At 35.3% G+C, this 144179-nt stretch overlaps 1 protein-coding gene across 11 annotated transcripts; it reads left to right on the top strand.

Annotated features, from left to right (window-relative positions):
- Positions 1–71591: 71591 nt before the first annotated feature.
- On the top strand, positions 71592–120517 carry LOC149561314 (Protein kinase superfamily protein). Of its 11 annotated transcripts, none has more exons than XM_089825069.1 (8): positions 71592–72023; positions 73772–74326; positions 74781–75158; positions 76882–77097; positions 117610–117978; positions 118281–118524; positions 118912–119059; positions 119474–120517. In XM_089825069.1, exons 1-8 carry the CDS (start codon positions 71984–71986, stop codon positions 119888–119890), a joined length of 2367 nt encoding a protein of 788 aa, XP_089681195.1. In that variant the 5' UTR covers positions 71592–71983; the 3' UTR covers positions 119891–120517. The 11 variants fall into 11 exon arrangements, with proteins under 11 accessions (XP_089681195.1, XP_089681203.1, XP_089681200.1 ...); XM_089825077.1 differs by having other exon boundaries at positions 71686–71906; positions 118290–118524; XM_089825074.1 differs by having other exon boundaries at positions 71686–71906.
- The last annotated feature ends 23662 nt before the right edge of the window (positions 120518–144179 follow it).

Here is a 144179-nt window from a genome sequence, read left to right as displayed (position 1 = left end):
CTTTATCCATGGAAAATTTGCTTCTTTCATTTGGAAGAAGGTCCTTGAAAAACTAGATTTGACCTAGTCTATGGATAAAGACACAAAGAAATTTGTTTGCAGACAATGCACCTCTAGACACCCCCTCAATGAAATTTTGTGGAAACTAATACCCCCACTTTTGTTGGATCATCTGGAAGGAAATAAATAACATGGTCTTCATAAATGAACAAAGCACCCCACAAACCACTTTCCACCTTGGGCTTCTTGTGTTGATAGAGAACATTGTAAATTGTAATATTAAATGTCCAGACTTACCCTCCTCGCTTCTAGACCAAGGAATCACTAAAGATTGGAACTTACTATAGGTATTTGACAAGTTTGACAATACCAAAATATTGGCAAGAGCCACTATCATATGAACTCCACCACCTTTAGGGTGGTGCAAACTCTAATTTGATAAAGTGACCATAAGTGATATGCAAGCAGGAGGAGGTTTTCTTAGGGACTGTTAGGGGCAACTCCTGGCTGCTTATTCTAGGCCTCTAAAAGATCATATGGTCAACTAGGTAGAAGACATGGTTATACTATGGGGATTGAACTTGTCCAACTCCATAGGAGTTACAAGGATCGAGGTGGAAATAGACTCAAAATTATTGTGGACATTGTCAAAGGTGAAGGGAGTGTGAGCTAGAAAGTTATTGTAATCCTCAATGACTCTATCAACCTTTTAAACTACTTCCAAAGATACATTGTAGGACACATATACTGGGAGGGTAATGTTGTTGTTGACTCAATGGTTGCAGTTGGGTTACATGTGGAAAGTCTAAGATGTTGGAGGGCGTACAATCAACTGCCACAGGTTACTCATATCCTTTTAAGGAAGGAAGAACAAAAGGCCGAAAATGTTAACCATGCAGGACACCAAAAAAATGATTGAAGGGAGTGTGAATAAGGGTAATGATACCTATACTTATATTTTCCACATCATTTTAATGATGGTTATTTGTTAACGATGACATTAGGGATGATTTAATGATGACATGGAGTGTTTTTAGTAGGATCTTTTGTCAATTTTATATCACCAGTATTTAATTATGACAAGGTATGCTATGAGTTGGCATTACATAAATATTTATTACATTGCCATTCCCAAAGCTAATACTTATAAGAAAATCAAGGCTCATACTAAAAGAAACCCAATTTTTGAAATTTTACATGTGTACGGTCGGATGGGACACATAATGTGATGGTACTTTTCTAGAGGTCATCATTGTAGAAATAGTGGTGATTACGACAACCATCAAAATGTATTTTTGAGCTTTATTAGTCTACAACTTGTCACTTTCATATACAAACAATTTTAACTATATTTTCATTGTGCAATCATGGGTGGAGCAGCCTAACAAAATTGATGACAACTTCAAAAATAGTCTGAAGATGATGTTTATTTGCAAAGAGGGAGGAATTTTTCTTTTCATGGAGTGCATGACTATTGGAAATGAAGTTGTTTCCAAATAATTTCTCTCAACTTGAGCTGAGAGAAGAGTTTTGGTGCGAGGCATAAGCTTTGAAATAAATGAAGAGGTCATTGCAAAGGCTATTGGGATTTTCATGCAAGGGCGAGAATGGAAAAATGAGAAAAATGTCAGACTTTGATGCCCTCAACCAATTCTTCAGGTCTTTGAATGAAGAACCTATTAAGAGGCAGGGAGAGTTTAGCAAGGAGGACACTCCAAGTATCTGGCCACAAATTTATCACTGTATCATGAAGTACTTCACTCTCGAAGGTAAGTTCACTATGTTCTAATTCTATCATCTCCCTTTCCCAAATCATTTGTGCAATAAGGACCTCATTTCTGATTCGCTCTTTAAATTGAGATTAATATTGAGGCTATTTGTAAGGGCAAGGAAAATGTCATTCTACACCACGTCCTCGTGTTTAGCTTGTATAATTGCCACCATGTCTTGTGCCCCCTGTTAATGTGCGTGTTATTATTGTGCAACATGCTACCCCTTTGGGCTCTACCCATGAATTTGGTCCCTCTCATGTCAGCACCAGTAGGAAAAGGGCTAAAGCCAATTCTTCCTCCCCCTGAATTTAGTGAGAAGACCAACATTGAGCTCACTAGGTCGCCTAAAAAAGAAAAAAGACATTTTCACCGTTGACTCTGGAAATCACATTGAAATCCTTGGTGCTTGTAGGTCTAATAGAATTGCCAAAGAAAAATATAAGTAGGCCCTGAAGAAAAATGAGTCCATGGAGTCTAACAATTTCATTGTGAAAACCACTAAAGAGTCTTTTGTCCACTTTTCTAGCAAAACCCGTGACACCCCTTCTCTTGCTAAGAAAAAAGATACCCCCCTCCTCCCCTCATGTTTCCCTTTTGCAAAACCAGTCCCCAAACCCTGCTCCTCACCCCAACCTATCTCCCATGCAAGTCTATTTTCAGAAGGATAATAATAGGGACACTACCGCTCCCGAGGTTAGTGGGATGTTGGGGAATATGAAGAACCATCTGGTGACTCTCAAAGGCACGATCAAGGAGCTAAAGAAGGAGGTGGATGGGTTTAATAAGCAACTTGAAGACTCAAACAAATTTTCTATCAAAGTCATGTACACCTTCTTTGTCACTCTCTGTAGGATGCAAGAGAAAACCATGGGCACCAATGCCAAGACTGACGAGGACTACATGGAATTTTTTAAGCTATTTAAGGAGTGGACTGCTATGCTACTTTCTAAGTGGCTAGGTGGGAATGATAAAAATTAGTTTTATGGTTTATGCTAAGTTTTGCTTTTTGATCTGTAGATGCCTTTATGGTTATTTTTTTAGTTTCTTTAAGATTGACGACACCCGCCCTACATGGTGATGCAGTTGTATTTTACTTACATTTTATAGACTTTCATGATAACACTTTTGATACTATGCTCTATGGATCATTTTATATTTTTGATAGAGGCAAAAGTAGGGTTGCTCTCTTTTTCTACAATTATGCTAGCTATAGTTAATGTGATATTAATGTTGTGCTAGCTCTGTTGTTCCATAGGCTAGCACCCTCTTGCTACTTTTATTTATCAAAAACATAACTACGATAGAAAAATGATAATTCTATTAATTGTCATTTTCAAAATGTAGATACCAACTATCAAACTAATTCAATACGCCCATTATAGAGAACGATATAAGGAAACCTAGAAATAAATAACCAAATTATTGATTGACACTATACTTACCTAAGGTCTAAAGAAATTAAATTCACTATATATGAACTAAACACAACCTCACATGTTAATTCGATAATGCATTTGATATATTGTACAACTTATATGTGCATTATTCTCATGCATAATCACACAACATCAATCACATGCTTCTATATAGCTAATTATGATATATGGTACTATCACACATGCTCACTCTTGACTAGACCATATATGCAACACCATAAGACATCTTTATTATAAGAAATATCACCATACATTCATTTAATATCTAAAAGAATCTACATAATAGGAACAATGCCATTTTATTTTAACTCTTAGTAGTTCCTCTTATCCATGCATGACATGCAATAATACAACTTTAAATTTGGCAATATAATTTACCTGCATGAATGTATACATTTGACACATGTTAAGATAGGTGTGACATATTTGTATTTTATGGATAGATACATATAATATAGATAGATACGAACTAACAAACATAGATTGTATCCCTCTACAAAAAAATTAGTAATAATCTTATCTTGAATGGGAGTGGCAAGGTATCAAATATGTATGTGCTTTACTGTTTCCTATTTTCATTACTATTATATTTTTTATTTGAATATTTATGTTATTTCTTATTAATAAATAGTAGCTAAAATCACCCCTTTGAGCATCAAGGATCTAGATCAATACTAAAATGAGAGAGTTTTTAGTTCTATGTTATGTGAGTGTATGTGTGCTAAAAGGTTTCTCAATACATTATTCTTGGTGTAGTTGATACTACCTTTTCATTCATGCTATGATATTTTAATTGTTAACTATGATACATAGGCTTAGATAGATGGTCAAATTTTGGCTGATTTCTACACATACTATGTCAAAATATTCAAACCCTTGATGCAATAAAAATAATATCGAATATTCATTCATGTGATTTTTCATGATCTAGGATAGTATGTTGTTCAAAGGAAGCTAGTTGTACATTCCTAGAAGTTCAATGAGAGAGAATCTCATCAAAGAGAAGCATAGTGGAGGATTGGAGGGACATTTTGGCAGAGATAAAACCATAACTTTGGTTGCTGAGAATTATTACTAGCGCCACAGTTGCAACAAGATGTGAAGAAGTTTGGATTGTGCAAGATAGTGAAAAGACATGATTCTGGAAATGCTTATGAAGTGGAGTTGCCTGTTGACTTGAATATTTCACCAGTATTTAACATTTTAGATTTTGCAGATTATTATGAAGGAGGTGATGGTGATGAAGTTGCAGAAGCACAATGGAGTATTCCAGTAGCTAATTTGGCTAAAAAAAAGATTGAGGAGATATTGGACAGTCGTGTTGGCAAAAGTACAAGGAACAGAACTTATGAGAAATACCTGGTCAAATGGAAAGGGAGGCTAGTAGAAGATTCATCATGGCTAGCAAGGGAAGAGGTTCACTGTCTTGGTTTTCCTCTAAACACCTGAGAGGTGACAAAGTCACTTCTCAAATTACCCCAAGTGTCTGATGTAGGAGCATCCTAGGTGTAAGAGCAATCTTGCATCACCCAAAAATATTTTATTTTCAGTCTTTTCTATTTTAATAAGGACTAGTAGACAAGGTGGTTGTTATTTATGAGAACTTGCTATTTTCAGTAAGTTTGTCATACAAGCTCAGAATGTTCTCATTTTCTACATGAAGGTTCATTTTAGACTTATAAGCCTACCATAAAAATCTCATTACTCTAGCTTAAGTATCAGAGAAGTTATTGCGGACTTTCAATGGAAAAAATTGTAGAAAAATCTACAGGCTCACTGTTGGAGGCCTTAGGGTGCCCGGATGAGGTCCAAAAACTCAATGGAATGGCGCTTGCACCATATTGAACCTGTAGATCAGGAGTTGGCATTTTCGAAAAAGTGGTTATAATAGCCAATCAGAGCAATGGTTTGAGAGTTATGGCCTTCCAAAGTTGGGCTACCAAAAAGTTCTAAAATAATTTGTCAAATATGTATTTAGCTGACTCTATATGTATTGTTAGGACCTGTGACCCTAGGTATTAAGTTTGAGCATCTAGAACTTTCCCGAGCGACATAAATTGCCTATTTAAGAAAGGCCCGAACATTTTCTAGAACAGCTCTGGGTAGTAGTTCGCAGCTTAGTCTTGCATATTACTATAATGAAGGTATCCATGTGGGTTAGCATATTGTATGTGTGAATTTTGTAATTCTACATTTGTGATGCAAATAAGAAGTCCATATTTTGTTCTCACATTTGTTGTTGTTTCTTTATTTTTATTATGTGTTTATGGTATTAAGGGGGGCACCCTATAATTCTAATACTTTTCCACTTACATAAGTGATTATGCATAACAATCTAGTATTGTTCTCCAACATTCACGAGAAACTTAACTTTAATATAGAACTTAATAATCATTTGTCCAAAATTCAGTCTTCCTTTTCACACCAATAAACATTATTTAAAAAGGACATGCACTTAATCTTCTCTTTAATTGCATTCTACATTTATATTACTTTATTATATTTGTTAATATACTCTTTTGACATTTTATACTCTTTTTGACTTTTTTTATAACTTTCAAAATTGAGAAATCCATTAATATATAGTTTTTTAACAAAATTACCATCAATATACCAAATCCCACTTAATAAATTGATCATGACACCAAAGAAGAATACCCAATTCAACAAGAATGTGAGCCCACAAGAATGTTGCATGCCATCATTATTACCATCTAAGGAAGTTTGGAATAGATTTGCATTTACTGGTCACTCTCACTACGAAGAAACCATGCAATGGAGTCCTTTGGGTCAACGTTTTACTTTTGACCCATCTATGCAACAATATAGACCACGTAAACTGAGCATTTCCTTAAGGAAGGGCCCCACCACACATGGGACTCAAAATGGATTTAGTAAAACACGTCCGTAAAAGACGCTTTCGAGTGGGAACAATGAAAGCACCCCCACGTAGGCTTTATGTCCCTTCCAAATAACAGGACAAAAAGATAACTATCGTTTTTTCAAATAGGTACAAATAATTATAAGATCTTGGAAAGAACAAAAAGGAAGGATTTTCAAAAACATTATCTCCGTTGGTGAATAAAAATATGACATCTATTTTATATGTCATTCAATTGAAGAGTTTAAGAATGTCAAAAAAGTTATTAAGTATGATATTTTTATTCTTTAATTAGAGAGCTTTTTGAATTGCTAAAGAGATAAAATAAAGTGTGTTTCTCTTTTCTTATTCTAATATTTTTATATTATCATTTTATAATCTCCATTATAGAATGATAGAAGAGATTCTTTTGGACTTTAAACTAAGGAAAGACAAAAGATTATTTCAAATGAAAGTAAAGATAATTATATCATAATAATCTAAATTATATTATAGAATGATATGATAAATTATTTTAGATTTTAAATCAAGGAAAAAGAAAAGATTACTTAAAATAAGACGATAAAGATAAAATTTAGGGTGTGAATTTGAAATCTGTATTTTTTTAATGTTCTTTGTTTCAGTTGTATGTTAAAAGAATGAATTAATGAAGGGTTATGTTCTATTTGATTTAGTGTTGTTCTTATAATTGTAAAAGTATTCTTTTGTTGAGGCATAATATACAATTGTGTAGAAAACATGAGATATTGACTAGGTGGGCACTATATACACCTTTGTAGAATCACCATGGAGTGGTTGAATGATATAATTTTTTTAATTAGGATTAAATCCCATAAGCATTTGAAAACACTTAGAATATAGGGTTGTCTTGAGAGTTTGTGTCTACATGATGAAATGTTATCATGTGTATACTTGCAAGGAATGAAGTAGTGGCTTCTCCTATATTCTATTGGATATATTGTTATGGTGTGATTTCTAAATTCCACGTTATATTCTTCTACTATCTTGCGTGTTTATGAAATTGCCTCTTAAATTATTGAGTAGTTTACGATTTTTGTGGTCCTGTTGGTGTTGCAAAAAATAGGGATGCAAACTAGAATAAAAAGGTGGGGGGATGAAATGGAAAATATCAATCTGTTAATTTCATTGATGTTAACACGATCATTGTTGTGTCTAGTGCATCTAACTAGTGAGGATTAAAATGGATTGGTGAGCATGTGTTTGAAAGCCTAGGTGTGTTACATATTACATGATCATCATTTTTTTGCACATTGAATAATCATAAGATGTCATCATAGTATTTATTAGTCCCTTCCTTATGTGGTGGGGACTAATGCTTTCAATCTACTTTTCTGTATTAATTTGTTCCTCAAAAACTAAGAAAACTCCATACAAATCCCATCAATTCTATGGTGTAAACAAAAATCTTGTATAAAATAAAATTTTGAATCTTTTTAAAAAAATTCTAATTGGTTGTGGTCATATTTCTCGGTAGTCTTTTCCTTTTATCCATCATAAAATTGGCAATTTTTTTAGGGTGGCATGGCACTTTCTAGGGGCAAGAGGTATATCATCTACAAGAAGATTTGTGGCAGTTTGCATGTACATGTTGATTTGTGTATTTCCAAAGCCCCTTTTGTTTTGCATTACAAATTGTAATGTAATTGGTATTATAACTAAGGTCCTGTTAGTTCATGTTTTTCAAAGTCGCTATTTTTATTCATTACTTTTGGTTTACTCTTGTCTTTAACATTTTTGTTTGAACCATTGGTTCTGTCAATTCGTCAAAGTCAAAAATGAAGTTGTGTTTGTTTTCTTATATTTTTATTCGACTTCATTTTTGACAACATCCTCCCCTCTCAAGCTAATTTGTTGACCAAGTCCTCCTTTATAACCAACTTAAACCAAATGTGTTTTGTCTCAAATCATCATTTTGTTGTGGTTTGGAAGGTGCCTTGATATAATGGAAAAGTTCCTTGTACCCTTTGAACCTTTTGTACCTCTTGTACCAAGTTCAAAGGGTGCTAAGCCGCATTGAACCCCTCGTACCAGAGGAACTAATTTGCAAGTTCAATACTTCTTGCATTTCATTGAAACAACTTTCCTCGGAGGACCCACTTGACATGTTGCACGACCACGTGGCACATGGAACACACAACAGCTGGTTGCCTCGTCATGATTAACATGGTTGTGGACGACGTTATGATTTGAAAGGTAACTATAGGCAATTAATGACCAAGTGAGGTTGTCATTAATAAACACACCAAAATTTTGATTAAAGGTGTGAAAGCAAAGATTTGGCACATGTAAAGAGGGATAATCATTTAAAGTACTTGGCTCCTAATTTAATGCTAGTACCCTTTCCGCCCTGTCATCTTTCCTTCACAACATGTTAAAAATCACTTCTATCCTCCACACAATTAATGGTCACATCCTTCTTTGCAAAATGCATTTAAAGAAAAGTTTTCTTGTTTAAAAGGAAGGTTTTAAGTTTCTTTTTCTGCTCAAAACAATTAGTTGTAGGAGAGAAACGGAGAAAACCAACCTTTTATCATAATTGAAACCATCGTCATCTTCTAGGTAATTCTTTCATCTTCTGGTTATTTCTTCCTCTTCCCCGTTGGGTAAATCATATTTGAGGTTGTTTCCTTTCTTTGTATTCAAATATAGAGCTCTTAAAAATTATGAAATTTGGGAACACTTGTAGTCTGCAATGTAGGTCCCCCATTATAGGTGATACAAACTTATTAGGGGTTGATTTGGAAGAATTTCAAAAAGATTGTGTGAAAGGCTAGCTCAACTTTTTTCCAATAAGGTGTTAGACATGAATCTGTTTATAGCTTCCACTTTCCCTCCAGCTTACCCATGCCCAGAGCTAATTCAAGAATGCATACACATGTACAATGCGTCCAAAGGCCATATACTAAAGAAGGATGGAAGTGTCTTGTTGGATATCAATAGAGAGACCGTGTTTGGTTTATTTCACTTGGAAGAGCAACCATTTGCTGATTTCACCCCCACCTTATCTGCGCCTAGGTTTGCCGAGAAAGCCAGTGATTATAGAAATATCATAGCAAAAAGTTGGATAGAAGTTTTCTGCAAAGGTGGTTCGAGGTTACCCAAAACCTTGAAGAAAAGTCTAATGACTATAGAGGTTCAAGACATAATGGTTCTTTTGCACAGGATTTGTGGTTCCCTTGATGTTTCTATTTTCAAAAATTGGATGTATTTTTATGTTAAAATTTTGTTAGAAGGTTCACAATTTTTAGATTTGGTGGAACTAATTGCTAGCTCCCTCAAAGACCAGTTGAAAGGTGCCCTAAATTTTAAGAAAGATTTATTTATGTCATCTTATTTGATATACATGTTAGCTACCACTCAAGATTTGCAACAATTTCCACATGAACCTTGGACTGAGGAGATCACCATATATAGCTATTGCCCCCTATTGCATAAAGATAAAGCCTTAAATGATTTTAAGAGGGTTCATGATGTCTTCTCTGGAAAATTGTGTTTTGAAATGAAAATTTCTTTGCAGCACAGAGTTTCACCTAAGTCCCAAAGACTTGTCCAATCTTTTGGTAGCCTATATGTTCAATTCCCAAGGTTTACATATTTGAGAATAGGAGGTTTTGATGAAGAACTTGTGCATCTTCCTATGTTTTCCTTTGATTTTTTCATTTTAGCGGAAATAGCACGGTAATTAATTTTTGTGATAAATAAATTCTTAGTGGAGGAAGCCTATGATATTGTTTTTCTGCTTAAGCTAGGCAAGCTAACATGTGGAAGCTTGGAAGATGCCAAATGTATAAGTTCTGATCTAGTTAAATTTTGTTTTGGCATATATCAAGCTAGAACAAATTTTGATAGCAAAGGCATCATCCATAGCATGTTTGATAGCCAGGTTAAATCCACACATGTTCCTGCTATGGAAGATCTCTAGGAAGACTGTATTGATGACCTAGAAGTAAAAAGGAGAGGTTTATCCAAGTTTACCGTCTCTCAAATTATCTTGTTTCAATTGAAGTTGGGAATAGATATCATAGGTATAGAAGATGACGGAACATGTATTCTAACCTCTCAGGAAATTTAACTTGTAAATCTTGCCATAAATTGGGATTCTAAGGAAGAAGACAATGTCTTTGAAATAATAGCTAATGTGTTTAAAAGGAAAAAATCTTGGTTGAAATTGAAAAAGGACATCTGTGTTAATGTCAAGGCTGATTTTGTTTCTAATACTAGTCTCCCCATTGCAGGTAGCAGAAGGTCCTCTAGAATTTCTGAGAAAAAGGCTCATAATCTTCCCCTTGTACAGAAAACCCGTTCTAGCAAGAAAGCTAAAATGTCATCTCTAGTAAGTCCTCGTCAAGTTATTCAGGTTGATAGCAAGCAATGCAAGGACCAAGGCAAAGAACTCATTGACAATAGCCAGAGAGTTTAGATGACCATGGGTTTATCTCCTCTAAGGGTACATGCTGCAACTATTCTGGAAGGGGTTGTTGGATCTGTTGGAAATCTGATTTAAAAAGCTCATTGTTGAAGGTCAAAGAGGGAGATTGTTGTAAAAGAGTGTTTTCAATCATTGTTTTGTCATTGATGTCAAACCTGCTGTTTGTAGAGATTATATTTGATTATAAGATCCAAGTACTATCACTTAGTTGATTGATGAAGAAAATTTGATCAACAAGATGTAACAAGAGCGCTTAAGGGAAAGGTTGAGTTATGATGTTGTAATGAAGTACAAGGATCAATTAAGACAATGGTTAAGTAATGTATTGATGACATACTCAAAGATATAGAGGTTGGTCACACCTAGAAACATTGAAGGAAGAAGTTGTAACAAGGTTGACTACAAAGCTTAAACTAAGATCTTTAGTGGGTGTCAAGCAAGTTAGTTGAACCCCAGCAAATTTTTAGTAGAAGTCGAGTAACAAAAATTTCTAGTGTGTGCCAAGTGATCTTCATGTGCCGAGTAAAGATTAGGTGTCAAGCATCAAAAAAATTTCAGTTGAGGTTGAGTGATCTTCAGGTGCCGAGCATCAGGTAAAACACAGTTGATACCGAGTAACACAATATGTGCTGAGCACTAGTATTTCAATAGTGTCAAGCTGCTACATTATTTCAAATGACAAAGTTTCACAAAATTAAGCCGACATAGTGGTTACATTGGATTTTGTGAATGAGTTGGAGGATAAGCATGATGATTTGGTGGCACAAGATCCTATGTAAACCTTTTTTGGGCAAATTCTAAAGGATTATTCAAGAAGTTTCTAGAGGAAACAGAATATGGGTTAGATGTAATGAATCCTACCTAATCCATGTGAATTGTAATTGAAAAATGGAAGAATCGAGCGAGAAAAGGTACTCCAAAACTTCTATTTAAGAATTCATAGACCAAGAAGCAAAGAGCTACTGATATTGTTGCTGTTGAAGTGCCAAATCTGTAAAGTGGTTAGAAGGGTGTCAAGGAGGAGACATCTAGGAGAAGGAAGCGAACAAAGGCTCTACTTCTACGAGTGGTCATGAAGAGATGATTGCATTGGTACATTGAGTGTGGAGACTCAAGGAGACAAAGCTTAAAAGAAGGGCAAGTTGTCAAGAGTTGCAGAGATTAAAGGCCAGGCAAGGGTATGAGTTGTGAAGTGATCTGAGATCTGCAAGATAAGTTGTATGTTGTAGTCAGGTCAAGATTTTTTCTAATACTCTCTAGCAATTTTACTAGATCTAAAAATCCTATGGACTTAGGTTGGCCTAACAACTATTTGTAAATCCTTTAATAGGGTGACATTCCAAGTGAATGTTCTAAAGTCCTTTAACTAGGCCCACTTCTAATAGGGTGGTTAAATCGTCTAACAAGGTCACATTTAACAGTGTGTTGTAAGCCTTTAATAGGGCAGGCCTTTCACAGGGCATCACTTCAGGAGGGTAAGAATTGAGTAGCATGTTACTGGTGGTTTTTCCCAAATTGGGTTTCCACGTAAATCATTGTGTCATGTGTTGATTTCTTATGTGTTATACTTGCATTTTGATTTATAGTAACTTGCTGATTAGATAAGTTAAAGCTTGGATGAATGAATGGTTGAATGGATTCACTACACTTAGTGAAAAGTTTGAATAGGACATTTGGACTTTGAATAACTGATTCACAACCCCCCCCCCACTCTCAGTTATTCTAAAGTAATTCTAAAAATTGGTATCAGAGCCATTTGCTAATTTAGTTTCAAGGTACTAGAAGCAGGAAGATCAAGATGTCCAAGAGAGAAGTTCCCAAGCTCAACAAAGACAACTTTGTTGCATGGCAGGGTCTGATGAAATTGCACCTTGCATCAATAGGTGACTATGCACAAACCTCAATTGGAACAAAACATATAACTCCTGCAAGACCTCTTATTGCAGATGATTTGAACAAAAAGAAGTAGCATAACCAAGCAATGTTAGAGATTGCCTCTGCACTCAACTATGCAGAATATGATGACATCAAAGACTATGACACTACCTTCAAAATGTGGAAAACCTTATCAAAAATTTATGGAGGAGATCGAAATGTTTAGAGAGCAAAAAGAGAAATCTTAAGAGGAAAGTTTGATGACATGAAGATGGAAGAAGGTGAAAATGTTGCTCAATATGCTGCAAGAATGAAAGAAGTAGTGAGTGTAATAATAAGAAGTCTAGGTGGACAATTAGAAGAAGAAACAACTATCAACTAATACTTAAGAGCTCTGCTCCCTATCTATGCTATAAGAGTTTCAACCATTCAAGTGTTGAGGTGTGTACAAGGGAACACACTAACCTTTGAAGGAATAGTGGGAAGACTTACTGCATTTGAGCTATCCAATTTTGACAACTATAGACCTAAGAACCTTGAATCTGCTTTCAAGGCCAAGATGACAATAAAAGATATTGAGGAGGACACATCAAACAAGAGAAGAAGAAAAGGAAAACATGCATCCAGTGATAGCAGCACGAATGAGGAAGATGTGGAACAGTTAGAAGCACTACTAGCAAGGAGATTCCATAGAGGTAAAGACAAATTCAAAGGTAAGCTCCCTATCATATGTTTAAATTGCAATGAAGTAGGTCATATAGCTGCAAGATGTCCACATAAGAAGAATTACAAAGAAGGAAACAAGTTCAGGAATAAAAGAGAAGATGACGACAAAGATTACAAGGAGAAAGGCAAGAGATGTTACATTGTTGAAGAAGACTCTGATGCGAATGATGATGAAGTAGTCTATGTAGCCATGAAGGATGAATCAGATAAAGATGAAGATGAAGTAATAGCATTGGTTACCTATGTAAACAAGAATGACAAGTGGATCATAGATAGTGGATGCTCACATCACATGACAGGAGATAAGAGTAAGTTCATTACCTTTACTCAGTATGATGGAAATAGTGTTAGATTTGGTAATGATGCCCCATGTCAAATCAAAGGAAAAGGCTCTATCAAACTTACAAAGAAAATTTCATGTGATAATGCATACTATGTTGAAGGATTGAACTACAACTTGTTGAGTGTATCACAGTTAGGCAATGTAGGTTGCAAAGTTGAATTTGGAAACAAAACTACCAAGCTCTATGACACTAATGGAAATCTGATAGGAAAAGGTGAACAAACTAGGAGTAATCTATTTTACCTAGATATGGAAGATGCAACATGCCTTTTTTTTAGACTTGATGATGTGTGGTTGTGGCATAAAAGGTTGTGTCATGTTAACTTTGATAATCTAATTAGTATCAGCAAGAAAAAGAAAGTCAGAGGGTTGCCCAAGTTGAAGAAACCTAAAAACACAATGTGCAAACAATGTCAACTAGGAAAGATGACTAAGTCTAGTTTCAAAAGAAAAACATATACTTCCAATGAAGTACTAGAGTTAGGCCATACAGACTTATGTGGCCCAATAGAAGTGCAAAGCTACCTAGGAGACAGATACATAATGCTATTTGTAGATGACTATTCTAGGATGATGATTGCTATGTTCTTAAAGCAAAAATCTGATGCATTCCAAATGTTTAAGTGGTATTTGGCTAGAGTTGAGAAGGAAACAAAAAAGAACCTGAAATGCCTAAGGTCAGACAGAGGAGGTGAGTTTACATCAAGAGAGTCTGAAATATTCTGCAATGACAAAGGTATCAAAAGACCAACATCAGCACCAAGAACTCCACCACAGAATGGTATTGTTGAAAGAAGAAATAGGTCAGTGATTGACTGTGCTAGAACCTTGATGATGGAGGAAAATGTTGCACTAAAATACTGGAGAGAAGTTGTAAGTATTGTAGTCTACACACTAAATAGAGTTCAAGTCAAGAAAGGTACAAATGCAACACCTTTTGAATTATGGTATGGTCATTCACCTAATGTTAAACATTTCAAAGTATTTGGTTGTAAATGCTATATTCTAAAAGATACTAGTTGATGCAAAAAGTGATGAAGGCGTATTTCTTGGATACTCCACTAGAAGTAAGGCATATAAGTGTTTGAATGTTAACTCTAACAAAATTGTGGAGAGTGCAAACATAAATTTTGATGAGCATGCATAAGTTTAGGTTGATGAGTCAAAGCAAACAGAGGATTATAGATCCTTTGTATACTTCTATGAAGGAATGACAGTTGAAGACAATGTTGTAAATCAAGTTGAGAATCAGCAACAAACTTTAGCATCTGTCGAGTCTTAGCTTGTGAATGCTAAGTTGCATTCAGAAGCCGAGCTACAGAATGTAGAAAATGCATATTTTGATTCTGAAAATATTATGCAAGAAAGGAATGATGAAATGCTAGATGAAGAAGAATGAAATGACTTTGATGCTAAAGGATCAAACATGGAAAGAAGGACTGAACCCAAATTGGCCTAGTATGTAAGAAGACATCACCTTGTAGATCAAATCATTGGTGACAAGGATGCAAGGCCAATGACAAGGACCAGGCTCAGGAATGAATCATGTCTACTAAGCAAGGTTGAACACAAAATAATAAAAGATGCACTACAAGATGATGACTAGTATAAAGCCATGGAAGAAGAGATAGATCAGATTGAGAAGAACAAAACATGGTCTCTAGTTCCTAGACTAGCTAATAAGAATGTGATTGATACAAAATGGGTGTTTAGAAACAAACTTGGTGAGAATGGTGAGATAACAAGAAACAAAGCCAGATTAGTTTGCAAAGGCTATGCACAAGAAGAAGGACTGGATTATGGAGAGACATTTGCCTCTGCTGCAAGAATGGAAGGAGTAAGAACATTACTTGCATATGCTACATAGAAAGGTTTCAAAGTCTACCAAATGGATGTGAAGTCTGCTTTTCTGAATGGTATACTAGAAGAGGAAGTCTACATAGAACAACTAGAGGGATTTGTTGATGAGAAGAACAAGGACATGGTCTGCAAGCTACACAAATCACTTTATGGATTGAAGCAAGCACTCAGAGCATGGTATGAAAGGTTGCACAAATATCTTGTGAAGATAGGATTTGAAAGAACAAATGACAACAGCAACTTGTACATCAAAGTTGAAGAAGGTAAAGACATTTTGATATTAGAAACCTCTGTTAATGATATAATATTTGGAGGAAAAGATGTTTTATGCAAAGATTTTGCTGATCAAATGAAGCATGAATTTGAGATGTCAATATTTGGAGAAATCAAATTCTTTGTTGGATTACAAGTACATCAGTTGAAGCATGGCATATTTGTGACCCAATCCAAATACATCAAGGAAGTACTCAAAACATTTGGGCTAGAAGGTTCAAAACCTGTCAACACACTAATGGCAATAGGCCATAAACTATCCAAGAATGATGAGTCTGTTGAAGTGAATCAGACATTGTACAGGTCAATGATTGGAAAGCTACAATATGTTGTACATAGTAGACTAGACATTGCATTAGTTGTTGGAATAGTAGCAAGATTTTCTGCAAACCTAAGAGAAAATCACTTAATGGTAGTGAAGAGAATATTGAGACACCTGAAAGGAATTGATGACTTTGGTTTATACTACAAGAGGAATGAGAAGTTTGAACTGAAAACTTACACTGATGGAGATTGGGGAGGTAACATTGATGATAGAAAAAGCACCAGTGGAGGAGCACTTTTCTTAGGAAAGAGGTTGATTATATGGACAAGTAAAAAGCAAAGTTGCACCTCACAGTCCACTACTGAAGCCAAATATGTGGCAACTACTATAAACTGCACCAATATTGTATGGCTCAAACATTTGTTGCAAGGTATGAAGGAAGAGGTAATTGAACCTGTGATACTTTATTGTGATAATACAAGTACTATTAACATATCAAAGAATCTAGTAATGCATGCTAAAACTAAGCATATTGCAATCAAGTATCACTATGTAAGAGAGCTGGTGGAAGACAAACAAGTGAAGATGGAATATGTTAGCTCAAAGGAACAGATTGCTAATATCTTCAAAAAACCACTACCAAAAGATTCTTTTGAGTATCTTAGAGGTAAGTTAGGGTTGATACCCCTAGCTAAGGCTACTTGAACCAAAAAGCAAGTATGCCCTGCATCAAATAAGCTAAATGTTGAAGATTTTATACATTGATGCAGAAATTGTTTACTTTGGGATCCATGCCTAAAGTAGTAGAAGTGCTGAAATACCAAATCAGTCACAAGTAAGGTGATAGGGGGAGAAATTAGATGAACCTGTAAGAGCTACATCTGCATATTAAGATGTTGATATGTCTTTAGCATTGTTGTCAAAGAGGGAGAAGTAAGCAACTGATCAACAACTGTTAAAGATAAATAATCAAAAAAGAGGGAGAAGATGTTTCAAAGAAGACAGAAGGAGAAGTTGTAAGATGTTGATCAGAGCAATAGAAGTTGAGTAATATAGAGGGAGAAAGACAAAGAACAAGGATACAACAGCAAAGAGGGAGAAGCTGAAATGAAGCAATCAGAATAGTAGAAGGAGATGTGATGTTACAATTTACTTTTTGGCATTTGACTTACTATTCTAACCTAGTAAGCTTGTGGTTGAATAGTTTTAGTCTGATGGTTGATCAGTTTGGTTTGCCATCAATGCCAAAGAGGGAGATTGTTGGAAATCTAATTGAAAAAGCTCATTGTTGAAGGTCAAAGAGGGAGATTGTTGTAAAAGAATGTTTTCAATCATTTTTTTATCGTTGATGTCAAACTTGCTATTTGTAGGGATGATATTTGCTTATAAGATCCAAGTATTATCACTTAGTTGATTGATGAAGAGGATTTGATCAACAAGATGTAACAAGAGCACCTAAGGGAAAGGTTGAGTTATGATATTGTAATGAAGTACAAGGATCAATTAAGACAATGGTTAAGTAATGTAGTGATGACATACTCAAAGATACAGAGGTTGGTCACATTTAGAAACATTGAAGGAAGAAGTTGTAACAAGGTTGACTACAAAGCTTAAACTAAGATCTTTAGTGGGTGCTGAGCAAGTTAGTTGAAGCCAAGCAAATTTTTAGTAGAAGCCGAGTAACAAACATTTCTAGTGTGTGTCGAGTGATCTTCATGTGCCGAGTAAAGATTAGGTGCCGAGCATCAGAAAATTTTTAGTTAATGTCGATCTTCAGGTGCCGAGCATCAAGAAAAACACAATTGATGTCGAGAAACACAGTATGTGTTGAGCACCAGTATTTCAATAGTGCCAAGTTATTGCATTATTTCAAATGATGAAGATTCACCAAATCTAAGCCGACATAGTGGTTACATTGAATTTTGTGAACGAGTTGGAGGATAAGGATGATGAGTTGGTGGCATAGAATCTTATGTAAACCATTTTTGGGCAAATTCTAAAGGATTATTCAAGAAGTTTCTAGAGGAAACAGAATATGGGTTAGATGCAATGAATACTACCTAATCCATGCAAATTGTAATTGAAAAAGAAAAGAATCGAGTGGGAAAAGGTACTCCAAGACTTCTATTTAAGAAGTCATAGACCAAGAAGCAAAGAGTTGCTGATATTGTTGCTGCTGAAGTGCCAAATCTGCAAAGTGGTTAGAAGGGTGTCAAGGAGGAGACATCTAGGAGAAGGAAGAGCACAAAGGCTCTGCTTCTATGAGTGGTCATGAAGAGATGATTGCACTGGTACATTAAGTGTGGAGACTCAAGGAGACAAAGCTTGAAAGAAGGGCAAGCTGTCAAGAGTTATAGAGATTAAAGGCCAGGCAAAGGTATGAGCTGTGAAGTGATCTTAGATCTGCAAGATAAGTTGTATGTTGTAGTCAAGTCAAGATTTTCTAATACTCTCTAGCAATTTTATTAGATCTAAAAATCCTATGGACTTAGGTTGGCCTAACAACCATTTGTAAATCCTTTAACAGGGTGACATTCCAAGTGAATGTTCTAAAGTCCTTTAACCAGGCCCACTTCTAATAGGGTGGTTAAATCCTCTAACAAGGTCACATTTAACAGTGTGTTGTCAGCCTTTAATAGGGCAAGCCTTTCATAGGGCATCACTTCAGAAGGGTGAGAATTGAGTAGCATGTTACTGTGGTTTTTCCCAAATTGGGTTTCCACGTAAATCACTATGTCATGTGTTGATTTCTTATGTGTTATACTTGCATGTTGATTTACAATAACTTGCTGATTAGATAAGTTAAAGCTTGGATGAATGAATGGTTGAATGGATTCACTACAGTTAGTGAAAAGTTTGAATAGGACATTTGGACCTTGAATAACTGATTCACCCCCCCCCCCCACCTCATTTATTCTAAAGAAATTCTAATAGGATCATGATGGGATGCTACCATTCCGAATTGGCTTGTGGCCTCGATAAATAGGGAAAGGAGTCTAGTTCCAGTTTCTTTTCCTATGGATGACATTGTAAGCAAGTACACTAACAAGGCTCCCAAACCCAAGAAGACCAAAAGCACTACAAGGATAATTTTCGATAGTGCAACTTGGAGAAGCATCGCTAAAGTGGCTACTTATAACCATAAGGAGGGACCAGAAAAATTGGATTTGAGTAGTTTTGAGGTTACACATGCCGACCTAGGGGCAATGAACTGTGAAATAAAAGAGCATTGGGTAGAAGCCTCCACTAAACAACTTGTGTTGCAGTCACAAAAGAATGGGATTGAAAAGAAAATGCTGAAAGCTAAAAACAATGTGATGGCAGAGCGCATAAACTCCTTAAAAGAACAAAGCTTCATTCTTGGTAATCAGTCACAAGCTACCTTCGATTCCAATGCTCCCAAAAATCAACAACTATTAGAAGATCTAAAAAAAGGAAAAATGACAATGTCCACCGTGTCTAGTTGGATTAGTTTGGTAATGAGTCAAGTTACCAAACTTGTGCAAAATTTACATGAGATTGTTTCCCTAGTAGGGGCTACTCTGAATGAATCCCATACCCAATCCAAGACATAGAAAAAGGAAGTTGAAAAATTATCAGCCATGGTGTCTCAATTAGTGGAAGTAGAAGAATTTGAGCCAGAAAAATTCCTTCAACAAAACTCGCTACAACAGGTAGACATAGGTTTAATTCAAATTCTAAGGAAAAACATTGCCTAGAGAGTATCAAACTACACTTCTGCTATTTCAAGAATGCAATCTTATGAAAGAGATTTCAAGGCATTACTAGAATAGGTAGATAGAGACTTCCAGTCTATCAGTTTACCCTTGCCCAACCCTCTTAAAGAAGGAAGTTTTGATGTGGAGCTAACTGTCAAACAACATGAGAAATGTATGAAATTTGTTAAGGAAAAAATAGACCTCACATCATTTGACTTCTCTAGAGTGGCAAAAAGTGAAGTGATGGAATTAACCTGTACTTTGCACCTATGAAGCTACCTAGACATGGTGAACAAAATGAAACTAGATAGAGACATTTGGAGAAATTGCCTTCATAGCATCAAGAATCCAAACACGACCGCCATGATCGAGTTCATGAATGCGTTTAAAACGTGGAAGCTGGTGCATGGACAAAGAGATGTTGAAGATGTTGAAGAAGAGGAGGAAGAGGAGGAAATTGCTTGATTGTTTGGTGGTTATTTTATGTTTTATGTTAATTTGCTCAGAAACTTTTTAGTTATGGTTCTTATCAATTAAACTTTGGGTCTATGTGCCCATTTCCAATGTTGGTTTTCATAACTACTTTTAACTGTTTGAGAATTGGGTTTTTAGGGAGATTCTCAGATAGCTTATTATTTAAGCTTAAGACTTAATAGTATTAGGGGTTGGTAGTTTTTGATGGATATCATACTATGACCGATTTGTTTGAATTTTTTTATTTTCATGCAACTTTTCTAAGTTTTTCTAGCGATATATATATGAGCAGTATTGTTCTTTGAAAGGAAATATTTGAATGTTCAAAGATGTATGATTTGAAACATTTCATTACTGATTTAGTATTGAATCAGTATTGAATAATTTGAATGTTTTCTCAGTATTAAATAATTTGAATGTTTTTTCATGTGTTGGATGTTTCTTCCCTCATGATGTTTTTCCCTCAAATTTGTTTAATTTCTGGAATGTGACTAATAAAGAAACTGTGTGTTCTCTTTCTTGTGTGTATGCATCTTTATTTTATCATTATTATTTAGACTAATCCCCCTATCCAAGATTAGAAGGGAAGCCTTATTACTTTCAGGTTAAAAGTAATCTTCTTTTAAAAAGTGGTTTTGACTAAAAATTCAGTAAGGGAGCTGAACCTTACTAAAATTCAGAGAGGAATTATGAATGTTAAAATTCCTCAACTGTTGGGAAGTTGTATTTGTCTTATGAACTTGGGCATAGAATCTTTTACTCCTTTTCTAGTGATTTAAAAGACAAATCTGTTCACCAACAGGTCCTTCATTTATATCTTTGGATTAAGTATTCCATACAGGGAATGCACCCCTCAACACTGTAGCTAAGATTTTCCTTGATCAAGCCATGATTGAACAAGCTTACATATGTAATTTTTATGGGTCCATAATTCTTTGTTGCTTGGTGGGTATTCAATTGCCTTTGTTTCTTAATTTTGGATTCTTGATGAAATAATAGGCTTTAGAGGTGTACATTTTTTTTCCTTTCACTTTTTCTTTTGGGTTATTCAAAATTAGATTGGTTATGCTTTACATCTTAAGTTGAATTGGAAAAGTCAAGGGTTGATGTTGACTCCTTGAAATTCAATGTTTTTATTTCCTCAATTTTGGCAGAATAAAATGGAAACCTATACTTTGGGTTTGAGTGTTGTTTAAAGTGTCATGTTTTTCCATCTTAGAGCTCAGCTTCTATTTTCAAGATATTTTTTATGTGTGGTATTTTGGTTTTATATATATAGGGATGTATAGGCTTGGACCAAAAGGCAAAATATAAGAGTATCAAAGTTGTATTAAATTTTCTATATCAAACATGGCAAGTCATCAATTTGTGTAACTATATCTTACCAGGAGCTACACAAACCTAAGTCACAATAGTTTGCAGTTATGTACTCTTTCACTAAAAATGGTGTTCAACATCATGCTTCTGTAGAGGACAAGATTCTTTTGGATCTCAAGACTGATAGGTCCTTTGTTGCCCTTCCTTGATTTAAAGTTCAATTAGGATTTTGAAGAGCTTTTGTTTGTGAGAAGTGGTAGATTAGTGATATCATTGTGGTTTGATAGTTGGTCATAATCCTTATTTTTTAATCATTATATTTTATTTTACAAATATTTATCTAAATTATTTAATTTCCAAGTTATTCCCATATAGCATGTAGATTGCCCAAGTTTGAGCTTCTAATTATCAATGATGGAGGCACTAATGAGAAAAGGAATTTTATTTCCTTTGTTTAATTTTTTGTCTGTTCACATTATAAGCAATGGGAATTGGTGTGGTAATATTTCATGTATTCTTATTCTATATTTCTTTTGACATATAAGATATATACTTGAGACTTCTATCTATTTGTTTTAGATGTTTTAAGGGAAAAATTAATTGAATCAAACTATGGATTGTTTCCTTTGTTTAATTTATAATACTTTTTCATGTATATGTCCAATGTCATTTTTTTCTCATAATCTTGTTAATTCCCATCATGTGTACAAAATCTTGGGGTTGTTTTATCATCTATTAGTTGGAATTGGGTTGCTTATGTAGGCATCATTTGCTTGTCTCTTATGTTAACTTTCACCCTAATTGTGGCATTACTTGCCTCAAAATTCTCCTTGAATTGGGAGGTGATGTGTCTATTTAGTCCCAACATTGTATTATGACCATCTCTTGTTTTCTCTACATCATGTAAGAAACTCTTGTGTGGCTATGTGATGTAAATCATATCACCCACTTCTTGTTATGTTTACTGCAGAACAACCCTCCAATTTAGTCCCAACATTGTATTATGACCATCTCTTGTTTACTGCAAAACAACCCACTTCTTGTGTGTTATTACCATGAGATCTTGAATCCCTCACTAAATTCTACAACCCATTTTCATTCTTCCATCATCATGGGTTGAGTTTCACATGCATTAAATATGTTGAATTGCTTGTTATTTTTTCCAACACATCATAATTTGATTTTAGGGTTGCATTATTTTGTAAGTATAGGAGTCCTATTTTTGGATAGTTAATCCATTTTTTTTTTCCAAACATTATTTTGGTGTATTATAGAAATAGATATTAGGGTATGATAGATTGTAAATAGTGTTGTATTGAAGTTACATCTTTATATTGGTATGTATGTAGCAATATTTATTTAATCTTCTATTAGTATTATTTTATAGCTTCATACTTGTGGGTTTTATAATTATTAATATCTACACATTGATTCTACAATTATTTATTTGGAACATACCTACCATATTTCTTCTACATCAAGTCTTAGGTTTCTCTAAATGCATATTTTTCTAACATGAATCTCTTTTGTAAGTAGCTTTTTGGTTTAACGTGTTATCTTTATTTTTTGGTTTGTATTTTTATTCCTTTGCAATTCATACTTTGTAAAATTTCATTCTCTAGTATTTTTTGTGTTATCGATGTTGGACTTAGTGAGTCCACTTGGCATGCAGACAAGCATTTAGCATCACAAGTTTTTGAGTGTTTTCATTGATTGGCAATCAGTTGGAGAAGATGGAAAGGTTTCGAGTCAATGCAACCATTGTTAGAAGCAGTTGAATTGGTTAGCATGTGTATGGTGACTTAGTCAAAGTCATGATAGGCAAACAAGAAAAGTGGACAGTGAATCAAGGAACAAGCATGAAGGGTCACCAAAGATGTGACAAGATGAAAGGAAATATAGAGAGAATGATGTGACTAACACCCAGGTAAAAATTGATTGAAGAACACAAGGACAAAGGCTAGTTATAGGTTCATAGAGGGCCAAAGAGGCCTATTGATCTAGACCTCTACTAGCATGTATCACATGTATCTTGTGACCAACTTAGGTATGTAATTCAAATTTTGAATTCATGGTTTGAGTGTGATTTTCTTTTTGGGTTATGGTGCCCAAACATTGAAGAGAGTATACAAACACTTGGAGTTCATTTTTTAAGTTTTTTTTCATGGAGAGTGCAAGCTAGTGAAGAATGTCATAGTTATAGAGAATAAAGACATATGGTAGATTGGTTGTTGAGGAAAATAAGGAAGGAGTGAACTAGTGTAGTTCATAGAGCAAGCAAGATAAAGGAAGAAGATCAAAGATTCTTTAAGGAGTTATCATAGAGATATACAAGGTAAGATAGTGTTGTTCTTAGATCATTAATTTAGATTTTTTTCTTAGCATCGCCTCTACTTGTAAGATCTTAACTAGGAAAGCTTCAGTAGTAAGCTTTATAAATCTTCTTACATGGTAATTATTGAGACAAAAGTTTGCACCCTTGCCTGACATGTTATCCTCGAGCAACCTTGTCTAACATGGAAACAACCTCTAAGTGTGGGACTTCCACTTTGAGATTGAAACTTTGGAGAAGGTTGGATTCCTTACAATTAGGATGCATCTATACTAAGCTTGGAAGGAAAAGGGAGAAGGATTGCATGAAATTAAATTGCTGAAAGGGAAAGAGGGTGATGTACCAAATTAAAACTTTGGTTGATCTTTACCTATAGATGCACATGATATTAATAAAAGGCCCCAAACTACACAATTCTTAACTCTAATTCTCCCTTCAAGGATTCATAGACATGTTATAATAAATGAGATGTTGCAAGGAAAGATATATTCATAATACAACACCTATGAGAAGATTAGCACAACATACATATTGTAAAGATAAAACAAAAACATTCAACATAAGGAAAAACATGCACAAGATAGTTAAATGGAAAGAAGAGGAAACATGGGTTTCTATTCATGTAAGGAAAAATAAGAAATTTATAATCATAGAGCAGGAAAAATAAGAAATTTATAATCATAGAGCATAATGTTGTTGTAAAAGAACTAGAAAAGGACCTAGAAAAAGTATTTACATCTTGCCTTTATAGATCAACATAACTTATAAGTTTACATGAAGTTAAAACCCCAACCACAGTGGAGTTACAGTTCCAGAGAGCAATAAATGAATATCAGAAGAAAATCTTATCATGAAATGTAACTTACTTGATAAAGTGACTGGAAGAGCCAAAAGAATGTGCACACAACTATAAAAGATCAAATATGACAAATCAAACCCTTACAAGCAATAAAGAGGTATGGAAATACATTAGCGTCATGAAATAAGGCCCAAAAAGTTGACCATCATTAAAGAAATGGCCTTGAAGATGTGTGTTGGACGCAAAAGATCAAATCGTATCATTGTCAAAAAATGTGGGAAGGGATAACCTATAGTGCTAACCCACCTACGTACACCCATAGAGTTGACCTGTATGGAAAAGATCAGATCTATCCCAAAAGTAGACCATTAATGTAGATCCTTCTATTTGAAATGGATGGCCCAGATGCTGCAAAAATCTTCCAATAAATGATTAAAACACAATTGTTAGTGAAGAAACCTCCTAATGTGATGGTTAACTCATTTCCCAATGCACAGTGGAAGAAATACCAAATACTTTTTCTATTTCATAGGCTGCCCAAGATGACCATTTTGAAATATCACAATGCAATAAAATGAAACTCGACAAAAGAACCGATCGAGCCACTCAGCCAAAGATCAAACTGAGTCAATAATCGAGCTACTCAAGAGAAGAACAAATTGAGGCACTCGGCTAAAGAACACTGCAGATAACACAAAAAGTCAACCACCGACGTGTTAACCCACCAAAGAATCCAACCCATTGAAGATCTTCCATATTGGTTATCAATGATGGGCTAAATGGGGGATAAAATAGCCAACAATACCTCCTAGAAAGAGTGTTCTCAAATGCTCTACCCATGTAGCTTTAACAAGATTTTGTAATCCTAATAGGTTATGAATATTTCTAACAAAATGTGTGCTCATAAAGAATAGTTGAAGCCTTTAACATGACAATCTTTTACATGAATTAAAAGGCTAGTGGGTATATTACTCCCATGATGGTTTTCATCCTCTCACCAAGGGTTTCTAAGTAAAAAAATCCATGTGTCATTGATGTATGTATTTATTTGTGAACTTTCATGGTTTTATAGTGTAGTATTAATTGTTTTTTTGTTTCTTAGAACATTTGTGTTAAAGGTTATATAATTTGGAACACACATAACTAGTTCAAAAGTTTTTACTAATTCACACACCCCTCCCTCCCTCCCTCCCTCTTAGTACTGGTTTGGGAAAATAATTTGTATCATATCCAAGAACCTAGCAACAATGATCTTAATAGCTTGAGGGAATATTAATGAAAGCCTTGAGACTACATAAATAGATCAATTAAGCCATTGACACTATTAAGGATTTGAAGGATAAATAGAGAGAGTCATTGAGCAAGAGGAAGTAGCCAATGAAGAAGCTCAGTGAGAGTCATGAACTCATTGAAAAACTTGAAGGACAAAATGGATTAGGAGACTTTTACGAATCCATAACTAATCTCATGACTGACAATGAGAGACTTAAGAAAACCATTGCACAAATAAAGAAAGAAAAAGGAAGAGTCAACATCAAAATTGAGCAAAGCACAAAAGGAACAAGACATTGTCATTCTGGCCAAAGATGAAGATGAGGAATCACTGAGACTATCCCTAGAAGCTAATAAAGTAGATGAGGAAATAGTAGGAATAAAAGATGCACATATAGTGCAGATGGGACAAGAGCTCAATCCTCATTCAAAACAACTCATGTGTGGTTGATAAAACTAGTGATCAAATTAATTGAGGAGATAAAGAGCATAAATGGAAATAATGAAAAGATGAATAAGTTCAATGAGAGATTAGAGAAAATGGATGAAAAAATGTAAGCTCAAAGGAGAAACAAAAGTAGCACCGGTCTAAGTTACAAAGGTGACAACAAGACTGAATTTGGTGAGACTTCTAGAGGAGAAAATGAGAACTTAAAGAAGCAAGGAAGGACATCACCAAAAGTTAAGAAATTGAGAAAAAACACTTGTTATTGTCATGGTAAGATAGGTCACACTTCAAATGCATGTTGGTTCAAAAGCATCATCTAGTGGTCAATGTACCTTTAATGGGCACTGTCATAATTATCACTAGTATGGTCATACAATGCAACAATGTAGATCTCATTTTAATGAGAAAATAATAGATGGTTATTTTACTATTGTAACAATTATGGGTACAAGGCTAAGGACTGTATATCAAGAGCAAGATCTAACCAATCATTTACAAAGTCAAGAAGTCCCACTAGAAGGGACAAGTTTACCTTTCAAGTTTGCTCCACATGTGGGAACTATGGTCATCTTGAAACACATTGAAATTTGGGGATGAATTAGAGAGTTAATACTAGACCTTATAAAGGTACCAGAGTGGCACATTTCTAATGTCACAAAATTGGACATCTTACAAGAGACTGTAGAAGCAAAGGCAACCCAAAAGGTATGTCCTCCAATGGAAAAAAGGGAGAGCAAGGTCATAGAAAAGAAAGAAGTAAAGAAAGACTTTGTTAAGATGTGGACTAAGAAGAGTGAGGAAGTAGAGGTAGTTAAACCTATAGGGGTAGTGAGCTCACTAGTCTATGTTGGTACCTCCAAGATGAATTAAGCTAAATTACAGCTTAAGGGGTTATGTAATCAAGGAAAATCTCACACCAATCCCCAAATCTAAACTAGTAAATCATATAATGTGATGCAAAAGGTTTCTTATTATTAGGTACATCGATGAATATGCACCACCTATGATTGATGGAAGAAGAAGTGAAAATTGACCATTTCTTAATGAATCACAAACATTAATGGTAGGTAAAAATAATGGTTACTATTGTGACCCCAATGTTACAATTTCAGGTTTATAAATAAATACATTACAATTTGTTTATCACTTTGGAAACTTTTAATCTTTCAAGTCTTCAAATTTGTGAAACACTATCTTTTGGTACAAGCAATCCCAAAGTTTTCAGTGTTGAGATGCAAGAGAAGAGAAAGGTGCAAGGAGTACTTTTGTTATAAGATATTGTGATGAGGCATGTAATAACTGCAAAAGGAAGATCGAACTCAAATGGATAAATAAATCAACAAAATGATGTTGGTCAATGAGAGGGTCATCGAATATCTTGAATATGAGGGCACTTTATTGAAAGAAGATGTTCTATAAATGTAGGAGGAGCACTATTATCGATCCCAATTAATGTTCTCATCATTAAGAATGTTGGCAAGTATCTGGATGTCAAGATATAAGAAATGAGTGACAAGGCAATTTTAAAATTGTATGAGACATTTTGCGCAGAGGGATTTCAAGGAAGAACACAAGTATTTGGAGAAGTTTACTCTACACTGAGTTGTAGACATTCTGAACTTCTTTCACAAGGAATGGGTGTGATTTATGTTAAGAAAAATTCATGATCAATATTGTGGTTGGAAAAATAATAAAAAATTATGAATGTAGTGATACAAAGAGTAATTGAATTCAATTCTACTGTAAAAGAGCTAACCATGAAGTTAATCCCAATAAGGGAGGTTGCACACCTCACAAGAGGACATCATGATGTAAGGGCATGCACAATGGATGACATCCTCAATCCTGAAGATGGTTAAGATGATTTATTATGATACAAAATCTTATTATTGGTAAATTTTTAACTTAAAAGCCTAACTATTAGCACTCATTCTATTAGTTATTTGCATAAAAGTAAAATATCATTATTGTTCTTATTTATGGCATTAATATATCAAAGAAAATGCATTGCATGTTATTTTTAGGGAGCCAATAATTCATCTTTGTAAGAAAGTATTATAAATAAATATCATGGTTGTTAAACCAGTTAATAATTCCTTCTTGCATTGGACCTATTTGTAGAGGTAACTATTCAAATGATCTTGACCTACAAGTGTTCTATGTAAAGGAGTTGGATAAGTTGGTATAAGAATAGATGGAACTATAAGGTAAATATTAAAATCACTCAAAGGAACAATGTTTTGTGTGCATGTGTGTGTTGGGGAGGAAAAGTTTAGCAAAAAATTAGTCATTACATAGGACATCAAGGAAACTAACATTTAAGAACAAATATAATTCGCTAGATCTTCATTACCATTACATATTTAATTATAGAGCCATGAAACCTATGAGGAAGAAATAAAATATGATGTTGGAGGTGACTTAATATTATAGTTGAGCTCTGCATTAATGTCTTCATAGGAGAGTGTGAGAATAAAATTTAATTCACTTTAGATAAAACATAGCTATTGAAGGATGTGTTATAAATAGGGAATATTGAGAGAGGGTGGTGGGTGAATCAGTGTTCCACAATTTTTTTCCCAATATCATTAACAATCTTTAAACTTGCACATATGATCAAATTGAAAATTAAACATAACCATAACATAGTGAAACTCATAACACCATTATTTTCTAACTAGGGAAACCCTGGCTAAGGGAAAACCCTGGTGGGGATGGTACTCACAAGATGATCCATTGATCAAAAGTGTCTTCTGAAAGATATTGACCCTGTTAGGAGCGTATAACATCCATATAGTGTATATATCTTGGTTAGAGGACTAGGCCTTGTTAGAAGCCTCAACTGTGTTAAGAGTTGTTATTAAAATACAAAATTAATGAGTTGGGCCCACTCCCCAAACATGCATATACAATAGTAAAATCTATATACAAAAGGTATAGATACAAAAACCTTTCTGACAATGTTGATATCTTCAATGTTTGATTTGTCCTTTGTAGCTCTCTTCACAAAATTGATCATGCATCTATAATATATTATATTTTTATTAGGTTCACATTAATATTGATCATACAAAGTTCTCATTCAAACATTATATCATTACAATACATTGCCACATTTATTACAAACAGAATTCTCTTCTTTTATACCAAACTACTTAACCAGTTGGCCATCAATTACTTGCACCTTTCTCAAAAATTGAAATTACTTTTTGCTAAGTGAGGGTTGAAATCTAAGATGTCATCCCAAATTTGTTAAGTCATTATTTTGGTAAGCCAAAAAATACCCTTTACCAAAATGTCTTTACTCTGTCATTTGTTATGTTCTGCATGTTATAACTTGTACTTGGAAAAATGCCCATAACTTTGTTCACACATCTCCAAATCTTTAGCACTTTTGAAAATATGTTATAGACTACCCATTTTATCTTCCCTTAATCGTGCACATGCTGAAGTGCATCCTGTGAAGTGCACAAAAAAAAAAAACTTCAATTGTTCTTTGTTTTCCTAAATAACACTTAGAAAATTTTCTAAGTTTGGGTATCAAAAACTCCATAAGATATTTTTCCTTCTTCATAGTAGGTATATGTTTCCATATAAAACCCCTAAATTATCCTCATACATCCTCTTAGAAGAATTCCCAAAAATCTCCTCCTTTGGCATTAATGGAAACATATGGGAAAATTGGCTAAGTTACAAAAAGTCTTCAAGATTGTGGCCTTGTGAAAATTTTACAATTGTGGATCATCTCCTATATATATATATATATATATATATCATCTTATATTCATACTATACTCTCATTTTTACTATACTTTATCCTACTTATAGTATACATGATAATTTTCCTATCCAATACTCTCCTCCTTTGACATTAATGGCAAAGGTGAGTCAAAATTTATATACATGTCAAAATTTTCTTACCTTCCTCTCTTTATGCTTTCTTCATATTTATGAGTGTCATGCACTCTCCAAAATTATGCTTAAGGTTGATGGATTATTTATCCCAAGTGTCCTTAACTACCTAAGATATGTTTATTAATTCACATAAGCCATAGGTTGCAACTTCTACAATAAACCAATCTACAATAAGATTCTTTTGCATCTGTGCAATCTTTGAGCTGCCCGTGGACTTGATCAATTTTCATTTTAAAGTGTTCCCTTAAAAAAGAAAACTTCATCATTATTATTTCCTTCTTCAATTCTATTATCCTTAGCTCGTCATGAGCATTGCTTATTCTTCTTTCCAAATATGTGAGTTGTGCATTAGGATTTGTCGATTCATTGACAATGCTTTTCAATTATGTCTCCTTGTCCTTAATCTCCTTCTAAATGCCTTTGGTGTAATCAAATGACAATGCACACTTTCCATAAAGGTCCTTACCTTCTTGAAAACATCTCCTCAATACCTTGATACTAGAATCAAGAACTAATAAATCACTGGTGATATTGTTGCATATAGTGCTGAATAATTTTGCATCATGAGTGGTTTGTGCTTTAAATGTTGTAACTTCCACTGATGTAGAGAAATTCTTATCAAATTCCTCCATTGTTTTCTCTTCTCTCTTATCTACATTAGGATCATTGGTCTACACTTGAATGATATCCTATATTTTCTTTGTCATCCTTTCAAGTGTATCCAATGCACTCTTGCTTATCTTGCCATCCTCCTCAACTATCTTCCCACTAGAAAATGTTGTTGGTAGAATGTATTTCTGAATTTCCATGTTACCATCAAACATTTTTGTAACATCCTATGGCTGATCTATAAAAATTCCTTCAAGAGGTGACCTTGAAATACTTGTTGATTGTGTATGTGTTGCCTTGGTAGTTATTTGCAAATTGTTATCCATCTCTCCTTTGTAATAGGCCTTTTTTTCTCTTGTGGTTGGGATGGATGGGCATCCATCTTATCATTCTTTTCTTTCTCTTCATCTTTGTTCTCTTCTTATTTCCTCTCTTCTTCTTTCTCTTCCTTCTTCAATTGAATGGTGATGGATGTAGCTTCATTTACAATGTTTGTTCAATGTGATGAGAAATCAAATTTTGCTCTCATAGAACTAGGTATCAATAACGTCTCTTTTGGTGATTCATGTTTGTGCACACTGATAGAGAATTGTTTCTTTCTTTTATCCCCTTCTTCTTCTGAGCTAAAATAATAATAAATATTGTATGTCACAAAATTTCCAACATTATAGTCTTGTTGTCTTGCAAAGGGGTCTTTTGCAGTACAAACAAAGGGATCTTCACTAGTGTCCATTGTGATTATAGCTCCCCCTATCATCGTATTGTTATCTTGTGTGTCCATAGGTGCATCCTCAATATCCATCACTATGCTATCTTGTGGCACTTCTTCTACTGCTACTAATTCTTATGTAGAGGTTATTTGTGTCATAACTTTTACAACTACCAATTCAATCTCTTTAGTCACAAGTTCATATTGTCTACCTATTATTAATATCTCTCTTTTCTTGTTCCTCAATAGTGACTCGATCTTCTTTAAGAATACTTGCATTTTATCATCATTTTGTACATCACATAGCTTCTTGATAGCTTGTTCTCTTATTTTATTATCTTCTTCTTATTTTTTGGCCATTTTCTTTACCAATGTGTTATATAGCTCTTCTAATATGTTTCCATGAATGTGCATAAATCACTTCTTGAAATTAATCATATACGTGATAACTTCATTTTCTAATTGCCTTTTTCTACAAGGGGTCATATAAGTTGTAATACTTGTTCAACTGTGTTAAGTTTCCATCCTCAATGATCATTTGGTTCATTCTTCCAATATTTGGTTTCCAACTTTTTCTTTTCTTTTCACCATTTTCTCCTTGTTGTGCTTGAGTTTGTGGTTTGGTTAATGGTTCAATTGATGGTGGAGTGATATGTGATATCATCTTCTTTGGTGGTGTCCCTTCCTCTTTTTGTTCTGTAGTTTTCTTCCCAACATATGTCATCAACACTTTTGGCTTCTTTTTTGGTTTTGGACCAATAGCCATCTCCTTTATTTTTTTAGATCTTTTGGGTGTCACTTCATCCTTTTTCTCCTCCTCCTTTTCTTGTTTAACATGAGCTAAAACCACTAATGGAGAGGTCCTTGTAGGCCTCCTATAAATTACAGGGGTACTTTTCTCACTAATAACTACCACATCTTCTTCTTCTTTAGTTGGATGTGCTTTTGTTGCTAATAAAATTGCACTGATAGGACTTGGTGTTGCAAGGGTAGGTGCTTCTGGTGGTGGTGAACTAGGAGCTACTAATAATGGTTGCACTAACAAGATATTACTTTGGCCACTTACTTTCATTTCTGCAATTATTTCTTTAGCTTCAACATATTCTTCTTTTGTCATTGATGTGTCTTGGAGAATTTTCTTTACCACATTTTCTACCATCTTTTTTGTTGCTTTGGAAATCTATAATTGTTGAGCTTCAGCCAATCTTTCTTTAGCAGCCCCCCATATGTCATTGTCTTCATTAACATCTTCTTTCAAAATATCTTTAACATAGTCACCAATTTTGCTTCTGTAACTTCTTACCCTAAGGGGTCAACAAACATGACTCTTGGAACAATTGCTTCTATACAAGTTTTGTCAATCTCTACCATAAAACATATCTCTTCTTTATATATTTTTACAACTATTTTAGGAATTATCATTCTCTCACTCATCTCAGTTTGAAATTTTTTGTTCATATTTGTTATGATGTTGCTCATGTGGTCTTTTGATGACTTGCTTTAATAATAATCAATTGATTCCATGGTGCACTTGTTTGGATTCCAATCTAATACTGACATAATAGTAAATCTCTTCATGACATGCAATAATAGGTAAGTTATCAAAGATCCAAATATGAATGAGGCATACTTATTCTTCTTTATCCTCTCAAGATTATTAAAAAATTGTTATTTCAAAATTTTACAAAGGTGAACTTCAACTTTCCCAATACATATCTTATATGATGCATTAATGAAATCTACAAAGACTTCATCCTCCTTAGAGCTAGAACTCATCTTATAAGCTAAGATCTTGCTAATGAATCATACATCATCTTGTTTAATCAAACTCAAAATTATACCTCTTCCATTCTATTTATTTTTAGTATTTTTATGTATTAGTTTCTTCACATTTTTCTCATTACGTATCTTGCCCTTATTACTTAGACCTGTCACTTTATGAATTAGGTCACTTGTTATCTCAATGGCTTGATCTCCAATCCAAAATTTATTATCATGAACTCTTCTGAAGATAATTCTTGTCCAATCTTCATTATCAAATTCATAGTGTATATGAATTGTGGAAAATTCAACTGCCCTAAGTGCTCAAATTCATCCTTGAAACTCATGTCTTGCCTATATACCTTGTCAAATTCACTTGAAATATTTAAACCTCCTAATTTTTCAAAACTTTGGTGTATAAAACACCTTACATCCTCCACAATTAATACTTCATCTATATTTATGAAAAATGCCCTAGTAGGGTCATCTTCCAAATGTACAATTGAATTTTTCTTAAACTTATATTTTGATTTTTTCATTAAATCATGTAGTAAAGAGGGATCCATTTCCTTAAATTTCAAATGACTTCATAGCTTAACCTTAACGACGTGAATAAATACCTCAGTATCATAGAATTAGGGCTTGGCACAAATTTTCTTTAGTTTGCTTCTCAAATGCTTCAATTTACCTATAATTCACTCTCCAAGCTCCTCTACAAGTTTATCTAGGCTCCAAATTCTCAGATGGTGGTTAATTACTTTGATTTTGACCCTTATATCTACCACAAATCTGATCTGCATTAATTGATCATGTACACTTAACTTGAAAAGATGATTTTATATCTAGTAGGCTAAAGAAAAATACTAGGGGGGTGAATCAGTGTTCTGCAAACACAAACCCTTAACAAAAATGCCTTTACTCTATCATTTGCTTTGTTATGCATGTATAACCTATACCTAGAAAAATATCCATAAGTTTTTTTGTATGTCTCCAAATCTTTAGCATTTTTGCAAACACGTTCTATACTACCCATTTTATCTTCCCTTAACTGTACACATGTTGAAGTGCATCATGTGAAGTGTGCTAAAAAAAATATTATAATTGTTCATTATTTTCCTAAATAACACTTAGACAATTTTTTAAGTCCAAGTATCCAAAAATCAATAATATATTTTTCCTTATTCATAGTAGGTATATGTTGTCATAAATTACAACCCTATATTATCCTCATACATCATCTTAGCAAAATTTCCAACATGATGTATCATATGGTAGGGTTAATAGCAACTTTATTAGAAAGAAGACTGAAAGTGGAAAGAGTAAAATTAAAGGGACTAGATGTCAATGTAATGGGTGAACAAATGGGGGTGGATTTTTACCTAAAGAGATTCCTTCATTAGTCGATTAAGGCATGATAAAAATAAATTAACATAAGGAGGAAGATTTATTGTAATAGGGATGGGTTACTAGTTATATGGATTTAAGATGGGCCAAAGGAGGCAAGAAAAGAGAAAGTGGAAAGATGAGGTTAGGGCTAAATAGAGGATGATGGATCAAACATTTAAATGATAAGTGATTGTAAGGGGACAAAGGGAGGCATGAGGAGTAAGGGGATGGTGGATGAATGAGATCATGAGAGAATAATTAAAGAAGATTGAGTTTGTGAAAGTGTATATTCATAATAGCCATGTAGTTTCAACATTATGTCATGTTAATATCAAGTATTTCTATATTAAACTATGTGTTATTTTTCATCATAAACATTTCAAATCATACTATATGATACATCATCATGAGAAGAAATAGCTAGAGAGCAAAAAATCTAGATGATAGATCATGCAATATGATCCAAAATATTGATGATGAAAATTTACATAATTTAATCGAAAACACTCGATACAAGTATATATTCATAAACTATTTGACCAATCCCTCAGAAAATATTTGTACAATGTAGCCAAGAGAAGGGTAGAAAGGGTATCCACATAGGAGTAAGAGTTAGTTTCACAATTTAGGTTTTTGACATTGTCTCCAAGGAGTTGGAGTTTGTTTGTTATATTATTTTATTTATTTTTGTTTAGTATGTCCATAATGGTCATCTCAGTCTACAATTTCTTCACCATTGAGATAGGGTGATTGATTCAAAAAAATAATGGGGATGCTATTATTTCCATGATGAGAAAATGGTTGAGAATATGAAAGCATAAGGGGAAAGACATGCCAAAAAATTTGTTTCAACATGTACAAGACAAATAAAAATGCAAAAGTAGAATCATTGAGTAGTTAAGTGTTGGCAATTTGGATAGGTTAGACATTTTAATGTTTTCATTTATGGCAACATATTAGCTATATGAAGTTAGCAAAATAGGAAGATGAAGTTCTGGCATGTATACTTAGAAAATTACCTAAGTGTTACATAGTTTATCTATCAAAACATATGAAGTTTTGGTCACCACGGTTTACAAAGGCTATATTAGCACATGCGCACTTGAGGAAAGATAATATAGAGTATGAAGATTCTATAGTCAAGTTTGGTATAGTTAGTGCAAATAAATCTATGATGTATTTACTAGTTACAATAGTGTACATATAGAACAAAGCATGAGGAGTAAATATGTAATTTGGGTTTAAGAAATTATTATTTTTACCAAATAACTACTTAACTATTAGGGATGACATCCTAGATGTTAACCCTGAGAGGGAAAAAGTTAATTTTGTATTTTGATAAAGTATATAAAGGTATGAAGGTTGATTGGGCATATATTTGATAATTAGCAAGGTATAAAGGAAGATTGCTAAATGTGAAGTTATGTGTGAGTGAATGTGATATTGATGTAATGTTTTGTGATGAAAATTTTGATGTATGACTAGAGGAATGTGAATTGTGATAAAGTTTTGAAGAGCACAAAAAAGGCAATATTAGATATTGAAGATATCAGCAACAATGTAAAGAGGTTTTTGTATCTATCTATTTGTATTGAATAACTTTATTGTACACTACATGTTTAAGAAATGCGCTCATCTTGCATACATTTTTTAATTGTATATAACAACTCCTAAGAGGGTTGAGGCTTCTAACAAGTCTTAAGTCCTCTAACCAAGACTAAGAAACTATACAGATGTAATAGACTCCTAATAGGATCAAATTCTTAACCGAATACTTTTGATTAGTGGATCATTTTGTGGGTACCATCCCCACTGGGGTTTCCCATTAGACAAGGTTTCCCTAGTTAACAAAATATGGTGTTATGAGGTACTTTATTGCATGGTTGTGTTTATTGTTCAACATAGTTAGCTTACTTTCTTATGCAAGTTATAAAGTTGTTAAAGATATATAGTTTTGGGCTAAAGTTTGTGAAATATTGATTCACCCCTCCCCCTCCCCCCCCCACCTCTCAATATTTCCTATTTCTATTGGTATTAAAGAAAATTTACTCAGAGAAGGCTTAATAGCTTGAGTAAGATCCCTATGCATATGGAATAGTTACAAAAGAACCTAGAAGAAGCTCTTGAGTATATTGATATTCTTGCTGAAGAAAGAGATGCTTTGGAAAAAAGATATGAAGATGCTAAAGACTACATTGGAAAGTTGAAAGATAAGGTAGATCATCTCAAGTCCAAGAAATAGCCTACTTATTAGATCGAGGAAAGTGATGAAATTTCAAAACTGAAGAAAGAAAATGAGGTCCTGAAGCATGAACTTAAGATTACAAATCTGAAGTTGAATACGAAGAACGATGATAGAAAAGTTAAATCAGTTTTGAATTCTAAGAATGCATATCTAAGATCTAACCTTACCAAAGTGACATTTGAACTTGAGTCTACCAAGTTAGAGTATGCAGAACTTGAGAAGTATAACACTATTGTGAAAGGAGAGCTAACCCAGTTTGAGAAACAACTTGAAAAAAATGTATTATAGAAATGAGAAGCTTAATGAGCAAACACTTTTCCAGATATCTTCTTATGACAAGACTAGTCTTGGATATTTCATTAAAGGGAACTTTGTTAAGAAGTCTAAAGAAATAAAGGAACCTAATCTTGAAAATCATCAACCTATGCAAGAAAAGGTAGATCTGAATTAGATTGAGTAAAATCAATTTGATGATACACCTAAGGAGGTTAAGCAAGCTAAGAAACCTGAGCAAGTTGATGAACCTAAGAAGCCTGAGAAAATTGAACCACCTAAAGAAGAGAGATATGAATTGAAAGGTAGATTTTATGCATGTAATGGAATTGGTCATACAAAAAAGCACTGCATGGGTAAGTCATTTAAACATGTTACTAATTGTTAGTGTTATAATTGTCATAGTTTTGGTCACAAAGTAGATAATTGTAAAAAGCCTAATTTGATAATAATAATAATAGAAATAGTGGAATGTTTAGAGGCACTAATGTGTAGGAAGAAGATATAATGAAGGAAATAATGGAATGAGAAACAACATTGTATGTTACAAATGCAACAACTTTGGACATATTGTTAGAGATTGCAGAGGACCTATTAACTAGCCTAAACCTAGATTTGAAAACAATGCACTAGTATGCCAGCTATGTAAAAAATTTAGTCATATAGAAATATTTTGTAGTATGGACATGAAGAACAACTCAAGGAATCCAAATTTTAGAAGGAACATGAACAAGAATGTTAGAAAAAATGATACCACTAGTAACAACTAGAAAAACAATATAAGAGAACATGTAGAAGAATTTAAAGTAGTATTTGTCCAAGCCAAACATCCATCAAGTTCACATGCGGTATTGGAAGAATAGTCAAATGAAGCACTTGAAGGCACATTGAAGTCAATTGTAGCGATTGATTCATCCTACTTGAATTAAGCACTTTTATAAAGGAATTAACATCATAAAGGTAGAAAAAGTGTCAGATGAAGAGTTAAGGCATGCATAGTTAGTATGAGGTAGAACCTAATGTGTAGAATCCATGGTTAAGTGTGCAAATCATTTGGAATTTGCTTGTGAGTGCACGATGAAAAATAAATCTCCTAGTAATCATAAACAACATTTGTTGATTGTGTACTTGCACAATTAATATATCATTGAATTGGATGTGATTTAAAGTTCGAAGTCATTTTAATGAGCACCATTCAATCGTGCAAGAGTTAAAGGAGAGCTTTTGAGGAAATTTAAGGTAAATTTGAGGAGTTTTAAAGAGCAAAATTGAAGCAATCCCTAATTCTACGAAATCAAAGTATTTATCACATGTGTGGTCATAATTTGAATTTTCAAGCTGAAAAAATGGCAAATCAAGAAACAAACATTTATTTCCATGAAAGATGATCCTCTAGGAGCCTTTTAGCCAGTTCTCTATAATGTATTATATGTCAAGGATGTTAGAGTGTATATTCACTATAAATTTGAGAGAATTTGTGACAATGACATCCATAAGGACTTAGACCTAGTCTCTAATAGTGACTTGTCATTAAAATAAGGGTTTGAGAATTTGAATGAGTTAAACATCACCAAACACATGTTTTTCATAGAGTTTGATAATCATGAGTGGACCAAAATCATACTAAGAAGAATTTAGGAGGATATGTTTTGGGTAGGTGAAATCCCTATCATGATTGACAATAAGCTAATTCATAAGCTTATTGGTTTGAGAAACAAGGGTAGTAATCTAGTAAATGAGAAAAAAGTGAAGAAACTAGTAGAGACAAACCTGGAGACTAAATCTAATGGAAGGAATATGAGACTAGATGTGATAACTAAGACAAAAGTAAGACTAAAAAGTAAAATCATTGCTTACAAAATGAATTACAGTTCAAGACTAAATTCAGTTCCTGTTGGATTAATCCATGCAACCTATTTGATGACATTAAAAAGGGGAAAGGTGAATATGTGTGTAATTATAAGATAATAGTTGTTGGACAATATGGATAGATTAAAGAAGACTATGAATGTAGTGTTCAAATTTGAGTCCTTGATAACACACTTATTCTTTCAAGTAATCAAAAGATTCCCTAGAATGCTTGATCATGAATGGGATACTAGGATAATTGCATAATGACCATGATTATTGTTAAGTTTTAGGATTTGCACCCAATACTGAATTGAAAGAGTTCAGTAATCCTTACTTAACATGGAAATCACTTCACTTCGTGGGACATGCAAATGAAATGAGACCTCTGAATTCTAGGTTGACTCCTATTTAATCTTTCAGTGAAAATCTCTTAAAACTTATGAAAACTTGCAGGGAAAAGGTAAGAAATTACTGGAAAAAAACCTAAAACCTAAAGTTTAAACTAAGGAGGTGATACACCAAAAGTTATTATGAGGATGTAACACACATGTAACAAAGAGAATTATATAGCTTTATGAAAAATACATAAAGCACAAATTCCTGTAAAGGCTTGCACAAGTGATTTATGATAAGGCTCCAATACTGAAACTACAAAAGGAGGATAAACTAATACCTCACTTTGATTAATTTCACCTATAAACACATATCATAACCTGCAAGCAGACTTACTTTTCTACAAAAAGGTGCTAAAATGAGACAAAAAACAAGGAATAATGAAAACATTCACAAGTTAACCCATCAAGTCATTCAAACACGTACACAGAATTTGCAGAAAGGAAAAAAGGCTTAACAATTACCTCCATAAAGCATAATCACAATGCTGCCACTAGTATTATTTCTTCAAAAAGTTGAATTACAAACCCTGTAACAAAGCTTAGGACTCAGAAAAAAGTCTCAAAACTCTATCATAAAATCAGAACTCTCTCTAAATGAGTTAACAAACTCAATAAGTACAATACCCAACTCCTTGGGTCGTATGCATAATGATAGCCCCAAAAGAGGACTTAATAACTCACATACTAAAGTCCTACCCCTGGGAAAACTCCATTATCTCATAAAGAACCTAATGACTCATCTTCCACTGTCAACAAAATGCTCAAACTGGTCATAAAAACACCCAAACTGACTTGACAAAGTCAAATCCGACCCCCTATATACCTTCTAGATGTTTTCCAAAATATCTAGGCTTCAAGACCATAATGGGAAAACATGACTCACCTCCTTTTGCATTAATGATAGAAAGCATCAAGTGATTTATAATTTTATCACTTTAATATTTTCTTTACAATAATACTCATGCAAAAGAAAATAATAAAAACAAAACCCTTTATTTCTACATCAAAAAAGAAAATAATACTAAATGATTTATATATATCACTTTCATACTATTTCTTTACAATAATACCTATGCAAAAATAAAACAAGAACCTTTCTCACAAAATCCCTAAGGAAAAACATTAATCACACCCCCCCCCCTTTTACAATTAAAACAAAGGTTTTTTTAAAATGAATTAAAAAAAACCTTTAAACAACTTGCGGATTTCAAATTTTATTTGAAAATGAAAAGGGCATAAAAAGGTTGAAAAAAAAACCTAAACTCATTTCATTCTAATGTTTTAGAGACTTCGAATGGTGAAGAGGAGGAATAAGGGTTTTTAGAAATTTCATGGCCGCTATTTTGCATCTGGGTTTACTGTTGGTCAATGGCCTTCATGATTGAGCTTGTCGTTTGAACAATTCGTTGGCTTCATTTTCTGGTTGAGCCACTGCCTGGAGGTAAAGCTCTGATGTTATTTCTTACTTGTTTTCTTCTAGCCACTATGAAATGAGATTGAAGTCATAAATTTTTATTTATTTTTAAACACCCAAATGGATTTCTTTGTTAACTTCATGTTGTATTTTTCATTGACTGCCATGGCTTTGCTTCTACTAGATTGCTCTTCTCTTGTGGAAAGAAAACTTGACCATCGATAGCTAATATAACTTGTGCAAGCCACGCATAATCTACTAGACCACCTGTGAATATATGTCATTCTCCTTTTTCATTGTCACATTCTTTTGTTGATGAGGGTTTATTGATTTCCAATTCCAGTTTTGAGATGTTCATACATGGTTTTTTTCTGGTTTTTTCCTTGCATGATTTGTTACTATTGTAGATATAAATGTGGCATGGAAACAACATTTTTTGCACTTGATATATCATTTTATTTGCTGGAAATTAGATGGGTTTCAACTGTTATCATTTTCCACCAAATTTGTGCACTCTGGAAGCATTATTATTGCTGGAAATCTGTTCTTTGGCTGCGAAAACCTTCCAGTTGGTGGGATTTTTCCTTAAATGCAAAAAGTTCCTCTTCTAGGTTTTCTACACATGCTGCCATTATGCTATTTGTTGGCTAGAAGTTCAAGCCGCCATGAAATGTTTGTTGGAGTTTATATTGCTGTTGAAACTAACATCGACTTTGATGGTTCTCTCCCCTCATTTCAATTAAAATCTGAGACTCGAATTCCCATTTGCTTGAACAATAAGTGTAATTATATTTTCCCTTCTAACATGCAGGGTTCTTTGTCTCTTTTGCAATAAAAACATTTGAGGTATCTGTAGATAATGCCTTCTATCACCCTTCAATGGAGTTGTTTGATTTTGTTTTGAATTGTCAAAATGATAAGTTACTTGAAAGTTATCACTCATATTCTGAGTCTGACTAGCAAATAAATTGTAGCTTGAAACTTCAGTACTACTGATATTTCCATATGCGAAAGCATCACTTGTCATAGAAATCACATCCACAGCTCCACCATTCTCATATAATGGTGTGTCAGTTATCATTGTTGTAAACACCCTCTCTGATTTATTTTTATTTAAGGAAACAGTCTTGCCCATGCTTAGCCCATGCTTATCCTTCCAAGAATTGTTTCAACAAGAGCGTTTTCACAAATCTCATAGTCTTTCCATCCATATAGACCTTCTACTGATCGATTTCTTTGATTTCCAAAAGATCTTCATACATTCCTCAATAACATAACCTCCATCATCAACCTCAGGACAAAACATCATGTGCTTCTTGAAAAGGATCCAAAGATACAATTTTATCTCATGATTATAAAATATTACTAATGTATTTCAATCTTTAAAATGACTCCATGATAGATATAATAATCACAAATGCACCATTTTCAGAATCCCAATAATCTGATACAATTGTAGCCAAACATGTTTCCCAAATCAGGATTGTATTGTGTTCTTTAACTTTGCATTATATCTTCGTAACAGTCTTCCCCCATTCAAATGATAGGTTCATGGAGTATGTTGATATTTTTTCAATAATGATTCCCACGAAATCATTTGCCACATTGAGTTGCCAGTAATGCCAACTTTTCGATTGAAGTTGTTATAGGAAACTTTCATCCTTTCAGTAATGGTTTCCAACAAATCATTGGATTATATCTGTTGTTTGTATGAATACATCCTTAGTAGCTTTCAATTATTCTGAAAGTTATGAACCTGCATTGATAACCTTGATTGTTTGTTATTATTGATTAGTCCATTCTTTTGTCTATAAACTGAAAACTTAAATTTGTTGGTTGAAATAGAATGCACTCTTGGCCTTCTCTTGTAGCAACTCCACTTGCCAAATGTTTTACTTTTCTGGTATTGAACTTGTTGTAGTTGTTATCTCCATTAAATTAAAGCATTACATCACTATCAAAATGGACTCCAAACTTTTTGCAATTTGGATTCTATCTTAGGTAAACATTTTAGTGCATTTCCAACCAATATTTGATTGTGAATTTGGCATAGATACCTGCAGTGTCAAAGATATGATCCCCCTATTGAAAATCCTGAATATCCAAGACCTAGTGCTGAAACTTTCCCTGATATTTATCTTGGTTGCTAGCTCTTTGTGACTTCCCCCTGAGTTTGTGTATAGTAAATAAGGCCTCCAACTTATCAACTTTTCCTCCAAGTTCCTCTTTCCAATCTCGATTGCTCTTTGCCTTAGTGCTCTGTTCTTTAAGATAATATTGCATGAGGTTCGAGCATGAGCTCTTGACACTCATGAAACCAGTGTTTTATAATTGCAAGCTTGTTCTTGATTATAATGGAAAGTTTCGTATTAGAGTTAATATGTCCCCTTAACATTATATTTTTCGCTTTTTGCATTAGAGCACTTGAAATACATTTTGTTGTTTTTCATATGTATTCAAAAAAGGGAAAATATCACATGTGTGGGTACATAGTTATAGGTAATCAGTCATTGCTTACATCTTAAAAGATCTAACCTCACTTTTTCCCATGCAGGCAAACGAAAAAACCAGGAGCTTATTGGATCAAGGGCTGGACCAGGAGCAACAAGGCAATATTAGAGAACACCTAACCAGTCAAAGTCTAAAAGGCAATGACTGGTTATCTCTGACTTTCTCCCATATGCTTTATTTTTCTTGTTCTTTGTACACATGAAAGACAGTAATTGTACTCACGTCTTGTGTGAAACTTTTCATTCCAGCATTTTTAATTCATTTCATTGTTTGAAAACATCAATGTACATCTGAAAGTAAATAATACAAGGACATTTTTGTTGCACTTTTGCACTTTCATTGCATGTATGCTTAAAATTTTACACATGTGCAAAATTTTAGTAACATTTTTTGGTGACTTCTGCTGTATGTCTGCCTGCTTGACATTTGACCAGTGTTTTCATTGTCCTTATTTTTGGGCATAGAGTCTGATTATGCATTCCTAACACCTAGACCTAACAAAAAGTGACTTCTAGAGTTGTTGGTTCAGTTTTGAATGTATGTTCGTGAGTTTAATAGGATGTAAAATCTTATTAAGTTGACACGTATGTAGGGTCAAAACTCAAGTATCAACTTTAGGAGTTGAACCATCATAGTCGACCATTTGGTTGACGTATGTGTGGATGTATGGACTTATGTGAATGTATGTGTGCAACGTATGCATGGATATGCAGATATGTATGGCTAGTAGCCAAACACATTTAGTGTCAGTGATATGTATGTGTGTATGTGTGCGTATGTTAGATATGCGCATGCATTTAAGCACACATATCTATGCATGCATGAATGAAATGGGCAGATATGATAGCTGAACAACATAAATTGCCAACTTGACTAAACTAAACTACAAAACAAAATAGGACAGAAAACAAAATTAAACTAAATGCAAACGCATTTATTGAAAACAAGGGAAACTAACCTAGTATGTACAAAGTAGGACTGAAACTCATACCTCAAAACATGGTTTGAGGTGGATCTCATTCACAGGGATTGGTAGTAAATCTCCCTCTGTGTTAGCCAACTGGTAAGCATTATGCTGTTTACAATCAGCAATTTGAAACGGCCCAGCCCACATGTGATCAAACTTACTGTGCTGGCCTGGCCTGCTCTTCAAAACATCCCACTTCAGTACCATGTCACCAACATGGAATTCTCGAGCTCGAGCTCTTTTATCAAAACTCCGCTTTATCTACATTTGTTGATACTCCATGGTTTCCATGGCCTTTTTCCTAGTTTCTTCCAGCTCCATCAACTGAGCACACCGTACTAAAATAGGGTCACCTTCCTCAAATAAAATCAGCTATGAAGCAAGATCAAGCACGAGTAATTCTGTCTCAATGGATAATTTGACCTCTTTCCCATATACAAGCCTATAAGGCAAGTTTCCAATAACTTGCTTTGGAGTAATCCTGTCAACCCCGTAAGGCAGATTTCAGCTTTGAATGCCAATCTCTCTGATTTTCTTGCAAATTGCGCTTGATGATTCTTATAAGGTTCTTGTTTGAAGATTCTGCTAATCTGTTACCCTGTGGGTAATAAATAGAATTAGTGATAAGATATATCCCATGAGTAAAGACCCAATCAATTACTTTCATTTCAATGAAAGCAAGCACATTATCAGAAATAATGGAATCAGGTACTCCAAACCTGTTTACAATGTCATCATAAAAACTTAGGACTACCATTTCATTTGCATCCTTTAATGCTGCTGCCTCAGTCCAGCGCGTGAAATAATTAGTGGTTGTAATAATCCACTTGTGACCCACACTTGATGGAGGGTTAATAGGCCCTATAAAATCAACGCCCCACTTCTGAAAAGGCTATTATGTCTTAATTGGCTGCAAAGGCAAAGCTGGCAGCCTCTCTTTTCCTGCAAACATAACGCATTTTCTGACATGTGCATGACAATCCTTGAACAAATCAGGCCAATAATAGCCAGCTCATAAAATCTTATAAGTTGTGGTCCTAGGAGAAAAATGTCCTCCTGAATGCCCATCATGAAATTCATGCAATATCTGAGCAATCTGATCTGAATCTATGCATCTGAGAAGGACTCCATTGAAGTCTTTCCTGTATAGAATGTCGTTAATTAGCACAAAAGGGATTGATTGCGAGTGATAATATCTTTGCTTTGCATGATCTAAAGTGGTTAGACATTGACCAGTTTTCAAAAAATGAACCATATCTTGCAACCAACTTGTTGTTCCATTATCGTTTCCAGCAACTCCAATCAGTAAAATAGCATCTGCTTGCTCCTCAAGCTTTGAAATATTCTTATCTGCGATTTTCTCGCACAATCCCTTTCCTCTAACTAGTTTGGTTATCTAGATATCTACGTCATACTCCATGATGCGTGTGATCCAGCCAGCTCTTTTCTATTCAAATCCTTACTTTGGAGGAACTCCTTGACACTTGGGTGTGTGACACACAAAATGACCTTGTTATGTGTCAACAAGTGCCTGAATTTCTTAAGGCTTTTGATAATAGCAAGGACATGTTTCTCAATGGAACTGTACCTTTGCTCATACTCTTCTAGTCCTTTGCTGAAGAATGTGATTGGTTGTTCCAATCCTTCTACACTTTGATGCACTAGCATAGCTGAAATCACGTCATAACCACCATATGCATAAAGAATAAAATCCTTACTGAAATCAGGATTGATTAGGACAGGTGCTGATGCTAATGCATTTTTTATGGCCTGAAAATTATCTTTGGCCTCCTTTGTCCATGCAAAAATGACATTCTTTTTAAGCATAGTTGTTAATGGCTTGAGAAGAGCTGCAATATCAGGTAGAAATCTTTGCACGAAATTGATGCGGCAAATGAAACTTTGAAGGCCTTTCTTGTGTTGTGGTAAAGGTAGTTCCAGAATTACTGCAACTCATTCAGGGTCCACCGTGATGCCTGCCTTAGATACAATGTATCCAAGTAATTTCCCCTCATGCACAGAAAATATACTCTTTTTTAGATTTAATGATATGCCAAATTCTCTACAACACTCAAAATTTTTCCTTAAGTGATCGATATGATCTGCTATTTTCTGTGAGTAGACTATGGCATCATCTAAATAAACCAAGATGAACCTGTACATCAAATTGTTGAAAGCCATCTCCATGGCTTTTTGAAAGGTAGCTCCAACGTTGGACAATCCAAATGGCATTCTTTTGTACGCCATTGTTCCCCATTTTGGTGTAAACACTATTTTATATTGGTCCTCTTCTTTTACCAGTATTTGATTATAACCCGAATAACCATCCAATAAAGAAAATCTTTCAACTCCTAATACACTTTGTAAAATTTGTTCCATGGATGGAAGCGGATGCCTATCTTTCAGCGAGACTCGATTCAAATCCCTAAAATCTACACACAGCCGCAACTCCTCATTCTTCTTCCTTACAAGGACCAGGTTAGCAACCTAGCTGCTATGTTTAATAGGAAAAATAATTTTACTCTTGATCAATCTGAGAACCTCTTTCTGCATCAAGGGTTCCAACTTTGGATTAATAGGCCTTTGCCTTTGCTGCACTGGTTTTGCTACTGGTTCCAGCTCTATCGTATGTTGTGCCAATCTCAGGTTAAATCCTTTCAAATCACTGTATTGCCAAGCGAACATATTGTTGAATTCTTGGAACAAATGAAGAAAAGCTTCCTTTTCTTCAGCTGAATTTACTTTACCAAATTTAAGGCATTTACCTGGTGCAATTTCTTGGTCTGCATACTGGTTTTCTTTAACCAGCAAGTTAGCCTTTCCATGTTTTAGCTGATCATCTGAATTGAAAACGCTTTCTAGTGTTACTAAACCCTTTGGCAACTTGTTGTTTTTTAACTATATCACCTGATCACCATACTGATCCTTATACCTTTGCTGATTAGAATTGGCAAAAACATCTTCTTCTAGCAAAAATTGCAGAATTTGTTCATCACTGTCAAAAACTTGCCAGTTAATATTATTATCAAGAACTAAAGGCCTGGTAATGATTATGATATGTTGCTGATCAGTATGTGCGGACACGCTGTTAACAATATCATACTGGGCTCCTATAGCTGCTAGCCTATCAGCATGTTGGTTTTTATTTCTAGGAACAACTAGTATATTAAATGCATCAAAAATTTCAAGTAAATCCCAAACACGATGCCTATAAGACTTTAAAATGTCATTTTTCACAGCATTCAAATATCTGATTTGATTTACTACTAATTCACTATCACCATACACTTTTAAACACTTGATTCCACGTTTTCTTGCCCATTCTAATCCTTGGATTAAACCTTCATACTCTACGGTATTATTGGTAAAAGAAAAATTGAATCTGAAAGTGTCATAATATTTCTCATTATCGGGTGAAATCAACATGACACCCCCACCAGCACCTTGTCTACCCCTCGAACCATCAAAAAACATGTTCCATAGCTGATCTTTGGACTCTCCTAGCTAATTTGCTGGTTTGACCAGATTGGGAATGACTTCATTTTTCTCATGGATAATATAGGTCCCTAAGTCAGTGCTTGTCATATGATAAAACTGGTTTTCATAGGTTTGACTAGATGCCCATTCATCGAGAAGAATATCTGAGACGTTATCTAGCTGGGTTTGATTTTTAGCAGCTATATGACACTCCTCTTCGTCAAATGCAAGCATATTTGCATTGACAGCACTGGGTACATAGGGCTCTATGTAATTTTTTGCAAGTAACTCAGACTTAATCGTTACTTTAGTGCCATATCTAGTCCTAAAAAGGATGTGGAACAATCAGATGACAAATAGCCACCAATCTTAGCAGTGAAGTCCCTAGACAAACAGATAGCAAAGTACGAGGGTAAATCTATGACATAGATATCCTACTGAATAGAAAAATTAGGACAGGCATGAAGGGTGATACTTGCATCTTTAATCACGCCTATCGTACCTACAGACATCCCATCAAGTTGGACAACACCCTTTTCAATGGGTTGGTATTTTAATCCTAACTGGTTAGCTATCTTTTTTGGCATGACCGAGCTTGTAGCTCCACTATCTACCATACAGTTATGGACTAATTTATCACCAACGATCAAGGAAAGGTAAAAAGGAGGCAGTTTTATTACCTTATTTGATTCCTTGGCAGTTTTCTCGTTGTCATCCTTCTTTTCATCAGCGTTAGTTAACATCGCTTTTGCTGGTTCATCCATCACCTTTGTGAAATTTGCTTCATCCAAGAGAGCTTTTTGCAAGATATCTGTTTGACCAAGAATAGCCAAAGTCTCCCACATTGACATAGACATGTTCATCTTCTTCATATTCTCCACTATGTTGAATGGCGCAACAAAGTGTGACTTCTGATGTGCTTTAACTGCACCATGTTCTGCTGACTTGTGAACGATTTCCTTGGTGATAGGGACGTGAGTGTCTCCCACCGTGTTTGTAGCACTTGATGATGGCTTAGTTGTATCAAGTGATTGACCCTTGTTTGTTGTTTGCTTTGTTTCAAGAGCTCTTTTCTTAGCTTGGGTATTTGTTGATATTGGTGAGTCATTATTGACTACACAAAATTCATCTCTCTACTAGTTGAGGAAAGCGGTCTCAGGAGTCTGTGCATCATGCTGCTATTCAATTGTGTCATTTGTGACATTTTGATGTCCCGCTACTGTATTTTGCACCATTAATGCCTGATTTATAACTCCATTTGTGCACGTAGCCTAATTGTGTGGTTCATTACAGGGATAACACCACTCAAAGTTCGTTGTAAGATTATTTTGCATGGGCACAATGTCTCTAACTGGATTAGTAGAATTGGGAGGAATTGGATTATATGGCTAGAAAGGTCTTTGATTAATATTTTGCCTATAACCCATTGCATTACCTTGAAATGGCGGCCTATTTCCTTGAGGTTGGCTTTGATTTTGCTACTGGTGAGGTGGATTTACAGCTGGATTTTGCTGTCGGTAAGATGGCCTAGGCTAAAATTGTTGTTTTTTAAGGTTAACCAACTCATTACTAAAGGTTTGCATCATATTTTCAATTTTGAGCTGACTATTCTTAATTTCCTACAGGTCTGGAGAAGGACCTGTGGTGTTTGAAGGACCTGCCATGGTAATTTCTTGGCTGGGAATAGCAGGTAATGGGTTCAATGGCAGAATTTCCAATGGCATATTGGGTTGAATATCTAAAAAAATGGGCATTGGAGGTCTATGGGCTATTTTACCAGCCTGGATAAGACTATTTTCAGCTCAAATAGCGATCTCATAAGCTTGAGGCAGTGAAACACCTCCCATAGATTGAATCATTACTGAAATATTGATATTTAAACTTCTCAAATAATAAAGAAAAGCATGATCTGCTGAAGGTCTTACCGTATTGGGTATTCTAGTCCAGGTCCTTTGAAACCAGTTATTAAAATCCATCATTTGTTCTTGTGGTGCACGCTTCATGATTGTGAGCTACTCCACAAGTGACAAAAAGTTTGACTTGTCCTCAAAATGTCTTGTCAAAGCATCACCCAAAGCATCCCATGAGCCTATAGAACCAACAATTGCTCTTGTACTGGTTGCTGTTGAAAACTTGTATTTGTTGTACATGTTGGTATAAAACTAGTACTTGTTGAGTTTTTAGTTGAATCAGCAGATATGTCAAAAGAATCAGCTCTTACTAATGGACTTGTTGAATGTCTAACTTTTCTTTGACGTGTTCTGTTGTATACACGAAGACTAGGAACTGAAAGTTGCCTCTTTGATGTTGGTTTTGTTCTAGTAAGACTCCATCCACATCTTTTCGGAGTTTCTAACTACAAATATTCAAAAGAAGTGGAACTTTGTCTTTGAATCTTTCTCATAAATCTATCATACCCTATTGGCTAGTTGGAAAATAACTTTCAACTATACTAGCACAGTTGAGCAATGTGCTCGTGTCCCACCGGGCGTGCCAAAACTGTTAAGTTTTTGGATTTGCACCCAATAATGAACTGAAAGAGTTCAGTAATCCTTACTTAACATGGGAATCACTTCACTTTGTGGAACATGCATATGAAATGAGACCTCCAGATTCTAGGTCGGCTCCTATTTAATCGTTTAGTGAAAATCTCTTAAAACTTATGGAAACTTGTAGGGAAAAGGTAAGAAATTGCTGAAAACAAACCTAAAACCTAAAGTTTAAACTAAGGAGGTGATACACCAGAAGTTATTATGAGGACATAACACACATGTAATAGAGAGGATTATATAGCTCTATGAAAGATACATAAAGCACAAATTCTTGTAAAGGCTTGCACAAGTGATTTATGATAAGGCTTCAATACTGAAACTACAAAAGGAGGATAAACTAATACCTCACTTTGATTAATTTCACCTATAAAAACATATCATAACCTACAAGCAGACTTACTTTTCTACAAAAAGTTGCTAAAATGAGACAGAAAACAAGGAACAATGAAAACATTCACAAGTTAACCCATCAAATCATTCAAAGATGCACACATAATTTGCAGAAAGGAAAAAAGGCTTAACAATTAACTCTATAAAGCATAATCACAATGCTGCCACTAGTATTATTTCTTCAAAAAGTTGAATTACAAACCTTGTAACAAAGCTTAGGACTCAGAAAAATGTCTCAAAACTCTATCATAAAATCAGAAATCTCTCTAAATGAGTTCACAAACTCAATAAGTACAATACCCAACTCCTTGGGTCATATGCATAATGATAGCCCCAAAAAGAGGACTTAATAACTCGCATAACGAAGTCTTACCCTTGGGAGAACTCCATTATCTCATAAAGAACCCAATGATTCATCTTCTACTATCAACAAAATGCTCAAACTGGTCATAAAAACCCCCAAACTGACTTGACAAAGTCAAATCCGACCCCCTATATACCTTCTAGATGTTTTCCAAAATATCTAGGCTTCAAGACCATAATGGGAAAACATGACTTGCCTCCTTTTGCATTAATGATAGAAAGCATTAAGTGATTTATAATTTTATCACTTTAATATTTTCTTTACAATAATACTCATGCAAAAGAAAATAATAATAAAAACAAAACCCTTTATTTCTGCATCAAAAAAGAAAATAATGCTAAATGATTTATATATATCACTTTCATACTATTTCTTTACAATAATACCTATGCAAAAATAAAACAAGAACCTTTCTCACAAAATCCCTAAGGCAAAACATTAATCAACCCCCCCAAACCCACCAACCCCCCACCCCCCCCCCCCCCCCAACCCTCTTACAATTAAAACAAAGGTTTTTTTTTAAAGAATTAAAAAAAAACTTTAAACAGCCTGCGGATTTCAAATTTTATTTGAAAATGAAAAGGGCATAAAAAGGTTGAAAACAAAAACTAAACTCATTTCATTCTCATGTTCTGGAGACTTCGAATGGTGAAGAGGAGGAATAAGGGTTTGTAGAAATTTCATGGCCGCCATTTTGCATCTGGGTTTACTATTGGTCGATGGCCTTCATGATTGAGCTTGTTGTTTGAAGAATTTGTTAGCTTCATTTTCTAGTCGAGCCACTACCTGGAGGTAAAGCTCTGCTGTTATTTCTTACTTGTTTTCTTCTAGCCGCCATGAAATGAGATTGAAGTCATAATTTTTTTTCTTTTTTAAAACACCCAAATGGATTTCTTTGTTAACTTCATGTTGTATTTTTCATTGACTGCCATGGCTTTGCTTCTATTAGATTGCTCTTCTCTTGTGGAAAGAAAACTTGACCATCGATAGCTAATATAATTTATGGAAGCCACGCATAATCTACTGGACCACCTGTGAATATATGTCATTCTCCTTTTCCATTGTCGCATTCTTTTGCTGATGAGGGTTTATTGATTTCCAGTTCCAGTTTTGAGATATTCATACATGGTTTTTTACTGGTTTTTTCCTTGCGTTATTTGTTACTGCTGTAGATATAAATGTGGGATAGGAACAATGTTTTTTGCACTTGATATATCATTTTATTTGCTAGAAATTAGATGGGTTTCAACTATTATCATTTTCCAACAAATTCGTGCATTCTGGAAGCATTATTATTGCTAGAAATTTGTTCTTTGGCTGCGAAAACCTTCCAGCTAGTGAGATTTTTCCTTAAATGCAAAAATTTCCTCTTTTAGGTTTTCTACACATGCTACCATTATGCTATTTGCTGGCTGGAAGTTCAAGCTGCCATGAAATGTTTGTTGGAGTTTATATTGCTGATGAAACTAACAGTGACTTTGATGGTTCTCTCCCCTCATTTTAATTAAAATCTGAGCTTCGAATTTCCATTTGTTTGAACAACAAGTATAATTATATTTTCCCTTCTAACATGCAGGGTTCTTTGTCTCTTTTGCAATAAAAACATTTGAGGTATTTGTAGATGATGCCTTCTGTCACCCTTCAATGGAGTTGTTTGATTTTATTTTGAATTGTCAAAATGATAAGTTACTTGAAAGTTATCACTCATATTCTGAGTCTGAATAGCAAATAAATTGTAGCTTGAAACTTCAGTACTACTGATATCTCTATATGTGAAAGCATCACTTGTCATAGAAATCACATCCACAGCTCCACCATTCTCATATAATGGTGTGTCAGTTATCATTGCTATAAACACCCTCTTTGATTTTTTATTATTTAAGGAAACAGTCTTGCCCATGCTTAGCCCACGCTTATCCTTCCAAGAATTGTTTCAACAAGAGCATTTTCACGGATCTCATGGTCTTTCCATGCATATAGACCTTCTGTTGATCGTTTTCTTTGATTTCCAAAAGATCTTCATACATTCCTCAATAACATAACCTCCATCATCAACCTCAGGAAAAAACATCATGTGCTTCTTGAAAAGGATCCAAAGATATAGTTTTATCTCATGACTATAAAATATTACTACTGTATTTCAATCTTTAAAATGAATCTATGATAGATATAATAATTACAAATGCACCATTTTTAGAATCTCGATAATCTGATACAGTTGTAGCCAAACATGTTTCCCAAATCATGATTGTATTGTGTTCTTTAACTTTGCATTATATCTTCATAACAGTCTTCCCCCATTCAAATGATAGGTTCATGGAGTATGTTGATGTTTTTTCAATAATGATTCCCATGAAATCATTTGCCACATTGAGTTGCCAGTAGTGCCATGTTTTCAATTGAAGTTGTTATAGGGAACTTTCATCCTTTCAATAATGGTTTCCAGCAAATCATTGGATTATATCTGTTGTTTGTATGAATACATCCTTAGTAGCTTTCAATTATTCTGAAAGTTATGAACCTGCATTGATAACCTTGATTGTTTGTTATCAGTGATTAGTCCATTCTTTTGATTGCAAACTGAAAACTTAAATTTGTTGGTTGAAACAGAATGCACTCTTGACCTTCTCCTATAGCAACTCAACTTGCCAAATGTTTTAGTTTTCTGGTATTGAACTTGCTATAGCTGTTATCTCCATTAAATTAAAGCATTACATCACTATCAAAATGTACTCCAAACTTTTTGCAATTTGGATTCTATCTTAGGTAAACATTTTAGTGCCTTTCCAACCAATATTTGATTGTGAATTTGCCATAGATACTTGCAGTGTCAAAGATATGATTCCCCTCTTGAAAATCCTGAGTATCCAAGACCTAGTGTTGAAACTTTCCCTAATATTTATCTGGGCCGCTTGCTCTTTATGACTTCCCCCTGAGTTTGTGTGTAGTAAATAAGGCCTCCAACTTATCAACTTTTCCTCCAAGTTCCTCTTTCCAATCTCGATTGCTCTTTACCTTAGTGCTCTGTTCTTTAAGATGATATTGCATGAGGTTCAAGCACGGGCTCGTGACACTCATGAAACCAGCGTTTTATAATTGCAAGCTTGTTCTTGATTATAATGGAAAGTTTCATATCATAGTTAATATGTCCCCTTAACATTATATTTTTTCGCTTTTTGCATTAGAGCACTTGAAATACATTTTTCTATTTTTTATATGTATTCGGAAAAGGGAAAATATCACATGTGTGGGTACATAGTTATAGGTAATCAGTCATTGCTTAGATCTTAAAAGATCTAACCCCACTTTTTCCCATGTAGGCAAATGAAAAAACTAGGAGCTTATTGGATCAAGGGCTGGACCAGGAGCAACAAGGTGATATTGGAGAACACCTAACCAGTCAAAGTCTAAAAGGAAATGACTGGTTATCTCTGACTTTCTCCCATATGCTTTATTTTTCTTGTTCTTTGTACATATGAAAGACATTAATTGTACTCACGTCTTGTGTGAGACTTTTCATTCCAGCATTTTTAATTCATTTCATTGTTTGAAAACATCAATGTACATATGAAAGTAAATAATACAAGGACATTTCTATTGTTTGAATGAAATAAATAGCACTTTTACACTTTCATTGCATGTATGCTTAAATTTTTACACATGTGCAAAATTTTAGTAACAATTACCTATCAGTATAGAAAGCAATCAATAGATAGGATGACTAAAGATATTTCAAGGATGATGAAAAATTTTCAAGTAGTTATGAAGCAAAGTTATAGGATATCTCTATCTTTGGTGGAAAAATATAAGAATGACATTTGTTTCATGGTTGAAACTGATGTAACATGCATGGAGGCAATTAAACCAAGGGCCAAGTTCATTGGTCCTATGGGATATGAAATGACAAAGGAGTTGATAGAGGGTTATGCAAAGATAATCTTAGAATCTCAAAGAGACAAGGAGTGTCCTAGATCGGGCACTTATGAGGAGAAAGTGAAGGAATTTCATAGTGAACTTCATAGCAAAGAGATAAAGAAGAGAATGGAAAATAAGGTAAATAAAATTATGAAAGAAACGAGTATGACAATAGAAGAATATAAGAAAACAATGGAAATTAAGATGAGAGCATGTAGACAATCTGAGATACTGATGGCTAAACATTTAGCAATTGATGTTGGATTAACACAAGGAGACACAATAGTTGGACCATCAACTAATGCAACAATATCACAAGTACAACCATAGGTTGTACCAATAGTCCAAATTAAAAAGATGTGAGCATCACGAAGGTTCAAACAGTTACCCCACCTAACACTAGGAGGTCTATGAGGTTAACTAGGGTTAAACAAGAGAAAATAGAATCTCCTTCACAAAAAAGAACAAAAAAAATGACAACTCGACCATAAAATAAAAGGAAAATATTACATGGCGCACAAAGAAGGAAGAATCAGGTAATTGAGTCTGAATCAGGCGAATCTAAATAAGAGGAAACAAAGGCAAGACAAGTAGAGCAAGTAAAGGAAGAGATGAAGGCACCTACTTGAAGGAAGCCCTGGAAGCTAAGGTAGAAACACTTAAACATTGCAATCATGAATAACGGTAACTTTGCACAGTTGAATAAGTTTTATGATTTGTATGATAGTATGGACAAACTATAGTTAGAAAATATTGTAGTGAGAATCATAATTTTGTCAAATAAAAGGTATGAGGATATACAAAAGTAGATACCTACAGATTTGTATGATAGATTAAAAAATAGAAAGAGAAGAGTAGTGGACGAAGATAAGAAAATTAGGGAAAATATGATACAAAAACTATGTGTAGTGAAGAGTGATGAACACCCTGAGAGCATAATGAAGGGTATTGAGCCCCTATTGGAAAACAAAAGAAGAGCAATATTGTTGATGGGAGGAAACTATGAGGATGCAAATGAGGAAACAAAACAAGCAATTGTAAAATTCATGACCTCAACACCCAACTAAGAACAGGGAAGCAAATAATTAAGGGGAGCAATCCCTATAATTATAGAACCAACAGAGAAAAAGGATAAAGAGACACCATCAATTAAACTAGCAACAACATCAGTAGCTTTGTTAGAGGCACCATCTGTAACACAAAAAAAAGTGGAAGTATCAGTGGCAAAAGTTGGTAAAGACACAGTGATGACAAAGTGTACACCACAAGCAACTATTGTTACTGATGCCATGGACATGGACAATACAAGAACTACCTTAGATACAAAAGAAGAAGACCCTTTTAAGGATTTTGGACCATCCATTGTTGACAATTTGGTCAACTATACTAGCTTAGACATCGAAGATGGAATTGAAGAAGAGGAGGAGAAAAAGAGACAAGAGGAAGAAAGAAAGAAAGAAGTTGAGAAAGAAAAGGAGTTATATGAAGAAAAGAAAAGAGAAGAAGAAAAGAGGAAATTAGAAGAGGAGAAGAGAAAAGAAGAGGAGGAGGAGAACAAGAAAGAAAAAGAGCAAGAAACAGCAGAAGAGAAAGAAAAGATGAAGAAAGAAGATGAGGCAAGCAAGCAAGCACAGTTAAGTGAAACTAGCCCATCAAGGTTGCCACTTGAAACTACTTTGGCAAGCTTGAAAAGAAACAAATATGATGATGATGATCATTTAGATTTGATATCATGTCTAAGTAAAGTGTTTGAAAAGAACAAGAAGGTGAAAAGTCTAGAAAAGACTTTGGAAGAAGTTTCTAAGAAACCACAGAATGCAATATCAATCAAGGTGATAGAGACACATCCCTAGTTAAGAGTAGAATAATTGATTAAATCTTTTGAAAATGAGTTTACTCATTTATCAAAAGTAGTAGTGGCACAAGCACAGATCAAGCGTGATGCACAATTATTTTCTACAGTGTGTACTAATATTAGAAATGACTTGTTAACACTTGATGCTTGCATCAAGGAGCTAAGAAGATGCTTGACAGAAGGAAGGACATTATATGGGTAATGCACCCTGTCATACAATTATGTTAAAGATATAAATGTTAGGATTAACTATAGACAAAAATAACAATTACATGCAAATATAACCAATATCAAAAAATAATAAATCTCACAGAAGAGAACACAAGGCACCAAGATTTAATGTGGTTCATCCAAACCTTGCACTACGTCCAACAAACAACGAGTCCAATATTATCATTATCCAGTGATTAGAACCTAATTACAATCTGTAATCCCTTTCAGCTCAATACCACCACAAGAAACCATTACAACATCATGCCTTATGAAATCCCTATCCCTAAGCGATTTTATACAACAATTTTTGTTGCTTTAGGGTTAAAATTAGTTTCAACATGTCGGCCTAATAATACTGATAAAATAGCCCTGAAACCCGTTAAGGAATTATGAAGGATGTATAGTGCCTCCTTGATTAGTCACCATATGGACATTGTATAAGCAGTGCATCCTGTCATACAATTATGTTAAGGATATGAATGATGAGCTAAATGGAAAACTAAATGAGTTGCAGAATCTAGTGAGAAAACTCCAACAACATGACACCAAGATTGAAGATCTTGATGCAACTATAACACACATGTATACATGATGATATAAATGTCATTGAGTTAAGGAAGAAGAGAATTATAAAGAGGTTCTCCTTATTAAGAGAACATTTGACCTTGAAGATCAGCAATGTACATAAGCAGTTGGATGAGTGTCTTGCAACAAAGACATCTTATGAAAAAAATGTTTATTTTGATATTAATGCAGTTGAAGTAGCATCATATGGATTATGCACTCTTATCAGTATATCAAAGGCAATAAAGATAGAGGACACGTGATAGAAAGAGTTTGAGAGTCTGAAGTCAAACTTTACATACTGTATTTCCAGGATGACAAACTCGGCATGAAGAGAAAGGTAATACAATTTTGACTTGTATATCAATTTTTGAAACCTTTGTCATTGATGTCAAAGGGGGAGAGATGAGGAAAATTGTATGTATGTGTAAGGGGAAGTAGTGCAGAAGTTGTAGTAATTAGGAGATATAAGGAGAGATGGTAAACATATATGATCCATAGTTTTTTGAAATTGTATAAAGGCCAAATTTTGAGAAATTTTGTATTGGGACTTAGCCAATTTTCCCATATGTTGCCATCAATGCCAAAGGGGAGATTGTAGACAATTTGGCTAAGACATTTTGATTTTGTCATTTATGGAAACATATTAGCTATATGAAGTGAGTGAAATAGGAAGATAAAGTCATGGCATGTATACTTAGAAAATTGTCTAACTGTTATATAGTTTATTTGTCAAAATAGATGAAGTTTTGATCAGTGTAGTTTACAGAGGCATTATTAGCATGTGCACACTTGAGGACAGATAGTAAAGAGTATGAGGATTTTATAGTCAAGTCTGTAGGACAATATCGTTAGTATAGTCAGAGTTATGATGTATTTACCAGTTACAACAATGTACAGGCATAATAGAGCATGAAGAGGAAATGGGTATTTTGGGTGAAGGAATTATTTTGTTTACGAAATAATTACTTAACTAATTAGGGACAACATCCTAGATGTTAACCCTAAGATGGCAAAAATTAATTTTGTATTTTGATAAAGTATATAAAGGTATGAAGGTCGACTAAGCAAATATTTTGATAATTAGCAAGGTATAAAGGAAGATTGCTAAATGCAAAGTTTTGTGTGAGTGAATGTGATATTGATGTAATGTTTTGTGATGCAAATTTTGATGTATGATAAGAGGAATGTGAATTGTGATAAAGTTTGAAGAACAAAAAAAAGGCGATATAAGATATTGAAGATATCAACATCAGTCTAAAGAGGTTTTTGTATCTATCTCTTTGTATTGAAGAATTATATTGTACATTGCATGTTTGGGAAATGAACTCATCTTGCATACATTTTGTAATTGTATATCACAATTCCTAATAGGGTTTGAGGCTTCTAATAAGGCCTAAGTCCTCTAACAAGGACTGAGACACTATACAAATGTAATAGACTCATAACAGGGTCAATATCTTTAACTAGATACTTTTGATTAGTGGATATTTTGTGGGTACCTTCCCCACTGAGATTTTCCCTTGGCTAGGGTTTTCCTAGTTTTAAAAAAACATGGTGTTATGAGTTACTTTATTGCATGGTTATGTTTATTGTTCAACATAATTAGTTTACTTTCTTATGCAAGTTGTAAAGTTGTTAAAGATATCTAGTTTTGGGCTAAAGTTTGTGAAATATTGATTCAATCCCTCCCCCCTCTCAATATTTCTTATTTCTAACATTAAGATTGTCAAGATGTTAAGATTATAAACAAAAAAGGTTATTTATTTTTAATCTTTTCATATTCTATATTCTAGAATCAAACTTAAAATATAATAGATTTAAAAAATAATTATGGAGGTTCAAAATTGCGAGCATGGTTGTCCAATAGAGGCACAAATCCTAAGAGCAAATGATCCTAACGAGGGCACCACAAACTAATTTTGCTACCTAATATAGGAACTTGAGCCAATAAGTTGAAATATCTTTAGCTAAGAGTCATGGACTATGGGGTATCTATTCCACCAAATTCACCCAAGGCAAGATCCCAACCTCATCCCTTATGATATCAAAGCTTTGTACTCAACAAGACTTAAACCCTAATGGGCTCATTTGAATTTTGGAACCATTCAACTTCACCAATAGACCAAGTGCGCATTGACATAATAGAATATTTCAATACAATTTAAATTCTAAACTAAGGAAATAATAATAGGTCACTTACAAAATTATCAAAAAAATGGAGAATAAGCTTTGGAGAGCTTAGCTATTATGTTTATGATGTAGCTTATGTTCATTGTTGAGTTAGTAGCAAGATTTTGGAATTTGTGTCTCATCTTTATCTTCTAAGTTCTCCATCTCTATATCAAAAGGACAAATTTACAAACAAATATATCTTCTTTGACTTGATAACACCCTTTTGTTGTGGTGTCATTCTCTATAATAGTGACAACATTTTCTACTCGACAACTTTGAGGGCTTTGCCTAAGGTAGTTGAACAATATAACTTCCTTGACAATATTCAAGACCCACAAAGATTTGGAAAGAATTGAAATAAATTATTGTCTTGGAAGCTGTACAAATGAGATTATTAGAATGCATATAAATATTACTACATGATTATAGCTTTTATTCTAATATGGGAGACATATCACCACTTATAGGGTTTTTACTTACTCTTGTTTATATATGTATTAATTGTACTACCTCCTCCTTTTGTATACTTAACTTTTCGTTTAAGAAACAATTCCACAACCATTCACTACAACTTAAATATATTTTAAAACTTTAATATTGTACATGCCACCAAATATCATAACATCAAACATGATTATTCAATAAAAAATGAAGTGAAACTTAAATATTTAGATCCAAAGAGACTAAGTGAGACAAGTTACAAATTAAAAATATATAAAAGGCGGGGGCACATTCACGTGGATAGACATTTTGGTCGCGTGGATAGAAAAGTCATCATAGCCGTTAAAGCAATTCTTTCAAGATTATGTCATCTTATGTATGGCGACGTTTAGCTAACTCGGATCTAATCTAGTCTAACACGCTAAACTACAATTCTAAATTGCTAGTAAACACTTATAATTGAACTTAAGCTTGCCTTTAAACGTCCACTCTTTCGCCCCAAGCCATGGGAAGTGATGTACATAAAGGTAAAAATGGAAGCCTTATATATATTCAAAGTTTGATATATCCAATGATAAAATAGTTATGATAAAAAGGTGAGTTAAAAGAAACATTAATTATCTATAAACTATAGAGATTAATAAACATGGAAAAATATATGTTTTAATATGTAATAGTATATTTTAAGGCTAAAGCCTACGATGCAATGGTAATTATGAGCTTTTCATAGGGAGGAGTTAGGTTCAAATCTACTCAAATTAATACATATTAATAATTAATCTTAACAATAATAATAAATAAGGTAGGCTTCATCTCATTCCCTATTAAAAAATATCTAATAGTATATTTTTGTTGAAATGTATTTTTCAATTTTTATTTGTTTATGTGTTGTAATAAGGAAAATTAAGACTATAGTAAATGGGCCTTTGGTCTAATGGTGAAGTTGAATGGTTCTCAATGAGCCCACTAGTGATCAAGTATTATTGAGTGCAAGACTCAGACATCATAAGGAATGAGGTTAGGATCGTGTCACAAACGATTTTGGCGAAATGGATACACCTTAGTTCTTGGCTCTTAGCCAAAGAGGTTTCAGGCATGAGTGCACCCATATTGAGTTGCTAAAACATCTCGATGGTGGCCTTTGTTGGTTGGTAACTTGTAGGCCTCGTGCCTCTGTTGGGTTGCCTCGAGGTCTAAACCCTTTATAAAAAAACTAAGACTATATTTGAATGTGTTTGTGTTTTGTCTTAAAATTTACGAAAGAAAAAATAATAGAAAAAATTTTAAGATGATATTTTATGACATGTTTATTTGAGTGATATTATATTTAGTTTGGAAGTTTATAGATATGAATTTGAATTGAGATATTTGTATTGTGCGTGTGCATGTGGAAAAGTTACAAAAAGGGGTAGAGTATGAAAATCAATCAAATGGTTCAAAGTTTTGTTCTCAACAAAAGTCTTTTTTCTTTAGGAGTGCTCTTTGCCATCTTTATTATTTTTACAAGTCATATCTAGACATTTTTCGAATGTTAATATTAATTATATCCTTTTGGCATGTTTTAGAAACTAGAGGTTCCTAAATGTTCTTCATAGAATTTAAGATTATATAATCTTATAGACTCGATATGTAATTAATCATGGTAATGATATTATTATTCACGAAATGTTAAAATTGGTCCATGAGGTTAAAAAAATTGTCATAACAAAGAATAATGAATCTAGAGTGCAAGTGCAACTCTAGTAATTTGAGAAGAAAATGAAAATAAAATTGTTATACCAAAGAGAAAGTATACAAAATAAATCACATTTTTCAATGTCTTGTAAATATTCTCATATCTGTTAGGATTAATGAAACATAAATAATAATTACATGAAAATATATCCAATATCAGAAAAATAATTAAGCACACAAAAGAGAATACAAGACACAGAGATTTAACATGGTTCACACAATGCCTAGGCAACATCCACCAACAACGAGTCCAATATTCTTATTATCCGGTGATTATAACTTGATTACAATCCACACTCCCCTACAACTCAATACCGCCACAAGAAGCTACAAACTCATCGTATATTATGAAAGCCCTAACCCTAAGTCATTTTATACAAGCATTTTACTACTTACAAAATTAAGGCTAGAATAAGTTGTCCAATTGAAAAATAGCAACCAACACCTTTTACAATAAATTCAGTTGAGCTTTTGGGGGCACTGAATTGGAAAATCCTCACAGGAGTGTTGTCCCTTGACCCCACCCCATACTATGACAGTGAGCACACTTGGGGCTCTACCCCAGGAGCCCACAAGGGTTTTTTCCCCTTAACCTCATCTTGGGGGCACTACCCCTAAACCCCATTAGTAAATTTTGGAGGGAAATTGCACCAAATAAAGTGGGAAAAATTAACCTATGAGTCTAATCAAGCTCCACATAACAACAATATCTAAAGCTATAAACCTATTATGAGGTCACTTAGTACTTAATCTTGAGGTAAAAACAAGTTCAATGAAATAAATAATCCTCTAAGTGTCTAGATCATTGTAGAAACACATTTTTGTTGAATATTAACAAACATAAAATAATTCTTAAAAGTTAAGAGCTAAACACTACTATCCACATCATCCATGCAAGTACATGAAAATAAATCACATTCTTCAATGCCTCATAAATATTAACATATCTACAAACATGTCATAAGGCCACTTCCTACTCAATATTGAAAAATAAACAAATTTAATAAAAAAATCAATCCTTTAAGTGTCTACACTATTGTACATAGAGTTTGCGACCAATTCTTATCAAACACATACAGATCTCTTGAAATCAAAGAGCTAAACACTATTATCCAACAATCCATGAAGCTCTAGATTGTTATACGAGTCTTTGACATTCTTAAGGAAACCTTTTAAGTTATAGTCATTTGATTTTATTTGTCTTGTTACTTAAATATTTAGTATTAAAATTTTATTTCTTTTCTAAGATATAATATCATTCTTTTGATTAACATCACCAAGACCAAAAATAATGTTTACATACACAACATGAAAGACTTGGGAGAAACATCAATTATTAGGTTATTAGTGGTCTTTCCTAATCACCTCTTGTGAGGTACATAACATTATATGCAAGTATTGCTCATTTTATTGCCATGTTTAATTACAATTTGTTGAGTGTGTTTTTTGTAGTCATAATATTTTACTATGATTTCTTGTACTTTACGAGTTTGTACGCTACTCTTTTATGACAAGTCTTTGTTGACTACATTCCAAACATATGTGATCATGAATATAATTTTCTTTTGTCAATCAAATTATGATCCATGACACGTTAGATTGAAAGGAATATTAACACACATCAGGAATGCAACTAGATTGTCAGTGTAGGATGAATATACATTTTAGTGAGTGTTAAGGAGTATGTTATATTAGGTTTATTTATGCATTTATTTATGACAAATAATATAGTCATGCTTTGTAGTAGGAGAATGTTTTTGAAATAAAAAGCAACAAAAAACAAGGGGGTCGGTCCTTACAACCAAAAGGCTGGTGACCAGCAAATCACTAGCAAAAACCAACAGACAACATTACTGAAACAAAAACAAACTAAGAAGCAACTAAACCACTATATTTCTACCCAAACTACTAACCAGCATACTACTATGAACAAAACCATCTAATCTATAGTAGAAGTCTATAATGTTAACCATACTATTGTAGTTCATAATATAAAACTGTTGGCACAACCAGGCCAACCCAAGTTTGAGTAACAACTAGATACCAGCAACCCAATTAACAACAAGATAACATAAAACAACTAGGATCCAATGACCCCTTAAAACTACTAACTTATTTCTCAATTTTTTCCTTTCCCTTCCCCACCAATAAAACTCGAGTCCAATCATTAACAAGAAGTTTATAAAGGAGCTTATGATCCTCCATGTCCATCCCTGTTTCTTCTGTCTCTTGTGCCAGCAATTGGAGGGTGGTAGCTACAACATGAGTGAAATTTAAGGTAAATTTAGAGTAGTACCCTTCCTCTAAGGTTTTAATCCTTTGATCCAGTTGGGCAATCACCTCCTTTTGCTCCTTGACCTTTTCCTTGTTTTCAGTTTCTACTTTTTAAACTTCCTCTTTAGCTTTTTCCACCTGGTTATCATCCTGCAAAACCTTTGGTTAGTAAAAACCTTGGATTTTTCTTTGACCGAGGAGGAAATGGTAATGGGGGAGGTATCCACTTTGCTACTGTCTTCACAGAAAGTAATGGGTTGTAGGGTAAAGCTGGCCGAAACATGGGTAGTCTCCGTAGTGATGGCATTTCCAGCAGACACTTGGGTATTTCCAGCAGACATTCGAGCATTATCAACATAATTATCAATAGAATTCTCGCACTTTTGTTTCTCCTCTTTCCCTTTTTCTCTCTTGGAGTTAGAGTTATTCTCCTCCTCCCTCTCACTGTCATTATTCTCAGAGCTCCCCTCCTCCACCTCTTCAACCCTAAATCTATTAGAAATTTTCTTATACCTTGCTTGGGATTGGGCAAGTCTTCCTGATCTTCTCCTACCCTTTCCTCCTCCCTCCTCTGAGTCCTCTTCCACCTCCACTAGTTTTTCAACTTTAATCTTTTTACTACCCTTTTGTTCAATAACCACTTCAGGTTTCTTCTTTTTCTTATTTTCACGACTAGGGAAAGGCCATGGGGTATGAATTCTAGTATCAATGCTGGTAATGGGAGGGGAATTTTGATGGTGGTGCTAGTTTTTGACCACCACCACCCTAGGGGGGCAAAGGGCAAGATGGAATTGGTACAGGCGAAAGATCAGGCCTTGGTGAAAAATGGTGAAATTATGCCCCTTGTTCCTCTTCTCCCTAACATCACTAACCATATCCTCCAGAGAATGTAATAGAAAAAATGGGATAGAAATAAAATCCCTATTTCTAAAATGATTCAAGAGGGGAAAGTGGTAGTAGTAGTAAAATCCAAACCTACCCTCCAGCATAAGGTATTGCATGAGTACCAAGCAGACGTCATCCCACGGGGCTGGCAGCTTATCCCTCTTAAATCCTCCTCTATAGCGCTCTAGTTCTTCATCATTAGCAAAAAAAACTGCTCATATTGGCCTCATCAGCCATTTTTGTGACCTTCCTCCATTTTTCCCCCTTCATAGATAGCCTGGTGGCCATTGCAATAACTTCCTCATTCACTTGAAATGTGATGCCATTTATGGTTACCTTGCGGTTGTTCCACCCATTAACGAACTGGAGAGTACAATTTTCATCATACCCCGCCATTGCCTGCATGTAAGGGAGAAGTCCCCCTTCCTTTAACAAGAACCAGGTAGCCATCCAGTCTTTGAAATTTTCCATTTTTGTGGGCTCCAGCCTATTCAAATCTCCACCAATTTCTTCCCTGCCTTTTTTTGATTCCCGACCTCAGTGATGCACATCTAAACCTCCTTGTCTTCAATATCACTGTGAATAATATTGGCTTTGAGCCTCTTTGCAATGAGCGAAATAATTTTACAAGTCAAATTTCGAGACACTTCAAAGTCCCATACAAATTCATTATGGCATTTGTGCATGTTAAACATCATAATTTTTACATCCTTAAAATCTCTGACAATTTGAATAATGATATTATTCATACTTTCAAAGGGGAAGTAATTTAAATTCCGCATTATGTTACCATAATGGCGAAAAGACACACTCCTTAATTTGCATTCATTCATTATCCCATTTGTACAACCACGTCCTCTCCTCATTTCCCTAAAACTTTTATTAAACTTAGCAAATTTTGACTTTCTATGGAAGAAATTGCCAAATTTGGCCCCGACCTTTAATTTCGTAGCCATAATTAATTAATACTCCCCCCTCTTTCCTTACATATCAAGGACTTAATATCCTCGTTTAGATTTTCCATATTTCTCTAGCACATGACTGCCATTAGTTCAAACCCCATGGCAGCAGTAGGATCGACCACCTTATTTCCTTCTTTGTAGATGTGCTATAGGTGGACATTCTCCATACCATCTAAAATATGCCTAATGTCCATGATGATAGTCCAAATATTCCATCCTAGTTGGGAAACTCCATTTACCATATCAATCATTAATTTGGAGTTCCCTTCTATGGTTATTTCCTTAACTTGTATTTCACTAATCAACTGGAGACCCCAAAATAGAGCCATTGCTTCAGCCAAATTATTACTTCTGCCTCCTACCTTCCCAGAGTAGACTAACAACGCATCACCATTCTGATTTCTCAGCACTCGACCTCCCACTCCTATACCTCCTTTAGTGACTCCATCAAAATTTAGCTTAAATTATGTTAAGGTTGGTGGTTTCCATCTCATTTGTTGTCTCTTTACACTTTTGAGTTATCAAAAAGATAAAAAGCCTCTTGAATACCCCATTTTTTTGCAATTTGACCTTCTTGCCTACTTGGTTCTTCCTTCGGTGTCTTACATTTGGAAACCCTTATATTTTCCTTCAACAATTTCTCCATGATTCCCATAACCACCTCCATAGGTTTTCCCTCCTCCTGAAATATTTTGTTGTTTCTTTCTTTCCATATATGCCACTAAATATATGGTGGAACAATTCTCCACAGAAAAACCAATTTTGGGTGATAGAAGGGACAACACCAGTTCTCCACAAATTGCCATAAGTTGTCCTTCAGAACCCAATTCAGACCAAATTTCTCCCACACTGTAGCTCAAATCTTTAAGGTGTATTGACATTCAAGGAACATGTGAGAGATACTCTCCTCCTTTTCGTTGCAGAGATAGCATCAGTTTGTGATTAAAAAAACCCCTTCTTTTCAGATTGTCTAGAGTTAAATTTTTACCATGCTGAACAATCCACCAGAAAAAAATTAATTATAGGGAGTGGATTACTAATCCAAACTTTACTTCATAGTGGGGGGCATAAGTCCTTACTAAAGAGGTGTTTGTAAGCCGATTTGACTGTAAAATTGCCATTAGAAGTTAAGTCCCAAACCCTAGTATCCTCCTAAATTAGAATTGGGGGTCTTTGTGCTCCTAACAACTCTTCCAACTCCTTAAGAAATTGAATATCCTCTTGGGAGTAAGTGTCTTTATATAGTTTCTTCTACTTCTTGACTTTATATAGTTTCTTCCACTTCCTCCCCTGGTCGATATAGTCCTCCACCTTCCTTCCCATGTCTTCCTTTAGTAACTTCATTAGTCTTTTGAATTTTCTGTAAACCAGCGGTTCCCCCCCCCAATCCAATTATTCTCCTAGAATCTGATACTATGCCCATTCCCCACCATCCAACTTGTCCCTTTCCTCAATAAGCTTCTACTCTTGACAATATTTGCCCAGATTTTGGAACCTCCCGAGAGATCATTATTAAAGAGATTCCAAGTGAATATGAATTTGACAAATATTAGCTTTCATAATATTACCCCAATCAGTATTATCTTCTCCCAGTCTCCAACCAATCTTCATAAGGGGGGCCTTATTTAGGCCACAAAGTCAATAGGAGAATGTTAAAGTCATTATGTACTTATATTTTATTAGTGTCTCTTTATGCATCCAATACACATAATTACATGATGTAACTAATGATCATTGTAATATAGTAGTTCTAATGTCATAACTAGCCACCGCATTATGTTGGTGTGTACTTTAGGAGTGTTTATTTTATTTAATGGACATGGAAAACTATAAAGAACATAATATACTATCAAGGAACTTTATTACCAAAATTACTAATGCATAATTATGAAATTTAATAATTGAGTGTATGTGCAACATTAGTAACCCATATGTTTTTTCTGTAAGTAATGGTAGTACTTTATAATTGCAATATTAATTCATATGTTTTTAGGTTGTCTAACTGCAGTCTATGCTTTTCTTCCTTAGTTGCTCAATTCTAAGTTGTTTTTGATATTTGTCTATTGTTAATGTAACATGTCTATATGCCCTCAGGTAGTGATTTTGTAAGGGTCAAAACCCTATATTTTGTTGTTGATTAATATCAAAAAATTAGTAACTCAAATCATATCTCCAATTTTCTCATTAGAGCAATACATTTGGAAAGAGACAGCTCTCAAAATATTGTAGGATTATAACCATACATGTCTTAAGAGCTAATGTTTGGAAATAGCCATAATAAATACTATTCTATTAAAATGAATGATTTGACATCCACTCTAATCTCTTGAGTTAAATATCTAAAGGCATTATAAATTCAACAATCATTCAAAACTATAAAGAATATGGAATGTTATCAAGGTACTTGGCTTGATAAATTTGTCAATATAATTATAAAATTTAGTAATTAAGTGAGTGCATACAGAACATTAATAACCCAAATTTATTTCCATTTTTTTCCTTTAAATAAGAAAATTATAAAAAACTTTGTTAACAAAATTGTAAGATTTTACCATAACAAGTTTTGAAGGATAATGATAAAAAATGACCCAATAGATATTAGTGTTACAGAGAGGAACAATTTGATATCCACTTTTATCAATCAAGTCAAATCTCTTAGCACAGGTTATGATAATGAAATTCATGTATTCTCTTAATATTATAATACATGTTATGATTATCATTTGAATGTTTTGCTCAACCTCTCCAAATCAAGTATTCAGATATTAAAAATATCATGAATATTATCCTAGGGTATGATAATGAAATTCATGTATTTTGTTAATATTGTAATACATGTTATGATTATCATTTGAATGTTTTACTCAACCTCTCCAAGCAAAGTATTCATATTCATCACAACACGTTGAAACTATATAAAAGTATTTTATGACTCAAGCATTCAAATGCATTCAATAAGTATGCATGTTTGTTTTGCATTAATATAACTATCTATTGTGCCATTTATCCATTGTTTTAAATAATTATAGCTCAATTGATTTATTTTTTTGAAGTACTTGTCTTTATTATGATTGATATGTCTGTATCACTTTAGTATCTTTAGATACGATCATATATATTATTTTATAATTATAAAAATATTTTTTTAAGTTAATATATATGCGAAAATTTAAAATAATAATAATAGGAATACTAACTTTAAGGTGCTATCAAATTTTCGATAGACACAAATATTAATTGTCTTATAGAGATTGGATCTGCTAGAAACATGATCTAATGAACAATGTTTGTTAATAACTGTGAATATCTATACTTTTCCAATAGATATAAAGCACATTATTTTCAATTTTTTTTATTAATCTTCAAAATAAAAAAATGAAGGCAAGTTGTTAATTCAAAATTAATGTTCACTGATGTTATTAATTTTCACAATCTATATTAAAATTATTTAATTACTTCTAGATTTGATTGTGCAATCCTTTTTCCATCAACGTTTCAGATCACATTCAATGATCCATCAAATCTTGACATTCTTTATTCATCTTGATGATGGATTTTTGAGTGTGATTCAATATGTTGATGCAAAAGAGGATTACACAATCAAATCTAAAAGCAATTAAATGATTACATTAATTTTTTTTTTAACTTTTAAATATTAATTTTTTTTTTCTATCAATGAAAGTATATTATGCCAATGAAGTTGATTGATTTTTAATTAGCCTAGGGATCAAGCCTATTTGAGTGCAAGACCTCAAAGGATAAGGCCAAGATTGTGCTTTAGATGACTTTGATGGATGGATACCCCTTAGTTTGCTGGCTTTTAAAATAGGAGTTATAGCTTTATGCTTGTGCTTCTATATCAAGTAACCAAACAATTATATGGTTGTTATAAAACCTTGTAACAAAAAATAGTTCTTTCGACCCACTTTAGTTGAAAGCTACAAATTGGAATGTTTGATTAAATTATTTGTTCAATTGACATAATAAACTTGATTGCCGATCTTTACATCAAGTTTAAATTATACACATTAAAATTTAAGAAAATTTGTTAGAGTTGTTCGATTGATTGAACATGATTCATAAGTGTGACACCATGTGTAGTGTTACTTTTCTCCCAAATTTAAATTAAGTATTTGTAATGAATTTAAATATGATTAATTAGAGAATAAAACTTACAAGATGTGATACTATTAAAATAGACATGAATGGCCCTTATAAAAAATACTTGGGACAATTTACTAATAGTTATAAGGTAATTAAGTAACATAGAAAATTAGATAACATAATCACATTATATATATATATATATATATATATATAGTTTTCAATACTAATTTAAATTAGAGCACTTGGAATGGTCATTCTCACTCCATAAATACTTAAATGGCATTAAGCCTCATAGCTATAACACACATAGGAGAACTTATGTAAAAACATAGAATGTGCATACATGTACCATGCAAAAGCATCAAAGCTTTGATGAGGACAATCACATGTTGAGCATGCACCCTTACTATATATATATATATATATATATATACTAATTTAAATTAGAGCACTTGGAATTGTCATTCTCACTCCATAAATACTTAAATGGCATTAAGCCTCATAGCTATGACACACATAGGAGAACTTATGTAAAAAAATAGAATGTGCATACATGTACCATGCAAAAGCATCAAAGCTTTGATGAGGACAATCACATGTTGAGCGTGCACCCTTACTTGGACACACTCTCTATACCTCCTTCTCGAAGTGCCCATAGCCCACTAAAACACCACCTTATTCCTCAAGTGATCTCCATACCCTTCCTAAGCATCTCATAGATGCTTTATATAACATTTTTAAAGGGCGGTTTCTAAATATCACACCCTTTCACATGTGTTTCCTTATAAATGATTTTTCCTCTCTTTTTGAAAGGGTTTTCTTTAGTAAACCCTCTTTTAATACCAATGTCACAATATCTTTCATTTTTACCTCCTTTAAATTCTAAATATATACTTAGCAACTTTATTCTCTCTTTAAAAACAAATTCCATTACAATATTTATTCTCTCTTAGAAAACAAGTCCCATAACAATATGCTTATCCATTAAGAGTCAAATCATTTAAAGGTGAAGTTATCCGAAATGAGATTGAAAGCTATTGTTTCTATATAATTATGTGAGATTATTTTATAAACATGATCTTAGTGTGATATTTTTTTAATTAATAGTAAGAATCACATTATGTGATGAATATTTCCAACCACATAGACTAGAGAAATTCCATGTCTATAAATAAAATAAGATCCAAACACAATCTCAATATAAAATCTTTAAATTTTTTACAAATAAAAAGAAATATTCATATACAACATGTGGAAATTTGAAATTAAGAAATAAAATAAAATAATCTGAAATAAAAGAAGATGTATTCAGATTCCTTATGTGGAATAATTCCCGCCCCGGATTTTCTGGCATATGCTAATTTCATTTCATCTCATTAATTAACCTGGACGAAAGTGAGTTGGAATTCTTATGGGCCGTATTTAAACGCCTTCCGACCTCCACTGTATTTGGAAGCAAAAAATGCCCTTAAAAAGTAAGTTAATAATAATAATAAAGCAAAGACCATTACAATACAAACAACAATAATTATGGCTCTGCAAATCCCCGACCTTTTTCTCTTCTCCGACAGAGACGGCCATCCGTTTTTCTTCGTTTCGGTAAAGAAATCCCTCGCTTGTGATAGAAAAGTGTGAAAAAATCGCCACTGGTTTAACGATTCTTTGTTGACTATGCGGCTCGATCGCGTGACCTCCAGCTGCCCACCTTAACAGCCAAAAAGTATGAAGCCCCGGCAGGTTAACAGAAATTTTCTTGTTTCTATGTAATTACAAAGTTTCTTCTCTGATCTGTAAGGCATGGCTGCCCTGGCGCCTCAATCTGGCTACGGTGTAGCAGGTGTTTGTTTCCTATAACGTTTTACAGTTTTTCTTAATTTTAATTATTGGGCAAATTCATGACTTTGTAGCTCTAGATGTCGACTTAATTAGCACAGAAAAATATGCATTATTTTAATTTTAATTGTCTGGTCCCCTGGCCTTCCCGTCCAGCTTGCATCTGATGAATAAGACATAAGAGACAAAACGTAGTCTATCTTTATTTTACAGGGATGCATTGATGATTCAATACGGAGTATTCTTGCATAGCATGAGAAAATAGCGTTTTCTGCTTTCAAGATTTGTTTCAATTAGTTCAGCTGGTGCAGCTACTGGATTCAAATCGAAACAATTATCGCACGAGTTCTATCCGCTGAGCGGGATGAACGAAGAGCTTTTGAAATCTTAGACCTTTGGATGAATTTTAAACGAGGAAAGGGGCAATAGCAGGCAACTTTTTCTTTTCTTGAGAAATAGACGTCGAGAAGTAGAGTAGTGCAATGATCTCACAGGTTGGAGTATAATTTTGATCAACGGAGTTTTTACAATATGTTAGTTTGACATGACTCATTACCAAGGGCTTGCCATATTATGCTGTAATTATTTGCAGAGGCACAATCAACTTCTTAATCTAAGTTTTAAATTTTTTCAGTTTATTTACCCCTATTCTATTGTACTGTAGGAATATATGCCTGTAGGATACGCCCTGAGCATTTAGTAGGCAAAATTGTTGTGGATAATTTTTCTTACGTCTTGCTCTGAGCATTTGGTAGGTAAAATTCTAGTGGATAATTTTTCTTACGTCTTGCGCTGAGCATTTAGTAGGGGAAATTCGAGTGGCCAATATTTGCTTATTTAAATCACTGAATTTATCATTTATTGTGGACAATATGGAATTTTCTAGGAAACTGGCTAGTGTTTGTATAAACGTATACAATCGTTATCAATTTGAAAATTATGTAATTTTTCATGAGAATTTGACAGAAAAAGATTTGTACTATGATATTTTAAACTCTGCAAAATGGATGTTTTGTAAATTTTTCGGTCTGAAAGGGATGGATTCGGATGAACAATGTACAATTGTACCTGGGAGCTTGACTATAACTTAAAACATAGAAGTAAAGAATATGCCTTTTAAAATCCGGAGAGATTTCAATTATCTGAACATGCCAGGCGCAGAATTTGAGATATTCATCTTCAATGGGGGCCTTTGTTAGTCTAGACGAAATTTCAACAACCCTCATTTTCTGTTGGCAATTGCCTGGTTTACCATTTGCTCTTTTTGAAGTCTCGCCTGTTAAACTCGTAACAGTTTTAGAGCTGATTTTATCTGAGGAATAGCTATTATATTTTAAACTATGGTCAATCTTGTGGATTATTTCCTGGAAAGGGAAAGATAATAATGCCCCTATAAAAGACAATAAAGAGGTAGCTTCTGAACGATTGAAGAGTTTAACTTATATCAAGGCTCTTAAGCTAACTGATTTTCTGATTCTGAGACTTTTCAAGCCAGAAAGAAATATGCTAAGTTCTTTTAGATATACATAAAGAAATGAACATGGTGAAATTATTTGTTTTGTGCTCTAGTGTAATATGGATTATTAGCCTACATCATAAGATGCTATGTTTCTTGCTACCTTGTAATTATCTTTGGTAGGCATTATCCTTTAGAGCTTCTTCTTTGTCAAGTTATATCGATATTCTGGGGTCATGAGGGAGGTATTCTGTTCTAGTTTCTGATCCGATCTACGACTTTGTTGTGTTGTGCAGTGGTGTCTAGAAGGAAAGCTCGATCTGGTCTTTCATCCATGAGCTCCTTTCTTCGGGAAGCATCTTCAGAACTTATGTATTTTCAATTTTGGTTTGGCTATCTGTTCATATTGTCATGGGCTGTCATCTCCAATGCTAGTGAAAGTTCCAGCTCTTCTGCATTGTTCTTACATCACAATCCTTCTGGAAGGTCGCTGTCATCAGTATCAACGACAGGACATGAACATGAAAATGTTCCAACTCATTCACCAAGCATACACCCAGCAGTTGCTCCTGTTAATTCTCCTCTTCCTCTGCATAAATTCCATCATTCTACTGGACAATCCCCATCTTTGTCACTCATACGTCATGGAAAAAATCTTATGGTGCGCCATGCCAAGGTTTATTCACATGCGTCAGGAAGTGTAACCACACTATCTGGATATGGGAGAAGATTATCAGCACCTGTTTCTGATATTGTAAAACCTCCTGCAGGGAGAGTTGCCCCTCCTCCATCTATCTTTACATCCATTGCATCAAATTCCACTCCACCATCCTCATCTCCACATGCTGGTGGTAAGAGCATGATCTCCTTTTGACTGGAAAATCTTTGAGATAACATTAACAGTTGGCATGTAGGTTTATGATTATATTGTCCTGTTTTAATCGACATGTATGCATAGAAGGTTAATGAAAAAGATACAGACAGATCACAGAGGAAACAATGACCTTTGTAAATTGAAACAGACAGTTCATCAGAGGAAACAATGACCTTTGTAATTTTTTCATTGTTTAGGTTAAAATAGTTCCTGAATCTTTTTACTACTATTTGACATGCTAATTACTTTGAAAGTTTGAAGTTTAACGCATTTACTTTTACTATATCTCTCTGCTGATTGTTTAACATAAAAGTTCTTCATTTTTTCTTTTTAATTTTTCAGTAGATTTTTTAACTTTCAAAATTGACTATGAATGTTGGGATAATTTTGTAACTCGGCAGTCTAAACATTGTCCTTGTTTCTTTGTACAGAGTGCTGTAAATCCATTATGATAAGCAGGCCAGGAAGTCACAATTGCGCTTGCGTGTATCCAATCAAATTACAACTTCTGATTCTAAATCTTTCTACCAGTTCTTCAAATTGGAGTGCTGAATTTCAGCAGGAACTTGCTTCCCAGCTTGGTTTGTCAATTGTTCAGTTTGTCATTTCCTATTTTCATATCGACAATACGAATGTGTTGAATATGTCCATGGATATTGCTCCATTACATGGTCTAAGCTTTTCTTCCCATGAGGCACATCGAATCAATTATACCTTAGTCAGCCATAAATTGCACCTCAATAGTTCCTTATATGGTGATTACAAGCTTCTGAATTTTACTTGGTTCGAGCCACCTGTTATACCTCCTGGTAATGTGGATATTTTTTCCTTTTATTTTCTACCATCCAATTATTTTAGATAGATTCTTTGTGTTCCAGAATGCTCAATTTATCAAAAATAAAATGCCAAACTTGAAATCTGCCCAGTTATAGGATAAATTTGATAGAATAAATTTTTTTCTTTGCAATCCATTTCAGAAGAAAAGAATCATAATATAAAACTAGAAAAACTAATTTACCAGAGTGCATCAGAATTAAGTCACTTAGACCAGAAAACCCTGCTTGGAAGATGCTCTTTGGGGCAAGTTTGTGTAGGACGAAATGATTCTTAGAGGAACAAAAACTTATTTAATTGTAATCTGAATTCTCTATTGTCTGTGGATACTGATATCTATGGAAATCTTGTGGTTCTTTTTGTAAAGTTTAACAGGCTTTTAAGAGCTGTTTCTGTGGGTTGTTTATTTAATTGCAATGAGTTGTTTTATAGTCCTATTTGTGTTGTATAAATAATGCCATTGATCAGCTGCAATACCCTGCATATGTAATGTAGCAAAATATTTTATTTCCAAATTGATGATTAAATTCATATTAAAAGGAACCTCTATGTATAATGATGCAAACTGATTTATTTCCAAGTCTACTAAATTCATGTTAAAATAGACACAACTGTACGAGTCCATGTCCGTGGCTCAGTTTTTCCTGATCTGTAAAACCTGGGATGACATTTTTTGGCATCTAAGTTTGATTTTTAGCTCTAACCTGGTTACTGCTTTCCTGCTTTGCATGCCCATGAACTCTTCTCGTGGTGCAGCATGCTTGGAAATCATGGTTCGGATCTAATCTTCAATAAGGTTTCCATTACCTTCAAATTGAGCCTTGATAAAAAATTTCAATTTCTATGATTACACTCCTCTGTATGGGAAGAGAAGACTGCCGCACTGAAAAGAAGTATCTATTCTGGATTAAGTGCTTTTCCAGCATTGTGAACAAGCAAAGAAACTACTAGTATCATAAATATTCCCATACTTATAGAAATGGATGCCCTTTTCCATATTTAGACACACTCTAATATAAGCTTTCACCAAAGGATCCCTGTACACGTTTTATCCTCCAAAGCAATCTTTATCATTTTACAGATATGTTTGCTTTTTTCTTCCCACGATCTTTGGCCTTGGTATAGCTTAAGGCTCTTATTTTACTGTTATATATAGGATAAACCTTAAGATTCATTCTCTTTTCTTTTAGCTGGGTAAGCACTGTTTATATCATTTAAGTTTTTGACATACTTTGAACAAATTTTTGGAAATTGTACTTCTTTTTTGGAGACATTGAGACTCTAAGCTTACCAATGTTTAAATCTGGGATATTTTCCTGCAATGCCCTACATCAAACAATAAACTCTGTCAAATAGAATTTTTGTTCCAACATCTTCTCTGATTACCCTGGAAGTATAACTTATGCTTTGTTCTTTTCTTAAATAATTTTATTCTTTGATAACATTTTCTCTAGATCAAGAGCCTTTCTGTATGAAATGTAGTATGTCCATTATATGCTATTAACGAATTGATTTTTTTGGTTGTTGGACACTTAAGTAATATACTGTTTTTTTTGTCGTCAATCGATTTTTCCTTGGCTATAATTTCCTTTGAAGTTGTCCTTTCTGAAGTCACTTATAGTAGAACAGCTTATGACAGTCAATGATGATTAATCTGCTTGACTAATTCCATAACTTGTATTCTTCTAACAATTCCAGTTCCAGCTCCAGTCTTCTCTCCTAGGGTGCCATCAGCTACGCCCCCTTCTGCAGTGCAGCCTATAACCCATGAATCTCGAAGAAAGCGTCCGAGTTTGATTCTTCTAGTTGGCTTAGCTGCTGGCATTATTGTTGTAGTTTTTGTTTCAATACTTATTTGCATCAAATGCATGTCGAGCCGAAACAAGGATTCTCATCAACACCTCCAAGAAAAAGGTATGAATATTTACAATTCTAATTTTTGCTTTGTTTGGCTAATTATAAGATTCAGTGAGTAGATTGAAATTATCTTAAATATAAGATTTGTTTTCTCAATTATGAAAAAAATGGTAGCTCAATTTATTTCCTACTTAAATGAAATGATGCTATTTATAGAACTTATTATTATATGAGATTATAGCTTGAGTTCCTTTGAGTTCATTCGTGCAACAAAAATACCAATATACTGGAAAATATCTTCCATCTTGAAGTCGTGTTGGAGTGACTACAGTTAGAAGGGAGCAGTTGATTGACACCTAAACTGGTGAATGATTTTCGGGTTATAATTTAAATTTATGTTCAGAATGATTCACAGAGGCATTTCCACATTTGATAAAGTTGTGGCTAACTAGATTTCTTATTTAATGGAATGATGCAATTGCAGAACACATTAATAAGTAGATTTCTAACTTGAGTTCTTTTGGTAGCATTTGCATGCTAGCAAGATCTTGATGCACTGGAAAATATCTTATGACGTCTAATCTGGTGAAAGGTTTTTGGGTGTTATAATTTGTGTTTGGATTCATTGTTCATAGGAATTTCTACATTTGGGTATTTTTATCCATCTGCCAAGCATAAGCCATAGAATTATGCTTCTGGGATATGAACATATTCTAGAACAGTATCTTGGGTTACTTCCAAAGTATTTGTGTACCATGTAAAAGGCTTCTCCTTGAAGATTAATCAAATATTTGTTGCTAATAAATGTCTGTATGTGTTTAAACATTGCTACTCTCGAAAAATCATTTCCATTACTCTTTAACACTTTGTGTACTTAGTGTAACATTTCTGTTATAGGTTTAAATGAATAAATGCTAGAGTCGACTGGGAGTTCTTGTATGATGTTTTTGCTTCTTTTTCTTCTCTTGTAAATTGACTTAATTTGTAATGCCCTGCCTGGGAATCCTTGGTACACAAGGATAAAACATGCACTCAATAATTTTTTTCTTTAAAGTTACTTAACAACAATGTAGAGTAGGCAAGTGCAATATAAATCAACAAAATATGATATGAAACTCAGGGAACATGGCAGAACTCACATGTTCACCAACACAAGTGAAAGTCTTTCTAACACTTCCAAAGATTCCCAAGCAATCTATCACAAAGGTGTGATAGGAACACACACGCTCAAGCCATCCCATGAGAATTCAGAACATGTCCACGAACCCCATGAACCAAGACCAGAGCAGCCAATCACATCCTGATTGCTGCACAAAGAAGTTGACAATGAGCGAGAAAATGGAAAACTTCACCAGCACATACAAATCTGATCTGTTTTAATTAAATAGCCTCTACTTGAAAAAGTGTATCCAAAACAACTTTTACTTTTTTGATCTGAACTTTTGGAAGTGCTCACTTTTTATAGGCACTACAAAAACTTGCACAAGCACTGCCGAAAATAGGGTAGGCGCTACAAGAAATCGCACGGGCACTACAAGAAGTTGTACAGGCGCTAAAAGTTGCATAGGTGCCATTCTGCATAATTCAGATAAAGAGACCTTCCAATTTTGAATTTGGTGTTTCTTGATGAGTTCTATGAGATAATGGACCTACAACCACCCTAATTACGTCGAAGGCGTACTATACTGAAGTTTTCTGATTCACTTTGTGCATCGACAGTTTATGCTTAACATTGAGGCTTGCAAGATGATCAAAACAATTTGAGTCTCTCACTTCTTTTTCTGTACAGTACATGTGTTCAGAAACTGTTTAGTGCACGCCACATGAGGGTTATCTGACAACTCATTTCATAGAGCCTATACCATCATCATAATGTTTGTCATTCTTGACCGGATCAATTCTCTCAGGCCTCATCTCTGGGGTTCGAGAGGATCACTCAAATTTCTGCAATCTTGATGTGCTTGTCGAGTGAATCCCAAGATATTGGTGACTGACATTCTTCAAAGTGCAATTAACACAGTCCATCAACAAGAAAAATGATAATATTCTTCCTATGTTTCCAATTCAACCCTCACCTATTTCTACCCCCTTCCAAAATATGTGCATCAAGACTCCCAGATGGTAAAGCTTTTCTGCTTACCAGATCCTCCATTTCTCCTCACCAGACGATGGTACCTAATCACGAAATAGGACATCAGGGCAGTACCCAAACGAGATTCCATAATGCTGAACACACAAATCCTTCGACGAGATGAGATTTTTTTACTGAGAAGAGTCACACGGAGGATGGAGGAGTCAGTCTATATTTGCTTAGGCCCAAATTCATTCACCAGTTCTATAACATATAGATATACGGAATAGTAACATTTCCGATTTGTTTCAACCATTTTTTTTGATTCCAGTTGTTAACTTTACCATGGCTTCATCTCCACTCAAATGGCTTGTACTATGAGCTCTGTTCTGATTTACATGTCATCTGCTTGTTTTTCATATGAACATATGCAATTGCTATCTTCAATACACTGCTACAAGTCCAATCCGTGCAAACAATGGCGACCATGGAATTTCTCCATCTTTCATCAGTTGGTTTTTGGTTTTCTGCATGCAGATCAATGAATGCAATCCTCGCATATTGAAATCTTTGACATGCATATTGAATAATAACCAGCGATTCTAAACAGAGGAGAACTAACAAGCCACAACTTGGAGGTTGTGTGGTCGAGTCACACAATCCCCTTATATTTTCCAAGGCATTTGTGGACGTGGATTCTCTGAGGTAGAAATGCTGGTAGAATTTTCTATCTTGTTTTCTTATCAACTGAAACATTTGCCGACAAGAATAGTATTAATGTGTAGTATTTGAGTCAAATTCATTGACCCATGTATCATGTCTAATGATTCACATATGGATCCATCTCTCATGGGAATAAATGGAACACATATCACTCATTGGATCTAATGATTTTCATAGAGATGAAGCAACAAGACTTCTCAGGAGGTCACCCATCCCAGTACTACTCCAGCTTGAGCGCACTTAACTTTGGAGTTTCCTCCATGATTAAACCCACTCTATGTGCTTAAATCCTAGTAGCAATATCATAATTTGACTTGCTGTGGAAAATACCTCCTTATCATTTGACTAATCGTCTTTGAATCGGTCTCATGAGGGAAATTTTTCCACATTTTATTGTTCTCGTTTTGGAAATGTAGCATTACAGCTCGAGGATGAAATTATTCCATGAAAGTTTACATTAATGTACCATCTAACCATCAAGGATGACCCAATAGTCTTGCACGCATTTGCCCTTGATTGGCAAACTTGGGTCGCGTGTTTTGGAGAAAATATGTCTATAAATTCTATATAAGAAAATTATGGTATTAATATATGTGATCTCAAAGGCTTTAATTTAGGCTTCATTTCGGCGCTTTGCCATTTGACCCCTAGTGTCTATCACAAGCACACTGACCTCAGACTCTTTAAGCATCTCTCTCACCAATTTTCCTAAGATGCTCCAGGACATACATGATGCCAATGGGACATTGAATATAGACAATATTGAATAGTGAGGATGCATCTCTCTCACCAATTTTCCTGGGATGTCCTAGGACATCATGATGCTAGAGGGACATTGATTATAGACAAGATTGTATAGTGAGTAAGGACTTGATACATACTTAGAGCTCACAAATGCCTCATTTTTAGTAGAGATAATAAAACCCTATTATTGCTTTATAATTCTCATCTCTATCACAGCTGCTAAATTCATACAAGTAAGCAAACCAATTTTACAATTTTGATAACAAACCTACACCCAAAGATTTGCAAAACCATCTTTACCATATTTTTATAATTTAGAGGAAAATGAGAAGTAAGAAATGTGAGTCTTATACCTGAGATCCATATTGTTTCTTCTATGAATTATTTTTGTAGTCCTCTTTAGCGACACTGGGCATAAATTACACAAGCAAAGAGAGTTAGACAAGGACTTATCTCAAACAATCTAAAGATGATCTTCCCTTCTAGCTCAACAAGTACCATTTTTTCTCCTTTCCTAGCATATTGATAAGCCATCTTTAGCTGTGAAAGAAAGCATAAACTAAATACATCTCTTGTTTTACAAAACAATTGTACATATCTTAGTCGCATTTCTTCAAAACACCTACTTCTCCAACTGCGTAAGATGTACCACTTTCCTATGTATGTTTTAACAAATTCAAATGGGGTCCATACTTACTCCTCAATAGAAAAAGAGGCACAAGAAATGTGAAGAATAACAATGACAATGGAAGAAATGACACACATATGTATCAAAATTATCTTATCCATAACGTTCAGAAATTGCCTACTATGATTTGGAATCCTATTTATTTTCTTTGTAACATTTCTCTATGTCTTAAGCAAGTACTAATGATAAGTCCTGTGAAAATTTAAATCACCTATGCATGAGAATCTCCAAGATATTATCTTGATATGTGAGAGGTCTGGGACAGAATTCCAAAGATTTAGGCCTTAGTTACACACTTTAACAATCTATTCCTTAGCAATGCTCATCTGTTCTCAATCTCAAATCTCCTTATAATTGGAAGAAACATGTAGTTGAATTGACAGGTGATTGTAGCATCGCCAACTTCTTATTTCCATGAGGATCTTTGTGGGTGTCATGTTAATAGAAAATACAATTTGTAAACGAGCGTGGACACTATAGTTATAGTTGCATAAATATATCTAGACAGATTACTGGTTTTTACACTTGCAATTGTATTATTATAGCACTTGCTTGCTATTGTAGTGTTTTGTTTTGCTTTTGTTAAAATCTATTTGTAATGGTTTTATATTTAATTGTGAATTTATATAATATTATATTTTATCTAGTTAAATGATTTTAAATTAACAATATATTGATAGGTAGTATAATGTAATATTTCATTTGATTTATGGTTTGACTTTTATTAATATAGGGAAAATTTTAGTGAAGATTTAGATTAAGACAATAATACCGAATTATATATGAAGATGTACAATCAATTGTATCTACTATCGACATTGACCGAGTTTTGTTGAAGTCATATTTTGCTTCTTGTAAATGGACGCATAAGTTGATTTGAAGCTATAATTGCTACTTATAATAATAACAAAATCTTGCTTACGTTAATAGGACAACACCTTCCTTCAATTCATTTCGAATTTCACTTTTTATGTTCTCCTCCCACATATCTTCGACGCACCCATTGCACACTAAGGTGCGATTGCTAGTTTATCAATATTTTTGTGACCACCCAAAAGAATCAAGCAAGGTCTCAGAAAGAAGGCATTGTTGCTGAAAATACAATGAATGAGATTCTCAGTTCAACAAATGAGTAGGCATGTTGACACCAACGTTTGACATGAAAAGAAAGTTAGCTCGTCTCTGCAGTATTGGATATATGCATATCGAGGCAATAATTGCTCAATTGCATCAGTAACATAATTGTAAAGCATAAATATACAAGGCTAGATCAAACATTAATCTTTCAGCATCAAATATACATATATACCATCAAATATCTATGCAATCAAGAGAGTGAGCATACAAGCTCCAAATCTTGTAGTTGGAGGAAGTCCATCCTTGTTCATCGGTCCCTAGCAGTGGTATAGTTAACAATGCCTCCTAACCACGTGGTACCCACAGTGCTCATGGATATAGTAACCTAGCTGTAGATAAAAGGCATTCACACAAGCAAGGAGTGACCAACACACACACACCCCAATCAATGCTTAGACTCATATAACATCACAAGATCCAATACATTATACAAGTGCAATATGCAATCATAGGCGGAGACCACTCAACATGAGATTCATTGTCCAATTACAATAGTTACAGTACACTAAGGGTACTACTTAGTACTACTAAAGGTTTGTGTGGAGACTGGGGATGGAGGGCCATCACACAACTTACAAAACCTGTGTGACATCGAACTATCCTTCTCTCCTCAAGGATGCTTGAATGTATATCAACATCCATAGATGACAAGGTGACATTGTACCATAACAACGTCCTCAACCAACAAGGTACTATGTCTCATCAATGTCCATAAACAATGACAAAATGACATGACATATCTATGTCCTCAAACAACAACAAGGTAGTTGAAAGACTCATTAATCTTCTGTTAAGTTTTACCTAATTTATTGTTTTAAGGTTATCAAATATTAAGAACTCTACCAAGGGATACCCTGGGACCTCTTTGTGCCCCAACCTACCTTGAAGAGCCATGCCACCCCACTACTCAAACACCAAATAAGCTCATCTCATTACAACAATGAGGCACCAAGCAAAAACAAAATATGAATAAAGCAATAAGGTAAAATCCATAAAAGACTCTCAAAGTCATAAACCACAAAACATGGTAAAAAAATCTATTGGTCTCAAACATCAAGAGTATGGGTCACTTAGACATTGGCATAAGGGCATAGCTCAACTACATTCTTGGATGTAGTCTCAAACACTATACATCGAACTATCACATACAAGCTCTTCCTAAAGCATGGAATGTGCCAACACTAGGGGCAAAATTAGTAATAAAAAATACCACGAAAGGCTCAAAGTTGAGAGTACATGTCACTCAAGATCTGTCAAGTAGGCGTATCTCAACTATGCCCGAGAATGAGCTCTTAACACATGCGTCGACAAACCCAAGGCAAAACCCCAAAGCAAGCATAAAGTCCAAAAACCTAAGGCAAGAAGGTTATGCACGAGCACGCTCGATTGGCCTCATCACCAAGAGGATGAATCCCAAGATGGTCCAACATATATACATGAGATACCAACATCCCTAAATGTACCAAGATACAACTCACGTACCAGAAATCATGTAAGGAGCTCAAAAGCATAAAATATCAATTCTTGGCAAAATCCAACAAATGGCAAAAATCAACATGATAACATTGAAGGGCACTTTTGGATTTAGATATAAAAATACTCAGAATGTCCTCTAACATTTTGATTCTGCGATCCTAATCATTGCAGTAGAGACTTCTAATTTCATAATTCAAATCAAGCTAAACATGGTGATTGATAGGTTTAGGATGACACAAAATTAGATGCCAACGAAAAAACCCCAAAAATCAAACATCAAATAAGTCAATGAAATTAAAACCATTTGGTTTATATCCACCCAACATCACACATTTCAGATAAAATTCTAGATTTGGGCACTTAATAGGAATTTGACAACATAACTACGCTAAAATTTTAAAACCCACACGGCCAAAGAGTAAAATGCTCACACATGCTCAATTGGGTGGAGAAATCAAACACAAATATGGGGAGTGCTAATTCTTAGCCCACAACCCTAAAGCAATTTATTTCATTTGAAACAATGAAGCAAATAAAAAACAGTGAGATGGCTTACCTCACATGTATGGTAAAACACAATAAAGGGGGAAATAAAATGAAGACTCCATTGAATTGGTTGAAATCTTCGACAAAGCGGAGCAAGCTTGACATGAATCCAATGAGCCGTTTTATGGACCAACCTGACACTCAGATTAAACACAACGAACAAGAGAGTGATTTTCTCCAAAAGGGTTTTGGAGCAAAATCCCAAATTCTCATAACTTAAAAATGAGAAGTGAGAATCAAACTCACTTTTTGGCATTATAAGCACTTTTTAAAAAATTGACTTTCAAAGTAAATTATCTGAATAATAAAATAATCTATTTTAGCTTATTCCAAATAAAATAAATAAATTCCAATTAGCTAGAATCCAATTGCGACAAATTAGCCGGTAGATAAAATAAAACAATTAAAATCCCCAAAATGCATTAAACCAACGTTTTAATAAAATCCTTTCGTGATAATTGTGGAAACTCTAAAAGCACAGACACACAAGTGTAATCGCAAATGCAATATGAATTCAGATTTACTAATCATGTACCAAAGGGATATAGTATAATAACTAGATACATCATCCATACAGGGGCGATATTGTATGCAAGGCCAAAGTCACTATCTCTTGTGCCCATTGTTGGGGATATATATAGACACATACTCAATCTTTGCAACTCAGGGTGAATGTGCCTGGTACCTATTTACTAGAACATGCAAACATCAAGTATAGTCGCTCATAGTATAAATATCTGAAACACATGAATATACATAATATCAAACAATGAAGCAGAACAAGGCATTGTGTAGATCTCACAAGCGACTATGACTCCGTCTCACTCCTTACTAATACCAAGGACAAGTGCATAACAATAGTGTGGTAAGGCAATACACCCCATATAATCACATTAATATAGCAATTGAATTAAAAGCATTTAAAGGACCATTTTACAATTATTTGAGCATATATTACTAAAAGTAAACAATTGAAATACCCAACAACATATATGGAACAAAGCATCCTATGATCCCATAAAATTGTCTAGATATAACATCCAGATAACATCATAAAGCATCATAATGTAGATACAATCAAAATACTATTAACAATTTAATCTAACATATAACTCAACGCTACTGCCAGGACTAGAATAAAATGCAGTAATTTGGTGCATCACATAGTGCAATCATTGATCACATCACAAGGGTATTCTCAAAATAACATCGTGTTACCATCCAAATTTAGGTAACTATTGGCAGAAACATTAGTGAAACCATCAAACTCATCATAAATCTCATAAGCCAGATGTAATACCCCAAAATTGGCTCATTGCCATGATACCAATTTTGGTCTATTTCTGATCAATCCTAAGACCTATCCTAATAGGCCATTCTTATTTTGCTACTCGCTACTTGACTTAATTGTCAAATGCGTGAGACCCTAATCTGCATTAATTAGACTCGTTATTTAATCCCTATAGTATGCACTCATATTAGCCACATTAAACCTATTTGATTTCAATTTAATTTAATCTAAAGTATTCATACTTTATTAAATTAAATTATCTCCTAAGGCTAATGTACTATGGAATTAAATTTATTTAATTTAATAAATATGCCTATTTTAATTAATTGAACGAAACTATTTAATTAAATGGAGAAGCTACTTCTAAATTAATTAAACAAAGTTATTTAATTAAATGGGAAGTTATTCCTAAATTAATTAAATGAAGTTATTTAATTAAATAAGAAAAGTGTTTCTAATTAATTAAATAGAATTATTTAATTAAATAGAAAAAGGTAATTATGAGAGCATATCTCATTTTATTAAATTAAATATCTCTTCTAATCTTCTCTTTAGTTCCAAAATGGAAACTCTGAGTGAACTATCTCTCAAAAAGGAATTAAATCAGTTAACTCTTTATTCCACTCATGCAAAGCTCAATTAACTCTCCTTTCTTAAGGAAGTTTCTATTTTAACTGAACCTCATCTTCAATCCTGACCGTTGATTGAAATCGATCTCAACCGTTGATGGATTCCAGCAAAGTCTATTTAAGAGACCCTCATCTCTTCATCTTAAGAGGATGAATTAGAAATTGCATCGAATTGCTGCCAAATTGCATACTCATTTAAGCTTGTTACATTGTCATAGATTTTGATTGTTAGCTTAATTCTCATCTAGATCTAATATGCATACATCTTTAGCATAGTTTCTTTTATATGTTCTTAGACTAGTTTGCATATCTCATTCTAGATTAATTTGCATATACACATAGATTAGTTGCATCTCATTTTCAAATCCTTCGTTCTTAGAGGGTCTGGTTGCTTGCACCTCGATTCTGAGGATATTAACAGGCAAAATCCCTTTAGATAGAAGGCAACAGGTCGGCTTGTTGGATTATTTTTGGATGGACAATCCAATGTTCATTCCGGGATGAATCCTCAAATAAAGACCGTGTTGAAGTGTGTGTGTTTTCATGCATACACCAGATACCAGGCACAACCACAATACTAATCTTGGAATGAGCACAAGACTAAAGTGAATTGGGTGCATCTCACAATGCCAACAATAATTCATAACATGGGAACAATCACCTCATCATGAGATCAGCTCAACCAATCACATAGGAGTAGTAGTACACACATAGAGTCAAAGTAATGCATCTCAAAATAGGTAAACAACCAACTACAACATTATGGTTCTCACTTCTCACACCCAAGTATAAATATAAATAGCTTGTCAATGTAACGACAAAAATCAAATCACCTCGAAGGCAACATAACATGGGGACTTGCACCCCCTCCCGAACCATCAAAGTACGCATCCCCGAGAAGTCCCTGTATTGGGTACTTGAGTACCCAAGTACCCCCACCTCCGCCATTCCACAACCATGTCATTGGGATGGGTACTTGAGTTTCTATTGGAATTTTGATTTTTGAATGTTACCATTGGGTATGTAACATTTCTGTTATAGGTTTAAATGAGTAAATGCTAGATTTGACTGGAAGTTCTTGTATGATGTTTTTTCTTCTTTTTCTTCTCTTGTAAATTGACTTAATTTGAAATGCCCTGCCCGGGAATCCTTGGTACACAAGGATAAAACATGCACTCAATAAAACATGTATTCAAAGCCAAATACATTGCAAGGATATTAGACCTCTCTACTAGCTATTCCAACCACTAATGGGGTCTTCATGTACATTCTTGCATTACTTTTCCTACCAATCTCTTGAGTCCCTATAATTAAGGGCTAGTAGCCTTTTAGGCCTGATTAGGCCTCCAAATCCAATTTTTAGCTAATAACTCAGAATCTTTCCAAAGAAGCCCTAAAACCAATTCTTGATCAGAATACCCTTTTGGATTCTTTAAAAGATTCTTAGGGTTTTGAGTGCTCAAGGTGTCTGTACACCTCCTTCGTTAGTATAGGCCTATTTACTTAGGGTTTGAACTAACACTTGCTTTCCTGAGCAAATCTTGCACAAATGGATTCAATGCTTCTTACCACTCACTCCAAGGCTTCCTTGGACTCCACTCCACACTACCATCACAGGTTGACACTTGGTTCAATCCATCCCTACACAAAAACATGATGTCTCACTGCCTTACACTTTGTTGGGCTTCAACTGGCTTACCTAGGGCAAGACCTTAAAAATAGCAAACCACATTATTTTGTGTCCAACTTGATATATTACACTGTACATATGGCACTTCCATATCCCAAAAGGCCGTGAAGAGACCACAATGGAATTTTAAGAAAATGCCATTTAATTTACACCAACCCTGGAACTGGCAGTGAATAGGCCAGTGGGCTTGATTTTTCACTTGGCAACTTAACTCGAAAGCATATCAAAACATATAGTGTTAGAAAACAAAGTCTACTAACTTCCTACAACAAGAATTAACAAAGTACAATCCATTGAAATGAAGATGTTCATGTTGTAGCATTGACTATGATAAAATTGCATGGAAAAGCTTTATGTTTGCTATTGAACTTGACTCAAAATATCAACCAATCTCCATCTCAGGTTGTGAATGGCCTTATATCATCTTACACGACTTGTTCCAGTTGTAGGAACCGACCCATAACTACTTTTGGGCGTTTTGCTAAATCTTGCTCAAATGTTGTCGTGACAACATTACAAAGTGGTAATGTTGTCAATGACAACTTTACAATTTTTGAACATCTTGACTCATATCGACCCACTATCACCTCAAGTTCATGTAGAATGCCTTCCTTGCCTACATGAGGCATGTCTACACCCTTTCCAAACAATTACGAACTTTGTGGGGTCATTTGGCATAATAAGCCCAATTTGGCCAAACTTGGCAATTTCTTGTTAACCTTGATAATTTCTTGTCACCTATTGGTAACATTTGCTCAAGCACACACAAAGACTCACAAACCTATCTAATCACACTCTTGGACTCTCCTTGGGGTCCTTATTGCAACCTTGACCTGGCTAGGGTCCTTACAAGCCAAAATGCATTAGGGTTTTAGCCCAAACCCTAGGTGCTCTGACACCATTCTCCCCCTATACAAATGAAATTAAGTTACAATTGGTGACAACAAGGTAATGTTAATCACCAACTTTTTGAACTCACTTTCTACAACCTAGGTGGCTTCTGATTCAAGGTGCGTCCATTTGATGAGGTGTTCCATGTACACTCCATGCCTTGTCTTCTTCTTGACTTTTGAATCTAAAATTCTCTCTTCTTGTGGCTTGCATTTAGGTGGTATTGACACCTCAGGTGTGTCTCTCACAACCTCTGTAACCTTCTCATCCTTTCCTGCAACAAGACCTTTATATTTGGTCAAATCTTGCGCACTGAAAATTGGTGAAATGGCTAAATCTGCAAGGAGATCCACTTTGTAAACATACTGAGCATACTTAGTCAATATGGTGCAGGGCCCTATTCTTCTCATCTGCAACTTTGTAGGGATGCCTTTCGAAAGCCTTGCTTTGTTGAGGTGGACCATGAAAAAGCCCCCAACCTCAAATTGCACATCTATCCTTACGTCATCGACTTTGGCCTTCAATTTTTGAGTGGATTCAATTAGTAACTTCTTTACTTGATCATGTATCTCCTTCATGGACTGTGCAAAGTCCTCAACATGTCCACTTCTCCCTTCCATGTTTCCTAGCTCTCTAAGCTCACATTCCCTTCTTGGATGGAAGCCATAAACAACTTCAAAAGGGCTCTTGCCAATAGTCCGATTAACACTATCATTGTAAGCAAAATTCAGCTTGGGGCATTACTTGATCCCACATCTATCCATACTTCTTTGTTAAACACCTCAAGAGGTTACCCAAGACTCTATTGATGGCCTCTGATTGGCCATCAATCTGTGGGTGATAGGCTGAACCAAATGACAAGTTAGTTCCTAGCCTCTTTCATAATGTTTTCCAGAAATGACCCATGATTTTCACATCCCTATTAGACACTATATGTAATGGCAAACCATGCATTCTTACCACCTCCTTGAAGAATAGATGGGCTATGTGGTTGGCATCATGCGTTGTCTTGCATTGTATGAAGTGGCTGTTCTTACTGAACCTGTCAACAACCACAAATACACTATCCAAACTAGTGTTAGTCTTCGGAAAACCAACTATGAAGTCCATGTTAATACATTCCCATGGCTATTGAAAATAGGGAGTGGTTGATAAAGTCCAACATTTGTAGTAGTACCCTTTTCTTTTTGACAAATAATACACTGCTCAACATGCTTCCTTATATCCTTCTGCATTTTAGGCCAAAAATAGAACCTTTGAACCAACTCAAGTGTCTTATTGAGTCCAAAATGATCATTAAGACTCCCATTTTGCTTCTCTTGTATCATATTTTCCCTCACGGACCCCCTATGTACACATAATAACTGTCCACCCTTAAACAATAATCCATTCTGCAGTGTATAGTCTACAAACTTAATGTGGCAAAGGTTATCGAACTCAACACATACCTTATATGCCTCTGAAAGTCTTCATCATTCTAGTAAAGATCTTTGAAGCTCTCAACTCCAATGCTTTGCAATTGCACTTTGTGAACAGTAAGTTACTGTTGGCTATTTTTGCTCCCATTCAACCCATCATAAATAAGTGATTTGAGAGATCTTCAATGGGCTGGATTCTTTGTAGTGGGTTAACATGTTAGGATTAGTAGTTAACATTTCACACCGAGTAGCTCAGTTTTTTCTCTCAGTGTTCTTTCACCAAGTGACTTGGTTTTCTACTTTGGGGTTCTCAGTGAAGTGTTCTTGCTATGGTTTACGGAGTGAGCTCGGTAGTGGCAGAGGGTTAACCCATTTTGCTATCTTGCAAGGGTCATTTTTTTATAGCTTGCGAAATGTTTTGCTGTTTCTTTTACTGTTCATTGGGAAATGTGCCAACCATCAAATTTTAAAGTTTTTAAATCAATAGTTGTGTTTTAATCATTCATTGGGACACTTTTGTAGCATCTGGGCCGTCTAGTTCAAAATGAAAGATCTTCATCGACGGTCCACCTCTTTTTGGGGCAAATTAGAGGTCAACTCTATAGGTGTGCATCGGTGGGTTAACATTGAATGTTATCCCTTCCAATGTTTTTTGACAGCATACAATGATCAGATTTCTTTCTAATTTTTCTTTATTGGTCGTCCGTAATTTTGCTCCATTGTGGTTGGGGTTTGAACTTCAAAGTTACATTTGAGTTATGCTTGAACTCTTTAAAAAGCAAGTTTGTAAATATTTTTTGGGTTCTCTATTTGTATATTGCTATGCCTTGTGCTCTACAAATGTATTCCTTTGCCTTCCATCAATGAAATATCTTTGTTCTTACCTATTCTTGCCATTCCGTTGTCTAGTACATGTTTTTTATGCCTTGTAGTGAATGTTTCCCTTCTATTTTCCTAATTTATATGTTGTGTTTAATTTGTTGGCAGTTGTTGCATATTGAAGGTCGATTTCCTTTCAGCATTTGATCAGTTTTTAACTTGCATGTGATTCCTTCGAAGATAATTTAGAGTTGAGATTAGTGTATATTTGGGTTTTCATTGATGTGTAGTGTAGTTATAGCGGAGTTAGTAACCGTGTTTCAATTTGGTGCATCACCCCCTTTCCTTTCAGCAATTTACTTTTATGCAATCCTTCTCCCTTTTCCCTCAAAGTTTTAGTTTAGGTGCATCCTGATTGCAAGGAAGCCAACCTTCTCTAGAGATTCAACTTTAGAGTGCAAGTCCCACACTTGGAGGTTGTTTCCATGTTATAGGAGGTCGCTCAGGGATAACACATAGGGCAAGGTTGCAGACTTTTGTGTCTATAGTAACTTCTCTCTTAAAGCATCAACTTTGTTGCTTTGACCCTTCTTATGCTTGATTGTGAAGGTGTAGGCTTGCAAAAATTCCATCCACTTAATGTGTTTATGGCTCAACTTCTCGTAGGTGTTTATGAAGCTTAATGCTTGGTTGTCAATAAAGACCACAAATGCCTTAGGTAACAAATAGTGCCTCCATTTTCTAAGGGTTTGAACTAAGGCACAGAGCTCTAAGTCATAGGTTGAATACCTTTTCTTGGCCTCATTTAGCTTTTCACTATAGAAAGCTACTGACCTCCCATCTTGACTAAGGATTGCCCCAACTGCTATACTACTTGCATCACATTCCAAAGTGAACAACTTTCCAAAGCTAGGCAAAACTAGAATAGGTTGAGTGGCTACCTTCTTTTTCAATATCTCAAACCCTCTATCAGCTTCTTTGGTCCATTTAAATTTAGTTTTTAAACCACCCTTAATGGTGTCTAGGAAACTTCTTACTTTTGTCCCCGTTTTTGGAGTAGGCCCACCTGAGTATGGCTTCAACCTTGCTATGATCCATCTTTAGGCTGCCTTGAGAGACCACAAATCCAAGGTATACCAATTCTTGTTTCATGAATTCACATTTTTCCAAGTTGATTGTCAACTGCTCCTCACACAACTTTTGCAATACAATAAACCTGCCAATGTAGTCTTTGAGCACTTCATTCATTAGCCCTATGAATGTACTAGGGGCATTTGTAAGCCCAAATGACATGACAAGCCGTTCATACAAACCTTTTGTATTCTTGAAGGCAGTTTTCCACTCATCACCCACCTTGTTTCTTATTTGGTGATAACCAAACTTTAAGTCTATCTTTGTGAAATACCTTGCCCCACTAAGACAATCCATCAAGTCCTCTATTCTGGTAACAGGAAACCTATATCTTATAGTTATCCTATTTATTGCCATAGAATAAATACACAATCTCCACTTACCTCCTTTCTTTGGTGCCGAAACAACTGAAACTGCACACGGGCTTATGCTCTTCCTTATCAACCCTTGAGCAAACAACTCTTAGAATTTCCTTTCTACTTCTTTATTCTGTTTTGGAGTCATCTTATAGGCTGCCTTGTTAGGTATTGAGGCCCTTGGTATAAATCAGTCTGTTGGCTAACTTCTCTTTTAGGTGTAGAGTTGCAAGGGTTACCATCACCTAACTATATCTTTGAACTAATCCAATAATTGTTTTACTTCTGCAGTTAAAGGTGCTTGCTTTGGTTTGCCTTCCTCCTTCGGCTTCACTACTATAGCAAAACACATTTCGTCCCCTTTCTTGAGGTAATTCAAGAATTCTTTCCCACTCACCATTAGTACATTAGAACTTACTGATTTTGCCTCCCCTTCATCCATGAGAGACTATATATGATATGTTACTCCATCCTTTTGAAAGGAGTAGGAGTTCCTCTCTCCATTATCCATGGCCTTTCTATCAAACTGCCATGGTGTGCCCAATAACAAGTAGCAGGTATCCATGGGCAGTATATCACACAAGATTTTGTCCTTGTACCCTCCTATGGTAAATAAAATCCATGCCTCTTTATTAACCAATACATTTTGCCCCTTATTCAACCGAGTGACCCTATATGGGTGAGTATGAGGGATTTTGTTCAAACTTAATTTATTAACTGCCTCCTCTGATTTGATGTTGTGAGGAGACCCTGAGTCTATTGTCACCTTGCATACTCTGCCAAGAATTTTACGTTTTACCCTAAACAATGCCCTCCTTTGTTTGGGTTCCTCCTTAACTGGCTCTTTGATAAATATCTTTCTAAACATCAAGTTTTCACCACTTTTGAATAAAGATTTACCTTAGGAGACTTTACACTGCTTACCTTCTCTTGAACAGAGTTGACCCTTTTCTCTGATTGAGAAGATGACGCCTTCTTGGGGCACCTATAGGTTGGATGACCCAACTGACCACAATTATAACACTTAATGTATGCAAAGTGTCACCCTCTGCTAGAGCCACCAAATTTGCCTCTATTGCTGCTAGAAATTCTACCCCTGCTTTGACTCCTACTCTAGTCACTGGTCTGCTCTGTCAGTCTTGATTCACCTTAGGGTCTTATATCACTACCCCTTCCACTATAGCCTGCTCTATGGCCTCTTGAATCTCTGTCCCTTCCTCTACCTTTGCTACTTGAATCTTGTTTCTTCTTGCTCTTTTATTCTACATTGAGGGCTAACTGGTAACATTTAGGGACAGTAGTAGGACTCAAGAGACTATTTTCCTTTTGTATACTCCACTTCAAATATTGTAAATACCTAGCCACTTTGATGCTCTCATCTTCTTGCACCTTTTATTTTAGGCATAACCTTTGGAACTCCTTTGTATATGCACTCACATCCATATCTCTGTCTAAGATTCTGCTTCCTCGTATGGAGTTGTATCTCATAATCTTGTGGCAAATAGGTTCCTCTAATCTTTGCTATCATGCCCTTCCATGTAGCTATGGTGTTCTTGTTTTCCTTTAACCTTTCTGCTTGCTCAAAGTTCCACCAGGTTAAGGCTGCACTCCTTATTCTTGCTTTGACAACATTCACCTTTTGTGCCTCTGTCATTCCCTCACATTTGAAATGGTTCTCTAGACCTTCAATCCATTCCATGCCTAAGTTAGGTTCCATTTTCCCACTAGATAGGGGTACACCTGTTGGAAGCATGAATGCTGATGATACTTCTATTGAGGAGTATTGTGTTGTGAGGTTTTCACACCATCGCCCCAAAATTTTTGGGGACCCCCTTTTTCGAGCAAGCCTTGTCAATTTTTGTGGTTTTTTTTGGAATTTTTTTTGGTTTCTTTAGCAAATTTGGAGTGGTCTAGAGGTTTTCGATTGAAAATTTTACACCTTGGATGCCTTTAGGCTAGGAGGGATTTGATTTTCGTTTTCACCTGCTGCGAAACTTGATTCGAAACATGTAATTTTATCCTTAGGCCAAACAGGATTCAACAACAACATTTTTGGATGGTTAAAACAATATTCGGTAGGATAAAATTGCAAATTTTTGGACTTAGATGGATTTTTTTGAAAATTTGAAATAATTGTATAAGCTTGGACATTTTCAAAATGAAATTTGTTAGATTTAGTTGTTTTGGAAAATCTCGAATTTTTTTTGGTGAAAAGAAATTTTTTGATAGTGAAATTAAAATTGGAGTTTGAATTTTGATTGCTAGGAAAATGATTAATTTTGTAAAAAAAGGGAAAAATTAAAATTGTATTGCAAAATTGAAATTGGATTAAATTGCAAAATCACATTAATTTTGTTGAAATATTGCCTAGAAGATTTTAAAAATGTTGAAAGAGATTGGTAATTTAGACTTGAAAATTGATTTTAGCTTGCTAAATTCAATTTTAATGATATTTTAATTGCTAAAACGTTGTTAAATGAAAATTTTGACACCTAGGCTAAACTTGTTTCTATTTTGCAATTTTTGATCAAAACTGACAATTAAATGGGCTAATTTCACTATGAGCTAAGTAATTTTAGCATGGCATTTAAATCTGGGCCATTAATAAAGAGGCTAATTAAATTTTGCTTTCCTCCAAGACAAGTTGGTCCACTTGGAGAGGCAAGAAAATTTGGTATAAGAGGGCGCTCCACCCCCCCCTCTTGTTTCCTCATTCTTTCTTCCTTCTCCTTTGGTGAGCGATTTTCTTCTAGAAGAGCAATTTGTAGATTTGGGCAGATTTTCTCCTTACTTTGCGGCATTTTCTTCTTCTATCTTGGGTGAATTTCTGCCCTAGGTCAGATTTTGAAGCAAATCTGAATTTCCTCTAGCTTAGACGATTTTTTGAGGTCCGATTTTCTTTCCAAAGGCTGCTTTTTCTACTTCTAGATTTAGGTGATTTTATTTGGTGAAGAGGCTACATGATTTGAGGTCTGATTTTTTGGTATGTGTGGGCAATTTCAAGAAAGTCAAAATTCTGATTTTTGCTAGGGCATCATTATTTGCAAGGAAGGTTGAAATTTCCGAAATCTGATCCGAATTTGAAGAGGGCTTGATTATTGGTAAAGGCAGATTTAAGTTAAAATTCTATTCATTTTTAGAGGTGAAGATTGGTTTAGAGGTGGATTCTATTCTTTGTTCTTGCTTGGTTTGTTTCCCTTATTTTCTTTTTGCACTCATCATCCATCACTTCATCATTCCATTGATAGGCTGAAATTGGGAGATATAAGTGGAGATTTCATGATAGGACATTTGGAGAGGCAAAAATAAGCATTTGGAGAGGCAAAAATAAGTTAGATTCCATCGATAGAAAGAAGGTTGTAGATTGATAAGTGTAGTCTGTATCATTTAGAACAAAGGGGCAAAAATAAGTGTTTAGGACAGTAAATGTTAGTGCAAGCAAGAACCCAAAGCGAACGAATACAAAAAAAGACAAGGAAGACATGATGCCTAAGATCACCTTCTTCTCGAAAGTGAGGTGAATAAGTGATACCAATATCAGTACAGTGAACATGATACAGTTGAAAGACGGATCAAAGGAAGGGCAATCCCCCATGGCAAAGATCTACAAGAGCGGAATTGTACATGCAACGGCTTTCCCTCCTACCTTGCCTTGTTTGGAATTGGTAATGGAATGTGCATCTCAGTTTGATATTGTTACCAAGTCCATCATTTTTGATGAAGGGAAGAGTGTTAGCTGACATCGGCAGACAAGTGGTTGAAGAAGCATTTAATATTCCCCAGTATAAAAGCATGACGGTGTTAGTGATGGATTAGGCGGCTAAGTTATTTCAAAATAATCAGGAGGCTTATTTCATTCATCTAAAGCAGAATTGGTTACACGAAGGCAAGAAGGGAGTTACAAAGTCGTCAAGGCTCACCAAGTCAGATTTCAAATCAGAGTACGGTGATCTCATTGTGCTTCTCAACCGAATCATGGGCGTGGCTCAAGGTATGCAATTTGAGAATTGGATGTATTTCTTTATTGATGAAATTGAAAATGGGAAGAGAAGATTTGATTGGGCTAAGATTATAAGCGAAAATTTAGAGTTGCAACTTAGGATAGTGCAAAATAAAAAACAATTCTATATGGGGTCCTATCTTTTCTATTTGATTGCGAGATTATATGAAAATTCTAGACTTAAGGCCTTAGGAGTGATTGGCAATAGGCCAGGGCAATATTTTGTGCATGAGTGCTATACACAACTTCATTTGCACAACACCAAAGATTATAAGATGTTTTAAGATACCATTGCCATGAAGACGATAAGGATATTACAAGGGACACTTGCTAGGAGGCTCTCATTAGAAGCGGAAGCAAAAGTTAAGAAGTATGGGAGTTGGTTCATTCAATTTCCGCAATTTACATATATTAGAGTAGCAGGAAGTACAGTTTGTCCCAAGAGACTTCCAAGGTACCCACCCGACAAGGTAGTTTTGATGATTTTGGCTAGGTAACTTGAGCATTATGACAAAATGATGAAACTTAAAGGTGAGACATGGATTACCTTCTCATTTGGAATTGGCAATGATAGTTGCCCCAATCCTGTCGCCTTTGCAACTGTGGAGAAAGAGTTAGAATGGTATCATCTAGGATGGTATAGAGCAAGGCAATGATTCGATCCTAATGGTCTTATCAAAGCATCTTACGAAAATACATTTAAACATTTTCCTACTATAGAAGATTTTTGGGCCAATTTATAGGATGACTTTCATGTGAGGAAGCTAGCTCTCTCAAGGTTGTCAATGAGCATGATGAGGGCAATCAGATGGAGAGGCCTTGCTATTCCCGATCAACTGGAAGATGATGAAAATGTGCTAAGAGGAAATTATGATACAATGGATGGAACAGAGTTGAGTCTAGTGGATTGGGATGATCACCAAGATCCTTCCTTAGAGGTAGTTACAAGGATAGTTGATCTACACACCAAGTCATGGTACAATGAGAAGTTGAGGCAGTTACAATATCGAAAGGTACACCTTACTTATGAGAAGATGAAACTAGAGGAAGGTCCAACAGAGTCAGTCAGACAGAAAGGTGAAGGCAGTAGCCAACAACAAAGAGTAGTTAAGAGCAAGAGGAGAACTTTGGAGGTTGAGAAAAGTAAAGAACATTAGGAACCTCCAACAAAGAGACAGAATGCAACACCGTCAAGGGAGAGCATAATTGAGGCTAGAGGCCAAAGGGATAATTCAAGTGGACAAGAGGAGAATGTCAATGAGATAGAATTTGGATCAAGGTTGGGTGAGTTGGGGAATGTTGCCATCAAGAAGAAGCATTTGGGCACCCTTGCCTCTCTCAATGCCTTTATTGGATATGCGAAAGAGTATGAAAAGGATCATGAGAAGACATTGCAAGCGGCGAGCAACATGATGAATTCAGTCGAGCTCAAGATGAAGCACACGCTTTGCCCTTCCATGAAGGAAGTCAACGACAAGCTAGCCAAGTTCATCACTTTGGCTAAAAAGATGAAAGAAAAGGATAGAATTATATTAGAAGATCATTTGATGTAAGCCCAAGTGGCAATTTCTCATTCTTCTTGGGTAGGATAGGTGTCTAATTCTGATTGGCTACCATTTTGGTGCCTTCTCATTGGTTGCCATTTTTCCTTTTTATCATTGGTCCATTGATGAGGTGACATCTTCTCATTGGCCGATGGGGTGGCAACCCTAATTAGGGTTTCTAAGATGTAATCTAGGTCGTTGATTTTGCCTCTTAATCTCTACCGTTGGTTGTAATTTTGGCCTCTATATAAGGCTATTTGCTCTCATTTATAAAGGGTTGAAGGTAATTGTTGCTTAAGATAATACCAAAATTGCCTCCCTTTATCATTGTTGTGACTTGCATGGTGATTAAGAACATTTGGTGTTATTGCATGGTTTCTACTTCCAATAGTTAGAGTTAGATTTCCTTTGAAGTTGTTAAAGTAGATTCCATTTTGAGAAAGTTGCTAAGTAAGAGTGAAGAATAGATGGATACTTGTATGGTGATATTAGTGGATGTTTGATAGGGATCTATAAACTAGGCCACTTGCATCCTAGTGGCTTGTTAGGAAGCCTTGCATGGTAATCTAGTTTTTTTCCCCTGAATCATTGCATCTATGGAGGTAGAGCCATTGGTAAGCTTCCATTAGATTCGATCCCCGTCCATTTGCTAATCTTTGCATTCATAGGAGTAGGAGTAGAGCAGCAAGTAGTTTAGTAATTGGAGTTCATTCTTAGAGAGTTAGAAAAGGAGAAACACCATTGGTAGACACACCCCATCATCACAACATCATACTCATACTTTACGAAACTATCATCATCACCATTACACAAAAAGTCCAAGTTATCCTTGAATGAACAACATAAGGCCACCTACGTGATTACCAGCAAATCACATTGATATAACTGAGTTAGTATCCACAGGTGTAAGGAACATTGGAGTTTATCTCATGTCTTCATGAATATTTACTTTTCAAGAGAGGGATTGAGTGTTTGATATTCCATATTAAGTATTCATTCGCTATATGCTATGTAGTGGTACAAAACTGACATCAACATATTGTAGAAACATGATTAGATCTTTATCATGATGATCTGTTACATTCATGATTGTGTTTGTCATTGATGTCAACATAGCAGTTTTCTGTGATATCTGACAGAAGAACATCAGAAAGATCAAGTTGGTACGGACAAATAGTTGAAGTACTTTCACTAAGCGAGGTTAAAGGGAGATAATACTAAGTGTCTAGTAATACTAAGTGTCTAGTATATGTAGCTAACCTCAGAAGCATAAGATATTAAGTCTGGAAGAAGTTATGCAAGTTTTGGGGAAGATTGTTCTAAGATTGAGTTTATAGAAGCATGTTCTGGTAAACTTGTTATATCTCTTAGCAAAGTTGTTATTCTAAGAAGCCAACATTACAGATGTGTAGAAGACATGTTGGAGATGACGTGGCTAAGTTCGCTCGTCATAATGTTCCACGTATGGAAATTTATTCAAGTTACAAGGCGAAAGATTTATGTTATCGCTAAGTGTAACGTGTTCTTAATGAGGTCCTATAATAATTAATTGAGGTGTAATAGCCGACTTAGGTAATTGTTCTATGGATTCGGTATAAAGGAAGGACATTTTCCTTTATCATGTATGGATGTAAGTGAACAATTGTAAGCAACACGAAGAGCAGAATGCAAAGATAAGTAGAGTAGAGCGAAGTTGGAAAGAACTTCGTTGTCAAGGTTCTATTAGGAGATCCAAGGTTTGATATTTGGATCCAAGGTTCATGACCTGGTGTACAAGGTCTAACAGTGATTGGTCCCATTGATAGGATAGAGGAAAGAAGTTAAAGTACAATACAAACAATTATTTTGCAAGGAATAGTTGAGAGATCAGTTGGACAGTGAATTTAGTGATCTTGCCCCATAAGCTGTTTGGACAGAGGGTCCTTTTGTCTTCCACAACTCCTAACAAGGATTCAAAGTCTCCTAACAGGGACATATGTACTAAATGTTGTAATAGAACAGGGTCCATCCTCTAACAAGGAATATTTATATTAGTACATCATCTTGTGGGCATCATTCCCACCGGGGTTTTCCCTCTGATCAAGGGTTTCCCTAGCTAACATATTTGGTGTAATTGTGTATGTGCATCTTGTTATGGATGCTGTTTACTTTGGTTGAATGATTAAGATTATTTAAGGTTGATAAATGTTTTGATTTATTGGATAACTGATTCACCCCCCTAGTTATCTTGGTGGACTATTGTTTCTAACAATACCTTCAAGTGCCTTTCCTCCTAATGCCTTAAAAGCTTTAAGAAATGGTTCTTCCTGTAACGGTGGATGAGGCCTAGGGATTTCATCTTCAACTACTATTACCTTTGTTTTTTCTTCTGTATCTTTCACCTTCTCACTGACTTCCTCAGTCTTTATCTCAACTTCTCCTAGCTTGCTCTCAATAGTTGCCAACTTCTCTTTCAGGAGCCTATTTTTTAATTCCTGTTCTTGGACCACCCTGGCTTGCTCTTAGACCATCTTGGCCAATTCCACACTATTTACCATACTTGTTTCTCCATCTGATTTTGACATGTACTATGTCCTTGCCCAAGTCTTTTATGCGCTCTGATACCAAATTTGATAGGGAGATCTTGCCCACTTGAGTTAGACCCTTTCTCTAGGTCTTCTAGGGTTCTTTATTCAACCCTTACTCCTTGGAGAATTCTGACAATCTTCTCCACCAGCTAAGACCTCTCTATCAATTGAAAATTTAACCAAGCAACTAAAACTAACAAGGGTAAGTTCACTTCACACTTCACCATGATCATGCCAGTATATTGCAGAGATATTGGACCTCTACTAGCTATTCCAACCACTATTGGGGTCTTCATGTACATTTTTGCATTACTTTTCCTGTCGATCTCTTGAATCCCTATAATTAAGGGCTACTAGCCTTTTAGGCCTAATTAGGCCTCCAAATCCAATTTATAGCTAATAACTCAAAAGCCTTACAAAGAAGCCCTAAAACCAATTCTTTATCAGAATACCCTTTTGGATTCTCTAAAATATTTTTAGGGTTTTGAGTGCTCAAGGGTTTGTACACCTTCCTTAATATAGGCCTATTAACTTAGGGTTTGAACTAACACTTGCTTTCTTGAGCAAATCTTACACAAATGGATTCAATGCTTCTTACCACTCACTCCAGGGCTTCCTTGGATTTCACTCCACACTACCTTAATAGGTAGACACTTGGTTCAATCTATCCTTGCACAAAAAATGATTTGTCATTGTCTTGCGCCTTGTCGGGCTTCAATTGACTCAACTAGGGCAAGCCCTTAAAAATAACAAACCACATTATTTTGCCTCCAAGTTGATATGTTACATTGTACATAGGTGACACTTCCATATCCCAAAACATTATGAAGAGCCCACGGTGGAATTTCAAGAAAATACCACTTTATTCACACCAACCCTAGAAGTGGCAGTGAACAAGCTAGTGGGCTTGGTTTTTTATTTGGCTCAACAAAACTTAGCTTGAAAGAAAATCAAAACACATAGTGTTAGAAAACAAAGTCTACTAACTTCCTACTACAAGAATTAGCAAAGTTCAATCCATTAAAATGAAGATGTTCATGTTGCAGCACTGACTATGATAAAAATGCATGGAAAAGCTTTAAGTTTGCTATTGAACTTTGCTCAAAATATCAACCAACCTCTATCTTAGGTTGTGAATGGCCTATATCACCATACACAACTTGTTCCAATTGTAGGAACAAACCCATAAGTACTTTTGGGTGTTTTGCAAAATCTTGCTCAAATGTTGTCATGATAACATTGCAAAGTTGTAATGCTATCAATGACAGCTTTACAATTTTTGAACATCTTGACTCATATCAACCCACTATCACCTCAAGTTGATGCAGAATGCCTTGCCTACATGAGGAATGTCTACACCCTTTCCGATTTTGTGGGTTCATTTGGCACAATAAGCCCAATTTTGCAAAACTTGGCAATTTCTTGTCAATCTTGACAATTTCTTGTTACCTATTGGCAACTTTTGCCCAAATACACATAGAGATTCACATACTTATCTAATCACTCTTGGCCACTTCTTAGAGTCCTTATTTCAACCTTGACCAGGCTAGGGTCCTTACAAGCCAAAATGCATTAGGATATTAGCCTAAACCCTAAATGCTCTTGCACCAAGATACTGTATTGGCTCTTTGATCATTCCCATCTACATCATCAGGAAGCTATGATGACTCAACCTTGATCTCATCATAGTAAACTCACATGGCATGGTTTGTTACTCCCTTAGGCCTCAATGCGCAAGTGTGACCTTTAGAAAAAGGTCTCTTGCACTAGAAATAAAGCTATCTCCACCTAAAATCCTCTCGAGAAGCCTCATCAATCTTCCTTGGTGATTTCCTGACATCCTTGGTAACTAGTAGGTGCTCCTCATCAATAGGCGGTCAGAAAGCTTCGAAGCAAACTTGCCTCGACAAGAAGCCTCAAGATCTCTCACTTTCTGCATAGTCTTGTGTAAAGTAGATGGGTCTAATGACTTAAGCCACCCTTGGAGTGGGTTGACCAATCCCTCCATAAACAACATCACTCACCTCCACTCAGATAGATCATGTACCATTACTGAGAGCCTCTGGAATTCACTGATGTAAGCCTCTAAGTCACTAGTCTGCCTCGCTGAGCTAGCTGTCTGAAATAAACCTTAGGGTCCTTCCTATTAAATTTTTGTATCAACAGATCCACAAACTCCTGACAGGAAGTAATCTGATCATTTTGCAAGGAGACCAACCCATGGTACCACTAGTCGCGGGCTACTCTGTCCAAGTGCAACACACCAAATCTCATAGTGTCCTCCTCAGTCATCAGATGCAATGCCAAATATGTGTTGAGTTTATGGACCCAAGCTCAAGTTGTTACTCTACTACTGCCATCGAAGTGCTCCAAAGTCATCTTGTTGGCCACTTCATGTAAATCAATCTGCGTGGGCCTCTGGCTCTGAGGAGTAGGCCTACCTCTAGAGTGCTCTTGCTTTTGCGTCTGGAATCTATCAAAATTCAGTTTCTGCTTGATTGCTTGCGGCAACACATCCCATTCAATAAAATGTGCTACCATGCCATTTGCAAAAGGTGTTACCTTAGTCTCAGTATTGAGTGTCTGCCTCAGGACGCAGAAACCTTGGCCTCTATGGCGGCCTATCATAAGTACTAGTCCTGTCAACTTTGTCAGCTATCTGGACCCAATCCTCTGCTCTAATACTGTCGCCATCTCTGTACCTGTCATCTGCTCGGGATGTGTGTGAACTGACAAAAGCATCACAAGCACCACGCTCCCTACTCCAACCTCTAGTAGTGCAATATGCTGCAACGTGTTAGAAAGCTGCTGCATCACCTCGGTGACATGGTGCTGACCATGCGCAAGATCCCTCAATGTCTCCCGAGCCTCTTTATCAACCTGAAAACCAGCGCCAGCATCTCTATACAATGTATCAGCTGAACCTCCCGGACTAGCAGGACCCTTGTCACCCATAGTACCAAACTGTATCTTAGGTCTGCCATCACGAGGTGGGGATGTGCAACCTCTATGGGTGTAATGTCTACTTAGAATGAATCTCCGATCCATAATGCACTAAATGCCAAATCTCTGAGTATTGCACTGAACAATATCTGAAACCAATTCTCTGCGAGCTAGCAGGAAACAGCTCTGATATCACTTTAATGAGTCCAACTGGCTCACATCAACAAACTGAGAGAATATGTATTTCAAATGTTTTGTGAAAGTGCAGCATCTAATGTTTCTGCAGAAACCAACTCAAAAGACAAGGAAAAATGGAAGCAAATACTCAATGACTAACAATGTCAACCAATAAATGTTTCTGCAGAAACCAACTCAAAAGACAAGGAAAAATGGAAGCAAATACTCAATGACTAGCAATGTCAACCAATAAATATGATATAATAATAGATTGAAATTTGTTGTTCCACGGTACAATTCCAAACTGGCCGAAATAATAAACTCCAATTCATAACTATAATTCCACTGCTTAATGCTCAAGTTAAATTCAACTCCAAATGAAGAGAACGTGGTATGGAGTTACTTGCAGTAGACCACATGTTTTCAGTCAGATGCAACATCCACTGACTGGAGTTTCTCCTAAACAAATCACAGGCCAAGCAGGGTGCTGTTAGCAAGGATATAGTGGCCCACGGATTGCAGCAGTCTGGGCACACAACTTGAGGTATATAACTGCCTAGACAATGATGCCAAAACAGATGATGCAAGGCGCCAAAAATGCAGTGACAGGGGTGCCCAGTTGTAGTTGTAGATTGCAACCAAACACAGGGATGTTCAGTGTCCAACAACTGTATGGTAAACACCACAAAACAGAAATTCTGAGTGTCCAATGCCAACCAGTTAACTGCCCAGAATGCAGGATGTAAAAATGCCAAATAGCAGAGGACTTGGGCATTATTGAATGCAGATTTAGCAATCACAAATAGCAAAGAGAAATCACAACATTCGATAGGGAATTGGGCGCCCAACAATGCTCAATAACCACACCACAAACTCAGATACAAATTGCCCAATAATCACATATGCAATACGCCAAGCAAACAGATATAAATGGCCCTTAAAATCAGATTCCACAACCACCAAATCCCTCAAAAATCAATTGCTTCTCAGCCATAGAAGTCGCAGTATGAGAAGACACCAAAATCTCATTCCAAAACCATTATACTTCAGCAATGGATTGGAATCACCAAACTTAGTCAAACCCTTACCAAGAAATAACAGAAGTAATGGACAATTGGATGATGATTTGCTTCATGATGCCATTTTATATAATGCCCCTTGGCCTCACCAACACACCTTTAATTAGAAGCTTCCATTTAATTCTTTTAAATAACTAACTTTTCTAGCACATGGCTTCATGAAAACTCTGCTCACTTAAAAGGCTTCAATTTCACAACATAAAATTATAACATGAAATAACATAAAGTGCATTAATAATAATGAAGCCTCATTAATGATTTAATTCATATGCACTACATAAAAAAAAGCTCAATAATATGCGGCTGACGACCAACTGCCAATGCCACCACTGCATTGCCAAATATAGTAACTACCTAAAATAGACTTACTATAAATAGCAAGTCCACCTTAGCAACCCTCAAGAAGTATTGCTAGCTCACGAGGGTTGCCATGATGAACTGACGTAGCCAATTGCAGGGATCTGCTAAAAATGGGGACATTACATTCTCCCTTGGTGCAGTTATGACTGACTTTGCCATCTCTTATGCTTAGTGGTCCATAATTCATGCCGCTTTTATTTCTGCTATTGATCTGGAACTCCATCATTTGCTTATACTTGCACGCTCCTCCGGGAAATTCATCATTTGTGTTCAAACTTGTTAATGATCATGGTACTTTGCCTTTGCAAAAATGTTAGAATAAACCACCAAGACAAAAAAGTTCGCAAGCTGAGTTGGAAGACTTCTGTTATCTTGGCATTGACATCTGATTTTAGGATTTACTTGACAAGAAACTTGCAAAAAGAGGCTACACCATTGAGCTTTATAGGGGTACTAACAAAATTGCATATAAGCTTTTTTTTTTTGCTTCTCCCAGTCTAGTATTATATGCATGTTAGAGACACTAGAAGTTTGAATCATATGGTTGTTCACTGTGGTGCCCCCACTCTAGGCTACGGGAATGAAAGTGAGACCTTGTGTTTAGTGCCAGGCAACTCTTTAGGGTTTCCTAGTTTTTGTTAGATTTAGGATCTCTGCAAATGTAATTACATTGCCATTGTTATTGATGTGTTCCAATTGCAGATTTACTTCTCATATAAATATGAGGAGACATGTCTCATAAAGAGACATGTCTCTATAGTTAATCATCATTGGTTAGTATATCTAATATAACTAACCACATATATATATATATATATATATATATATATATATATATATATATAATATAATATGTAATATATATATTATATATAATAATAATATGTATGTATAAAGAATATATATCTAATGATGATTTACCATTTATAATGAATCTCATGATTATATCAATCTGACTGAACTACAATTTAATATAATGTGCTATTGGCAATTTGATTACATACAATTTGATTACATTATGTAGATTCTTAATATAATCTTAAGTATATATATATATATATATATATATATATATATATATATATATATATATATATATATATATAATTAATGAATCAGCTATGTAATATTAACTTGAGGATGGGCATAAACAATATAGATTCAATTTCACACAAGCTAACTTCTTAACACTCCCTCTTTAGCAAGGGAAATTGAAACAAGTTTAACTTACACAATAAGGTGTAATCATCACTATGTTTTAAACTAAGAGAGAGAAAGAAGAAAGAAAACATAATATATTTTCATGTTGTCTGGCTATCGCCCAAAAGGCCCATGAAGGTTATCAATGTGTCTGGCAAAATTCAGCCCAAAGAACAAAGATAACCCAAACTTTCAAAACAATGGGTTTTTATGGTGTTCGGCTATCGCCTAAAAGACCCATGAAGGTTATCAATGTGTCCACAAAATCCGGCCCAAAGAACAAAGATAACACCAAATTCAACCATTGTTTGAAGATAGATCAACTAAAATAAAGTCATCACTTTATAATAGGATCAGAACACATGAAAGGTCGTCACCTTTCACAAGAAAAGTCGTCACTTCTCACAATACAAGCTTGCAAACAAAAAATAATTTTATATTCATGAATATATAGTTTAATAAATGCATTTACAACAAGGTCATATCAATTTTACCTCTGAAGTACACAATTTCAACTTTGCAAGAGGCCTGGTAAAAATATCAGCACTTTGCTCATTTGTACTAATATAACTCATCCTTTGTGATAAATGCACCACTATCACAAGGTCACATGACATTAAGTCATGGAGCATTTTCTACAAGAGTAGATTTATCACTATGCATATAATCATCAACCATATGATGTTAGTCAATAAGTGCATAAGAAACAATAATCATTAATCATGTCAAGTTTACCTTTGAAGTGATATGATCTACTCTCTCTAAATAAAAATTTGACAGAATCATGTTCTTATTTGCTCTCTCTTAATTTGAAGCAATGCCAAATTTCCTCTTCATAATCTTAATCATAAAAGATGTTCACTTCTAGAGCCTGCACAATCTTGGTAGGAAATGTACCAACATTCCTTTTCTGCAAGAACATCTATAGATATAAAGGGAAAGATCAATGCAATTTAACTCTTATAGTACGTATAAGTTTATAACCGAGAAAGAGAGAGACTATAGTAAGTAGATAACTGTAATATTCAAGAGTAAGAATTACTTATCTTTCTATGACAATCCATAAATGTCAAATCATTAAATCTCCTCTCTAAAGATGGTTTCAAGTGGGAATTTGAACATTGTTTATTAAATTTACCCCCCACAATGTGAAATTCCAACTTTTATATCATCGAACAATTTTACGTACTCAGTACCTAGTGTATGATCATGCAAGTTATTTGAGGATCTTTTCATTTTCCTGTGATGTTCACAAGTTGTGGCCCATTAAAAACATTTTTTTACTCATAAAAACTTTTGAACTTCCTTTGAATATCTTAATCTTTTCAACCTTCAGGTGATAAGTCAATACTTCCTCATGATGTACATAGAAGTAGGCCCATCAAAATCATGAAGTCATACACATGTATTTCCATACTCCCTTTGATTATAAATCTTTCGAGCTCCAACGTTGTCTTAGAAGAAATGTTAGACTCCCTCCTAATAAAGAAGGATGCTCATAATCTCAATCATTATGGATATTTGTTTCAAGATCCTCACATTATCCAACTTGATCATCATAAGACTAATGAATTGTAGATCACAACTTCTTTGGAGCTACTTCATAAGATTGAGTCTGCACAATATGCCTACTGTACCATCTTACTTTTCCTACAAGATCATCTACAAAGGAAAAGATCAAGGGAAATAGCTCATATAGTACATCTAGAACTACAAATAAGGGAGAGAGTACAAGAAGTTAAACTAATATAAGATTACTTATCTGCACATGAAGATTCAAGAATTGTCTTTAGAGATTAGAACGTCTCCTTTCTAAATAAGTTTAAGTGGGAGAGGAACATTGCCTATTTATTTACCCTTCAATGTAAAATTTCCACTCATTCTTATATTGTTGAACAATTTAGAATTAAATATGACAATTCCTTTCTAACTTGCTCTTTTGATCATTTAAGGCCCAAACATTCATTTAGCTTAACATTAGAATGAAACACGTCCTTCCATTTTCACAATATACCAATATCTTGATGGTTGTGCCACATGAATGAATATCTTACTATGTATTCCTATCATTGGTGAATCTAGCACAACGTGGTTTACTCCCTCTCTTTCAAGGTTGTCTCAAATGAGATGTTTGGCTGCTAGTGAATTTTAATCTCCCTCTTTTTCTTGCAAGAACATTCTTGGAGGAAAAGATCAAGGCAAAAATATCTCTTACAACATAATTATACATATATTCTATTCAAATAGATTATAAAAATCATCTTTTCAATAATAGGAAAGAGAGACTAATATAATTCTCAAGAATAATAATTTTCATCAATCCAATATAAGATAGAGAAATATCTAAAAAATATATATTCTCCTTAAGAATATAAATTACTAACAAAAATCTCACACATATATAGTCATCATATACTAATATATAAATGTGAAGAAGAGAACTTAACATACTATATCTTATTAGTTTTACCTTAATGTAATCAGGGATTGGTATCTTAATCATCTTAAAACATTCATACCAATATAATAATATATGTAAATTACTTTGTAATATTTGGAATGAAGCTTACCTCCCCTTACCTTGAAGGCAGGTCCCGCTTGTATTTCTTATATGTCTATTTTAAATTTGTTGCACACTAACTTCTCCATGACTGTCTTGGCTTTCCCTGCTGTGTAAAGTGCTTTACCCATCCATTTTTCATCCCTGTTTAGGGCCCATTCCCTGGATTTCACTAACAGGGGTTGTTGGCCTTTCGCTAGGCATTCATTTAATATATCTGCCAAGGAGCTCTCTAACTCATTCAGGAGTTCACTCACCTTGGTACTTTTGTTGCACTCAATGCTGCTACATAAAGAATGCACAGAATTATTTGTTGCCGATGCTTTCCAGTCTATCGAGTCATTACTCTTCATAAAATTTGGATTACCTCATTCTTTTTCCTCCTCACCATTAATCAAAACTGCATACATAAATTTTGATATAAAATTTGCACTTTCGAGTGGCTCTGTGTTTCTTGCGCTCTCCTGTTTAAGCTACTGTAGTGCTGCCCACACTCCTTCGGGTGTTGCAGGTTTGCAGAAAAGTTCCCTTTCTCTACTTTACTTTGCAGTTCGTGGAAATACATGTCGGCTGCATCACTAGTAATTTCGTCAGGTTTTGTATCTGCCTCCTAAACAAAATCTATTATTTCCCATGCTTGAGAATACACATCCCTACAATCCTTTATGGCCTGTGGAGTATGAACACAATCTTTATCAATGTCTGCATAAATTGGATAAAGATGAACGATGATACCAAGCAAGGACACTGTTGTCATTTTCCATGACTTTGTAGTGGCTTCTGTGAATTGATCATCTACAGCTAATGGCTCTTTCCCCCGTCCTACTGATTGCTGTTGCTTCACGCCCCTCAGTTTTTGTAGTTGCCGAGTCCTCTCAGTTTGAGTTGACCTCTTCATGATTAGAAACTCAATCAGTTGATCACAATTATATTCTCCATCTTGATTACCTTGTAAAATGAGCCTCTTAGCCTTTTCAATGGCATTGCAGTGAGCTACCCACAGACTTTCTGAAGTCTCCCCTATCATTTCCACATCCTTCAATATATGTCTGTATTTTGAGTAGTTTTCATCTACATGCAATTCATATTTCAAAACACGAAGCAATACAACTTACTCGTCCATTTGTTATGGAAAACTGCTAGAGAGGCAAGCCAACAAACTTTGCTGAATGACCATTGGAGCCAAATCGCTGCAGACAATAATATACTCGGTACAGAGTCTGTTATCCCCTTCCTAGAAATGAGTTTATCTATTTCATTGTCTAGTGATTTCACTTCCTGTAAGTGGCAGTTTCTCGCCTGCTGCAAGTCTCTCAGGTGTCTTGTCCAGTAATCTGAGTAGGTCAAACTATTAAAGAGAAGCCTTTGTACGTATCTCATATCTCTTCAATGCCATCAAAGATTAGATGAGAGATGTATGTCATTTTTAAAGTAGAAGAACACTTAATCGACAGTGCTTGATTTGAACTTGTCCCATTGATATTTTGCTGCCACACAATTCGCTTCTTGTCAAATACTCGACAAATACGGAACGGCCTAAGCGCACTCCAAGCTTTCGGGAATAAATCTGCACCATGATTGATAGAAATAATTTTGAGAAGCTTCATTGTATTCTTCTGTTAAATCTATCTCTTTCATCATAGACATAAAAATCTTTCTACTATGTATTTGATTGTTTGATTACATTTGTAGTCTAGCTCTGATACCATGTTAGATTTAGGATCTCTGCAAATGTAATAACATTGCCATTGTTATTGATGTGTTTCAATTGCAGATTTACTTCTCATATATAAATATGAGAAGGAGGAGACATGTCTCATAAAGAGACATGTCTCTATAGTTAATCATCATTGGTTGGTTAGTATATCTAATATAACTAGCCATATATATATATATAAATAAATTATTATATATATAATATAATATGTAATATATATATTATATATAATAATAATATGTATTTATAAAGAATATATATCTAATGATGATTTACCATTTATAATGAATCTCATGATTATATCAATCTGACTGAACTACAATTTAATATAATGTGCTATCGGCAATTTGATTAACATACAAACTGATTACATTACGTAGATTCTTAATATAATCTTAAGTATATATATGTATATATATATACAATTAATGAATCAGCTATGTAATATTAACTTGAGGATAGGCATAAACAATATCGATTCAATTTCACACAAGCTAACTTCTTAACAGTTTTTAGGGGCCAAGTGAAAATTTTCAACTTAGAGGCTTCAACTGATGGACTCTCTGAGACCCCAGCTTTTGATGGATTCAGTTTCTGAGTTGTTTTGAGGGAGTTGTGGATTTTTATAAAGTTCTGGCAGGCCACTATAGTCTTTTTAATAAATTAAAGATTAAATGACTTATTAAGTCATTTTAATTTTTATAACTTAAAAATAAAGTTCTCCTAAATTGGGCTCCTAAGTGGAAAAAGGAAATTAGGGTGAAAAAGTCTTTCCAACCCTAATTAGGTTGGACATTAGTTGATTTTCCCAGCATGGGCTTTGATGGTTGACCATGGAAGTTAGTCATTAGTGTACATGTTTTCTTTTGTTTTGTCCTTTTCTTGAGCTCTTTGGGGAAATGTCATGTATGCTCTTCCATGTTCTTACACCAGTGAGCCTCATGTCAGGATTTTGGTAAGTGGCATCCTTCGCCAGGGTGTCTGCAGCTTCATATTTGCACCTTTATTCTTGCATAAAGCAAGCTTCTCAGAAAATTGACAATTCCTTATGAAGTCTTTAATGATATTCCAGTTATCTATAGTAGCCTACTGCTTTTAGTCTATGTGGATTCTTTTTTGATAATATGATGATTACATAATAGCCTTCTGCAATCTACAGACAAGCTACCATTTGGTGTGCAATAATTTAATACTCTTGCAGGAGAGTTTGTCACTGTGCAAAGATGTTCATATCCTATATATTGGCGGCAGCTGGGAATTACATCCTCTTGACTGTTTTGAATTATTTCTACGCCTTGCCTAAACTGGTTGCCCTTTGAGGCACCATCAAAATTAAGCTTGTAGTGTGGCAATTGTGGGTGCTTCCGTTTGTAATGTCCATTTAGCCCGCAACAAGGTTATTTGCAGTGAAAATAACTTCTGTTGCAGATTAGATGCATTACTAGCTTTCATATTTGACACTTGGTAGCAGTTTGGATTCTTTTAGACTATTAGAGAAGTGTCATGGACTTGCTAGCAGATTTAGGTACAGTGGTCTTCTGGGGTGCTAGTTTGATTACAGAATATTTATAGTTAATTAATCTCTCTAACAAATGCTAATATGAGGAATTCCAGATGCCAGCCTAGGTGAGTGTTTGAGTGCCTTGGATGTGGATTCTATCGGTTTCCAAAAAGTGGGCCGAAGGTCATCTGTGAAAATTCTTTTCTTCCTCCTGAAAGATAATACCAAATTCCTTCATAGTATCATACCTTTTTTGTGTATTTGCAGTTTTTGAATAATGTGTGCTGTTGATGTGGTGATTCCTTGGCAGATGGGGCACCTGGAGGGACCTAGCCATCCTTTTTAGTAAATCATCATCTGTGAAAGATAAATCCAAAATCCTTCATAATATCATACCTTTTTAGTGCCTTTGCAGTTTTTGAATAAGTGTGCCCTTGATTTGGTGACTGCTTGACAGATTGGGCACTTGGAGGGACCTAGCTATCCTTGTAAATAAATCATTGGCTGTGATTGTTTCTCCATGCAAAATAGTCAGGCAAAAGGTTTTGATTTTTGGCCAGAGTTGAAGTCTCTAGATTCGCATTGACATTTTATCTGTTGTATGATTTTCTAAATGAAAGAGTGACGTGTATATATAATAGCGTGGTTAATTTATGGATTGGGCAGGTCATATCTTCCTGCCCCGTATGTGACATAAACACGCTTTTCCCATTAAACCTTTATTACCATTACTGCTCGGAGTATTTGGTCTCTTATCTGGGACACAAGTTTTTTGTTCCATCTGGTTTCTCCAGCCTGATAGTTGAGGTAGTCTGAAACAAAGCACAATCCATTGTTGTGCAAGGTAGATTTAACTGGGGCAAGGCCTTTGTTTGTGTTCAAGGATGGTTTTTATTCCAAATATTTTTCAGTCTGACCCAGGTGCTCCTGTTTAGTTTCATTCATAAGCTTTTACAGCAGCACTGTCTCCCTTATATGCTTGAATAGAGCTGCACCTTGTGTTGCCAAGCTAGATTGCTATATTTTATTGAATCCCTGAGCATTAAGATATGCTTTCGTTGGATTTTTTTAACTTCGTGATACAGGTGCATCTGTATGCATAATCCACGCCAATTTTATGACCAAAGCCTGATTGAATAAATGAAGATCTTTTTGATCAGTAATTGTTGTACTTTTTGTGGTCATGCGACATTGGAAGAGCATTCGACATTCAGAAAACATATGCTCTTCCACTGCTTGCCAGACATACTTTTTCTGAATCTGTACCATCATTGGTTCTACTCTCCAGGTTATATGGTTTCATGCAAATCATACTATCTCGGATGTATTCTTCCTGCTAGCAATCACCATCCATCAGTCCACTAGATAGCTGTCCCTGCATCTTGCAGAATATATGATCCCCTAGATTGGATGTATGCCAATGATTATGGATTGGGAAACCTAGATGTCATAGGAGTTTTCCCTGCTTGAAGTAAAATGATTGTAGGAATTGCCTCTTTATGATTTCTAGAATATTGGGAAATTCTGGCAATTATTATGTGTGCTTTTTGAGTACTAATTTGGTCCTGGCGAGAATTAATTCAATATTATTGAACTCCCCATGGATTGGTGTGGATAGGATGTGTATCATAGGTGAATTAAAACTTGGAAAATCATTGCTCTTGACATGTTGCCTAGAGGGGATGTGCTGTCCTTACACTTTTATTTGTGATGCCTCCACATTTATGGTGAGTTTTCTTCCTGAGAGTATACTGCAACATATGTAATATACAGACAGATATGGGGAACTGAACCCTCTTGTCAGGTTAAATACTCTTCATTTATTGTTTCTGCGAAACTGGGTAGAGTGATACGGACCTTATCTATTGCCCTAGAAGTGAATCAAACCCAAATGCCATTTATAGGTGATCTATGATGCCTCAGTTACACTTTTGAAAATCCTTTGACATAATTAATCTAAGCAAAACTTCAGGCTTGTTTAGGACCTTATATAAGGGAATGACTTTATGTACTGCAGTAATACTATCTGCGGTTTATCTTTGCTGGATGAATGTTTCAGTTTGAGAATTTAACTTTGAGAGAAGTCATTTAAGTCTGTTGGCAATAATTTTGGTTGTTATTTTGTCTTGACTGCCATGTTGGAAAGCCCAACGGGCCTTTATTGATCCATGGCTTTGCCAGCTGTTTCAGAGCTTGGAAACAGAACTGGTCAATTTGCATTGATCCCCATACAGCTTTTTTCTGTACCTTAATGCTCCACCACCTCTGTAATTTTTCCTTGAATATTTCCCAGTTGGTTTGGTAAGATTGTATTGAAAAGCCTTCTGGGCCTAGTGCCTTGTCCAGTGCAAAGGGGAAGACAATCTCTTTGCCTCAGGAAATCGTACAACCATTACCAATTTAGGCATGTTTGCTAGTAGTTTTTTCTTAGCTTGATCTCGTCCATGGTCATTCAGTCTGCTTGGAGAAAATGACTGAAACAAATGTTGCAAATTTGTGTATTTCATTTTTCTTTGCATATTATTCAGGAGTTGCCTGTTGGATTCTGATTTGTGGAAAGAGATGGTGTTTGTATCTCCGTGCTCGATCCTTATCACCTTGGATCTATATTACAAGCAGGACTTTTCTTTACATTGTAATTCAGTTAATTTACGTATAAAGTGCTAGTCATGATTATACATTTTCATATCTGAAACCGTTCTCTTTCTTTTGGTGTCTATTTGGATGCTCCTGTTTGCTTGTTATTTGGTAAAAAAACGTTCTTTCATGCACTTCTCAGTTGGTGCAATTTAAGCCACAATTTTGAGCCTTGTACATCCCTGGACACAAGCAGCTTCTTTCCACCACTGCGCAATGCAATTAGTAATCAGAGTGTCATCCTCACATTTTCAAATTTGATTGTGTGGGTTGGCTTGAAAGGCACCATTTCCAGTTGTCAAGAGTGTAAAGTCATGGACGCTAGCTGTTATTTTCATTATGTTGGAATGCCAATTTTGGAGATCAGCATATCAATTTTTTTCTATCATGTGCTTTTGCCCTATTCTATGGTTATACCATGTGTGAATATATTCTGCATATGGGAAGTCAATCAGTTCACTCCATTTGTTATCATGATCATAATGCTTCATATGGTCTGAGATTGAAGTTTTGGCTATACCAAATTTCATGTTTGGATATATGTTGGATTTCGGTATGAAATCTGCTCCAGGGATCCAATTCTAGTTTGCCCATAGATAGAGATAATACAGCAATCTATTTGGAACTCAAATCAATGAAGATCCTAATTCCCCAGTTCAAAAGCTTGTTTGAAGAAAGGTCACACTTGGTTGGATTCTACTTGATGGATGATTTTCCTTGAGGCCTCATGACCATGTGTTTTGTTCCGCATTGTTCTGCACACTGTTGTTGTGAGGAGGTTCTTTTTTATTTCTTCTTGCAGCAAAAACTATTCTGTATTTTCATTATATGTTTTTTCTGAGATAAATGGTGTTCATGGAGAATGTTCAAGTCTGCAGTATTCTATGATAATTCAGCTTTATTCCACTGCACGAGACCAAGATTTGCAGAATTATTTCTTTAGATTTGATGGCTTTTCATAGTGGATTCAACCTTCCTGAATACCCAATTGCTTCTCTTGATGATATTTCTGTAACAATCTTCTATTTCTGTTACAGACTTGGTGAATTTTTTTTACAGATTTTTTGGGCCTGATTTATAAAGCATCAAACTTTGGCCAAGCTTTGTGCTTTCCTTTGGTATTGCTAGATTCTGTGAATGGAGCGATGACATTTATTGGAAAGTTCTTTCCCTGGGGTTGGATTAAGTAGGGTTATCTGTTTGATGATTATCCTTTCTTTCATTTACCTAATGCCGAATTTCATTAGTTTCTGGTTCTCCTTGTGGCTGTTCTATTTCAATGTCCTCAGATTCAGTATCTTTTTGTGATGCTAGAGCATGAAAAATCGCTGTCTTTTGATTTGTTCTCGTTGGGGTTTTCAAAACTTTCTCTTGTGTGCATTAGTTGGATTTTCTACTTATTTTGAGTCACTTTTTACTTACTGTTGGCAAGCTGGTATTCCTTAAGGAGATCAACAATGTTCTTTTCTTGTTCTCAGGTAGTTCCTGTCTCTCGTGGCTGTGGTTGGATTTCCTCTTTAAGACCTTTATCTTTTAATTCTTGGATTTTTGATAACTTGATATTGATGATTGGCTAGATACAAAAATAATACTATCCAAGAATCTATGACCTATATAAGAAAGAATAGTTAAGGTTAGGGTTTTGGAAAAGGCTCTAGTTTGTTGATCTGTCTTGAAAATAGCACTGATGAAAACTTTGTTCTTCCCATTGTATTCTATGAATATTGAATAACGGTGATATCAAATATGAATTTCTGATCATAGTAGAAAACATTGTCATTCTTTGTCAGAGTCGACTGCTTTCTTTAAGAGTAGTTCATCATATTGTTTCCGTAGAACACAAGGTTCCTTTGTTTCTTTCACTATCAAAAGATGAGTTTTATTAAAAATGATTCCCCATGTGGGATTCGAGTGCTCATCTAAATGATATTCATCTTGTGGGAATTTTCTTTTATTCCCTCATTAGGACTTCTTTTAATTCTTGGATTTTTGATAACTTGATATTGATGGTTGGCTAGATTTAAGAATAATACTATCCAAGAATCCATGACCTATATAAGTAAGTATATTTAAGGTTAGGGTTTTGGAAAAAGATCTAGTTTGTTGATCTGTCTTGGTAAAAGCACCAATGAAAACTTTGTTCTTTCCATTGTATTCTATGAATAATGGTGAAATCAAATATGAATTTCTGTTCATAGTTAGAAAATATTGTCATTCTTTGTCAGAGTTGACTGCTTTCTTTAAGAGTAATGCATCACATTGTTTTCTTACAATACAAAGTTCCTTTGTTTCTTCCACAATCAAAACATGAGTTATATTACAAATGTTTCCCCACATGGATTTGATTGCTCTTCTAAATGATCTTCACCTTGTGGGATTTTTCTGAGATTGTGGCAATTGAATTAATGATGTTGGAGACTGTGGAGCATATAAAACTGCACCATGATTGTGATGGAAGAATCCAGAATTTATGTTTACTTTAGAAAAGATTGTGAGAAACCAATTGACATAATCAAATATAAGTATAATGAAACAACTTATTTTACAAATTTATATTGCTTTTGAGTGCTCATGTAAGTCTTTGTTATAGCTAAATGAGTTATCTCACCACATCAACCCAAGGATTATTTCTCTTGCAATCTTTATGATCATTCACTATTACTTTTGTCAGCAGTATCGAGGCCAGCTGGTACCATTGAAAGTGAAAGATCTGTACTTCGTCCCAGCAGTACAAGATATTTTCCATATGAGGAGCTTAAAGAAGCAACAAATAACTTCGAAACTGCCAGTGTAATTGGGGAAGGTGGCTTTGGACGAGTTTTCAAAGGTGTGCTTAAAGATGGAACCTTAGTGGCTATCAAGAAGCTTTCAAGTGGTGGCCAACAAGGAGATCGAGAATTTTTAGTTGAGGTTGAGATGCTAAGTCGACTTCATCATCGTAACCTTGTCAAACTTCTTGGTTATTATAGTAATCACGATTCATCCCAGCATCTACTTTGCTATGAACTTGTTCCAAACGGAAGCTTAGAAGCTTGGCTTCATGGTAAGTCATAGGTTTGTGACATCCAGCTCATACAATTTACCACCAAAGAGTGTAAATAATCTTTTATCTTTTTCTTCACTGAAGTATATTGATTTGTTGAACTATATGATGCATTACACAATTTAATATAAGAGACTACTAGTTTACCTTTATATAAGACTGGATTCCAGTATTTGGTGCTTGCATTTTTGTGATTCATATGCATTGTGATTGGACTAGTTTAAACAGTGTTCTCCCTGAAGTTCAGGAACCTCTATGTCATCCCTTGTTCATACTAATACTATGATAATGTTTTCCTTTAGGGCCTTTAGGTGAAAATCATCCGTTGGATTGGGATACAAGGATGAAAATTGCTTTGGATGCTGCCCGGGGTCTTGCTTATCTGCACGAGGACTCTCAACCTTGTGTCATTCATAGAGATTTCAAGGCATCCAATATATTACTGGAGAATAATTTTCATGCAAAGGTAGCTGATTTTGGTCTTGCCAAGCAGGCACCTGAGGGTCGGGCCAACTATTTATCTACTCGTGTAATGGGCACTTTTGGGTAGGACTGCTTGTGTTCTACAGAAGTTATTTTTCCTTTATGAATATGATTATATGAAGTATTGCTTACATTTTTTGGCCTGAAATAAAGGAAATCTTATATTTCTAATTTTATTCAACACGTTCAAAGCCATATGACAGGGTCTTTTGGCATGTCTTGATCTGTTAGTCGTGCCAGCTATTTATCTGATTTCTGTTAAAATATAAATAATAAAGCTTCTTTCTAAATTCTTCTAGACATCTAAACACACTCGCAAAAATATTTCCAACAATATTTTCAAAAATATTTATGAGTTCTATTTACATAGTAGCTTTATTTCTGAATTCCAGGCTATGTCTAAATATGTTACCAAAAATGATTTTAAATTTGATTGGTCTCTCATTACAGGTATGTAGCGCCTGAATATGCTATGACTGGACATCTCCTGGTGAAGAGTGATGTATATAGCTATGGAGTTGTTTTATTGGAACTACTATCAGGAAGGAAACCTGTTGATATGTCTCAACCTTCTGGCCAGGAAAACCTGGTAACTTGGGTGAGAATCTTTTCTACACCTTATTTTATTTTTCATTCATATCAGAATTCATATACTAAGTACGAGTCAAAGGTATGTTATAGATCATTTGTTATGAATCTTTGATTCGCTTTTTCTGTTGGCAAAGAAATTCTCTAATTTGCTCTTTCACAATCATTTCCTATATTTTAGTCGGCTTGTTATTATAATAATATTTAATAATAAAATTTAAATTTAAATGCAACTGCCTTGTGGTTTTTAAATAATTAATAAATAACAAATAAAGAGCCACTGTCAGCTGGATACCCATTTTCTAAAAGTAAGCCCTTCATTCCTAGAGTTAAAATGGTTTTTGTACTTTGAAGAGATGATTTATTTTCTGGATGACATATATATGATACTAAATTGCAGTTTCCTGTTCTGCCTTTTTTTCAGGCTCGTCCAATTCTGAGGGACAAAGACCGCTTGGAAGACCTTGTAGATCGTAGGCTTGGTAGAAAATATCCGAAGGATGACTTTTTGCAAGTCTCTGCAATTGCAGCTGCTTGTGTAGCTCCTGAAGCAAGCCAGAGGCCAACTATGGGGGAGGTGGTTCAATCTCTTAAAATGGTTCAGCATACAGGTGAAAGCCATCAGACTGGAGAAAGAGATGGGTTTGCCGACACTTTGAAAAACTCCAATAACCCTCATACAGCAAGTGGAAGAAATACCAAACATGTCTCAACCACATTTGAGTCAGATGTATCTTCGTCGATATTTTCTTCTGGTCCTTTTTCTGGATTAAGTGGAATTGACAATGATAATATTTCACGCACTGCTGTTTTTTCAGAAGATCTCCAGGAAGGACGATAGTTCATGATTTCAGTTTCAAAGGTTTTGTGTGATTTACAACAAGAATTGGAGCAGAAAATGATTTTTTTTCAAATTGGGATTCTGAGCATCTTATTAAGATCAAAAGCTGTAGGCATATTGATGCCTGCTTCAGAATGTCTGTGAGCCACGTGGATTCTACTCAAGACTGGATTGGACAGTTGCATTTAGTACAGAATGAATGAAGGTCCATTAATTCTTCTTGGAAACTCATGACATGGTCACCTCGGATGATGCAGGCTAGAAGTGTTTATGAAGATAATCTTTCTTCAAACTAAGTTGGTTCAATATGTGTAAGTCAGCAGGATGAGCATTGTGAAAGGGCATGCACTTATTTGTGGTTAGTTTACAGTTCTGCAGTTGCATCTGCAGTATTTAAACATGTGTCAGAAATTGTAGGATGAGGTCATTGGTTTATATTTGACATTTGTCCGAATTATGTTTCAGAGTAGCCTATCCCGTATTTATGGAGAACGTGTAAGTAGAAACTGGCATCTCAGTTTTGCCTGCAATTTTGGCGGAAACAGACAATGGCACCTGGTTGTAAATTAAATTATTTGTATTTTCAATTTCTTACATTACAAGTAGTCAAGATCAATTTCAACAAAATGCCAAACACGAGCTTTCTGTATATGACTTTTATTTATTATGTGTGGATCAATAATAACTTTACTTTCCCACAACACTTTACTTATCTGAACCTATACTCAAAGCACTTATGGAAGACTGGCAAGTGAGGATATGTCCGAAATACAACATCAAAGCAATAGAAACAGAGCATCATCATTCAAGTATGACCAACAAGTAATAACAATTTAATCCAATATTTAAATCAGCAATGATACAGTAACCAAAATAAAGTATGGTAATTGAATGCATCACACAGTGCAATCATGAGATGAAATAACACAGATAATCATGGAATAATAACATTACGAGACAAACATAATGATCCTTGATTTAGGTAACATATAAACATGATAAATGATCATAATCAAGTAACCACTGACACATGTCAGCGGAACCATCAAATTGTGTACTCATAAGGCAAATGCCATCATGAACATGGTAGTAATCTTGGAAGGAGCACAAGAATAAACTGAACTGGTGCATCTCATAGTGCCAGTATAATCACATAACATGAGAATAGTCACCAAATCACATGATCAGCTCAACCGATCATGCATCCAAAGTGAAAGCAAGATATCACATATCTGGTATAAAACTAGCCACAACGTGGTGGTTCTCACAACTACGACTAAGGGATTAAACAACTTACCAGTGCAGGGACATAAATAAGATCAACCTGAAGGTGCAAACCTCATACAGGTCTGACATGATCACACAATACACAGAAAGTCAAAGCAACACATAACAGGATGTCATACAAAATCAAAATGTCAGAGGCACTACACATTCAATGATAATGTACATGACAATAAAACAAATTTAGATCCTTCTCTATTGTGAAATTAAATTTTGTAGAAAATACCAAGAGAAGCATATCTTACAAGTGGGTCAGCTCTGGCGTTAATTTGTGAAGCTCTTTGATCTCCAAAAATACCCATCAAAACTTCAACTTCCTTGTTTGTTACTGATTTCATTATGGTATGGATCCAATGGAGCAAACACTACTTACAACTTGAACTACCTTCGCAAATTGTTAGTCTATTTAGCCAAATCTGGTCATCATGAATTCTTTTTAACATAATCTTGACCAATTCTTCATCAAATATTGTTGAAAATTTGCTCCAAACATTAACCCTAGATCAATAACCGTCTATAAATTCTCTTTGGAGAGAACCTTCTAAATCCCTTAATTTTGCATTGTCATATCCATCGACGTGTACCTCAACAAACTTGTATATGTCCTCAAGACATATTGCTATCCAATAGTGCCGAAAAAAATACAAACTTAAGCTAAATATTGATATCTCTATGTTAGGGCTCCATTAAAAATCTTTTGTGTAAAGGGTTTCAGGCACCCTTCAAAACCTATTTTCCTTAATAAAAAACAAAGGGCCAAAACCAACATCTTAGCATTGAAAGACCTCTTTCGATCAAAATATAAAAATAATTGAAATGTCCTATAACCATCTAGATTCCACGATCCTACTGTTTGTAGCAGAGATTACTAATTTCACTCATTAGATTAGGACAAACATGACATCTGACAAGTTCTTTACGACACAAAATGAGTCACCAATAAAAATTTCACAAATCAAACATTAATGAAATTGATGAAACTAAAACACATTGGTCTAAATCCATCTAATGACACACTTCTCAAATAAAATTTAGAATGCGAGCATTTAATGGAAATCCAACATCATAACTATGTTAAAAATCTCAAACCCTACATGGGAAGACAAAAAACACTCACACCCACCCAATCGGGTGATGAAATCAAACAAGAACATGGTGGAATATTGATTCTCATCCCAATCAATTTATTACAATTGATTTCATATGATAAGACAAAGTAAACTAAAAATGGTGAGATGCCCTACCTCACACAAATGGTACAAACGAAGAAAAGGGAGAACAAAATAAAGACTCCACCAAATTGGTTAAAATCTTCAACAAAGCATAGATCCAACAAGTTGTTCCACATACGAATCCAACACATGAATTTTACTTAACAAGTGAAAGATTGATTTTCTCAAAGAAAGTTTGGAGCAAATTCCCACTTTTTTAAAAGCACAATATGAGAAGTTTGAATAAAATTCATTTTCTAACATTATAAGCACTATTCCAAAAGTGACTTATAAAATAAATGATTTAAATAATAAAATAAAAATTGACACTTTTCCCAATTAAATAAAACAATCCCAAATGTCTAGAGTCCAACTATGGCAAATTAGTTGAAAAATAAAATAATATAAAAAATTCCCAAAACACATTAAAATTGAGGTTTTAATTAAATCATCCACGATAATTGCAAGAACCTCTAAATGTATAGAAATGTTCATGGGACTAACAAAAATGCATAATGAGATTTGGTTTTACCAATCACATACTGGAGGAATATAATATAATAAAGATATGTCATCCATACAGGGATGCCATTGACTCAATATGCAAGGTCACTTAATATCTCCTAGTGCGACTACTAGGGCCATAGGCCCACACTCAATCCTTGCAACATAAGATGAATGGGTCTAGTACCTATTCGTTGAAACAAACAAACATCAAGTGGAGATGCTCATAATATAATAGTCAAAGCATGTATAATATCAATAAAAATGGCTACAGGAATATTGCCACTCTAGTGATGTGATCAGACATAAAGGATGTCGTGGCACTTGTTGTCCCATTTTCTAATCCTCGGTGTACATAGGAATACAATAAACAAAACATTTAAAATTTATTCATTCTATTTAAATACACCTCTTTACACTTATTTTGAGCATATATCAATGGAAGTAAGCAATTGAAATACCCAACAACATATATGACATAATGCATTAATTATTCATTATGATATAGAATTCATAATATTGAATGCAATATAAATCATATAACATCTTTAGGTATCATTTTACATAAATGATCAAAATACAAATAACAACATGTCTTAACATATAAATTAACAATGGTGTAGTAACATAAATAATTTACAATAATCAAATGCACCACATACTATAAACACCATATCAAATCATATGGGTAATTACAAAATAACATCTTGGTACAATCAAGTTCTAGGAAACCACTGGAACATTCCTTAGTGAAACCATCAAATCATAACATAAGCCTCACAACAAAGAAACCAATCAAAACCACCACAATCATCTCATAATGGATACATGAATAAACTGATAAGCGTGCATCTTTGATCTCACAATGCTAACATAAAAGAATAGCATGAGAATAGTCATTGTGTCATAATATCATCTCAATCAATCACATAGGATAAATAATAAGCACTTCAAAGATGAAAAAGGAATCATAAATAAGATATACAACCATCCAAAACACAATACTTCTTGCAACCAAATATAAACATAAATAACTTGTTTATGCAATGACATAAATAAGATCAATTACCTGAAGTTAAAAATCTCATGGGTCCACCATGATCATGCTATACAAAAATATAAGGTCTAGGCCATGTCCATTAGGATGACATGCATTAAAAAAATGGGAGAGGCATGACATCGATTTGTAAAAGATTAGGCTTACTCCTGGGATCCTACAAGTCAAACCAAAAGAGTATACCAAGTGCGAGATCAAAAACTAATTGGTAATGCACTAATACCCATACAAATTTTGCACAAGTTTGGCCAAATCAATCTAATTACTTTTCATTTGGCTGCATCACATATAAAATAGCATAAAAAAACTCTCACAAAGTCCTCCAATGTAAGTCTAATTAATCCAACCAAGAACCAAAGAGGCAAGGATTCTCCATTAGAATTACACTTCTTTGAGATATACTATACCCAACTCATATGTACTAAGAGACACAACATGAATAGTGGTCTCTTGCAACCATGCCAAATCACAAAAATAGAAGCTCAGTTTTGCACTCCTTCCACTTGAAGGGATATTCACAACCCAACTACCCATAAATCATAAGAGTGCCATGATCTCTATGATGTTGAGAGCTCAACTATTGCTGTGAACTAGGGTTGCACAACCCAACTAGACCATGGGAACACCTTTAAAAAGGTGTAAATGGGTTTGAAATGGTGAATTCCATCTCACTCCAAATCCAACAATACCATGCCTCTCTAGCCAAAAGCTAGGAGCGACGCACTACAAGTAATCCTCCAACAATCCAATCTCCAATATAAAGTCTCACTAGGAGGAGGACAACTCAACCAAAATAATGCTATGTAGATAATCTCACATAGATATTGCTAAGGTAGTGTCAAGGTGAAGGAAAGGAAAATTCTCTATTCCCACACTCTATTAGTCCAAGAATACTTGGGGTATATATAACCTAAAATAGCCCCAAAAAACACTCACCAAAAATAATACCCAAATACTGGTTCATCATACACCTCTATAACCACTTTAAAAGGGAGGTAAGCACAAAATAAATACATGGTCATCATGAACCACAATAGAAATCAAATCAAATAGGTGGACCAAGTCACATTGAACTATATGAACAACAATGTGAAGAAGGAAAACACTCAAGATCTCCAAATCAAATCACAAGAACAAGCAAGAATCTCAATAAGTAGTCATGCTAGAAACCAATGCAAGAATTTGAGCTCAACTACTACCACTTAAGTTATGCCATGACATTAATCAAAATAACAATTATTTCATGTATTTTAATTAATACATAAATGAGGTTTACCGAAATCAACCATCCACCTCTTCATGATTTATGAAGATGATAATTAAATATCTAAACTCTTTCACATGGTACATAATTTACTCATCAATTTCATGATACAACTATTTAAATCCACACAAATAAATATTTACAATTTTTATGCATTTTAAAACCAATTTATGCTAACAACATGTATATACATCATTATCAACTTGAATTTATTGTGTAAACAAGCAAGAATTTCTCATAGTTTAAATAAAAAGCCATTCTCACGAAATCTTTACAACTATTCAATACAAAATATATATTAGAGGTCCACATCAAAAAATGATAAGAGTCATAGAACACAAAAATGGGAAGCAATCCCCAACGTTAAGAATAGTCACCACGAAACAAAAAGGGTAAACCCAAATGGGGAAATCTTCAATTCCAAAAATGCTAGCAATTCAATAATCAATTAGATGTGACAACTATCACAAAGAAAAAAATTTGGGTGACTAAACCCAAGCATAAGAAATACCAAAATTCATTGTTGACCATACAACACGTAGAAAGTTCCACCAAAAGATAAAATAAATCATCAGTTATGAAATACATTAATGAAGCATTGTGACCAAAACCAGTCATATAGGAGTAAGTAACCCCCTCATCGTACTGAGAAACACATTGCCTCAACTGTGCTAGAGAGCGCACTCAAACACACACCAAGCAAAGATCCATTAAGGATCTCAATCACATGCATCACTATACTTCTAATAAAAGCAACAATATTCTTTCACAATTTAAATTTCCTTATTCTTTTCATTCTTAATGATCTCCCTTGCTTTCATGGTTCTGTGTTGTTCACTTGCAAGCCCCATAGTGGGGGTGTCAGTGTTGTGGATTATGCCCTCACTTGTGCCCCTTTTATTCCCTTCATTCACCACTTCATCGTCACCCACCTTCCCATGAAAAACCATGCTCTTCAAAATCTCATGCTTCACTTCTCCCACCACCTTTTGCCTCCTCTCCTCATCTACCTCCCTCCTATGCCTAGCAAGTACCTATCCGCACCCTTGTTTGCTTCCACTTTCTTGAGAGTGATGGTGACCTTTTCCTAATCCATCTCAGATGGCTCCTTCCTTGGTTGGTTCCCTCTTTCTTGTGAGGTCTCCTCCATGTTTGACATTTTGACCACTATGATCTGTGAGTTTTCTCTCCTCTCCATCCCCCACTACCCCCATCGTGGTGCTTTTCGTTGTAGTAGTTGTCCCATGAACTGTCGGTTCGATGATGACTGTAAATCCTTCCACCACTAACTGCACTCCATGTTCTTGCCACACTCCAATAATTTTATTAGTATTCTCCACTTCTATATCCATTTCCCTGGCTATAAGAAGCGTTCATTCATTTCTTCCCAATGTTGTTCCCTTTGTGACACTTTATCCCACAACCCAAAGCTCTTTTGGTGTACATTTCTTCCTCACTGCTCCTCCTCGCCCATGCCTCCACTCTGTATGATATCTCTGGTCAACCTCCTCTCCTCTTTACCCCTCCTCCTAGGTGCCACCTCTTTACCCCACCCATCATTCCTAAGGCCATTAGATTCATGAGCTCCAGTAAAGCTGCAAACGAGAAGGATTTTTAGTCTAAGCTCCTCAAGCTCGACATCCCTATCCTATTTTCCTTTATTCTTGTGCTCTTCAATAGTGTTGTTTACATCAATTTCCTCGACTCATGGTCGAGGCACATCATCTATCCAATTCTTAGGACCAACTCAACTTCGGATCTAGGTAACTACAAAACTATCATGATCGGGCACACCTTTTCTAAGCTCTATGCTACAATTTTGAACATTATTCTTTCTAGCGAGCTTGACAGGAGAGCATTCAGAGCTAGGGGTTAGGCTAGTTTTTGGGTTGATTACCAGACCATGGACCATATTTTGACGTTGCAGGCCATTAGAAAGGAGGCTCCTCATCGCTTGGAGAAAGTCTATTCTTGCTTCGTGGACTTTCGTAAGGCCTTTGATACCATCCCACGGGTTTCCCTTTTCCAGAGACTGAGAGACATCAATATTTGAGAGATTTTGTAAACTACCATTATGAGATTATATGAGAGTGTTACTGGTAGATTCAGGATTCCAGAGGGTTTCTCAATCCCTATTCAGAGCACTATTGAGGTGAAATAGGGCTACCCTATTTCCTCCACCTTGTTTGGTATTTATATTGATGAGATGGATACCTTTCTCAGAGACTTCTCACTCCCTGTGGACGATTGCTACCTACATCAGGTCTTGATCTCCATTCTCTTGTTCGTTGATGATGAGATCCTTTTGGCCTCCTCTCTAGAGAGTCTTTAGAGACTTCTTGATGACTTGGCCTCCTTTTGTGACCTTCATCATCTCTTAGTGAACTTGAGCAAGACTCGAGTTATGTTCTTCAATTGCATGAAGACCTCTTATATGCACTTCTACTTCCAAGGTCATGAGATCAAGATCACCACATGATATGTGTACCTTGGGGTCAAGTTATCTAGACCTCACTTTAGTTTGAGACACGCCATCCAACCCAGGGTTTGTAAGGGTACATGCTCCCTTTCCATGCTTGAGAGACAATGCTTCAAACACCACTTCTAGGACACTTCGTCAAAGTCATCCCTCTTGAACTCCTTGGTTAGATCGATGGTTCTTTATGGTTGATTTTGATTGAGCTTCCATCGAGCATGTCTAGACCATTTTTCTTCGATGCATTATCATATCTCATTGACTCACCTGCCACAATATTGTTCTGGCCGAGTTTGGGGCCCATCCCTTTAGGTTGGCCACCATTTTTGACTTGATTTGGTTTCTTCATCGTCTCTCACTTGGCTTATTGTGCATCTACCATTATGGAAAATTTCAATTAGACCTCTCAGGCCTGTTGCTAGTTTGCACAAGCTTTGTCTTTATTGAGCTTGATTGGGATTGATGTTGACCACCTCCTTCCTTTCCAATTCTCTCTATGCTCCCACCCACCTCCCCTCACAATAGTAGTTGAACCAACATGTCAAACTTGATATTTATAGACAATACATCACCATGACTTGGTGTAACCCTATAGGCAGGTTATGCCCGAAGATGGCCTTTTATGTTGAGCATTTTTTGGTTATCATATACCATATTATTGTGCCCCCTATCTACTTATCTTTGCATTGGTGTCTTCAGATATAGATAGATCACCAAATGGACAAAGAGGACCAGACTTGTCACTTGTATACCTTGGGCATGGCCAAGAGAATGATCCATTTCATTTTTCACTATCTCACCTACAATGAGATTCGTGGGAGATTCTATTTCTTATTTAGGGAGTGCATCTCCCTCACAACCTTTTCCAGCTACACAGACCAGGGATGCATTGCATTGTACCTCAGAGAGACTATGCAACTCCGTGACCACACCTTACAAATCTTATTCCCCTAGAGAGTGACCTTGGTTCAACTTATTACCACTTTGTTCTCTCTCTCATCTCTAGCGTGTGGGACAAAGCGGCCTTCTATGCCACCATCACCAACCACTCTAGATATGTGAGACCTCATAGTTGTTATACTCGTTAGTGACACCCTCCTAGCTTTTCTCAATGACAGTTTAGGGCACCTGCTCGCCCTAGTCCATACCCTTTAGTGCTTGGCTTCCTTTTACTGAGGGAGGACAGTTAATCCTTTCCTTGTTCTCATGCTCCTTGCTTCTTCTTGTATCTCTTGTTTTTCTTGTTTGCTTTCTTTCCTTGGCACCATTTGGTGCTCTTACAACTAGTGATCTTTTATCTTGTATGCTGCTAAGTCCCATAGACCCTTGTGGTCTCTTGTTGGACATTGATAACTTTATCTTATCTTATCCTATCTTATAATGCAATATTTTTCTTTCTTAATTCAAATTTCTTTTGTGTTTTTCCATGCAATGAAATATTTCTACTATGCAAGATCTTAGGTAGAAGAGGGTCTAAAACTATCCTCAAAACATTTGATGAAGATGCATTGCAAGTTAACCAAGAACACAATAAGGAGATGGTAATTACATCTACAAGTCACAACACACCCAAGGTTGAAGCATGAGGCTCATATCAAAGAGGGTTTCTCATCATTCTCACAAAAGAGTGGTTACTCAATGACATGTCTAGGTATGTATGACCAAAAACCATGAAGTTTCTATCCACATCTAGGGTATGCATGAATCATCTTACAAATCATGCAAAAGTAGGTATACCAATACTTCACATCCACCACACAAGGTCGTGGTAGTAGTTTATATATCACACAAGATATTTTATGACCACAACACATAACTTTTTCCAAAGATTAAGAAACTATACAATTTGGGGATATAAGTTATTAACACAAATGATATATTATAATAGTTATTTTTCATTCCTAATTATCATTGAATTTCTCTTTTCATAATTTCTAATGGTGCATAGCTAGATCACTCTATAAGTGGAATATATATCAATGCAAGAAATAAGACACCATATATAACCAATATGAATTGTTTTCTTTTACTTTCTCATCAAGCAATAATCACATAAAATAAAGTGCATCACATTCTACAAGGATTAAAATAATAGGCACTCAAGGTCAAACATAGACACCAATCAATGACTCCAAGAAAGGGGGTCATACACACAACAAGCCACACAAGGGAAAATCAACACTTGGAGCAATCGAGGATCAATATGCATATATCATATATCATGCAATAAAAAATGATGACACAACTACAATTGTCAAGGCTTCGACACAGATGGACCAAACAAGGCTCACCAAGCACTTATAATTCAAGAGTTGTAGAAAAACCAAGTAGTTCTACTTTTTGATGGATAGGTTTTGGTCCAACATGGTACGATCAATACTATGTGCCACAAAAGCAACACCATGTGGCACTAATGTGGTATGAGAGTTTTAGGCAAAGCAAGTTCAGTCAAGCATGTAAACTGAGTAAATATAAGACAAATATGTTAGATGCATGAAGAAACAGTGCATTTATATTCACTGGGTTTTGGCTAAACCTAGTTTGACCAAACCTGGTTTGGCCAAATTTAGTTAGGTGAAAATACCTATATTCTATGTGGCAACCAAGTACACAAAATTTACAAATTTACAAAAGTTCTCACTTGTGCAGTTGATTTCTCCACCAAAACTCAACTTTCTTTAAAAAATAAAATAGCCTTTTGTAGAGCTTGGAGTTAAGATTATTGTCATATAAGTTTTATAGTGTTCTGATTGGATCTAATTAATATACATGTCTATGAAGATGCAAAATAGTCACACCTTATTATAATTTCAAAATACTACAAGTAGGTATTTAATGTTCGAGAAGTCATTGGCTCAAACCAATATAAAAGTATAGATAGTAGTTTTCCACAATCCATTAGAATTCTTAGCTGTGTTTTCTGGGTAGATTGTGTTACAATTTTTGCATCTAATTGTAACACAATCTACCCAGAAAACACAGCTAAGAAATATAAAAGTAGTAAATTATACAGGAAAATTTAAAAATTATATATGAAAAATCTAAAAATTATATTTAACACTAGAGCAAAGAGTCATCTTTCAGAATATATAATTTTTTCTTGAATGGTGGAGATTTGATAGGGGAAATTTGCTAGGAGATGAAATTGGCAATTTCAGGTAAGTTTGACTTTGAATAGTTATACAGAGAAGATACACATCATAAACCAAGATTTCTTGTTTCCTACACTAGATATTCATGTTATCTAAACATATTTTGAAATCAGAGGAAATAATTATTATTTGCATCTAGTTTTTTGGATGGAACTAGATCCGTGAATTACATCTTCCAACAATTGAGAAATGGACCTAATTTTTTTAATAAAAAAATCATCAATTATTGTTCAATTTTTAATAAAAATAATAGGAAAAAACTTCATCTCATTTTACACGTCTTATTAGTTTACATCATCTTCAAATTTTAAACACAAATACTAGTTTTATGTCGTTGAAGTTGAATAGTTTTTGTGTTGTTAATCTTTTCCTTTAAAAAAGTGTGATACACATTTGTATTTTTACCCAAAATACTCTAAAGAGACTCTCATATGGGGGTATCCTCCATCTCTGGAAGGTGCAAGATTGAGGAGGTACTCTTCCTCTAACTCATGTTACCAAGCGATCCGAGGGATATTTTCACCAAAAATTAAAGTATCTCCGACACTCCAATAAATGGCATAAGTTTTAAGTCCTCAAAATTTTGGATCCAATGCAATTCGAACGGATGAAAAAGGAGTTCATATGCAAAAGTTATAGCCAGTCAAAGTTTGGTCAAACTAGGTACAAAGGTTGTCAAAAGGTGAAAAAAATCATCTCAAAAGTGGTCAACAATGGGTTTCAAATTGAAGATCTCATCAAGAGCTTTCCAGCAATGTTCGTTTCATCAAAAATGGAGCTCGTATGCAAAAGATATGCTCGATTGAAGTTTGAGGTGGAAAATAAAATAAAAATAATAATAAATATTTGGTAGCGGTGCCGGGTTTTGAACCCATGACCACCAGCCCCTAAAATTTGGCCGGTGGCCATTACACCACCGACAACCATTGAAACATATGTCACCGATGTTTATTTTATAGTTTTAAAATGCCGCTAAATTGGGCTAAAAGCCAATGGCCAGTGTGGTGGTTGGAACCACCGACCTCCCTCTTTTGCATGCATTTTCAAAATCAACTTTGCCATTGCACCACATGAGTAGCTTGTGATATTATTAGCGCAGATTTTATTTAAAGTGTATCAAAGCCCGATTCCCTCTTGTCTAAGCAAAGGCAATTTGTAAATAATGACAAATTTATAAAATGGAAATGAGTCCCATTCCGAGGAAGGACTGTTGTAAGGGGCTAAATATACTTTGCCCTATCATTAGACATTGTTTTGTATAAAAAGAGGGGTTAGGGGCCTTTTGAAGGCATGAAAATGAAGGGAGAAATAATGCAAATGTTGAGAGAGAGCTTGTCTATTTGGAGACTTAGTGATTTTTCCTGCACATACAGGAAACTTGCTGTGTGTGCTTGAAGGGAATTGTCACATATCACTTGTATTGATTTATTGGAGTTAATTGGATTGGTCCCCCTATTGGAGCTGGACTCAGAGACGTAGTCCTAACTAGACGAACTCCAAAATCAAATGTGTTGTCTCCCTATCTCTCTTTCTATCATTTCATTCTGTATTTTTCTTAATTGTAATTATGTTAATTTACTTTATTAAACCTTTAAAATTAACTTTATGCAATTGGTTAACATTATCTGTAATAGTCCTAGATCCTAGAAATCAGATCACCAAGGCTGACTCCTTTAAACACAAAATTGTGCTACATTTAGGTACTCAAGAAATCGACTACCACAAGCTCACAAAACTTTACTCATGCATTCATACTTTAGGTCGTGCCCCATTAGGGAATTCAAAAGGAGAGGGGTAAAAGTTACTAAGTGGTGGCTATTTTTTTAAAAGCTTAGTTCGTTAGATTGAGGTATTTAAGTGGATTACAAAATAAAATGATTGAGCATATCATGTCCCTACAGGGTCCAAAATGTTGATGTAACATAGGTCCTAGTTCATTTCTTATTTTAATCATAACATTTCATAAGTGCACCAATAAAAGATGATATATTCAATATCATTTATAATCAATGCTTTAATAGTCTTAGTTTACAAACCTTTAACAATTTATAACATTCCTTAAAGATGATGCTCTTAAGGATGCCCCCCAGTCTGTGGGTGCTGAGGGCGATAGTTTACCAGCACTAGTTGGTCTAGATCTTGATTCGTTGAAGGATATGGTAGCATCGGTTTCCCTTCCTCTGTGGTTTGGGTTTTGTTGGTCAAAGGTTCATATGTGATCTTACCTGCTTCTCCGGTTGGGTCAGATGGTGAGGCTTTGGTTTGGGAGAAGGAGGCTTCTCGGGTGGAGGAAGGTTGGAAAAAGGTTAAAGGCAAAAAATACAAACATTCCCAACAATCTTCGAACTGTCTTCTCAAATCTCACTCTTTTGGGAGTAGGAGGTCTTAACTATTTTGAGTTGTAATTGGTGGCAAAAACGTACTGTGTTATTTGTAGGGCTTCCCTGGTCACCCTTGGTTGGTGAATTGTTTCTTTTTTTTTCTGTGGTTTCTTTTGTTTGGGCTCCATTGAAAATATTTTGTGTAAAGGGTTTCAGGTACCCTTCAAAACCTGTTTTCCTTAATAAAAAACAATTACTAACATGAATCATAACCTTATTGTTGTTAACTACAACTATTAATTCTCCTTCCCAAAAATGAAGATAAATACCAATGACACACCCATCATTATCTACATCTTACATATTATTATTTCTTTTCATAAGCATTCATCCTTCTTATAAAATAGGTTATAATATTTTCTTTATTCAGATCTTATGTAAAGTTCATTTGTAAATACTTCTCATTTACATATTTCCTTATAGTTCTTTTACCATTTTTTACCATTTTTTAGAGGTGTTAGGTGTAGAGATAAGATATTCACCTACCTAAGATTTCCATGAGTTACTTATGAATTTCAATTTATAATTAATTCCATTCCTTTATCCATTTTCAACAAGAGTTAATGTACAAGTTATTATATACCAAATACATTCTCTTTGCACTTAACTTATCATCGAGATTGAGTGTATTTTCAATACACAAATAACTACATACCAATCATTACAATTTTTTCTTGCATTTCATTCAAGTATAAAATTCTTTAATACCTCATCACATAATAATTCTATTCTAATCATGTACAAGGAAAGTATGTTCAAGAACACCATCATTAGGTCATAAAATTTCAAAAATAATACAAATATTTTTCCTTTACATTTTGTAAACATTGACATTACTTTCATAATGAACTAGGGTAAGAAATATAACATTACCACTTTTGTAGATACATAGTGTTCATAGTTCATCTTTCCTATTCCCAACTATCCTTCCAAAACACATGGCTTTCTTCTATACACAATTACATCCTTCAAATTTTACATAATGAATTATAAAATCTTGAGGAACATGATGCAAATGAACAAAATCAACAACTACTTGGTAAGATCCAATATCCATGTCCCTAAAGAGTTATGATCAATACCTTGAAAATATTTACCACCCAATCTCATGAAACCATCAATGGTCCACTCCCCTAAGCTAGGAATAACCCTTCTCAAAGCACCATAACAATAAGGACAATCACAATGACAACCAAAGGAAACATTAAATGAGTGAGGGCTTAACATAATTCCATGTGAGTGTCATCACACATTTCTTTAATTTTAATATCAATCTCCTGAACTAATGGTATCTGTATATGAGCAATGTTAGTATGCTAATAGAAACCAAATTTAAATAAAGCTTCTTCAAACTAAACAAAATTCATAAACTTCAAGATAGACTAAGATGAGCTCTCAATTGAGAATATGAACCATTAATGGGCTCTCTCAATGAGAAGTTCTCTTGTTGAGTGGCTTTGTCTAAATAGATAGGATGTATGCTCAAGCTTATGCTTCAAAAAGGGCTTCAAATGGAGTTGGAATTTGGGTGTGAGTGTATGGTCTTGATGTAAAATGGCTTCTTAAAAGGGCATTAGGACTTTACTTCATGGATTGTGTTCTTTTGCAAAAGGGAAGGATCCAATTTATAGGCAAGAGGCTTGAGGGATTGAGGGCTAAGATGCAAGGATGGGAAAAAGTTCATGGAGGGCTCAGATTGCATGAGAGGAGAGCATATGGATTGTGCTTCCTTACAGCCAATCAGGGAGTGACACATGTCACAGGGTGAGAGGATGGAGGAAAGGGGAAGGATGAGTCAACAAAGGAGGCTCAAGGGATACAATCTTCATAAAGACCCTCATAATGGCTTGTAAGAGCAATGAAAGGGCTTGGAAGAGTCATTTATGGCCTAGTGGGCTTCATAAAGTTTTATGGTTGGAATATTTTGAGGGAGATGAGAGGAATTTCGACTTGGGCTTGATTAGGAAGGTTTTAAGCTTTCTTAAGATTGTGCAAATGATTAGAGGATGGATTAGGATGGTTTAGGATTAGCTTAGGGATAGGCAAGTGGATGGCATTTAATGAGGGTGGGTGAAGGAGGAGATATTTGTTAACTTTGGCTTGGGTTAGTAAGTCTTAACCCATGTTTAGGGAATGTGACAAGGTTAGGAGCGGATTAGGATTAGGTTTAAAGACATCTTCTAGAAGAGTCTAGACTTTGGATGAGGATAAAGACTTTCTAGAATAGTCTAGAACTTCCTAGGATGAGGATGAAGACTTTCTAGAAGACTCTAGAACTTCTTAGGATGAGGATAAATTAGATTTTTAGGAAATAAATAAAGTTTTATTTATTTCAAAGGTTTGGGTTGAGGAGATATTTATTAAAACTTTTTTAATAAACATGAGGATTAATATTTAATCTTAATTAAATATTTTGAGTTGGGATTAGGGGTAGGAAATGATGGGATTAGTCTTTAATCAAAATTAAAGAAGGATTAGAAGATTTTGGAAGAGGTTAGTGGTCATAAGGAAATTGGCCAAGTTTTGGGCAAATTTTTTTTTTAAAATTTATTTTGGATTTTTTGGTCAATTTATTAATTAAATAATTAATAAATAAAGAAATAATGTTTAAATAAGATTTAAACATTTTTGGGAGGGATTCCTTAATTAAATATTTTAAATTAAGATAAAGGGATTTAATGGCATAAAAATAAATAAATAAATAAAATAATTAATTAATTAATAAATGATGATGTCATCAAATTTTTTTTTTTCAGAAAATAAAAATACTTTATTTTCTAAAGGATTTAGGTGTCTACATTTTGCCCCTCTTTGATGTGATGCCTCAAGTGGCATGGCATCAAAGATAAGAAAATAAGATGCCCAAGGCTAGAGCAGAAGAGGAGAGAATGGACTGCGAGATGCCCCCTCAAGAAGGCGACGGGGAGAGAAAGCGAGGCTCGACAGCTTCTTGAAAAGTACAAGAATCTGAGATGAGCAAAGAGACTTAGATTGGCTTAAGAGAAGAGGTTTAGTTAGCTCAAACTCTCACTACGGGAGAATGATAAAGGGAGAATCAGAGGCACAAGAGGAAGCAAGCTTAAGATCTCAGGAATTGCAGAGGATGAAGGAGCAGAGTGCTATAAAAAGGAATTCAAGATAGGGAGATGGATGATGGGATGATAAAGCTGATGCAACATAATTTCAAAGAGTCAGATGGGTGGAAGATGGGTTTCGGAGATCCCTAGGACTAGGATTGTGGAGCTCAAAAGATGAGGCTTAGTGGATTGATTGGATTGGTGGATCCCTAAGACTAGGATTGTGGATCCCTAATGCTAAAAGTGCAGATTATTCAAAGAGATATTGATGCTGGATATGGATGGGGGATAATGGAGATGAAGGGAAACCATTGAAGCTTTTTTGAGTAGGGGGATACTTCAAAGAGAAGTACCACCATGTAGTTGAGCACTAGATTTGCTATAGGACTGTTGGTTAATTGCCAAGGTTACCAAGAACATCAAGGCCTTTTCACCAACTGTCCAGAGGACTGACGAACTGACTCAAAACAAACACGCAAGAATTGCCCTAGCATCACACATGAATCCCAAAGGAAGCAGCGTGGAACTGACACTAGGTAACCCACAAGTAGAAAAGAAAAACAAACAAAAGACCCGATCAAGAACTTACGCTCAAATTGCCCCATTCGCAGTATACCATGATATGGAAGATCATGGCAACCTTGAGGAGGGAACAAGGAGATTTATTGGAAAAGATACTTCAAGACCCAAAAGGGAAGATTCCAAATCAAAATAAAGAGAAAATCCAAAAGAGAACCATTTGCCAACGAGATGGGTAGGATGAGGTACTAACGGACCAAGATCAGACATGTGGAAAGCTATATCCTACAAGGATCTATTGGAGAGCACCTAAGCTAATGGATTTTGGATGAGTGATGCATCTGGCAAGTTGAACTAAGAAGGATAACACTTTGGTGATATGAGATTTAGCTAAAGGATGCATTGGAATAGCTAACCAAGGGTTGTGCAATGTGTGCAAGATGCTGATCAAGGAGGAACTGACACGAAAGCTAGATAGATACAATGGTACTAAGCTAAAGAGGATGTACAAGCTGACGGACCAAGATATGTTACAAATGTACAAGGTTGTTCATGTTTTGGTTTTTTTTGAGATGAAAATGTTCATGAAGGGTGGGATGTCTGCAATAGTTGATAGGCAGATAGGTAGATGGTTTGCGAAAAGCTTAAGGAAAATGGGATTCTTTGTGTGCATGTGATAGGATACAAGCTAGGATACAAGATTTGGCATATAATACAAGCTAGAATATGGTACAAGCTTTGGACAAGATTTGGATATACAAGCTATGCTACAAGGGGGATACAAGATTTGCAAGCTTTGGTACAAAATTTACAAGCTGAGGTACAAGATTTACAAGCTGAGGTACAAGATTTACAAGCTATACAGGAGGTATTTACAAGCTTCATCAGATTTTGGATATTTGGTTGGAACACCAAAGGAACAAGCAGGTGTGTTATGGGATGGTGGGTGAATGGATGAGGGATAGGATAGTGATAGATAATGGATTAGTCTTAGTAGACAAGGTGCCTAAATTACCAAGTTTTCACCAAGGTACCTATCCAAGGCGCTTGAATTTCCAAGTTTTCACCATTGGACGCTTATTTCTCTTTACTATTTTTTTTTTATTTTTCAAAAGTTGGGTATACTAAGGATCTTCAAGCATAGAACTTCTTGAGATGAATGATGTTAATAGGATCATTCAAGAGTTCTCCTTCTGGTGTAGATAGCTGATAGGCTCCAGAGCCAAAGGAGGCAGTGACAACATAAGGACCAAGCCAGGTAGGTTCAAACTTGCCTTTCTTTTCTCAATCTGCTTGGACTTTCATGTTTTCTTTGAGGACCATGTCACCCGGCTAAAAGTGTCGTAGAAGCACCTTCTTGTTGAAATTCCTTTTGAGACAAGTTTGATAGACTGTGAGATGATCATAGGCTTGTTGTCACTTCTCATCTAAGAGATCTAGCTGGGTGAGCCGAGCTACTCTATATTCATCATCTGATATTTGCCCTTGCAAAGATATGCGCAAGGAGAGAAGTTCAACCTCGATGGGTAGTACTGCTTCAGCACCATAGACTAGGGAATATGGAGTTGTGCCTGTGGATGTATAGAAGGAGGTTCGATAGGCCCATAGGGCTAGATTTATTTGTAGGTGCCAATCATGGTCGAAATCGTTAACAACTTTCTTTAGGATCTTGAGGAGGGTTTTGTTAGTTGCCTCTGCCTGGCCGTTACCTTGTGGTAAATATGGGATAGAAAAGAAATGATGGATGTGGAGGGAAGTGCATAATTCTTCCATGTTGATATTTTCAAAGTTACCTCTGTGGTCGGTGAAGATAGTGGATGGGATGTCGAAGCGGCAAACAATGTGGTACAAGATGAACTTGGAGACCTGAACTCCTGTAGCTGAGACTAGGGGGATTGCTTCCACCCACTTAGTGAAATAGGCTATAACTGTTATTATCCATTTATGTCCATCAGATGAGAGAGGTGTGATAGTTCCAACTAGATCAAGGCCCCAACATGCAAAGGGCCAAGGTGGTGCAATAGGCTATAGATCCTGTGCTGGAGCATGAACGAGATTTGCGTGTTGCTGACATGGGAGACACTTTCTGATAAAGTCACAGGAGTCTTCTTCAATGGTAGGCCAATAGTAGCCTGCTCTAAGGATTTGTCGTGCTAGGACAATACCACTCGTGTGGGCACCGCAAATTCTAGAGTGTACTTCTTTTAACGCCATTGCGGCCTCATTTTGGTCTAAACATCGAGAGAGAGTATCATGATAACCCCGACGATATAGGGTATTGGCTATGATAACATAGTGGAATGATTTTCAGATGAGGTTTTGGCATTGGGTACGTGTGAGGTGAGGGGATATGATACCATCGTTAAGGTAAGCATAAATCTCATGGTACCAAGGGGATTGGGGACCAACCAAGATACAAACACGGTTTGAATCCTCATTCGCATAGGCAGGTGTGAGGAGCTACTCGACTAAAAACTCATACTGTGTAGCTACTTGGGGAATTTCCAAGAGCGAGCCAATAGTAGCCATAGCATTTGCTGCTTTGTTCTGCATTCGAGGCACTTGTGTAAACTGAAGCTTTGTAAAATGCCGGGTTAGCTGATCAACTAGCTCTTTGTAGGGTAATAGCTTTTCATCTTTGGTTTGATATTCATTTAGGGCTTGCTTGATGATGAGCTGAGAATCGCCAAAGATTTGTAACTCAATGATGTTCCATTCTGCAGCTACCTTTAATCCTGCTATGAGAGCCTCATATTGAGCTATATTGTTGGTGCTAGGGAATTGTAGCTTGAAGGCTTTTGGAATGTAATCTCCTTGAGGTGTGACCAACAATATTCCTGCCCCTAATCCATGAGATGTGTGTGAGCCAATAAAATAAAGTTTCCATGGGGGCTGTTCTTCAATTAGACAGACATGTTCATTTGGAAATTTTGTGATCAAAGGATATGTATCTACTACAGGCGCATCAGCTAGGTGATCAGCTATAGCTTGCCCTTTGATTTCCTTTTTGTCCACATACTGGATGTCAAATTCGCTAAGGAGCATAACCCATTTGGCCAAACGGCCTGTAAATGCTGTTCTGGAGAGCATATACTTGAGAGGGTCGATCTTGGAGACTAGTTGGATGGTATGACTTAGCATGTAGTGGCGAAGCTTTTGAGTTCAGAAAACAACTGCCAAACAAGCTTTTTCCATAGGAGTATAATTGAGTTCATAACCAACTAAGGTTCTACTGATGTAGTAGATGGCTCTTTCTCTACCGTAGTCATCGAGCTATGCTAGAAGTGCCCCTACAGAAGTAGGCATTGCTAATATGTACAAGATCAAGGGATGATCAAGAACTGGTGGAACCAAGATAGGGGGATTAATGAGATACTGCTTGAGATGATCGAAGCTGCATTGACATAAAGGATCCCACTTGAAGTTTTCATCCTTCTTCAGTAAATGTGCAAATGGAATACACTTATCTGCAAGTTGGGAGATGAAGCACTAAACGGATTGAAGCTTTCCCTGAAGAGTGCAAAGTTGTTGCAGTGTTTGGGGAGGAGGCATTTCTAAGATAGCCTTGACCTTCTTGGGGTCAATCTGTATACCTCATTTAGAAACTATAAAGCCTAGAAGCTTGCCAGATGTGACCCCAAAGACACATTTCTTGGGATTCAGCATGAGATGATATTTGGCCAACCTATCAAAGACTTTCTCTAGGTCAGCAAGATGATCCATGAAGGTGTGAGATTTAACCAAGATATCATCCACATAATCCTCCAAAATGCTATGGATAAGATCATGGAAAATGGCTATCATAGCTCTTTGATAGGTAGCCCCTGCATTCTTTAGGCCAAAAGGCATCATGTTGTAGCAAAAGGTTCCCCAAGGGGTAGTGAATGCTGTCTTATGTTGATCCTCTTCTACAATCTTGATTTGATTATACCCAAAAAATCCATCCATGAGGGACAAAATTTCATGTCCAGCTGTAAGATCTACAATCATATCTATGTTGGGCAAGGGAAAATCATTTTTTGGACAAGCTTTGTTAAGATCTCTGAAATTAGTGTAGATTTTGATGTCACTGAAATGTTTAGTGACGGGGACCATGTTGGAGATCCACTCTGAGTAGTCGATACGCTGGATAACCTTAGCAGCTAACATTCTTTCTAATTCAGCTTTGACTAGTAATGCCACCTTGGGGTGCATTTTTCTAAGCTTTTGTCTGACGGGCTTGATCTTTGGATCGACTGCAAGATGATGAACTACAAGCTTTCGATCAAGTCTTGGCATGTCTTGATATGACCATGCAAATTGGCCAATGTTCTCTCTTAAGACCTCAAAGGTCAGCTTGGTCTTGTGATAGGGATGCAGCAATGTGAGCAAGTCTGGGGATCTCTAAAGAATCGATGTTGACTTCTCTAGTATCCTCAATTAGAATAGAAGACACCTTTGGTCGATTATCTTGAGGAGGTAATGCTAAATCCTCATGTTTTGCTTGTGGCTCTGGATTTTCTTGCTGAGGGGTTTTCTTTGCTACCTTAGCTAGTCTCGGATTCACCTTAGTTCTAATTTTGGGTGTATCAGAACTAGGTTGGAGATTTTCTCCAAAATACCCCTTGGGATCTAGCTTATAGATATAGGCAGAATCTGGCTTTTTTTGCTTGTGAAGAGTTTTAGCTCCCATGAATCTCAAAAGCACTTCCTCTGATGTGAACTCATCAATGTGTATGACGCTTGGTTGGTCCCAATCTATGAGTTGTGGATGGGCGAGTGGTAGGTCAATGAAATGGATGGATAGTTCTTGGAGAATAGAGTCTTTGAGGAAGATTTGGTCTCAGATATCATCTTAGGCTCTCTTTTCAACTTCCTTAGGAATGTCTTCGATTTTGACAAGGTTGTGGTGAATTTTTGAAAAAGCGTGACCATCCATATTGGTGCCCCCAATTTTGGGTATGCTAAAGCCAAGACCTAACTTTGATTCCCACTTGTGTGCATCGATGGGGCACTGCATGCCTCTTTCTTTTGGTCCTAGATCACTACCTTGATAGTTTCATTTGTCAGTGATGAGCTTATGTTCTTGGGGATACTTCTGGCTGAAGTGATCAAGGCGTGCTTGATTTCTTAGAGGTGCATCCTTATGTAACTAATTGTTGATATCTGGAATCTCCTTAGCTTTGTGATATGTTGGTTGTCCATGAGTGTGTAGATCAAGTGGGAGTGCCCCAATAGCAAATGCATCTGATAGACTATACTCTCCACAACCTTTGTTATTGATCTTCACGGTAGATAAGGTGGAGGCGAGGATGGTTTTTGGGTCATTACAAGTGTGGGATGAGCTGGTGATGACTGCGTCGATATCAATTCTAGGGCAATGGTTTGTATATGAGGCTTCAATCGCATTACAGTAAGCAAAGGGTTCTGGATCGGCATGGATGGTTACCTTAGTGCCTTGATGTGGAAATTTGACGCACTGATGGTAAGTGGATGAAATGGCTTTCATGGCATGAATCCATGGGTGACCAAGGAGGATGTTGAATGGTAGGTTTAGATCAATAACATGGTAGAGTGTTTCTTGGATGACTGGCCCAACCTTGATTGGCAGCAAAATAGTTCCTTCTGTGGTTCTTTCCAAGTTGTCATAAGCTTTGATGGTGATAACTTCACTGATGATATCTGCCTCAGTATACCCAACTTTTTTTTATGAATTTTAGGGTGCAAATATTCAAGGCTGATCCATTATCTATCATTACTCTTTTTACGGCAAAATTGGATACCATGATGGCTATGCGAAGCAGAAGGGTGTGATCTGGCTTGACCACGGGTATGTCGGTGGGTTTGAATGATAGGGCACATGAGGATGAAAGGTGTCCAACAAGATTACAAAAATCAGTAGTGTTGATATCTGAAGAGACACGAGATTTTATGAGAGAATTGTCAAGGATGCTTTTGTACATAGGCTAGTGCGGAGAAGGTCTAAAATGGAGATTTGGGCTGGCATGTTCCCAAGGTGTTCCAAGATATTGTATTGGCTTTTTGATGGAGTTGATGGTGCTAGTGACACTGGTGGACCTGCGATGTTAAATCGTGCTCTTCTAGTGGTGACTGCACACTCATTGTTTGGGCCTTGGATATTGATAACATTGACAGAAGGCTCTTTTTCAGATATACAACTGATGAGGCTACCATAGTCTATGTAGGATGAAGTGTGGTCATTGTTCTTCCCATGCTGTTGGTTTGGCTGGCAGTTGTTGGTCTTGTTGTTGTTGGTTTGGGTAGGTGCTTTTTCAGGATTTTAGTTGTTGTGAGGAGGAAAAGCATTTTGAATCTGTAAGAATGCATTGGGAGAGGTTTCGGCACCAACGGTGATTTCTTTCTGATCAATGAGGTCCTGCACATAATCTTTCAATTTCATGCATCTGAGGGTAGTGTGACCTTTTACCCTATGAAATTTATAGTACTTATTATCTTTGTACCATGCAGCTTTGGATTGGCTTGGGTCAATTTGCTGAGTAGGAGGAAATTTGATGAGGTTTTCCTTAGTCAATTTCTCAAAAATGACATCAAATGGCTCACCAAGGGGTGTATAATTTCTAGGTGCAGGTTGGAATCTGGGCTTTTGCCCTGCATCTACATTGATGGCATTAGCTTGATTGCTAGACCCTTGGAAGTTGGGTCTTGGATTGTGGTTTTGATAGCTTTGGTTATTCTGCTATTGGTAGTTGATAGCTTGTTGATTGTTTGGTTGATATGGTGGGTTGGATTGGTTTTGAGAAGGACCAACAATATTCACATGTCTAGTGTCAGTGACGCCATCTGTTGCAATGTGCTTGTTTTTGTTCCAATACCTAGACTTGTCATTTGAATGTGTTTGATTTTGGTTGGCTTCCTTGTAAATCTTGACCACACCATCTTTAATGAGTCCTTGCTCAAGGATCATTCCTTTCTCTTTGATATCTTTGTAGGTCTGCAAACAGTTCATGGTCATGTGGTGAGCCAAGCTGGGATGAGCATTATCAATAAAAATTTTCACCAAATGGTGCTCTGGCAAGGTGCAAGATATGCAGGTGGTAAGAGTTTGCCATCTTTGTAGATATTCGGGAAGGCTTTCTCCACCTTTTTGCTTAGTGTGGACAAGATCAACTACTGATAGCTCTGTTTCAACAAGATGGGCATATTGGGCTACAAATGCCTCAGACAATTTAGAAAAGTTTTTAATTGTACCATATGGGATTCTATTAAACTATTCAAGAGCTGGTCTGGCCAAGCTTTTGGGAAAGAGACGCAAGAGGAAGATGTCACTGTATGCCACTTCTTGGCAGTGCATGTAAAATTCTTTGATATGTGTGACAGGGTCTCCTTTTCCTCTGAATTTGTCA

This window comes from Cupressus sempervirens, chromosome 4 (assembly GCF_028749045.1).
Source record: "Cupressus sempervirens isolate cs-2001-9-10 chromosome 4, ASM2874904v1, whole genome shotgun sequence".
In the NCBI taxonomy this organism is placed as follows: Eukaryota; Viridiplantae; Streptophyta; class Pinopsida; order Cupressales; family Cupressaceae; genus Cupressus; species Cupressus sempervirens.
This window is presented reverse-complemented; position numbering and strand designations above follow the sequence as displayed.

What these genes read in the sequence shown, in the direction of transcription:
- LOC149561314 (XM_089825068.1), top strand. Translation starts at nt 71,984, where the DNA reads ATGGCTGCCCTGGCGCCTCAATCTGGCTACGGTGTAGCAG. An exon ending in TCAACACCTCCAAGAAAAAG is followed by an intron (nt 77,098 to 117,606) that starts GTATGAATATTT and finishes TACTTTTGTCAG; the next exon opens with CAGTATCGAGGCCAGCTGGT. An exon ending in AGGAAAACCTGGTAACTTGG is followed by an intron (nt 119,060 to 119,473) that starts GTGAGAATCTTT and finishes CCTTTTTTTCAG; the next exon opens with GCTCGTCCAATTCTGAGGGA.